This window comes from Vipera ursinii, assembly GCF_947247035.1.
Source record: "Vipera ursinii genome assembly, chromosome: 2".
Lineage (NCBI taxonomy): Eukaryota > Metazoa > Chordata > Lepidosauria > Squamata > Viperidae > Vipera > Vipera ursinii.
Genome location: NC_139513.1, coordinates 77,462,584 through 77,606,762, shown reverse-complemented (window position 1 = coordinate 77,606,762; position 144,179 = coordinate 77,462,584). Strand labels below are relative to the sequence as shown.

Here is a 144,179-nt window from a genome sequence, read left to right as displayed (position 1 = left end):
GGGAGGGGCGGAGTGGGGGCAATTTGCGCGAGGGGCTTTCGTCGCCAGTCAGCGGTTGCGCATGGCCGTTTCGTCTTCAACCGCCCTCCACCACCCCCACCTCTTTTTTTTTTCCCGACGTCGTGCTACGGTAGGAAGAGGCCTTTAAGCATATGGGTCTCCCAAAGATGCCTTTTCAGGAGGCAACTGGACTTTCTTGTTTTTCTTTGAAGACCTTTCTCTTCTCATCCAAGAAGCTTCCTCAGCGCTGACTGGATAGTGGGAAAATGGAAGGAAAGAAAGACTTACAGCAGGGGTGTCAAACTCAATTTCATTGAGGGCCACATCAGCATTGTGGTTGCCCTCAGGGGGCTGGGTGGGTGTGGCCAGGGTAGGTGTGGCCTACTGGGTGGGCGTGGCTAAAGTGCATATGGCCTATTGGGTGGGCGTGGTCAGCTCTACATCGTTTGCATCAAGGGTGCCTATGGGGGCCTGGGCAGGAGTGGGACAGATCTGAGGGTCTTAGGGCCAAGTTAGTGGGGGCCGTTCCCTCACTGTTTCCAGGATGGCTTCGGGGGCTGCATGAAACCACTTCACGGGCCGGATCTGGCCCCCAGGCCTTGTGTTTGACATGTCTGACTTACAGGAACCATTTTTTGCTTCAGTTTGAGATGGAACACAGGCTCATCCCCAGCAGCCTGCGCCTGTGTTCAACAGTGAAGGGAGACAGGGTAGAAAACATCCTGCAGAAAACACAGCTCCACAGCACAGTCCTTTCAGCAGTTCCAAGAAGGCTCCACACCCATTTGCCCTGCTGAGGTACCCTGAGGACCAGTGACCTCAACGACTCTCTAAAACAATGCAAATGACCAGCTGTCTGCAAGTCCTTCCTTTCCCCACCATCCAGTCAGAGTCTTGTGAAAAAGCATCTTTGGGACAATCATGACCTGGATGACTTGAGACTCTCCATAGACATTTAAGTGATGGGAGAAGTTTGTTTTCAGGTGGCACAAATTTCCTGAAATGTTTAGAGGAGCCGTGGAAATACCTAAGATTTTATTGTAGCTGTGATTAGACGGCCACACAAATATTAGTCAAATTCTTTCATAATTAGATCTTTCCTGGGAAAGACTAGACATACCCAATTCCAGCAACCATTCTTTATATGTTTTAGACTCCAGTCTACTAATCATCTTTGTTGCTTTTCTCTGTATTCTTTCTGGAATCTCAACATCTTTTTTACATCGTGATGAGCAAAATTGGATGCAATATTCCAAGTGTAGCCTTACCAAGGGCTTGTAAAGTGGTATTAACACTTAACGTGATCTTGATTCTGTCCCTCTGTTAATGCAGCCTACCACTGAATTGGCTTTTTTGGCAGGTGTAGCCCACTGCTGGCTCATATTTAAGTGATTCTCCACCAGGACTTCGAGATCCCTCTCACAGTTACTGCTATTGAGCAAGGTACCACCTATACCAGATATGTCAAAATCACAACATCACATGTCATCGTGCAACATATTGGAACTTTTTCCCCATTGCCGGCAATGGGGTGGGTGTGGTTTCCTCGTGTTGCATCTGACCACATATAGGCCCCTGACCTATACTGTACCTGTGCATTTTCTTGCCTAAATGTAGAACCTTTTTTCACCATTGAATTTCAATTTTTTTGCAGGTAGGAGGTAGGGAATCTAAACTATTTTGATTCTATTGTGGATTGCAAATTGATTATAGGAAATATGATGAGAGTGGTTTTCAAAACTTGTAAATCCAGGATTGTGAGATTCGAACCTGGGCCAACTGCAGGTTCAACTGCTTAAGATGCTCAGTAAAATGTCTTAGGACAGTCCTGTAAAAGATGTTGGGAGACCCAAAATAGCTTCGCTGTTCTAAAACTAGCTGTTAAATTTATGTTAAATTAATCCCAAAGATGCTTTTTCAAGAGGCAACTGGACTTTCTTTTCTTTGAAGACATTTCGCTTCTCATCCAAGAAGCTTCTTCAGCTCTGACTGGATGGTGGGGAATGGAAGGATTTACACTTCTTGCACAGAGCTGGTCATTTGCAGGTAGCATTTTGAGGCTACCTGGAGGCTTATCTGTGTCCTCAGTACCTGAGTAGTGCAAATGGGTATGGAGCCTTCTTGGAACTGTTGAAAGGACTGTTCTGTAGACTGTCCATAGATAATGTCATATCCCTTCCCTCTGTTGAGAAAGGGCTATTCAATTTTGACATAGATGGCTTTTTTGACCCCTCAATCAAACCAGCAATGTGGACTCTGCTGTCTTTGAAAAAGTGGTCTTTGTCTTTTAACATCTTGACCATTAAATATTCAGATGTAAATTTATCCTTGTATCTGTATGGTTTATACAGTGTTGTTGGTGTTTTAGCACCTGGATTCGCTTAATGTTCTTCAGTGACTCCAGGATAAAATATAGTGGCTAGATTTACTTCACCACAGGACCCCTTTAAATATCTTTTATGATAACATAAAACCATGGCCATGGAGTCCCAAGACTTAATTCAAGATTTAAATCATAACATTTCTTCAAGCCACATCACGGCCGACCTGGGGTCCATCACAGGTTCAGAACCACTGGGCTAGACACAGTATTGGGCAATTGGATAGAAAAGAGATTTTCAGTAATTTATTATGCTTATGCCCCCAGAAAAGATGGCTCTTCTATCCTAATGTGCCTGCTTTTATGTTATCAGGAAAATCTGCAGGTTACTATGTTGATCACTGTGCCTTGGAAATTGTAGTTGAAATATATGTAGGTTCTGATATGATGATCACATTTTCTTATCTCTTTTTAATAATGGAAAATATTAAGATATTGTTAGATGGAAAAAAAACAAGACCAATTCTTAAAATTGTAAGAGATATTTTCCTGAATTCCTGTATACTACATCCACATGCTACCAGTTGAAATTTAGTGGGGTATTCCTCACTGTAGAACTCACTTCTTCACTTCTGGAAGATGGATATTTGAGGGGCCCCTTCCCTCCAGTCAAATCTACCCATCCTATCAGGATCCAGGAGGAAGAGCATATTGTGATCCTTTTTTTTGCCGTGAGCCCCTACCTTTTGGAAAATCATTAAGTGAGATTGGCTCCTACCTTCTTGGCTTTCCAAAATAGTCTGATAACATGGCCTTGCCATTTTGCCTAGGGATCCAGGAACGACTGTAAAGTGGTTATATTACTAGGGAAATTGAACGCATGCTCACCCATTGATAGTTTTGTGTTTCTTATTAGCTATTTTGTTATATTTTTGTGTTTTTTAACTTTGTTTCAGAGCGTCACAAATGGGAGATAGTAAGCAATATAAATTTATTAAATAAATACATATGAAAAGAAGATATTTTTTATTTGTAACACAGCATAAAGGATATAATCGATTTCATGGAATACATATTGTCCAATGTACCTCTAATGTTTTTCAAATGAATTTCTACTGCCACATAAATTTCACATATAAAATACATTGTTAATGGATCAAATAAAAACAACAAAATATGTATTATACTGCGGTCCACTTTATTACATGTGTTTGCCTTCATGTTATGCCACCCATAGGCAGCAGAGAGCAGCAGTAATCATGGCTTGAGAGGAACAATCTTTTTTGCTTAGCTTTATGAAATGCAAAGCACTAAATACACTTCAGGATTAAAAGAGCTATGTTTTGCTATACTTTTAAAAAGGAACAGTTTATGCTTTGAGAAAAGCAAGGTAGCAGCTTTGGATGATGATTTAGGTTTCAAAAACAATGTAAAGGAATCAACAGCCCATTCCAAGTGTCTCTTGAATCAGGTTGAACATTTCACTCTTGAGTGAATGCTTTGACTGAAAACAATTTTTTTCAATAGCAAATCTTGTGTATAATCTATGCCCATTTTAATACAAATAATATTTTCAAAAATTCAATCTTCAAATGCAAATCAAGCGACAAAGCCTATATCACAATTTTCACACATTCTTCATACTTAGGAGTACTTAATATATTCCATATAGTAAGCAGGCAATGATAGTCTACAGCGGAAATACCAATAGCTGAGCAGCATAGTATCAAAATTCATGAATTTCATATAAACATAATCAATGAAAAGTAATAGCATAAGCTTGGCTACTGTGCAATAGCAGATGTACCTTCCACAGAGAGCTCATAGCAAGTATGCCCTGAACGCAGCATGGAAGCCCTTTCTCTAAATATGGGAGAAAATAAGTGATGTCATGGCTGGCTAGACATAATTTTGTAATGGCACTTCTTTCCATAACTTCCAACTAATAATCCATTGACAGATTAATATAAAGGATCACTTCCAGACTATAAAACTTCTCTTATAAATTATTTTACATTCAACCATTCTCTAATCTACCTCATTGCATACTGAACTTTAGCAAAGACTGTTGGAGGTGGATGGTAAGAAGTAATTGAACTAGATGTTATCAACACACTCATTTCAACCTTTGCCAGCATAATCATGTCAATGAAGATTCTTTGGTAGAAAGCTTATTATTCTCTCCCTCCTGCTAGGAAATAATTGACTACTATCACTACGCATGATATCAGTCGCATGCTAGCTGATTTAATCAGCCAGTCAAGCAATTGGGATAATCCACATTCTTCCACATACCTTACATGCTTTGCTTAATCTTTAAACCAAAACAATGACACAACTATTAGAAAATAGTTGCAGACCCACAAACTCTACTGAAACAGCACAGATACCATTGTAATACTCTTGGTTGAATCATTGAACAAAACAAAACTAAATGAGCACAAAGTAAATTGAAAAGATAATGAACAAGGAAATGGGCTTATAGATAGGAAAAACATTCAAACACCCTAAAAATGTAGGCAGTTATAATTTTATCCACTTATAATCAGTCAAAAAATACCATCTGTGTCAAATGATTTCATTCAATTATTTGATTCTCCGTAAGGCCTGGAGGAACATTGTCCATGGGGTCACGATGGGTCGGACACGACTTCGCAACTAACAACAACAAATCTATTTTGGTGGTTTTGCTTACATTTGGGAAGTAAGTGCTTAAATTCTAAGGTGTCTATTTCTCTATAAAATATGTGTGCATACATTTTTTGCAATAGATGTTATGAAGAAATATCAACATAAATTAAGCATACTTAAGATTCTGAAATGAATAGCACCCAAGTATATTAATAACTATGGGCTAATTAAAAATCTGAACTGCAGTTGAATTTTGGAATCCAGTTTATAAAATGTCAAGGATTTAAAAAAATAATCCTTCCTAAAGTTAAATAGTAAGACAAAACCAAAGTAAATATATAGTTTTATGGATTTATTTCATATGCAAAATATGGCTCCAAGGGTTTTCACCAAAGCATTTTTCAGATAAAGAGCAGTTGTCATTCAAGCTTTTGAGTTACTTTTCAATTACATGTGTAACATAAATTGCAATGCATTGCGCAGTGTGTTTGAAAGGATGTGGTTGTGGGTTTTATATCAGAAAAGAAGCTATAGAACAGTACTGCCTGGATGACAGATGGAAAGATAAAGCACCTACATTGTTTTTTGCATCCATGTTTGAGACAGTTCACTCTTTGTCTCTAGTATCATTTTCCTGGTCTCATGTGTGGAGTATTAAGAGCAGGTCCCTTTTCATCCTGTAATTTGGATTATTATTTTCTGGCAATGAATAACTGTGTTCTTCTGGAAGAAGAACTGATAAAAAAATCTCAGCAAAAGAGAAGAACCTCCCCTTCCAACTTTAAAGTTCGAGTCTTCGTCTTAACAAAATCAAGACTGGCATATTTTGAACGTCGACCTGGGGTATGTGTGCTATTTTTCCATGAAGTTTCCTAGCTCTGTCATTCAAAAAATACAGAAGCTCTTAAGAAAATGAATAATATTTCACTGGATTTTTACTGTTAATTTTTGTAGAGCAAGCCTTCAAAGTTTTAGTCTGTTTATTCTATATATAATGATTTCATAGTATGTGTGTTACATACTACGTAGCATCATAGCTATTTTGTAATTGGGTAGTGAACAAAGCTTTCATCAGACTAATATTTTCTGATATGAAAAATAATTACTTTGTGAATTAACACTTTGTCCTGTGCATCTGAGGGGAATATCATAAAAGCATAATGCTGTTTATCCCTTTACAGAGTTTAAAGTTGTGGCTTTTGTTCAGCCACAGTGTTAATACAGGTAGTTCTGTGTTTTTTGCCCATGGTGTCTATGTCTTTGGTTAACACAAAATGATGTATATAAAAGAATGTTGAAAAGAGTTTGGTAATCAGCTTGCGTATTCTGAAGGGTAGTCTTTTAACTACAATTGAAAGATTTATTAGGGTCCAGATTTCTTATTGAAAAGGGGACTTATTCAAATCCTGCAGGAGCACACAGAACCAATATTTTGCACGTACACACCTTTTCAGCCATGCCAGTAAAAAATTCTCCTATGTACTTTTTTCAGGAAAATGGAGTAGTACTCTTGTTTCTATTATTTGAATATCCTCAAAGGAAATTAAACTGTTATTAACTTCCTTTTAGGATATAAATAATATTATTATTTTTCTAAATACTTAGTAAAATGAAATGTAGACTAATACTTCAGATCCCCAGCTTAAGGAAGTCCATCGGCCAACTCTCCAGATGCTTGGCTGGTAACAACTATCAGCTGAACACTTCCAGTTTATCTAACCAGTTTGAAGCCGCTGCTGAAATCATAAGTATTCAAAGTGATTGTTTCTACTTTGCCGCTTTCTGGTTGTATGGTATATTTTTTCCTGAAACAGTTCTGAATTTAGGAACTGTTGTTGAATATTATTGAAATACATTTTTTGCAGATAATTCTTACAATTTTATACCATTGTATTGCTTTGTCTTTCCATAGAAAGCTGGACTTGCTTCCTTTACATCACTCATGAAAGTAGGATGAAAGACAAATGTAGTTTTTCTGGCTCATTGTTGATTCAAGTCCTGTCATCAGCTTTCTTCTACCACCTGCTTTCCAATATGTTTTTTAATACCGCAGATGGAAGGTGGTAACGAATAATAGGAAGGGAGAGATTCTGAACAGGAAGAACAGTTTCCCTCTTCATTATCCATCTAGACAGGTGAAGGGCAATGTCTAGTGCCAAAGGTAGGAACTGTCAATTCAAGTAGAGATGTTTTTCTTATAATATCAGTAGTTTTGTCTCATCACTTCTTAAGATTCAAAAAGGAGGAGAGTGAATACTGGAGTTATCCCTGATTGCTCCTGGATTTACCTGTCAAAAGACAGTGTGGTATTCCATCTCAGTATTTTATTCTTTAATAAGAAAATAATATAAGGAGTAAAAGGTAAAGGTAAAGGTTCCCCCGCACACGCGTGCTAGTCGTTTCCGACTCTAGGGGCCGGTGCTCATCTCCGTTTCAAAGCCGAAGAGCAAGCGCTTGTCCGAGGACGTCTCCGTGGTCATGTGGCCGGCATGACTAGACACCAAAGGCGCACGGAACGCTGTTACCTTCCCACTGTAGTGGTCCCTAGTTTTCTATTTGCATTTTTACGTGTTTTCGAACTGCTAGGTTGGCAGAAGCTGGGAGGAGTAACAGGCGCTCACTCTGCTACACAGCACTCAGGATTCGACCCGCCAAACTGCCGACCTTCTGATCGACAAGCTCATTGTCCCAACCTACTGAGCCACCGCGTCCCATATAATATAAGGAGTAAAAGTAACTAATTAAAAAAGAGACTTAACAAATAGAATTTGAAAATGTTTGATCTCCTTGTAAAATTCTCCGAACAGGACAGGCCAATTGCAAGATAAAGCCTTGTCTGAAAATATTCGCACCCAAGAGTGCCTTTTGACAAGTATTACCAGTTGGTGTACGGGTTAAGGCATGAAACTAGAAACCAGGAAATGGTGAGTTCTAGTGCTGCCTTGGGCACTAAGCTGGCTGGGTGACCTCAGACCAGTCACTTTTTCTCAGCGCAAGGAAGAAGGCATGCCAAACCAATTCTGACAAACTTTCCAAGAAAACTACAGAGACTTGGTGGTTTCCAAGAACTGGATGATGATGATGATGATGATGATGATAGTGATAGTGATAATGATAATAATAATAATAGCAGGAAGGGACCTTGGAGGTCTTCTAGTCCAGCCCCCTGCTCAAGCATATACCATTTCATACAAGTGGCTGTCCAGTCTCTTCTTAAAAATCTTGAGTGATGAAGCACCCACATCATCTGAAGGAAAGCTGTTGATTGGTTGATTGTCCTCACTGTTAGGAAGTTTCTCCTTAATTTCAGGTTGTTTCTCTCCTTGATTAGTTTCGATCCATTGTTTCTTTTCTTGCCTTCTGGTGCTCTGGAAAATAAACTGACTCCACACACCCCTTTGTGATTATGTCTGGATTTCATGAAATTATATCTGTGAGGCAGACTGAATGAAATACGTAGCAATAACAATAGCATTTGGACTTATATACCGCTCCATAGTTCTTTACAGCAGGGGTCCTCAACCTTGGCAACTTTAAGACTTGTGGACTTCAACTCCCAGAATTCCTGAGGAATTCTGGGGGTTGAAGTCCACAAGTCTTAAAGTTGCCAAGGTTGAGGACCCCTGCTTTATAGAACTCTCTGGGCAGTTTACAAATGTCAGCGTATTGCCCCCAACAATCTGGGTCCTCATTTTACCAATCTTGGAAGGATGGAATGCTGAATCAACCTATTCAAATATTGAAACAGCTCTTGGAGTTATTTCTGTTTTAATTTATTGTTTTACTGCCTTGAATAAAAATGATATTTGATTCATGTAAGCCTTACATTGAGCGAGACCCAGGACAAGGGCCCCCAATTTCCCACACATTTTTCCACATTTAATGTGGAATGTTAAATCTTGAAAAACAGAAAAGCGGTGAAATAAAGTATGATATTAACTTTGTCTGAGATGTTAAAAAGTTTAAATTATGTTTTGATAATTTAACATGAGCTCAATACAGGCAAGATCACATCTCCTGATATTTTAAAAATATCTCAGGAAGAATTAGATAGGACCATAGCCACAGCATCCAGAACTGTTTTTTCAACTATCGCTCCTGTATTTTCCCCCCATCTTACCTCCCTATATTGAAAGCTAATTTTTACACTCCTAATAAGCCTTTTTGGGACTACCATGACTTGGATGATTGAGAATCTCCATAGATATCACTGAGTTTCCTATAAATGTTCAGAAACTTTGTTTCTGTTTAATTTTTATTGCTCTTTAATTAATAACAAAAAAGGAAAAAACATATGTTTCTTTCCTACTTTATAGCACTTTTTAAGTATTTTTTCTTATCTTTGACAATATATGTATCAGACACTTTGTATATTTTTTAAAAGAAAAATATTTTGGGAGTACTGCTCAGAAATGTACTTCTGATTTACCTTGGACTCTCCAACCGAAATAACATTACACGTAAGCTACTTACCTCAAAGGTGAGTCAGTGGTGATTTCTGAATAATATCTCATGCAATACATTCAACCAGTTTTCATTAGGCTCCCATATGGCTGATTTTAAGTTAAAGTAAATAGCAGGTGGTGGGAAATAAATATTCTGCATCTTCTACACTGTATCTCTTAAACATAGGAACTTGTTACCTGTTTTATAAGCAGATAAAAATATAAATATTTAGTGGTATGTTTCTATAAATTAATAATTCACTTTTATTTCTATTTTAACCTACTTCTGTATGTAGTCCAGGCATACTGTATATAATTAGTTTGATTTTCCTGTACAAATCAGTCCTCCCATAAGAGTGAATGTGGCATAATTTAAGCCAGGTGAATAATACGAGCCCCTAAAATGTTCAGGTATACTACTATACAAAGGTGAAATTAGACCAAGACAAAGTCAGGTTCAAGCACACACCTAGTTTTAAAAAATCTCTGGATAATTTTGAGCCTGTCTCCCTCCCTCCCTACCTGCCTCCCCCCACCCCAACTATCTTACAAGGTTGTCATGAAAAACCTTGGAAATGGGACTGCTGTGCAGACCAGCAAGCTTCAGAAAGGTTGGGTATAAATAAAAACATAATGAAAAACTTAAGGGTAGTCTGCAGATCTTCTCTAAAAGTTGTAAAATTTAATGCTGCAAGGTTGTTTCTAAAATGAAACATATTTGACTAAGTAATATTGGGGAAAACATGGTCCCATTTTTTTAAAAAAATTGCAACTTGGCACACCTCACGTATGGCCCTCAGCATGAGAAAAGTAAGATCATAGAAAATTACTCATCAATATATGTTACCTGTATCCTGATTGTGGGTCACTACACTGCATTTCCTCCCTAGTCAATGGAATGTGAGCTATAGTATATTGACTCGCAAGGTAATCTCTAGATTACATACCTTGTATATAATAACATGAGCATCCTCGGGGCATTATTAGCCAAAATGTGTCAAAAACTAATGGCACTGCTATTAAATGTAAGGAATACTTAAAATGGCATGAGTAAAATTGGTCTCTATTTTGCAGGGGGACTGTGCGGGAGGAAGAAATTGTATTGCATGATCACAACTGCCATCTTGACTTTTTTTTTGATATTCCTCCCCTCACAGGTGCCCTCATCATATGTACCTTTTCCTGCCTGCAACTTATTTTATAAGTAGTTCTCTCATAGGAGGAGAGGCTAACCTATATGGAAAAGAAACTGTTTTGAATGGAAAAGTGGTCTTTTGAGAGGAAACAGAGACTTCCCCGCCCCCATATTAATCTTCCACTTAAAACTTAGTGATGGTAATATTAAAAAAAAATCCCCAAGGGAATTTTTAGTTGTTTTTTTTTAAAATCCACATGGTTATTTCATTGGCTGAACCTATACTAATTTTTGGCTTAATTTATCAAAACTGCTCTGATTGCTAAAGTGTAAAATTCAAAATGTGTCATGGAACATCTTCCGTTCTCACCCCCAGAACTGCAGCGTTCATTTAGTCACATAGTAAACTACCTGAATCTTAAATCTACAAAATTGTATTTAGAATGATACAATCAGTGTTTATCAACTCTCAGAATCCAAGCAGCAAGAAGATAAGCTTTTGTAACTATGATTAGAAGGCAAAAACAAGACAAGTAGTCTTCGACTTAGAACAATTCATTTAGTGACAGTTTGAAGTTACGACCTTCTGACAAGCAGTCAATAGGGAATCCAGATTCACTTAAAAACCATTTTGCTAACTTAACAACTGCAGTGATTCACTTAACAAATCTGGCAAGAAAAGTTATAAAATGGGGCAAAACTCACTTAACAAATTTCTCACTTAGCCACATAAATTTTGGGCTCAATTGTAGTCATAAATCGAGGATTACCTGTATTGTGCCAAATAAACTAAAAAAAATTAATTGGTTTACATGGCACAGAATATTTTATTGCCCTCACTATGCCTGATCATTTGGCCTGGCAACAAGGGTTCTTAATGCTGAAGTTAAACCAGACTGGCATTCTGTTTTTCCTTAAAACAGGAGGAAAGTGCCTCAGTGAGTAACCAACGGCAGATACTGAGGGATCTCTTATGCCCCATGACTCTTCTGATACCTGTTGGAGCCCCATCTCTGAATGAATTTTTGCCTCCTGAGGCTACCTTTGGTGAACACTATTCTCTGGTTGGGCCACAACTGCTGTTTCCTTCCAGAGAAAAGTATTAAGCCTCGTTGGCAGACACTGATTTATGTTGGCCTTTGTCAGTGAAATGAATTGCTTTTCTTTGGGCACCAGTTCTATGATCGATGATCTCATGGCTATATTTTAGCGTATTTTAATTTGTCTGCTGCTGCCATCTTTGTGATTTCTGGTTTTAGGTTCTATTTATATATAATGTTGGAAAATCTGCCATGAGGACCGTTCACAAAAAAACCAACAAACCTGAAAAGATTGGGAATACTCGTACTTCTGGAATTCACATTTTGGAATTTTGCCAGGGGCCAGGCTGTTTGCCAATTAGACTGCAGGCATATTCATAGTTTGCATGCATACGTCAGTGTATGTAAGGTCAGATTTTCAGAGGGTGGGTGGGAGTTTTGTCTGCAATAGTAATTTGCATCTTATAATAAGAAAGCCAGTTATGAGATGCTGGTGGACGTATGCAGGGAGTCAAGCTTGAAAACACATACCCATTATGAGTGCTTTCCTTCATGATGAGATAGGTCCTCATTGTGCACTGTAAAATGAATTTTGGAAGACACAGATGCTTATTGTTGGTAGTCTTTCTGGGGTTAATTTTTCCCCTGCTTACATACAAATCTTTCATTAATGCTAATGGAAATTGCGTGCTAAACACAAGAGGAGAAAGAACTTTCTGTGCCAGGAATGATAGTTATAATTTAAAGTCATGGTAAGACTTCCTGTAATAAGATTATAACTGTATTAGTAATTTTAGAAAATGGTAGCTGAATTAGTGTCTCTGATAATATAATTCTTCCATTTTAAAGTTATTTTATCTTTTCCTTCTTAAAAAAAAAGAATGTACTCTTTCATTGGAGATAGGTGTGTGTTGGACTGTTCAAAATTCTGAGTGTCTTCGGAATGATAGACATATTCTACATTTAGAAAATATAAAATCATATTCCATTCCAGTGCAAAAATGTAACTTCACTGTAATTTGGTGATGGGAGAATTCTTGGCAGCAGTAAATTTGGGGGGTGCAGGCTTACTTGACCATATCAGGGTTACTTTATAATATAGCATGCAGGTATTCTTTGGGGAAAAAATGATGGCAGTATTTAAGGCATTTAACTGACAATGCAATTCAAAACAGCAACAGCTGCCTTATAAAAAGATTTTTTAAAAAAATACAGTACAGGACATTTAGAAATGCCCATAGTGGAATTACACAGAACAGCTTCAATTTATAACGTATTTATTAAGTTATTCAAAGCCTAGCTACACTGTGTGTGATGAGGAACTAGATGGTATAAAAATACAGGATTCAATTACTCCAAATTTCTTTTCTTGTTCTATTTCATGATTTCATCCAGGGTACATCTCTCCATATTAACCCTCCCACTGTCATTACTTGCAGATCTGTTGAACAGCAACATTTACAATTTCCAGCTATCATAATGTCCATGAGTTTTAAATCCAGTTCATTGGAAAGATACTGTATTGACAAAAATTCTTAAATACTTATTCCATCAGCCAGGGAGCACTTGCCTGATGGCATTTTTCACTGTTCTAAAGAACTTTTTTAAAAAAATTGTATCATTTTTTAAAAAAAAATCTTACATTATTCTTGTTTTTTCTCGTGATAATCTAGCAAACAAATATGTCAGTAATGAAATCGCAATCAATAAGAAGTGAGCATTTATAGCTTAGGATCTCTTCTATCCTGCTTTGAAGATTTTGTTAGTTTGATAGTTGATTGAATCCAGACTGAATTAGGAAATCAGCTGGGTCATAAACCTTATGGGAATCTTCAGTTTCTAATTTTTTAAAATGCTTTAAGAATATATTTTAAAAATCCATTACTAAATTTTATATATGGCAATTATGCTGTATACTTCTTGTGATACCACTTCTTGTTTTCTTATAGTAACGTCCTTAAATAAGGACCACAATTTTCTCCAGAAAATCAGTAGTTTGTTAAACTTCTCTCATTTTCTTGCTGATCCAACTGTGCTTTCAACATTTTTATCAATGTGTATACAAACCTCTGTCTTGCAAATAAAGTATATTTAGCATTTAAATATCTATTTTAAAGTATTTGATATCCTTTACTTAAGTTATTGTATCATAATGTTCACAAAAGTTTGATACATGAGCTCACCTGATACATGAACTAGGCGAGTCTGAGAAAATTTTGTTCCCCTTGGATCAGCTGCCAAACCTGCCATCACAGTTATTCAGATCATGGTGCCACAGAATCAGGTGTTTATCACCATCTGTATCCCAAAGGTGCTTTTCAAAAGGCAACTGGAAGCTTGGATGAGAAGTGAAAAGTTTTCAAGAAAAAAATTAAGGAAGTTCAGCTGCCTTTTGAAAAGCACCTTTGGGACAACCATTACCTGGATGATTGAGAATCTCCGTCACTATCTTTAACTTTTAACTCCTAGAAATCTTGATAATTATGCTTAGCATGGAATAATGACAGTCAAACATCATACATTCTAAAAGCATCTAACTTGGGGAATGCTGGACTATAACAATAGAAAGGCAACATAGCCAACTATATATATGGGTGAGAGAGCTGTGACCAAGATAACATTCATTTATAAAGGAGGTAAACCATAGAAATGATAAGCCCTCACTTCGGTTTCTTTCCCATCGTATCTGTTACCTGTCAGGCTTAGTTCAGAAGTGTGTACCTAAGATGATAGGCAGTAATTGTGCAAAAATTCCTGCTAAAATATTTTGATCATTGATGCTGCTGTGTTTGTGTCTTTCCCTCAGTTATATTTTTATACAATGCTTTGCCTTGAAACTAGATTTTTACATCCGATTAAAAAGTATCCTACTTCATAAATAAACTAAACTAATTGATAGACAGATAACTTGACAGAGGGGTTAATATAATTCTACATTTAAATAGATTCTTCTGTTGAAATATGTCTAAATGAGCAAAAAATTCAAATGATCATGGGGGGAAAAGCTGTAAAAGCTGTTTTAAAATATATATATTTTTTATTATTTTAATTCCATTTATATCCCGCCCTTCTCCAAAGACTCAGGGCGGCTTACAAGCTTAGCAGTAGCCTTCATTCTATGTATATGCCTGCTTATTAGGGCTTTCATACACCCCCCAAGCGGCATTATTACAAAGTCAGCTTAATTGCCCCCAACAATCTGGGTCCTCATTTTACCTACCTCGGAAGGATGGAAGGCTGAGTCACCCTTGAGCCTGGTGGGATGCGAACCTGCACTAATTGCAGGAGCTGGTGTTACTTAAGGAGGCATTAGCCCACTGCTCCACCAAGGCTCTATATATTAAAAAATTTATGAGCTGAATTCTAAAGGAACATGTGTAGGATTGTTGGGTTTAAATTGCCTTGTCTGCACATTTTGAATATTGTATATAGGTAGTCCTTGCCATACAACAATTCATTTAGTGACTGTTCAAAGTTACAATGGCACTGAAAAATGTGACTTATGACCATTTTTCACAGTTACAACCTTTGTAGCATCCCCATGATCATGTGATCAAAACTCAAATGCTTGGCAATTGGTTCATATTCATGACCATTGCTGTGTCCCAGGGTCATGTTATCACCTTTTGCGACCTTCTGACAAGCAAAGTCAATGGGGAAGCCAGATTCACTTAACAACAAAGGCCTCTCTAGTAATCCATTCCCAAACTAGCCAAATAGATTCTTTTGGTGAAGGCTGCTGGTACGAATGAAGACCACTTTTCTGCTTATCATTACAGAGGCAGCACCAGATCAGATTTGACTTATTCTCCCAAAAGGTTGAGTAGAGCTATTTACTATTTGGGTGGTAGACTTCAGTTGCTATTTCCATGGCCCCATCCATGCTTCTTCCAGCATTTCCTGTTGTTTAGTTTTCCAATGGAGTTAGGCTCAGTCTTTACAGAGCCTTTTCTTTTTTAACATTCAAAGGCTTAAGTGATAAAGTAAAACACCCCAAGAATAATTTATTTATTGTGACATCTTTTAAATCAACTCTTTATTTTTGCAGGTTACTTGAAGCCAGTTCTGCTCCTGTTGGATATAGTTTTAAGTATGTGCGAAAAACATGACAATTCTTTAAAAAATAAAATAAAAAATTAGGCAGGTATGACCTCTGGGCTAAGAAGGCTCAGGTCTCCTCAGCTATTTCATATTCCAGGGAATATTAAGGCTTTGGGCTGGATTGGAAAGTTGAGAGAGGGAAAATCCAAGAAGAAAGTAGTAGTAAATCCTTCTAAACTGCTGCCAGTAAAATTGCAAAGAGGTGTATTATGAATTCCCCAGGAGCTGTGTTTCACTTGAAAAAGAGCTTTATCCTCTTTATGTTGGATAAAAGAAGATATATCCCACAACTCAAATCTAATTCTAGTTAGCTAATATGTCTGCTGCATTAAACAATTCTGCTAAGTTGCATCTCATGTTATCTGCCAAAGTTATCGACGTGATTTTCTTGCATTTTGTGTAAGTAGAGCATACAAACATTCATCACATGCACTGCACGTTAATGCAGGTGCAGTAAGTATTTTAATGTATTGACTTTGTTACTCTGAGTTGTATCTTGTGGTTTTTCAGAATTAAAACCACCACATGGGTGAGACTGAGACATCTTATTGCAGTTCCTCTCTTGCTATGCATTACTTGAAGCGGATAGCTATCAGTACTAGATCTTGGATGTTTTACAAGAGTTTTTATAATCATTATCTGTTGCACTAGTACAGGAGTAGGCAACCTTGGCTCTTTTATGACTTGTGGACTTCAACCCCCAGAATTCCTGAGTTAGCATGGCTAGTTCAGGAATTCTGGGTATTTTTTTTTTATTGCATTTATATCCCGCCCTTCTCCGAAGACTCAGGGCGGCTTACAAGCTTAGCAGTAGCCTTCATTCCATGTATATGCCTGCTTATTAGGGCTTTCACACACACCCCAAGCGGCATTATTACAAAGTCAGCTTAATTGCCCCCAACAATCTGGGTCCTCATTTTACCTACCTCGGAAGGATGGAAGGCTGAGTCAACCTTGAGCCTGGTGGGATGCGAACCTGCAATAATTGCAGGCAGCTGGTGTTACTTAAGGAGGCGTTAGCCCACTGCTCCACCAAGGCTCTTATATTGAAGTCCACAAGTCATAAAAGAGCCAAGGTTGCCTACCTCTGCACTAGTACATGGGTAGGGAAAACAGCTCCCTAAAGATGTCCTGGATTAGTACTTCCACCATTCTTCCAAGTAGTTAGTCTTGTTTAGCTAAGGTTGACAGGAGTTGAACTCCAAAATACTGAAAGGACAGTAGGTTACCTGCTTTAGTTCTATGTTTTTACTCTGAGAAACTAGTCTCTATATTCTGTTTACTGGAGCCCTGAATTAGGTCAAATCTACAAAACATGTTGCAAGCAAGGTGCAGCGAGCAAGGAACTCAAAGCTTGCAGTTTACCCAGCACATTCAGTTTTGAATCAATTACTATCAAGTATCACAGTGAAGGAATCAATGTGCTTTTGGGATCTTCTCAAGACTATACCTGCAGAGAGATATTCCATTGCTCCAGTTTTGACTGTAGTTCAGAACAGATAACTTGCTGGGTTTTTCTTAGACCAGACTAAGAAGCCTATACCATGTAGGTTATGGTTAATTTTATTTAAATAGATATGGAAACAGAACCTTGAAAATCTAAAAGTACTTCCTCTGTCCTTCCCTTTGTCTTCGTGAGAGGAGAGGTTTGTTTGAGACAGTTTTCTCAAGTTATTTTCTCGGCCCAGGCTCACGTTCTGCTTATCTGGCTGTTGCCATGGTAGCCACTCTTCCTCCATTCTTTCAGGCCATTCCTTATGTCCTCTACGGATAGGATTCAGTCATGAAGACTGCAGATGTTATACTGGTATAGTTTTCTGCCAATTCAAAGATAGAAATTAACTCAACACTGGGTAAAGACCCATAAATTATATTCTATATTTATTCTCTCTCATACGCAGTAGACATCTTTCTACAATTAGAAAAGATTAGTTTTGGGGGAGAGAAAAGTGAAATACAAAGGAGATATTTAAAAACTGTCTTTTTTTTCCTTTATTGTTTTTACTGCTTGCTTCACTAAAGAGATTTCTTCTTTAGTTGTTTACAAAATGTCCTGGCAATATAAATTATATTCCTAGGCTCTTATCATTTGACTCTTCTGTACCAAGTTCAAGATTTATGCAGCTTAATTTGCTCTGTTCTGAATTGTCTAATTATCTCCTTAAATATCCCTAGGCTGGCCACAGCATCATTTACACCCACTTTTAGATAGTTATGTTCATGTCAAAAAATCCAACTTTAATTTGGGAAGTAGATCCCTATACACGGATAATTTAGTAACCAGCAGTAAAACTAATAAAGTAGTAAAGCAAATCTAAACAACAAATCCTCCCAGAGAAATTCATTTATTGACACAGCAACCTGGACTATACTGTGATTTACTATTGTAAAGTATGAGATTCAGCTGGTCTTTGTATTTTCAATTTCTTTGTCTCTGAATGGCTATTGGCAATTATAGTTTAATACCTCCAAATGCAGTTTTTATTGCTGTTTGTGTTTAATCTCTGTGATGAGATTGATTTTAAATTACAGATATTAAGCTGTCTTCATCAAGCCACCTGAAATGCTCATGGTTCTTCCTCATCCCCTGTACTTTGACATCTGATGATATTTTTCATAGGCTATCTTTGTTTAGTTTAGTTTAATATTTAACATTCAAAATGGTTTATAAATAGTTTAAGATTGCATTGTAGACTATAAAAAGAAAACAGAATATCAAAATATCTAAACATACTACTAATCTGTTAAAGCTTTGGACAATTACAGGGATCACCGAGGAAATCTTTACTATAATGCCAAACCTAACAGGCAGGTAGGTTCCCATTAAAAAAGATGATCCAAGTCATATGCTGCATCCAGCCTGAAAGTTTAAAAATAGCCATTTGTGTTTTTCCTATAAATAAACATGAAACTACAACAGCTGTACTATAACATGCACTTACCATTTGACCAGGTAAGAATCTTTTTGCTGCGTTAGTTGCAAAAAGCAACTTCGAAGGCACAAAGCTTTACAATTTATTGCCAGAGATTAATATAGTTGCTCCCAGAGCATGAATAAAACTGCCCAGGCTATTTTAGTTTTTAAAAAGGTTGGGGATGGTGGAGGAACCTGAAGCAGTACAAAGTATTTTCTGATAATTCAGCTTCAGCAGCATTGGTCAATCGTATCTGCACTCAGAAGCTAAACTGTGTTAAATAAGATAAGTACTTGGATCATTAGGAAATACCAGGGCTAAATGTGAAAATAGTAGGAAACATGTTTTTTGGAATACTTTAAATCACTTGATATTTTAATGGGTTCTTTTTGTAAAGATTTTGAAAGATTGCCTTTCAAGTTTGACTTACTTTCCATATACAGTTGGTAATATAGGTAACTAAACACTTTGGAGGGGCTAATGTGCTAATAGCTTCTAAGATACCGGCAATTTTGGTTTCTTTAAGACATTCTACACTTTAAATGGAAGCCAAGAATCCAATTTTAAAAGATATAAAAGAGGTAAATAAAATTATTTGTTGTATAACTATGGAAAGCAGAGGTAGTATATCCAGTTTTGGGAATCAATGAGTCCAGATGTTTAAAAAGTGAAATATGGTTCTTATGATTTAAAAATAAAACTAATTCATCAGACAGTATTATTTCAGATTTATTGGAACTCTTAAAGAATGTTTAAAAATGGACAGACATTTAGAACTTCTTTTGTTAGTGATTAAGAATATTCTTTAATTCTATGATTTGGTCAGGGTCTACTGTAACTTTGTTTTTATTTCAAATTAACAGATACTTTAATATTTCTTTCCCAAATTATATTAATATTTCTCCAATGTAATGTTGACTTATATTCATAAAATATAGAATTTCCAATATTATTAAGAGTTCTCTTTTTAGAGCCCTTGTGGGCATCTAAAAGGGAATAAAGAAAATAATTCTATGTCAATTAAAAATTATTCTGCTGCTTTTAAGGAATGGATCCAGGTTTTTAACTTTCTATCTGTCTTTGAAAAATGTTAGTATCCTAAAAATTATAAGATGACATTAAGGTTTCTATATGGTCAGATTTAATGATAAGTTCAACATTTGAATTAATTCTATATAGATATTTTTATGTACATATTTTGTATTTTTATTTAATCATTGTCGAGTTTATTTAATCAGAATAATATATTTAGATTTTATGTTCTTTATTGTATTATCACTATTTAGTGAAAACCTTTCTTTTGTATTTTACTGTATTAAGAATTAAAAAAAACAGGAAATACCAGCGTGCTAGATAGATAAGACAAAAGTAAAAAGAGAAAAATATATATGGTAAAATAAAACCCAAGAAATGAACAATTCATCAACGATTTGGATGAGGGGATAGATGGGGAACTCATCAAATGCAGATGATACCAAGCTGGCAGGAATAGCCAACACTACAGAAGATAGGCTTAAGATACAGGAGGATCTGGACAGACTTGAACACTGGGCACTATCTAACAAAATGAAATTCAATGGTGAAAAAAGGTTCTACATTTAGGTAAAAAAACCAAATATACAGGTATAATATAGGTGGTACCTTGCTCAATAGTAGTAACTGTGACAGGGATCTTGGAGCCCTAGTGGACAATCATTTACATATGAGCCAGCAGTGTGCTGCAGCTGCCAAAAAAGCCAACATAGTGCTAGGCTGCATTAACAGAGGGATAGAATCAAGATCACGTGTAATATTAATACCACTTTACAAGGCCTTACTAAGGCCACACTTGGAATACTGCATCCAGTTTTGCTCACCATGATGTGAAAAAGATGTTGAGAATCCAGAAAGATTACAGAAAAGAGCAACAAAGATGATTAGGGGATTGGAGGCTAAAACATATAAGGAACAGTTGCTGGAATTGAGTATGTCTAGTTTAATGAAAAGAAGGAGTAGGGGTGACATGATAGCAGTGTTCCAATATCTCGGGGGCTGCCACAAAGAAGAGGGAGTCAAGCTATTCTCCAAAGCGCCCAAAGGCAGGACAAGAAGCAATGGATGAAAACTAATCAAGGAGAGAAACAACCTAGAACTAAGTTGAAACTTCCTGACAGAACAATTAACTAGTAGAACAACCTGCCTCCAGAAGCAGTGAATGCTCCAACACTGGAAGTTTTTAAGAAGAGACTGGACAAACATTTGTCTGAAATGGTATAGGGTTTGCTGCCTGAGCAGGGAGTTGGACTAGATGACCTCCAAGGTCCCTTCCAATTTTATTATTATTATTATAGAATAAGATAATTTCAAAGACAGGATGTGCTAATTGAAGGAAATTTTAAATAGTTTAACTGCTATGTATGTCTTGCAATTTGTTGGTAGAGAGACCCACTGGGAATAAACTCCAGCTAGAGATGACTAGTGGTGGGTAACTTTGTGATTCCTATTTACTTCAGATCTGTTGTTGTAGATAAGATAAGATAAGATAAGATAAGATAAGATAAGATAAGATAAGATAAGATAAGATAAGATAAGAAACTTTATTGTCATTTTTCTTACTGTGGGCACAACGGCACACATGAAAAATGAAATTTAATTGCCCGCTCTCAAAGTGAAACACATACGTGACACACACCTAACCATACCATATACAACATATGTATAGACCCACACCCCTACATTACATAACAAATAAATATTAAATACTGTCCATCTTGAATATATAACCGAAGGAGGAAGCTTGAGAGTTCACAAGGTTAATGCTATATGGAATGAAACTATGGCTGAATCTGGATGTTCTGCTATTATTATTATTATTAAATAATAATAATTAAATATTAAAATTAAATAAAACAAAATACTGTACATACATCAACAATGAAAGATAAAGACAACTACATAAATTGTTTGCAAAATGATTGTAGTAAATTTAAAAGCTAAAGGATTAATTATTCTTACCCATGGCTTAGAGTAAAAAAAAACAAAAGGGTATTTGATATCTGAAGGTCAATATCAAAGTTCTAATTGTCTCTTCTGCATTAGCTTCTGGTGTTCTAAATAGATTAAATAATGTACTGAGAGACTATATTATCTGATACCCAGATCACAGCCTTTATTCCCAGATTGAATAAAAGTAATTTAGGAAGATCAAAGAAGTCAAAGATGCTTCTATAAAAATCAATTTAGTCTAGCACCTGAGTTGACACTGCCTCGTGCAAACCTCTATGGAACCAGGTCCTAATTCCAATCCTAATCAGGACTGGAATATATATTTACTCAGAAAATACAATGTAACAGTTTTGTTTGGACTGCTTCTGTAGGTATTGATTTTTTGTTGTTTAATCATTAAGTCATGTTCAACTCTTCATGACTTCATGCACCATAGCATGCCAGACTCCCCTGTTTTCCACTGTCTTCTGAAGTTTGCTCAAATTCATGTTCATTGCATTGATAATACTATCTAACAATCTCATCCTCTGCCATCATCTTCTTCTTTTGCCTTCAATCTTTCCAAACATTTGAGTCTTTTCCAATGAGTCCTCTCTTCTTGTAAAGTGGCCAAAGTATTTGAGCTACAGCTTCAGCATCTTTTCTTCTAAAGAACAGGTTTGATTTCCTTTAGGACTGGCTGATTTGATCTCCTTACAGTCCAAGGAACTCTCAAGAATCTTTTCCAGCACCACAAGTTGAAAGTATCAATTCTTTGGTGCTGAGCCTTTCTTATAGTTCAAGTCTCACAGCTATACATTACTACTGGGGAAACCATAACTTTGACTTGAATCTTTATTGTAGGGGTGTCAAATTGCCAGCCCGCGGGCCGGACGCACCCACCCCATTGCCGGCAATGGCAAAACCGTCCCGATACATTGCACAATGTCATGTGACGTTGCGAGTTTGACATGTCTGCTTTATTGCAACAAATTGGAAAGCCATACAGCTGAAGGCTAATCAAGTTGGCTCTAAGGATATTGATGTTTCATTGTTGTTTGGGCCCAATGCCTGCAAGTATTAACAGTCATATCAAGTCTGTTTGTTTATTTATATTTCCTATTTCTAATCCCTTGGAGTTTGTAATTAGTAGAGGTTGTACTACTAATACACTCAATAAATAATGTATCAATTCATCCCAATTATTCTTTAGCAAATTCAGCAGCCTCTGAATCACTGGATAAACATTAAAAATGGGGTGATGGAAATTGACATAGCAAACTAGGCAACTGAAAAATATTACAGAAAAATGGCAATGGCAAACCATCTCTATTCTGTTGTCAAGAAAATTGTTTGACTATGTCTACATAATCATCAGGATTTCTTTTTCACAGGAATTCATGGAACAATTTAGTGCATTTAAACATATGCAGAGTATTTTATTTCACAATAAATATTGATATACGTATCAAGGATTTGCTGAAAATAAACCAGGGAGAAGCTGTTTTCACATTTACAGCTTAAGCTGTACACTGCATAAAATCTTTTTACAAGTGAGGGCAAAAAAACCCCAAACAAATGTAATTATAACCAAAGGGACACATTAGGATAGCAGGCTTATTTTGCTATCATTTGCCTGGTTTGGGGCAAAGTTTGGTTTGGAAGAAAAATCTCAGAACAAATTTCTTCTGTAAATTGCTTAAATTAGAGTAATCCAAAATCAGAATCAACTATCCAGTCCTCTGCCTTTAGAGGACATGAGTTTAGAGAGTTTGTCTTTATGAAGCATCTTTTGTCTCATACTCAGCCTTCTTCAGTTCATCTTCCCGTGTTTGAGCTTTAAAGTTTTTCCTCTTCTCTGTTGAGGAGGAAGCAGCATTCTCTGATGCTTCATTGATGATGTTAGCAATAGCATAATCAGGCCCAGCACCCATTGGTCAAATTTGACTGCTGCTGGCAGTTTTCCAATTGGTGGGTCATGCCCTCCCTGTCTATTTTGGATTGGGGTGCGACTTGCGGAAGAGTTGGATACTTTACTTCCCAGAGGTATCTGTCTGTCTAATGTTTAACCAGTGCTTCACCATGCCCTGTTCAGGAATTGTGCAGGAACCTTTTATATCAGGGTATAGCATTCTTCGGGATGCATTTTTAAATAATGGATGACAGATAAACTGTGTCAGTCCTTCTAAACCATATGCAGATTCACATATGGTGAATGTGAATGCCATAACCTATAAATAGAATCTGACTGACAATTTATTTGGACTAAGTTGTCATCCTCAAGCATGGAAAAAACATGATATCACACAGCTTTGGGCTATGTAAGGCTTAATTATATGTGAATGAAAACTATACCAAAATCTATCCTCCCAATTTGTGAAAGTTTTCTTCAGTCAAAGATGCTTCTGATGTTCTTCTTGTGATTATATGATAATGCCATTTCTTATGAATTGCATAATTGTGTGTCATTTTTGTAAGCCACTTAGATTTGTTTCTGATAGAAAAGGCATAAGATCAATTGCTTGTCACATTAGAAGAATTATTCCTGAAACTCCACATTTAAGCTCTCTCTGAAATGAATAACAAAAATTCCATCTCGGCTGTAGAAAAATCGAAGCAGGAAATCAGTTACTTTCAAAGAGGGCTGTGAATCATTCAAAGCAAGGCATAAATGGACAGCAGGGTTATTATAGTTGTTGCTTTTTGGCTTCCTGTTCAATGCAGCTTTTATAGTAAAATATACAAGCTAATCCATTGATGCTTCCTAGATCCACCAAGGAAAAAGAGAGAGGGGGGAAACCCCCCCTCTATTTCTCAGGAAATAAGTCACCTACATGTTCAGAAATTTAATTAGACATTTCCCTAGATATTTCTTTCTTCTCTCTCTTTTTGTTTTATGCTGAAAATCATAACATGTTATACATTGTTTACACTTCCCTTGCTAAAATACTTTCCTTGAATGTTTAAAGACTTGGTAGTGTAATGTCAAGTAAGCAATGAAACCTATCATGGAGTCTAATTGTAATTTGTATTTTCTTTCTCCTCTTAGAAAAAAAGAATTCTAAAGGGTTCAATTGAACTATCCAAGATTAAATGTGTAGAACTTGTGAAAAGTGACATCCCAGTTCCATGTCACTATAAATATCCTTTCCAGGTAAGTAACATATGCCATTGCAATCATCCTAAACATAACCAGTACATCCAACTTGCAAGTCATGCTTAATGCTTTTTTAAGATTTAAAGGGTAAAAACTGCTTAGGTGTTGAGAGGGAAATTGTACCAAAAACAGCTTATAGCATTTTCAGAGTTGTTTCTGTTTTTGATGCTAATTAGTATTTTTAGAAAGGATCCAGTTGCTTTGTACAATACCTTTCTGATCAAATTTTAGAACAGTATATAAAATTTAATTTTATGCTGTTTCTTCCTTTGTCTATTTCAGTCTCTTGCTTCCATTATTTTTACCTGCCACCAAATGCTTCCAATAGCATTTTTCTCTAGAAAGAAAGCTCTAGAAACTCCCCATCCCATCCCCAAACACAAGTAATTAATTGGGGAGAAAACTTTTTGTTTCTTCTGGGAAATGTGGGACTTTTTTAAAAAACAAGTTTTATTAATTTTCCAATTTTACATTCAAATATTTAGGAAGCAGCGTGGTGGTTGGGTAATCAATAGTCCAATAACAAGGTCTTTTGTACATGTCTTAGGTTACATCATCAAAAATTCCCTCTCTATTTCCCTTAATTACTATATCACATTCAAGTTAGTACACTTCTAATTATAACACGAACAGTTAAAACATTCATCAATATATTTTTACTTATAGATATCCATGTCCTGTTTTTAAATTTTACCTAATTTCAATTAGAGTATTCCAATTGGCCTTTAAGGTCCATAATAATTAGATTTCGGATAACCCAGATTTCCCTTATTTCATTACGTAGTAGTTATCATGTCTAAAATACACATATTGTTTACTTAAATACGGTACATTCTTAATTTATTTCACAAATATGTTCTATTTCTCATCCTAATACCTCATCATTTACTAATAAAGTATCCTTTGTTCAAACCATAATTCAAAACTATAGCTGAATAGCTAAATTTCATTTCCCTTGTAATTCTAAGTCCTAAATATTGAAACAATATCTTTTAAAGTCTCTCCATAGCCCATAGCCCCCCATTTTTTAAGTCTAACTCTGGCTTTCTTTTTGTGCCAAGCAGGCTTCCATACCAGTGCCTTTAAATCCTCAGGTGTATCTCCCTTCATTCCTATACATGTTATTTGAATCAAGGAAGACCATCCAGTTATCAATTTTTCAAAGGAACTGGCCCCTTTGTAATCATTAAATTATTGCCCTAATACGGTAGTTTAAATCTCCATGTTTGGTTTAGTATATTTGTTGTCAGTTCAGTCTTGTCTTCTTCTTCCATTTTCATCTGGCTTGGATAAGAAGTCATGTCCAATGTTGTAGTTGTTGTTTGGTTGTCTAGATTCTCAATATGCTGTATTTGTTGATCTTTAGCATCCTCCATCTTAGTGTTGCTTTCTTCAGCTTCTGTTGCTTTTTGAATTGTAGATTTTTTAGTTGAGATCAAGGTTTGGCGATCAAAGTTCTCAGTGGATTGTACTTGTTGTTCTTTAAAGTCCTCTGTCTTGATGTTAATTTCTTCCTCTTCTGTTGCTTTTTGGATTGTAAGTTCATCAGTTGAAATCAGGGCTTCATTTTGTAAATTTAGGTTGGAACCTTTGTCTTTCAGTCTGGAATTCATTAGCTCAGTAGCTTCAAGGATTGTTTCAAGTATAAGCTTATAGTTAAGTTGTGGGTAGTATTCTTCCATTCCTAAGGTGTTTACAGATAGTCCTTTAGTGGAGGCTATTTTTTATAAGAGTCAGTAAATGTTCACCTCCACTATTCCTAGGAATTGTTTTCACCGCCCGGCTGTTTCAAGTTCTTATCTTTTTTAGATAGTGCCAAGGACAAATCTAGGCTGTAAGCAGGTCTCACAGTTAAAAGAAATTCACTTGCTATACCAGGCTTCGCCACAGGATGTCCCCAATAGCATGTAAAAATATTTTTCCAAACTCATGTTAGGTTTTTATCTAGTTTATTTTTTTTCCCAGCTTAACAAATAGATAAGGTAATAGGTCTCCGTAGGAATAGGAACTTTTGGGACTCCAAATATCCAAAAGGTGCAAGTCCAATTATTTAGTTGTTTAGTTTAGTTATTCTTTTCTTTTCTTTTCAAAGCTTTAATTCCCCAGGTAGATAAACACCGCCATTACAAGGGGGGGAGAAATTTTCAAAACATTCCCACAGGAAAGTAGTTGGGGGTAAAAGAAAGGTAAGGTAAGATCTCACCCAATTCCTCTGTGTTGCTTTCATCGTGCTTGGTGGTGCTTTTGGCTTTCAGCTGGTATAGCTTAGTGATCGGCCATGTTGATGGCCGATCTTTTCATCGTCAGTCCAAAGGAGCTGCTCCAGATCAAACAGCCCTTCCGTGATCGATTGGAGGTTCTCCTCATGGTCGGAATCCCTCCAGGGTGACTTTTGACCCTTTTCAGGGTCTCTGAAGGGAGGAAAACCGGGCAACGGAGCGAGCGTTCTCTGCGAATGTCTGCTGGCGCCGTGATCACAAACTGGAAGCCGGAAATGTGGAACTTTTTTTTTAGTGGGTTGTGCTAAAGCAAGCCAGATATATAACAATGTAAATAGCATGTGAAATTATTTTTTTCCCCTCAGCTGCAGCCCAAATGTTAGCTTCCTGTTTGGCAATGAAATGAACAATTCATAATGTGCTGCAGATATAATATCATTCAGAAAGTCAAGAAAATTGTTTGATTCTAGTGATACAATTCATGATTGACCAGGATAGAAATAGCTTGTGGTTTCTGTTTCTTACAGAACAAATTCAGATATGAATATTTGTTGGAGAATTAGGAGTTTTAGAATCTCAGCTAGATTTACTTTCTATTCTATTCCAGTCTGTGGAAATCTGTTGGAATTTTGCTAAGAAGATCTAACAATGGGATAATGGGCCTTCAGTGCTTTTTTATGTTTTATCGAATGTATGCAAATATATGTAATGTATTCACTAGACACACACATACCACACACAAATATCTCAGAATAACAAATCATATAATGTTCACTTGGCAAAATGTTTAATGTAATAGTTTTGTTAGTAATCTGATACCACATTATATTATTTATTATTTATTAATACAAGTTCATTTTTCCTTCTAACATCACATCAGAAAGCATGGGCTGATCCTGTTCAGTTTAAAATTGACTCTAAATCCTTTTTTCTCTCATCACAGATTTTTCATGACAGTTATATGCTCTACATCTTTGCTCCCAACCTAGCAAGCTGCCAGAAATGGGTCATGGTTCTGAAAGAAGGTAATTCCTAACCCATCACCCTGTAATTCCTTAGGTCAACTCTTCATTTGAAATTCAATGTCAGTATGTCAAGGTAACATTAAGGCTAAGAAATACATGTTAGATATAAACTTTTGTGGCTTTGAAGTGATTTTTATATCCCTGTTTCCTGCTGCAGCCGTTAATTATTTTGGTATCACTTTTTTTAAAAAAAATAGTTGATGGCAAATGGTAAAGGAAACTTATATTTCAGAAATTAACCTGGTCACAGACTCTATTTTATGTCCAGATGTTTATGTTATTAGTCAGTGCTATAAAAATTAATGATAAAATAAAATATTTATTAACGTACCATTTGTCTGGAACAAATTTATTTCACCTCCGTATGCTGGGTATAGTATTTAAGGACGATAGAGATAAGTGTTTATCTAAGAATCTAATTAAATTACATGCTGCATCGACAACTTTTATGTTATAGCACATTAAAATAAAACAAGATTGGTCCTTATTATTTGTAGTAAGCACAATGGCATGTTCATCATCTTTTCATAATATCATGGTGAAATCTGTTCTCCAAACTTCAGAAGTTTTGTGTTTTGCTTTGTTTTAATCCCAGTAAAAGTAGTTTTTGCTTTTCTGTATCATGGTCAGTATGCTTTCAAATTTCATAAATAATTGCTGTCTTCTGCTTCATGGGATGGAGCATGTAATGGAAGCAATTCTTTCCCATCAAATGTAATGATTAAAATGATTGTCTAGGAGAAATGGCAATCCCAATACACTTACAAGGTATCCAATGGGGGACGTCTATTGTAAAAGTTGTTTACCATTATCAGGACTGCTCTGTTTGGAGTATCTGACATTTTCCCCATTTCAGAAACTCAGAACAACACCACTTTGGTGTCAACGTTTCACCCAAATTTCTGGATAGACGGACGATGGAGATGTTGTGCTCAGCTAGAAAAGATGGCAACAGGCTGCACGGAGTATATTCCAGCCAAGATTGGTAGGAAATTCAAAAACTTCTCTTCCATCAAGGCTTCAAGAGTAATTTAAAGTACTGTTATATAAGCTATAGGACATGGGTCTTCAAACTCGGCCCTTTTATGACTCATGGACTTCAACTCCCAGAATTTCTCAGCCAGGCATGCTAGCTGAGGAATTCTGGGAGTTAAAGTCCATGAGTCATAAAAGGGCCGAGTTTGAAGACCCCTGCTATAGGACATCTGTAAAATGTATATGAGAGAAGTTCAATACAGCTTTATGTTTAATTCTGTTATTTTTATATAGTGGCTTGACTGCCTTGTGGTTTGGCTCATGAGAGTGATCTGGTCACCATATGGCTTAAATCTGTAATGTGGATTTATTAATTTCCTTTGGGACTGAAGATTTCCAGAGTTAGTGTTGCTCATCTATCAAACCAATAAATGTCTAAATACTTAACTTCTCCATAATATGGTGCAAAGCAATGTGTAATGTTAAAAAACCCACTTAGAATTATTTTCTTGTGCTTCTTGCACTGTGTTTGTGAGGCAGTCACTGTTTAGAACATATGTGGATGGTACTGTTAGCTGATATGCAGTCCTATGCATTAATTATATATCTTAAATAAGTAAAATATGTATTGAAGATTATCTCTTTTAAGCACTAGGTTTCACTTTTGGATTCATTAGAATCTGTGAGTGTTTTTTCTTTCTGGTGCACAAGCTTCACTTCCTTTGCTCTGGCCTCTGTGTTTAAGGGCAATACTCTTATCCTCTTATCACTCATGTCCTGATTGTGGGTTGCTGTTGTGGCCATTGCCAGATCCTACTCCAAATAAATGGCTGCCCAGTTAATAAAGTTGCATTCCCTACACATTGTACAGCGATGTACTGTAGGTTTTTGGATTAAAGACAGATCTTCTTGCATATATATGAAAACTTTATCACGACGCCACTGAATCACACGTACTGTAAAGAAGAGAGAAAACACTAGGTCCAAAGAAAAATATAGCTCTGAGAAACAAAACACTTTTTGTGAATTGTATTTCTATTTGTAAATTGTATTTCTTTTCTATTTAATTTGGCATACTTATAAGTTTGCTGTGGTTAATTGTGTACTTGGCAGAACTTGCAGATGTAGTTTAGATGGAGTCAAGTGTTCATTTCCTAAAGTTATTTCTTAGCAAAAAGTGAGATCTGTTTGCTTATATTTTCTAGTCATGATACTTGATCTAGTATTTTACCCATTCCCTGGGTCATTGAAGATGTTCTACCTCAGCCTTTGATTAAAAAATATAGAGAACAATCAATATACAGTTACTCTGTAGTCCTTGAAAACACTTGACTTCATAAAGCTCCCATTTTCTTTTCTTTTTTTCTGTTTGGTATGCACACAAGTCATGTTGATTTCATATGTTTTTTTTTTCCTAGCCTCTAGTAAACCTCTTCCGCCTACACCGGAGAATAACATGGTGAGTATCAAGATGTGGATAGTACATATGGAAGAGCCATTATATGTATGGCATTGATGTCATGAAGCCTGAAATTCAGTTTTTGAAATGTTACAACAAATTTTACGTCTAAAATGTGGCTTAATGATTGCAATTTTTTTTGTAACATCTCTAGTCAAACTTTTTAGTACAGGTAATAGGTCTGCAATTTGTGGTGACCATATTTCAATATCCGTCATTTGCATGATCCCACATGATACTTTCTCTTATTACTTTCTAAGAATACAGCAACTAAAGCCCAATTTGGTAAAAAATGTAGGGCTCATTTATTCAAGTTCAGTATCTATTTATAAATAAAAGGCCAATATTGAGCTAGTTTGGTCTAGTGGTTAAGGCATCAGGATAGAAAGTGGGAGACTGTAAGTTCATGTTCTACCATACCCATGAAAGGCAGCTGGGTGACTTTGGGCTTTACTTTACTCTTTCTCAGGCCAACCTACCTCACAGGATTCTTATGGGTAAAATAGAAAGAGAAATATATATTCACCATTTTAAATTATTTGTAAAAATAATAAAAACAGCACACAAATAAATAAACAATAAATTTTAAAAGGCTAGTATGCCTATGGTATTAATATTACAAACAACAACAACAACAACAACAATAATAATAGTTGGAAGGGACCTTAGAGGTCTTCTAGTCCAACCCCCTGCTCAGGCAGGAAGCCCCATACCATTTCAGACAAATGATTGTCCAGTGTCTTCTTAAAAACTTCCATGTTGGAGCATTCACAATTTCTGGAGGCAGGTTGTTTCACTGATTAATTGTTCTAACTGTCAGGAAATTTCTCCTTAGTTCTAGAATTCTAGAAATCTCCCAGTTTTGAAATATAAGATTTGACAAAGCTGGCATACTATATATGTAATCAAATATTTGTTGCATTCATTTTCTGCATTTAATAGTTCTTTTTTTTTAAAAAAAACAGAAATCATCACTGGATAGCAAGGAATCTTCAGTAGTTGCCATTTATGATTATATTGCTCAGAATTCTCGGGAACTGACATTACGATGCCATGAGGAATATTATGTAATTGATAATTCTGAAGTCCATTGGTGGTTGGTTCAGGATAAGAATGGGTAGGTTTGTAGAAAAAACAACTTTTCTTTTTTTAAAAAATGTATGTTCTAATTCCCTCCTACATTACATTTTTCCCATATGCTGTAAGTTTCTTATTCATTTTGCTTTCCTGTCTCAGATTACTGCACCATACTTTAAGTATAGTCCACGATGAATAAGATACTTATATATGTTCTGCTGTGTTTTTCTTTAGATGTCCTAGACATTGGTATTTGGACATAGATCTTTGTAACATTTATGTTTTATTGTCTTTTACTAATCTAGATTAAATGTTAATATATATTGCAAGTCCATGTATTACACGTCATACACAAAATAATAAAATGTTTTGAAATAAAGTTGAAAGTTTTATTTTCTGTATTCAGTAAGGGATGGTGCTATTTACTCATTAATTTCATTAGCAGAAGGTTTGGTATCATATATTCTGCTCTAATAGACAACTTTAATCAAGTCATATACTGAAGTTTCTCATCTTTTAATAACATGACAACTTATTTGTTGCAGGCATGGAGGATATGTGCCAAGCAGCTACATAGTAGAAAAATCACCAGATAATCTTCAAATATATAAGTAAGAATTTGTTGCTTCTTTGTATGTAATATCATTAACAAGTTATAACTGAAACTTTGAATTATGTAATTTTTAAATCTTCACATTAAGATGTCAATTCAATTTTTATTAGAAAAATAAACTGATAATTGCATTCAAAAGCATAGAGAAAAATGTTAGCTAATCAGAACTCCCAAGCAATGTTAGATTAGATTAAAGTTCTTCCTTGAGTTCATAGAATGAAATGGAAATCTCAGTCTCCCTTCCCTTCCCTTCCCTTCCCTTCCCTTCCCTTCCCCTTCTTCTTACACTTATTGCTGAGAAGGCCTTCCAAAAAGCTTGCAAGAAGGCTCTGCCCACCCTTCTCCAAATCATGCAATGCTTTGGAAGGCCTCCAAAGGCACAAATGGCTTCAGGAAGAAGACCTGCCACAGCAAGCAGCTGCCTCGCATAAGGCCAGGCATATGCCTTGTCAGCAGCTGAAAGAAAGAGATGGTGAAGCTCAGCTGGAGGTGTCAGGGTCTACAGAGGCAGGATGGTTGGAGCACCTGGTGCTTTGCACTGTAGTACTGGAGCTGCTGATTGTGCCATGGGCTTCTCAGCAGCAGGAGTGGACTGGTGATGCTGGGGCAGAAGTTAAGAGGCCTGGAGGTAACAGTGATTGGCTGATATTGCCAGGCATCTAATTCAGGCCCCAGGCTTCTAATTCAGCCTTGCATCACTGCCAAGGAGTGTTGGTGTGCAGGTTGGCCAGAAGGACAGAGATGGGAGAGTTCAAGAGGAGGCAGTCCCTCACCTTCCCAAAGCTCTGGACTGGGGGGGAACCAAAACAGGGGTGGCTTAAATCGGTATGGTCCTTGAATTGTGACTGGTTGGATTCAGTTAACAATGACAATGGGGACTGCTGGCATTCATATCACTAATCACTGTGGTCGTGCTTTATGACCACATTGCTTAGCAATTGGAAATTCGGGCTCCAATTACCATCATAACTTGAGGACTACCAGAATCTACAAAAATGTTTTTCTGCCAAATATTAATGCTGTTTATGGATTGGTTCCATTTGACACACAATATGTTTTTCTTTGTACTTAACCGTTGCAGTTGGTACAACAAGAATATCAGCAGAACCAAAGCAGAAGCAATGCTCAGGGAAGAGGTAAGGTAAATCCCTTTAGGTAGTACTCGCATTTTACCATACTTAAATCAATTCTTGCTTCACCTACTTGGGCATATAGGAAACTAACATTCAGTAATGTAATGAAGAAATCGAATAGTAAGTTTGAATTGAAGTGGTTAAAATTGTTTAATTTGAATTGGTTGGTTATGGTGGTGTTTGGTCTGTTCCTTATTAGTCATCTTCTCATTTTCTGGCTTCCTTGCATTTTTGTTTTTTTTTTCCTTTAGGCAAATTGCATAGGGATGTACTGTATGTGTACAAGCATGAAGTATAAATGCCTTTATTATATGATTAGCAATGGATACATTTGGTCACTGCAAGCCAGTTTGATCTAGCAGTTAAGGTGAAAATCCAAATTCTAGTCCTACGTTAGGCACAAAGACAGCTAGGTAACTTTGGGCAAGTCACACTCTCAGCAGAAGGCTATAACAAACTAACTACTGAAAAAAATGTTGCCAAAAGGATTGCATGGACTTGTCCAGAAGTTGCCATGACTGGAATGAATGAATGAATGAATGCTTACATAGCATTTCAGACTTTAAAACTGGTCTTTTTCATATTTCTGCAGGATAAAGAAGGAGCTTTTATGGTGAGAGACTCAAGGCAACCTGGCACCTATACAGTCTCTGTCTTCACAAAAGCATTAAGGTAAGCTAAATCTTAGGAAAAATGGCATTTTTTTAAAAAAAATCATTTTAATACAAAAATAATATTCAATAAAACTTTGTCAGGCATTGAAAATAAAAAATAATTTACTGTAATATACGGCTTCTTCATGACATCTATAGGAGAGCCTTCTCTTCACAATAGTAGTTCATCTTCATCTTGGTTTTACACAATTATTGTGGCAAATGCCCTTTAGCATAATTTGATATTTCAAAATAAAATAAAAATAGATGTTCTCTCTAATATCCTGACTTTGTTATTAATACACTTTCTAATAAATGATGTGCTAAAGTTCTGCAACTGGAATATACTACTATTACTAGGCTATTGGTATTCTTGCTGCCCTCTGGATTATTCATTTGCCCTGTCTGCTTGTCTGCTGCTTATTCCCTAAGAATCTGGGCCCCTAATCCCAAATACATTTAAAAGAGCATGAAGAAATAAAAACCAAAACATACAAATGTCCTGCACCAGTGAGTTCTACTTTACAATTCCAACACATGAAACAGGTAGGTTTTTTTCCCCACAATATTCCTAAAGCCCAAGATGGATCAAGGTAACCAAACCTGCCAAAGAGTTTCAAGGATTGTCAATGGCAATTCAAAATGGACCCCCTTCCAAGGCCTCATCAGGTGACAATCCTTGAGTGATGGCACTTGGGAAGAGTTGATCTGATTAACTGATGGATGAATATAGGAGGTTATCACTCAGATAAACATACATTTGTTTTCAACATTAATTTCTCAACACTAACAGAAGGCAGAACAGAATTTTAGTGTTGCTGCAACAATAAACAACTTACATAAAAACTTCCTTTTTACAACCCTATAATCCCTTAATGGGGGGACGCGATGGCTCAGTGGGTTAGGACGCTGAGCTTGTCGATCAGAAGGTCGGCAGTTTGGCGGGTCGAATCCCGAGTGCCGCATAACAGAGTGAGCACCTGTTACTCGTCCCAGCTTCTGCCAACCTAGAAGTTCGAAAGCACGTAAAAATGCAAGTAGAAAAATAGGGACCACTACGGTGGGAAGGTAACAGCGTTCTGTGTGTCTTTGGCATCCAGTCATGCCAGCCACATGACCACGGAGACATCCTTGGACAAGCGCTGGCTCTTCGGTTTTGAAACGGAGATAAGCACCGGCCCCTAGAGTCGGAAACGACTAGCACGCATGTGCGGGGGAACCTTTACTTTTACCTTTTTAATCCCTTAATTTGGGAGTAGGGTTGGGGCGACTAGATGGAACTCATCATTCGCATGACCAGATACCCTTCCTGACACCTATATGGAGTTTGCAGCATCTATCATTACCTGGGATTGATCTCTTAACCTTCCATGTGGGAGGCAAGTGTCTTCAGCACTAGGCCACCACACCACACAATAAACAATTTACATATTTCCCTGAAAACCAATTGTCAGAATTATTGATTCATAAAATAATAATCTCAGCAAACAAAATTGCATGTTTCTATCTCTTCTGACTATTTATATAGTCTTCATATTTTTGATAAAATAATAGAATATGATACCGTTGATGTATTCATTTAATTAAATGTTCTTTAATTTTTCCAAAGTCGAAGCTTGATAGTTTCAGTCTAAATAAAGAATTACAGTTTTAATTTTCTGTATTGTTTTCATTTTCCTAAAGATGTAAAGTCTGGCTTTTCAGAGACATTTAATAATGCCCAATAGATTTTCTACACAGATCCTTTGTTGTTTTTCCCTAATTCCAAGATTATATTCTTTCAAAATCAGAGGAAAAGATAAAAGGATATTTGTTTTATATCGTCATTTTGAAGGAATGGTAGAACTTATATATATCCTGGCCAAATTAGTCTCCCAGTTTAGACTTTCCAAAGTGTGGCATTCTGGTACTTGTTTGAAGAAACATAACATGAAAAGAAGAAAAAAATATTGTTAATGTACTGTGGAACTATACAGGTAGCAGGACCCTAATAAAGTGGTCATAATATTTATTCTATGGTTCAAACCTGAACTGGATTGATGCTTCATGAATCATTGCTCATTTTGCCCTACCTGGAAATTTTAGTAGTTTTTACATTATTTTAAAGAGGTATATTTGCTGTCTTTTTAGCAATGACAACAGCCCTGTTATAAAGCACTATCACATCAAGGAGACCAGTGACAAGCCCAAGAGGTATTACCTGGCAGAGAAACATATTTTTGATTATATCCCAGAACTGATCAATTACCACCAGTATAATGCAGGAGGTAAGTTGAGACAAGAAAGGTAAGAAGATGCAGATAACTTAAGTCTAAGATTCTAACATCTTAAAAATGGAAGGAAAAATTACCCCAACATCTGATGTTTTAAATAATTCTTTAATAAATAATAATAATAATAATAATAATAATAATAATAATAATAATAAATAATTTAATAATTCTTGTGATAAATTAATATCAAGTTGCTTAATATCATAAAATGCTGAATGTTTCCTGAATTCTGGATCTCTTTTGCAGGAAACCTATAGTTGCTTTCTCTTTATATGTGCTCCTATGAAGTATAACTTTGAATTATATTGACGAGAAAGATTCTATATAAATAAATGACAATTCTTTGCCTTTTTGAATATTCTGGGACAAATTTAATATAAAATGCTCAGCATGTTCAGGTACATGCTCAAAGTGGCTATACTCAAAACATCACAGACCTTCCTGAAAATTTTCACATATAATAGGAAAACTGTTTGGGTATACTTTATTGAAGTGTCACATTAGTAACTTCTTATTTCTATATTTGACTCTAAAATGCATTCTTATAGTGCATCTCCATAATTCTATTTTTATGGCCATCATCTTTTCTAAGCTACCAAAAGCTGGCACTTATGAGGGGTCCTTGGTGCTCTCTGGGCTTGGTTATTTTCTTGCAAACATCACTGTACATCAGTAACCTGATGATGTTACCTAGTTTGGCTAATGAAATGCCTGCAAGAAAACAACCAAGCTCAGAGAATGCCAAGAAAACCTCATTTCAATCCTGAGTTAAAATATTCTCCTTTATTGGTACTGACTCTTACTTTTGAGTCTTTTTTAATGTATTTGTACATTTCTTCAAAACACAGGTCTTGTTACTCGGTTGAGGTATGCTGTTTCCTCCTGGAGAGAAAAAGCTCCTGTTACAGCTGGATTAAGTTATGGTAAGTAAACTAGATGTTTTGTTAAAGGGTCTTGTAATTTTTTGGTTTTGAGACAAAATGAAAGTAAAACTCACACTTCCTTTCTTTAAAATTTAAATAAGGGCAAATAAGGCAATCACAAATTCTCTTTGTTTCTGTGACTGGGAGTAAGGGTGTGGAGTATTAGAGGAGGAAATGATTACATGAAGGATTCCTGACCAAGTTCTTTCCACATACACAAACACTGGCACTATTGATTATATATCAATTATTATTTATTGGACAAAAACAAGATTGTTTTTCTTTTGCTTTTTCCTAGGTAAATGGATTATTAATCCGCAAGAACTAACATTTGAAAAGGAGATCGGTGTTGGCGAGTTTGGGGTGGTTCATCTTGGTTACTGGCTTGATCGGATGAAAGTGGCTATAAAGACAATTCGCACAGGAACAATGTCAGAAGAAGACTTTATTGAAGAGGCCCAAGTCATGATGTAAGCAGTAAAAATACCTACTTAACTCCCATTTTATTTATACAATGAATAATGCAATGACATGAGTTTTAATCACTTTGGGTGGCTCACATTATTATTTATTTTAAATAATTTTGATAAGCGGGACAACATTTTTTTTTATCATTTTTATAATTAAATTTAGAATCTTCTTCCAACTTATTTATTCAAAGCAACACTGAATGTTGTGCATCATGGATGAAATTAAAATATATCATTTGATCAACACATCTCTTCTATAAATATTTACTGGAAGAATTAGAATTATCAAATGAATGTTGTTGTCTACAGTTATGTGCCGATGTTTGTATGAATAAATATTAGCAAATGCATAGTGTTTCTTAGTCTCAAGCTGACAACAGGCATTTTTAATATTAGGCAATTCTAATGGCATAAAGCTTCTAAAGCAATGTGCATTAAATAATGGTAGTCAGTTTTTGGATTGTTTGAGTGTTCCTTTATACTTCAGAATTTTTGCTATGTACTATTTTTGAAGTCCAAGGGACACGGTGGCTCAGTGGGTTAGGACGCTGAACTTGTCGATCGGAAGGTCGGCAGTTTGGTGGGTCAAATCCCGAGTGCCGTGTAGCAGAGTGAGCGCCTGTTACTCGTCCCAGCTTCTGCCAACCTAGCAGTTCGAAAGCACGTAAAAATGCAAGTAGAAAAATAGGGACCATTACGGTGGGAAGGTAACAGCGTTCCGTGCGCCTTTGGTGTCTAGTCATGCCGGCCACATGACCACGGAGACGTCCTCGGACAAGCGCTGGCTCTTCGGCTTTGAAACGGAGATGAGCACCGGCCCCTAGAGTCAGAAACGACTAGCACGCATGTGCGGGGGAACCTTTACCTTTACCTTATTTTTGAAGTAGTAAATAATTTCTATCACTGGTACACACAAAGAAACTTTTAAAATATGACTGCTTTGTTATTTTAAAAAATCTTACTGTTTGCTATGTCTCACAAACATGATTGGCACAATCAGGCATTAAACAATTGGGATCTTTCTTGAAGCAGCTGTACTGCTACAAGTTCTACAGAATCTAATCTCTAATACAGTTTTTAATTAGGTTTTAAGAAAATTATTTTTTCTTTGAGGTGAACTTTATTCCTGATGATTCTATGGACACATATTTAACAAGATTCGTATTTTTCAGAAAATAAAAAATGTCAGTGGAATTTTATATATATGTGAAAGCAGTAACTTCACAATTGGTTTCCATTTCAAGAATTATCCATAATGAATGAGGGAAATGTAGCATGGTTTTTCCATTAATCATACTATGCACTTTTTTTATTTCTTAGCATATCAGTTATATATCTGGGTTTCTTCTTTTGTGGTATTCTTCCTTATTTTCTGTTGAAAATTTCTATCTGATTTATCTTTTTGCATGATCAGGAAACTATCTCATCCCAAACTGGTCCAGTTACATGGGGTATGCATGCAGAATTCTCCTATATGTCTAGTATTTGAGTTCATGGAGTTGGGATGTTTATCTGATTACCTGAAGAGGCAACGTGGAAGCTTATCAAAGGAAGAACTTCTTGGAATGTGTCAAGATGTTTGTGAGGGAATGGCTTATCTTGAAGAGGCATCTGTCATTCATAGAGATCTGGTATGTTTGAATCACATCTGTTTTCCCTGCAAATAAATCTGTAAGATAAAAAGTCAGTATAAAATGAAATTATGCCATTATCTTTAAATTTTAACGTAAGAAGACTTTCAGTGTTTGGACAAACAGTGTACAATAGTGGGGATTGTGCAATATTTATGATTATTCCTTCTATGTGAGAGTATTAAAATTTTTATTGATTTTGTCTGGTTTTGTAGTGCCCACTAGTTTTGATGTGATGTGATGTAAATTTAATGTCTTTGTGGTTTGCTAATTTTTTATTGTTATTGGGTATGATATCATATATCATATCACACTAAGGTTCTGTCTGCAGAGTCTAGATGGAGGGGATTATAAAGGACTGGATAGAAGAAAACAGGTTCAGAGTCAACCTACATATAATTGAGTCCCTGTGGATTATGGGACTTCCTGGATCCAGAGATTTTTTCCATCTGGTTCAGAATAGGATAGCATTGTCTCAAACAAAGCCAGAGCTCTGTTTACAAAATCTTCTAGACTTATGGCTGCTATTCAAAAAGCAGATGGCAGCCATGAATTAGAGGCCCTTTGCACAGGTTCATCTTATGTACCAATTGTACCCACCCCTGGATCAGCATACCCTGTTCATGGTCATTCATATCCTGGTCACTCATGAAATTCATTTTTTTTCTGTTTGCCAGAAGTTCATAAAGGGTTTTCAGTCAGCAATAAATGTGAGTATTGTACAATGTGGCTCATATTTTCTCTACAAATATATTCTTTCTTTTCTTTCCCACAGGCTGCTCGGAACTGTTTGGTGGGCGAATTTCAAGTTGTCAAAGTATCAGATTTTGGAATGTCACGGTAATATAGATCTCTTATACATTATTAACCCTATAGTTGATAAGTGGAAATCCACTACAGTTTTTGAATTATATCCAACCTAACCCAATTCAAATTTATTGGATTGGCAAATGCTTCTAAAGCTCATTTCTGCTGTTTCTGCTGCAATTTCTTTAACCTACTCCTTTCTTGACAGCCAGATTAAGAGAACTAAAGTATCTCGATGCATTTTTGTATTACTTTATCATTTGAATTTTCCCACTGTTCACCTTTGCAAATCTGTAACTTGTATGAATGAAGACAGTAAGGTTCATAGTACAGCCTTTCCCAACCAGGCCTTCTTCAGATGGATTAGGACTGTAATTCCCAACATTCAAAACCAAACCCATCTATAGGGCACTACTACATTGAAGAAGGCAACTATAACTCATATTTGGAGTGCTATATTGTATAGCAGCTCTGCTTGCTTAGTGGGGCACTAGTTCCCCTGCCATTTCAATACAATTTCTTTTCCCATAAAACTTGCAAATCAGATTTGGAAGGTGCCCAAGGGACTACATTAGGGAAAAGAAATTTTCTGCTCATAGTTATGCTGGTAGTAGTTCTGCACAGGATGTTATTGGAGTTCACCTTTGAGTTCCATTCACTGAAACACCCAACATCCTATCATGCATACTTCTCTAGTATCATTTCCTTCTTTGCAAACACCTTTCTATCACTTGCCAGCCAGACACATTCCAATTATATTTTATTGGTAATCTGAAGTCAGTTTCTTTCCACAGACATTACTGCTTTTCTAAAGAGGAGAGTGTGAAAGAATAGCGCTACTCATAAAATCAATGATGGCATTGGTTGTAGTATAACAACAAGCCGTCTGTCTTATTTCAATAGCTTCCATAGAACTGACAGTTAAAGAGAAGCATGTCTATAGAATGGTTAGTGTTTGATAACATGGAATGACAATCAATCTGTGTAACTTGCAATCTGGGTATATATATTCCTGTTCTATTACTACTGGTGGATCAGGTATATAAAAAGGTAGAGCGTCCTGTGTCATTATAACTCATGGTTTCAAATTAATGGTTCAATAGGATTCTGAGATTTGAATCTTTTGTTTTCCATGCATGAGCTATAACATTAGAATTACCAGTTAATGACTTTAAACAAGTTTATCCCTTTTAGGTATGTTCTTGATGATCAATATACCAGTTCCATGGGTACTAAATTCCCCATCAGGTGGTCAGCACCAGAGGTTTTTTCCTATAATCGCTATAGCACCAAGTCGGATGTATGGTCATTTGGTAAGAGTCTTAAACAACAAATATCTAGTCACATAATTGCTTCAAGGTCTTGTGGTTAAAAAACTGTTCGTTGTTTGTCTTAACAGGACAAGAAATTCGACCACATTTTTGTCTTAGATGATCTCTAAAAATATTTCAATATCTTTTTTTTAAGTGTAAAGTATCTAAAGCCATATTTATCTTTAGAATTTTGTGAAGACATAGAGTAACAAAAAATTCACAAAACATGAGATCCTTCCATAGTTTATTATCACACCACATCACATGATTGGCATAAAAGGGGATTTTCTGCTTCACCCTTCTCAGTCCATTTCATATTTTTACTAGGTATACAGGGACTGTTTGTTCAAGATATATCTAAAGAACTTTCTGTTTCAATTAAGATTTTTGTTTTAAAAAATTTGCATGCTGAAAATTGAATAAAAATCAACCTAACTGTGATAAGTTTACAAGTATCCCAAATAATCTGGTTTGCTATTTCCAGTCAATCAGAAGAAGAGCATTTTACATTTCAAGGACAGTTCAGATTCTTTTTGTTTCTCATTCTTTCACCTTTCCTCTTTTAGATGAGCTCTTTTGAAGCCAGCCATTTATCAGGTTGATTCACATTGACAAATTTTGATTCAAATTAAGAAAAGAACATAGGAGGTTGTTCAAATGAATCAGTGCTGTTCTTTATTTTATTTTTCTAAATTGCCATTCATTGCCATTGTTATTGAGTCTATCCACCTTGGTTATCATTTTCTTTCTTTCCTTCCAATTCACCCAAGACTATAGACTTTTCCCAAGAGCTTTTTCTTTGCACAATATGTTCAAAAATATGACAATTTGAACCTGTTCATTTGTGCCCTGAGTGAGAACTGTGGAATTAATTTGTTCAATGATTTGTTTGTTGTCTTGGCTATCTGTGGGGTTCTCGAAAGTATTTCCCAACATCAAACTTGTCAGAAATCTTCCTGTCTTGGATTTTCAAAGTTCAGATTCACATAATGTCATAGAGAAATATATTTCCTGCACAATTGTGATTATGTAGTATAGAATACCTAAAAGTATGTATATACAGAATAACATCTGAGTATCATTTCCAGGCCTTCATTTCTATTCTACTAAGCACTACTTTGAGGCATAAGCTATCCCACCATTTTAGCAGCTTTCTTATTAATTGCACCTGTTGTCATTATTTTGGCCATCTATATATATAATTTTAATTCCCTTTTTTCACTGTATTCCTTTATTTCATTATTGGAACTTGCAGATCATTTGCATTTTCAGTTATCAAAATAGTGTCATCAGCATCATGCAGATATTCCTCCACTTTTATCTCCATGTTAGCTTCTTCCAATCTAATTTCCCTCAATATGTATTTAACATACAAGGTTGTATAAATAAGGGGTGTGTACACATCCTTCTCTCTCTTTTGCCAATATGAAGCTTGTGTGCCAACACTGTGGCTTTCTGATCTTTCTATAGTTTTTGGATGAGGGCAATAGGATCTTTCAGAGTTTTTAAACAGATTCAGCAGTTTCACATGATCTGCACAATGAAAGCCCTTTCTATACTCTCATAAATTAAATATAAACTCATACTGACCTTGTTGATATTCTTTGACTTTCTCAATTATCCAGTAATGTCTTATGTTCCTCAGCCTTTTCTAAAGCCAGATTGAGCATGTGGCATCTCCTCTTCCGTGTAAGCATTGTTTTGTTAGGATGTGAAGTTAAGGATTATTTATAATATTTTGCAGATTTCTTTGCTATTGATATAAAGACCAAACCTCAGCCAATCTGTTGACCTCTAGGTTGTTGTCTAGATTTGCTAGTGTAGTTTGATTGGAACCTTTACTGCATCTTTTTCTTCTGTTGTTTGCCACAATTCTATAAATATTCCATTAATTCCCATAGCCTTCCAAATGAGGAGGAGGAGAATGCTGATTTAACATCATCTTCTAACATAAGAGGGTCTTGTAATTACAGAATATTTTCTTCAGTATCTTGGAGGTTGACATCTATATTGTACAGAATCTCAATATACTCCTTCTATTTTTGTTTGACCTTTTTGGAATCAGTTACTGTCTGTCCATTGGTGTCTTTTATCACACCATTTCAAGTTGGAAACTCTTGAATTCAGAGATTTTTTTGGGAAGGCTTTCCTTTTCAAGCCTGTTTACATCGTGTCTTTATAGATATTATTGCAATGTAGCTTCTTGTCTCTTCTAACAGTTTTCTGAAACTCTTTGTTAAGTTTCTTCCTGAGATCTTTGTCTTTCTTGTTTTGAACTTCTCTTCTCTTCTCTTCTTGGCAATTTCCATTGTTTATTCTGACAATTGGCTTGATTCTTTTCTTTTCTTTTTCTTTCTTCTTTCCTTCTTTTTTTGTTTCTTTGTCTTTGGCTGTTTCTTTTCTTAACAACATCTTCAAATTCATTCTACGATTCCTATGGTTCCTTATTGGTGAAATGTGGGACTTCAAAGTGATTCCTAATGTTCTTCTTGAAAATGTTGGGTATATGGTCAAGATCATATCATGGAAACTGGTTGGCTTTCTGCTTCTACTTTAGCTTAACTTGGAACTTGAACATTACCTGCAAAGATTGTAAATGAAAGGACTGTCCAAAGTTAATTTTTCATCAGTGTGGTAATTTGAAAGAGTTGCTAAAGAAGTCAGTTACTAAACGAGGACTAGCTATAGTATAGTCTCCTGGCTGAAAGTGTTGATTTGCTGATGCATAAAATGTCAATGTGTAAGCAATTCATTTGATTCTTCACTGTGTGGAGCTTTTCCATGTTTATGCTTCTTACATTTTATGCTCCCGTTGTAATTCTATCTTTGTAGCTTCAGATTTTCTTTTCTTCCATGGAAGCATCCTGAAGGCTTTAATCTAGTCATTAGTACCCTGAAAGATCCACAGCTCTTTCTCAATAGTGTGTTGAGTGCCATTTGACCTGAGGGGGCCATCATCCAGCACTATATTGTCTTTCACATTATAATGTTTACCCTTGCGGGGGGGGGTGTTGGTGAAATGCACAAATAGTTTGATAATTGCCTTTTCCTGCCAGTGTGAAATGATGTCACTAAATTGATCATATGCTTCTAGCATCTTCCTCTATCACCACTGCTCAATAAAGAGTTCTGCTTGTTTTAGCAAGCAGCTGGGATGACCACCAACCCTTAGAGGACCCTGCTAGGATTATATTCTCTTGACATATGTTTCTGCCATTCATCATCATCCCACCTGCCTATGCTGCCACAATACACAGAACAGCAGGATTAGGGAGGAGGGGGAGTGTAGTAATAGTAAGTGACAGTGAACAAACAACATATGAATATATAGTCAAAAGCAAACTCATAATCTGTTGACAATCTGGAGCCTGCTATTATTATTTCAATAGGATGACTAACTAATGTGCAACCTTACATCTTAATTTAGGAGAAAGTTCCTTTAAACTGAATGAAACTTTCTCTATTATCTATAGGATTACATTGTGAATCTCACCGAAAAAATGACTATTTTAAGCAATGGATCAAAACATTAAGATATTCGAGAGAAAGACAGAATGGAGGACATTATTATGCTGTTCTTCATGAATTATGCATCTTGCTTTATTTCAGGAGTATTGATGTGGGAGGTATTCTCTGAAGGCAAAACTCCTTACGAGAATCGGACAAATGCTGAGGTGGTAGAAGAAGTCAGTGCTGGCCTCCGATTGTATAAACCCAGACATGCTTCCAATACCATTTATAATCTTATGCAACATTGTTGGAATGAGGTTAGTACACCCTATTTCATGAAAGAAAGATGTAAGAATGAAGTAATATATTCTCCATTGAGTCATCCAACTCTTGGTGATTTCATGGACCTGACTGTAAAGTCAGTAGAGAAAAGGTTTCTCACAAAATGGCATTTTTTGACTTTCTATTACCTATCTATTAAGGATATAACTAATTTGTTATCTGGAAGTTTTATTATTGAAAAAATGTAATTATTCAACTACATGTACTCTAATATATAGGAGCCATATAAATGTTACTACTTAGTGTTTATTAAATTACAAGTATCTGTGATCACTTAGCAAGAGTTTCTGTCAATGGCGAAATGCCAAAAAGAGGCAAATATTCATCTTTAACATGGAATGTGGGATTTTAAAAAATAAACACGATTTAGAATGGCTCATTTTATCTTTGGATTTTAAATTATACTTATTTAAGAATAGGGCTAAATATCTTTCTTGTAAATTTGGACCATTCATCTAGTAGCAGAATTCTTTGTTATGGATTTCCCTTCTGACTTCCTATCAGTTACAAATGGCTTCACATCCAGGAGGGAGGAAATTATCAATACATTTGCTACTAGATAACACCATTATAAAGGTAAAGGTAAAGGTTCCACCGCACATGCGTGCTAGTCGTTTCCAACTCTAGGGGCCAGTGCTCATCTCCGTTTCAAAGCCAAAGAGCCAGCGCTTGTCTGAGGACATCTCCATGGTCATGTGGCCGGCATGACTGGACGCCAAAGGCACATGGAACGCTGTTACCTTCCCACCGTAGTGGTCCCTATTTTTCTACTTGCATTTTTACGTGCTTTCGAACTGCTAGGTTGGCAGAAGCTGGGACAAGTAACAGGCGCTCACTCTGTTACGTGGCACTCGGGATTCAACCCGCCAAAATAGTCTCTTGAATTCATCTTTGTGCAGTACTCTAAAATGTTATTTTGTTATAGGCTTTTTTTCATAATTGCCATTCTAGTGCACTCACAAGTTAGCACTTAATTCTCTTTCCTTGTTTTTTTTATTTTTCAGAATCAAAATGACAGACCACCTTTTTCTCACATGCTCTACCATCTGAACGAAATTTCTGAATCTGATCTTTAAGAATGAGTGGATTTGAGAAGATATGAAAAACATACATTTTTGTAAATCATTAATCTATATCTTGAAAGAGTAACAAACTGCAACTGAGATATTAAGAAGACTCTTGGCCTTCTGAGAAAATTGAGACCCAAGAAAGTGGTCAGTTCAAGATACAGGAAAGTAGTCTGATGTGCTGTTCCTTGCCTGAAAGAGAGAGAGAGAGAGAAAGAGAGAGAGAGAGAGAGAATGGAATAGACTTCTTTGATTTTCATTCTAATTTGGCTGCAGTGAAATAAGTCCTTGCATCTTTCATTCACTGATTCTATAATTATACTATTATGGACAGATTCAGGGGATAGAGCTAAATCCATTATCTGAGTTTTCTTAAACTAAAGTTATTGATATGCTTTTTGTCAGTTTCATTAAAAGTTGCCATGAATATACTGTATAAAGGCATCCACTTATTTTTTTTTGTGGAATTGCCCCAAATATAAAGATTGCTTTTATAAAGTTATTCTGAACTATTCTTATGCAACTCGGTCTGATCTGTTTGTGACTGCAAGTTGTAATTCTTTATTTTTGTCTGAAATATATTGAACGTATTTTTAACCATTCCTTTAAAAATAAGCAGTATGTAACTTTGCTTGGTGTAAATCACTTATGGGTCTGAAATCTAGCTGAATTCATCTTCTCTGAGGTTTGCTACATCTTACTCTTTCAAGGAGGAGAAAACTATTGGAGATTGTAGACTACATAAAAAATTGTATTTCTGAATTAACATTTATTTTCCACCACACATACATATCAACAAGCAGTAAAAGGAATAAATTGCAATCATGTTTGTAAAACATTAACATTCCAAATAAATAATGCTGCAAAGGATGCCTCTCAAGCATTCAGCTTCAGTTTCTCATGGTAACAGTCACAGACCCTGAGCTTGAAGAAATATTGACCATTAGATGGAAAAGTAAATTGTTCCAGAATAGAAGAAATAGGCTGATGTATTGAAAGGTTAGATAAAAATAATGGAAGATTTCTGGCATATCTATATATTTCTGGATTTCATTTTATAAATGCCTGGATACTCACAGGGGAGCCAGTGATATAATGTGCATCATGATGTCATCAATCAAAGTATAAATTGCATGCTTTGGACATGTTACTTCAGGGCTCTTCAAACTTGGCCCTTTTATGACTTCATTTCATTTCATTTATTATATTTGTATACCGCCCTTCTCCCGAAGGACTCAGGGCGTGCCTGGCTGTGGAATTCTGGGAGTTGAAGTCCACAAGTCATAAAAGGGCCAAGTTTGAAGACCCCTGTATTACTAGCTTAATGATGTCAAGGTGCCCATTTTATTATATATATCCATAAAGTCCAATTACTCTGTGCATTACTTTTCCAATTCTTAAATTATGAGTTACCGTAGTTCCTTGAAATTATATTTGTAGTAATATCACAGGTTCATAAAATGTTATATTTATTAATGACTTTTTTAGTGGCATTGAATTGATATATAGCTTTGCCAAAGCAGGTTTATTAAAGTCCTTCATTTATTAACCATTTAGGAGGGGATGTTGCAATTCTTTATCCTGGTTATTTTAGGATGATTTAAAATGATTGAACTCTACTTGAAAGGAATTGCTATTGAAGGATTTTGTAGATAACTGCTGTATGTTTTATATTATGCTTATATTTTAAAAGTGTTATCCATTTTGAGCATTGTTAAAATATTAAATATGTTTTTAAGCTAGGAAATAAACAATGGTGTTATACATATTTATAAAATTTGAGCGTAGATGTGCATCTAGACGTTGACTGTATAAATTTCCCTTAATTCTGTTAATGAATAATTCTAAAATAAGAATTTTAAAATAAATGACATGAATCCAAGCTATGTACTTAAAGTGCCCTTTTAATTAAAATGTTCCTGGTTTATCTGTGTTACATCACTCATCCAATTGCAGTTCCAGTCATGTACTCAGAGAATACATGTGTACAACCCACTGAGATAGTCCAACTTACCGAAATGTGTGCCTTTCGAGTATGTTGAAATTCAGTTCCCATAAACCCCTTTCATCGTGGTTCCCCCTGTCCAATACCCAGAGAGAGACTGTAACTTCAAAGTTTGTGTTTTTTCAGATGGAGCTCTAGAATCGATTTCCTTCCAAAGTATTTATTGTAACACGCTTACAGGAAGAGAAGATATTTAAGGAACGGAGTGAAAAAGAACTTGCATCCGTTTTAAAAGAGGACAAGTCCGCTCATATTCCACACGTAAAATACAAATTCGCACGGTTTGGGAAGAACAGATGCAACTCTGTTTCTTTTATTCTTTTCAAACTGAGGGTGGGGGTGCCCCAACATTTGCCACTAGAAATGGGGGGTGGGGTGTGTGTGTGTGTGTGATTTTTTTTTAAAGGAGAAGTATGAATGAGTCCTTGTCTGATTAACAGGTGCGAACTGCTCATCGGGACAAGAGTTTGGCTTCTTGAGTGGTAAACAGCCGGGGGACGGGCGGGCATGTAGGCTGGCTGGCATGCAGGCGATGGAGAGGCAGGTTTCTTTCTCTCGGCGGGTGGGGAATCATTTTAAAGCAAGAGCTCAGGAAGTCTAGCCCGGCTACAGCCCCGTCGGCTCCTGCTCTGCGTGTGCGAGAAAGACACAAACAGATTCGAGCAAGCAGCGATAGAGGGGAGGGGGAGGAGGCGGCGGCTGTGGCGGCGGAGGTGGAGACTGCCGAGCGGCGGCGGCGTCGACGCTGTAGCATCCCTGCCTCCTTCTCCGCCGTAGCCACGGTCGAGCCCAACCGCAGAGGCCGGGTAAGCATCCTTCCTCTCACGCCAGGTAAGCCACGGGGCTCCTCGCGATTTGTACTCCCGGGAACCTCGCGGTTTCTCCTCGCCTTGGGCTCGGAGAGCTACCCTGGACCACGCGGCGGGGGGGGCCCCGAGATTGCTGCTCCGGCGGCTGGCAAAAGGGATTGTGTGTGTGTGTGTATGTGGGGGGGGGGGGGGTTGCTGTTTGGGTGGATGAAAGGCAGAAGACCTGCAGATGCAGGAAGGCGGGGGAGGGGGGGTGAGACGTTAAATCGAAGGAGCGGAGCCGCAGGTGTAGCTTCGAGGAAGCGGGGCGCGGGAACCGAGACTCTCCCTTCATTCTCCGCCACCCACCCACCCACCCTTCATTTATCCGCCTCTGGCCTCCTCCGTAGCCCTTCCGATCGCTCGGCTTGGCGGCCTTGGGAGGGTGGACGGGTGCGAGGGAGAGGGAGGTGGAGGCGGCGGCGGCGGCCGCCAAGAGCTGGCGGTGACAGCTTGGCTGCTGCAGAGGCTGCCCCGATTCCAGCCCTTCTGCAACAGGCTCTTAAGAGACCCCGGCTGACGGGGGGGGGGGGGAAGAGAGGAGGAATGAGGGGGGCACAAGCAGGTGCGACTGTCATTCTGCTAGGAGAGCGGGCCCTGCTAGCCCCCTCGGGAAAGAGGATTTTTACGAGCGATATCCCAGAATGCTTAGAGATACCTATGCTATTGCATTGAGGCCTCCTTGTTTATAAAGAGTCCATCAAGCAACTGCCATGTGATCAGCCTTTTTATTGATGTCTTGCGTGGAAAAAAAAACATCCGTGGTGCGAGGCTGGGTTTTTCCATGCCATGAAATGCTAATTGGATCTTTGTTAACACACACGTCAGATTGCATTAAGGGATGGCTTTGGGGATTAAATTAAATCACATGATGTTGGCAAAATGATTGCTATTTTAGTCCTTCCTTCCTTCCTTCCTTCCTTCCTTCCTTCCTTCCTTCCTTCCTTCCTTCCTTCCTTCCTTCCTTTCTTTCTTTCTTTCTTTCTTTCTTTCTTTCTTTCTTTCTTTCTTTCTTTCTTTCAAAATAAAAGGTGTGATGCATAGGAACAAAACATCTGGGAGGGGTGGTTAGTAGAAAATACTCAAAGGAAATGGAATCACAGCAGGTGTATTTATCAACTTGAAAATACAAAAGATGCTTCGGGTGGTTAAATATGCAAAATAAGTGTAATTATCTAAGTCATGCTTATTTGGACTGTTTCTCTACCATCTTGTTCTTAATGGAGTCTTTAAAGAAAAGGTTAGATAAAGGGGAATTTGGACTAGAATTTCAGGATTGGAAGCTGAAATGGGCTATAACAATTTATTATTTTTATGTGTCATTTACCGGTAACTTCTATCCCTGAGGATACCTTAGGGATGAGGCAAACCTTTGTGCCTATAAAGCCTGAGTGGGTTGGAAATCAGCTATTTGCTAGTGCCAGATAACAGCTAAATAAGGTTTGCAATGAATTGTACTGTCAATCATAGCTGAGATCTCTGAAATAAAAAGGGGAAAGGACATATAGAAAGGAATGGCCTTGTGCAGTTTCATTAGGCTGTTTTAAAGATTTTGGAGTTTTCAGGTAAAAAACGAGACTGCTGTTTTTGAAACAGAAGCCTCCTGAGCCATCTGTTGCTGTTGGTGGCTCAGGGATTTCCCATCACAAAAATCTCAAGTAATGAGATTGACTTAACTACAGGAAATGGAAAGAGACGCATGCAGAGATCTGACGTTATTCCTAGGCTATTTTGTTAGAAGAAACATTAGACCTATGTGGATAAAAAATGTTTTTGGCTGGTATCATACAAGAAATCAGCTGACTTTAATCTGCATTGAAATAAAGTTTCAGCTAATACCAGCATTCAAAGTAAAATAAATTCTCCAACCCAGTGGCCAAACAACCAATGCTATTCTTCCAGATTAGCACAACTAAACTTAATTTTCAGTGTGTGCATTTGGGTATGTACTGTATAAGTACCTTTTTCTTCAAACCCATCTTGCTTTCCTGGAATCTGTTATTTACCCATGAATGCTTTTCTTTCCCATTTGAGGCTTAGATCTATTCATTTTTACATGGCACTTACTGAATTCAGGAAGATTTTCTTCTAAATAACTTTCTGTCTCTTTTCTTATTTTATTATGTTTTTGCCCTATTTTGTGACCAAGATGATATCCAAGGCTACTTACAATAATAAAAAAAACAATCAGTAAGGCTCCAAATAAAATTTTTACACTACAATGAATAAAAAGTAGATGTAAAACTAAATTTCATTACAAGAACCAAACGGTCAGCTTCATCTGTAGACTTTACACATTTATCAATAGTTGTTCATCGTGAAAAAACATTCATAAAAAGATGGGGGTTCATATTAGGTCAAGAGTTAAAAGTCATTGCTAAATGTTGAAAGCCCACCAGTGTGGGCTCCCTCTAAGTGGGAATCAGAATCAATATGGAAATTTGTATATACCATAGCATGAAAAATACTATGTTGCCGTATATGTTTATTACACAGACAAATGAACTGTTTGGTGTACAATCATTTTTTCTCAAGTTGCTTTCATAGGAGGTAAATTCATATAATGGAAACTTGCCACATGATGATTCTAATTGTATAGAAATCAAAGTTACTTTCATAGGGCACAGAAAGAGGCCAATAGTAAATTTAAGATAAATTTTCATTGAATCCACTGTAAGGATATTCATTGTGTCAGATTGGATTGTTGTTATATATATTTCATTACTGTGCTTGTAGAATAATAAAGGACAGGACTGTGTTTTAAAAAAACTCTTATAGCTAACATTCAATGGAGGAGAATTATCATAGAAAGATAAACTGATTTGGTTTGCAAATTGTATTAAACTGTGATTGGTTGGCAAATTGTATTAAATTGATTTAACCTTAGATTTGTTTCCTGCCTTCTCTGGAATGGCATTGAGGAACAGAGCTTGCTTTTCTGAATCAAACAGACCAAGATTATTTATAACAATGTGATTTTGTTTTACTTTCCTAAATCATGATCAAGATTAAACCATCTGCATTCAAATATATAGTGAACTTTTTCATATTTTTTTTAAAAAAATTTGCGTATGCGGAAAAAATTAAAGAGAAAAGTACAAGCAAATGCCACATTAAAGACTTGATAGTGATAGCAGAGCAATTTTTAAAGGGAGAGGGGAAGAAAAAAAAGGCCTGAGTATTACAATATAATTAAATATTCTTTTCCACTTTTTAGAAAAGGGGACTAATGGAAAAAAATTGACTGTGAATAAGTCATGATGACTACTTCACACATAATAGCTATAGAAAGTGGATTTACAAAATTCCAGAAAGTCAAAGGGGAAGCCAGTGGGAAAAGTTGCAAATAACTGGGGTTAAGTCTCCCCCAACAGCACACTGTAACCCAGCTCTGTGCCAGCGACATGGGCACCCTGCACACCTTCCCTGACCCATACAATGTCTCTCACACTTACCCTTGCACCCTCTCCTACCTGGCAGCAACCACCAACCAGCCTGCAAGCCTGGAACTTGCAATTTCCTGCCGGCTTCCCCACTGATTTTGGCTGAGAGAAACCGACAGGAAGTTGCCTCATATCTCAAATATTTCTTCTTCAAATGAAGAAAAATGTTTGCTTCCTGGAATTTGATAAAAGCCAAGTATTTGTTCTTGAAAATAATTAAGGAAATGGTAATAGAGTTTTTGGACTGGGTCTGAGAGGTAGTGGGACCCAAGAAGTGGTGTGATGTGATTTGAGTGATAAAGAAATGATAAATGCATTTATTCAGTAGAAGCACACAATTCAAACTAACTAAACATACTCAGTTCCACTTCAAAGGTGAGTGACAAAGCCACAATAACTACGGTATCTATTCAAGTAATAGTTAATTCAATAAGAATGAAAGCCACATTGCCTCCGGAGCTTATGAAAAGCTACATTTTAAATTGATTTGGTATGCTCCATTTAGAACAATAAAGTAAGGGGAAAAAAGACTATAAATATAGTAAATTCTAATCTGAAACAAGTGTGGACAAAATTACAGTCAAAGGAAGGAAATTGCATGTAAGCTGTCCTGAGTTTGTTTGGGGAAGGAATATGGTTCTTTCAAGTAGATCAAGGAACAGCAACCTCTCTCAACTTCAGAGGCCATATCAAACAATAAAGCACAGGCATACACAGTTAAAATCAAAAAAAGGAAGTCAGTAGGGCAGTTTTAAATATACCAAACCCTTCTTGATAGGTTCATCAATATCACACAGTGAAAAGGGATGGGATTTTGATCATTCTGCTGCAATTGTCATCTTGTCTCTGCCCCACATTCACTACTGATGCCCCAGAAAGTGATGAATTGGCATTCTTCCATGAGATCATGCAAGATTGGGAAGTCTTAGCTACAGAAGGCATGAATAGATAGATAGGCGGAATAGCTGATTACTTCTTCCATTTATATCTTACCTTAGAATATTTAGGCAACTGAGAAATTAATTGTAAACAATGGATTTAATGAAGTCTTGTTCTCTTAATTACATGTAACTTTTAACAAAATTCCAAGTAACATCCATGTTTGTTTTGTTAGATTTTCTTTTAGCAAATCAGAAATCATAAGGGAAAGAACAAATTCCAAAGACAAAATTGAGTTTGTAGGGACTGAGAAAGTTAGAACATTTTCAGAAGAATTTAACCATCATATTTCTTGGAAAAAGAATTTTTCATTTGCTAGATTAGATTCAAGACTAGTTCCCATTTTAAACATATGGGTGACACTTCTATGCTGGGAATATCTGGGAATAAATCCTATGTGACACTGTGATTTATTTTTAATTGAACATATAGTATTTAAGATAACCTATATGTTCAATTTAAATTCCTGCAGTGCCTTTCTCTGCTTTTCTGATTGCATCTTATATTTCTATATTATTATTATTATTCAAGTCAGTAGAAAATTGATTTTATGATCTCTTCTGATGTCATAATTGTGGATTGTTTGGTTAATACATATTAGTTCCCCTCTCCTGCTTTCCCATATTTTTTTTTCCCATTCCTTGCCCTCCTGTATCATAAGAAGCGTAGTGGCAACAAAAGTTAGAGTGGAAACAATTTGTATTAAAGTAAAACTGCCTGGATGATAGTAGCAATATAGTGCTTATTTCCATGAAAGATGTTTGGATTGGGCAGGATTGTTCTCTAGATCAGCGTTTCCCAACCTTAGGAACTTAAAGATGCGTGGACTTCAACTCCCAGAATTCCCCAGCCAGCATAGCTGGCTGGGGAATTCTGGGAGTTGAAGTCCACGCATCTTCAAGTTCCTAAGGTTGGAAAACGCTGCTCTAGATCACAAAAACTAATTGGTCGGTCTGGCTTTAGAAAAAGTTTTGAGGTTTGCATGGTTACATCCCTGTCCTCAGCCAGTCACAGCTTTGTGAAGCAAGTCTTGTCCACGTGTTACTCTTCCACTATATTGTGGATAAATGAGGTATCTTTGCACACTAATGTGGCATTTAGCAAAAGCTGTCTGAGACCATTGGGTCTAGTAACCCTCCCCTCTGAACTGAGAGATGATGTTGAACACTAGGACTTGTATTAAAATTGCTGATATTCCCTCTTCTAAAATGGCTCACCAAAACCCTACTGTCGTAGTTCCCATGGACCATGGCAATGGGAATATGTCCTCAATATTAGCTTCTTGTGATTCCCATACTCTCATACTCCCTTCCATCATTCTGTTTGGAGCAGTCCCTTAAAACTTCCCGCATGTCCCGTAACCACCTCCTATTTTATCCATCACATAACCACCCTCTTACACTTCCATCACACCATCCCATTTATCCTTCCTGCTCATTCAGGCAGTCGCTTTGCTCCTATGAGCAGGGTCTAAGGTATGTCCTCACCATTGTTGACTCTCCCCTTCAATAAACCAACACCTGAACTTCCCTTGGCAATGAATAGGTTTTCATCTGTCCATCAACTGCTCTAGGCTACAGAACTCACCTGGTGCACCTTCCAGGTGCTTTTTCAAATCCTGTCTCTCTACCTCTGACTGCTCATCAGTCTTTCCTGGTGACTTGAACAGCAAGTATAACTCCAACAAAAAAGTCCGTTCTGTTTGCTTGTGGCCTGGTGCTCATTTGATCTTCTACCACCTCACCAAGTCTACTCTCTCATTGTTGTAATTTTTACAACTCTCTCCCCAAGGAGGGATGCCATGAATCAAACCAAAGATCCCACTGTACATTATTCATGCTCATCTTTCTTGCTGCTTGCCAGCCACAGACTGAATTTTTTAAAAATCCATTGCTTCCTTATTCTGCCAGGTGTGTGAGGCAACTGTTATTCAGTCTTTCATCTTAACTTCCTTTGTCACTTCATGGTCTTCATCCCACTTCTGTTTTCTATATGCATCTTTTCAACTTAGCTGTTTACCTATCTGTTCAATTTAATGAGAAGACGTGTAAACTATAAATAAATAAATAAATGGATAAACAAACATATAAGTGTACACTTTCCTGTTAGTCTGGCTACTTCATACATGTGATGAAGTGAGCTGCAGTTTTAAGAATTTTGATTATAATTGTAAAATCTAATAGAAACTAAATTTAAAAAAAAGAAAAAAGAGGAGTAAATGGAAGAAAAAAGAAGAAGAAAGAGAAAAGTAAGAATATAATAAAGAAAAAAGAAATATATCAAGAAGTGAATTCCAACTTTCATCACGTATAAACAAATTTAGTAACTCTTCACTACCCACACCTACACCAAACAGCATCAGTTCGATTGGAGCAACACAAAAATCATCAGCCACATTACCACCTGCCACACTCGTGAATTCATCAAAGCCTGGCACTCCACATGCAATTCCATCAACAAAAACATTGACCTACAACCAGCCTACAATCCCCTCAGAATCCAAATTAGCCAACCAGAGACAGCACCGACCCTCAACCAACCCACACAAGACCTCCCCTTGCACCATCAGTTCACCTCCCAATGAACGGCTATTGGCTACATTCCCCAATAGGATAATTTGTTAGGTTTTCTAACAAAACGTCCAACCTTCTAACTGATAGAATGACCTTGGTTCCCATGGGACCCAGAATTGTTTAGACTAGCAAAAATACTCCGCACCACGTTCCCTTTCTTATGACAACCTAGTATGAGCAAAATGGCTTCATCCAGGTTTGTTGTAGAATTGACACCTGACCTGATGTAAGCTACCCATCACAAGACCCATCACAGACCCTCACTTAACACATCTTCACCTGAAGCCCTTATAAACAGAAGAACACTGATATCCCCTAAACTCTGCTGAAAATGTTATCTAGCCTGGTAACGAAGAAGTTATCTAGCCTGGTAACATTCAGAAGCAAACCCACAAGCTCGGAGAATGAACCTTCACCCTTGTCCTACACCCCAGCTACTGATATTCACCACTATTGCAAACTCTTCACTTTCTCTAAAGTTACAAACAGTTATTTCATCATCCCATATCCCATTTATTATCTATAAACAAATTATCAGTCCTGGTGTCAGCAGAAAGTTGAAAAAGGATAACCAGAAGTAACAACATATATTGTTTTAAACTTGATCAAATAAACCAATTTTATATTCCTTATTTTTAATTCCAATATTTAGTTCATTTAAGTATTGTTCAATTTGCATTCATTTCTTCTTTATTTCATTGCACAGAGTTCTTTTGCAAGACTCTTTTCTAAATCTAGTTGCAAAAAATATCCAGGTTGCTCTCTTGGTTTATTATTTGTATTTCGTTTCTAAATTTGAAAATATCAGCCAGGTTTTTTTTAATCAAGTGAAATATCCTTTCCTAACCACTGTCTTGATCTGTCACTTGCAAATTCACTTTCAATCCATCTCTGCTTGTTAGATAAAATTTGTTCTGTAAATGATATTTTTTCAATTACATCTTTTGGACATAGCCTAACCATAGAAACAGATATCATTACTGACATTGTTATTGTTCTGATTCCATTCTTCAAAAGTCATAACTATCTTGTAGACCTGTGTATCTTTCCTCTACCTAAAATTTAGTCCAAAACAAAATCTATTTCCCATGAAAGTTTATAATTAATTCCAAAACCTTACTTAAAAGATTCGATATTCCAATTTTATTTGGACCCTTAATCAGTTTATAACTTTTTAAGATCAAAATCATGTTTACTTTTTTCTGTTTATTTCATATTATAAGCTTATAATTAAGCTATTCTTTCATCCAGAATTAAAAGCAGACTCACCTATTGTTTTTAAACTCATCATTTTGAAGATTTCTAATAGCTTAGAAGTAGTTAATGAGCAATTTCCAAGAGTGATTATAAAGCGCAGTTTGCAAACTTAGTGTCCTTTAAAAGTTTCCACTGTGATTGTGAGCAAGATGGCTAATCCCATTGTCTCTCAGAGCTCAAACCTGCCGAAAACCAATGTCCTACAGACACCTGAGGAACAGCTATCCAGAGCTTATGTGGGCAATCTTCCATCCTTATTTGGAGATGTTCCTATGACCCATCTACTCACTAGTTCCTCTTTCTTTGCCGTGGTCATTGGCTGTCCTTTTCCAGAGCTGTCTTCAATTCCTCATACCTCTCCTGGATGTCTCCACAAAAGCTTATACAGTTTAGTAATATTTGTTAGTTTAAAAAGTGCTACCAGACTCTTTCTGATTTTTATGTCCCTTGTTTCCATGTTGCAGTTGCAACAAAAAATGTATAAATAAATTCAAATAATCTGGACAATCCTGAATCAATATCAGATTCAGGATTTGAATGACAGCATGTTCAAATTAAGGGACGGGGTGGCTCAGTGGGTTAGGACGCTGAGCTTGTCGATCAGAAGGTCGGCAGTTTGGCAGGTCGAATCCCGAGTGCCGCGTAGCAGAGTGAGCGCCTGTTACTCGTCCCAGCTTCTGCCAACCTAGCAGTTCGAAAGCACGTAAAAAATGCAAGTAGAAAAATAGGGACCACTATGGTGGGAAGGTAACAGCGTTCCGTGAGCCTTTGGTGTCTAGTCATGCCGGCCACATGACCACGGAGACGTCCTCAGACAAGCGCTGGCTCTTCGGTTTTGAAACGGAGATGAGCACCGGCCCCTAGAGTCGGAAACGACTAGCACAAATGTGCGGGGGAACCTTTACCTTTACCTATACCTTTATGTTCAAATTATGGGTTCCATGCAATCGAGTACTTCCAACCAAAATCTGCAAATGAATGTGCAACCATGCAGTTTTTTCCAGGCTCATATAGTTCTTTCAGATGTCACCAAGCCAGTTCGAGGTATTTTTTCGTACTGGAGTTGCTGCTGCCTTAGATTTCATTCTATTTCATTCTATTTATATCCCGCCCTCCTCCGAAGACTCAGGGCGGCTTACAAGCTTAGCAGTAGCCTTCATTCTATGTATATGCCTGCTTGTTAGGGCTTTCACACACACCCCAAGCGGCATTATTACAAAGTCAGCTTAATTGCCCCCAACAATCTGGGTCCTCATTTTACCTACCTCGGAAGGATGAAAGGCTGAGTCAACCTTGAGCCTGGTGGGACGCGAACCTGCACTAATTGCAGGCAGCTGGTGTTACTTAAGGAGGCATTAGCCCACTGCTCCACCAAGATTGATACCAGAAGCACATGGAAGAGCTACGTTTTCTGTGCATCTCTGGAAAGTAATAACTGTACATTTCGGAAAGAACTCCACTCCCCACAAACCAATTAACTAGCTCTTCTGTGTTCATAAAGGAGCAAATTAACTCCAGAGATCCAATATTACTGATTTCATTTGTTTTGTAGTGGCTGGAAATACTTATATACTTATCTCTATGAGGGGGAGGGAGTGTGAATTTCTATGGATTTGTTTTTTTTAATGAAGCCATAAATCACTCCAGATTGTACAAGCGTTAGTGCTCTCTGTGTTTTTTGTATTTCCAGTACAAAAAGTAAAACAGCCTAGTTTTCAAAAAAAATCCCTCTTTCAAGTTTTTGGTATTGAATAATCTACGTCTAGTATCCAGCTGTTAACTTCTTGAGAATCTGGAGTTGCAACTGCTGTCTCTTGAGCATGATGGTGCAGGAAGTGTTGCGCTTATACATGAACCACAGACCTAACAGCTTATTTGCCTTTCCTCAACGCCCCTTCCCCCACCATCCTGTTTTGTTCACTTTTGAGCTCTCACTTCAATCAACCCTGCCTGGTTTAGGCCTAGGGGAAGGCTCAGATGGTTTCTGTTGGCTAATATTTCATGCTGACCTTTGATCAGTGACCCCATGAACCCATTGCTGTAGCTTTGCAAAAGGTGACTTTCTTTGGCTCGGGTTGCTTGTGATAATGACTCTAACATTAACTGGCAGATGTTCTTCATTCATATGAGAATGCTGGGTAGATCTACTGCTACAACGTTTGATGTTTAGAAACCAAGAATTGGGAACACAAAGATAAAATTGCTAATGTAACCAGTAAAAACTGGTTGTGGATTAAGATACCTGATTTGTTTCTTTATTAGGATTGTTGGATTGCCAAGTGTGAGTGTGTGTCTCATGTCCCTTTAACAGCTTGTTTGTGGGAATAACATAGTTAAGGAAACTCCCCCCCCATGCAGAAGATAAGCTTGTAAAGTCCCACCAATAAATTTTTGTATGTCTTTAAAATTGTTAAACTATAAAGATGCTAATAAAGAAGGTCTTCTGGAAATCCATCCCTTTTCCAAGTGCTACTAACCACTGATAGATGCTGAAGAATAAATGTATCTTGATATGCGATTGCAGTTGGCTATATATGCATAATTCATAGTCCCTCGCTGACCATTAATGCTTTTGCCATATATTTTATATACTATTAACAAGATTTCATTGTGTGAAATTGCCCTTAAAAACAATATGTTATCTGATGAAATATAAAAAGCTCTGCAGAAGCAGATCTTACACGATCTTCCAGGCAATATGGACTTTCGTGCTTCACTGATAGTAGCTACATGGTGAAAGAGAATTTAAAAGACAAGACGGCAATGCCACTTTTATCTGAACTGTTTGAGTAATTGATACATGTCTGTTTGCTTTGCGGAGTTTGTACAGTACCTATTGCTTCACGGTTGAGATTTGCAGATTATTCCTTTACGGAGTTTATGTTTATTTGTTTTTATGATGTGAATTTTGAAATAGTAAAAAGTGGTGAGAATGATATGAAAAGCCACCTTGCAGAGGGAAAATGTTTTACTAATGTTATTTGTAAATAAATTTCTTCCAAAATGTGTAAAAAATATCAGTAGTCCTTGTTTAGCGACCAAAATTACAACCAGCAGCTCTATTAAGTGAAGCAGGCGTAAGTGGGAAATCATGTGACTGTAACTGGGCTTTCCCTTTCTTCACTTCCCCACCCTTTGAAATGCTCACCTTTGCCCTTGGTTTGAAATGGACAAAACTAGTCAAATCCACACCTTTCACTTTGTTTGTAGCGGCACCAGCCACCATGAGCACACTATGCAAACAGCTAGATGTATTTCATTTTGAATGTTTTGTATGTTTCTCTGGTAATCCCTTCCTCTCTAATCTGTCTCCTCTGCATGAGGGAGAGAGGAAAAAAACAAGCCAGTCTGAGGACAGAAAACATTTGGTATCTTTGGACTGGCATACACTTATTAGTAGTTAAGTTTATATCCTCTCTTTGGTGACCACCTTCTGTTCTAATGGCATAGTCATAAGAAAAATGGTTGCTAAGTGAATACATGACTGAGAGGGGAAAAATGCTGAGAAAATCAATGGTTATTGCCATGTCGTGCAGATAAAGTTCTCTCCCACAGTGTCCTGTGCCTGACTCTCTAGCCCCCCCCCACTTTTTGCCCCTGTTTGCAAGGTGGATAAATTGCTTAAACAAGCTATCTCTTCCTGAGCTGCTTCTCTCTGCAGCCCAGCACTTCCCTAAAGTGCTAAGGGCAAGTTAATAAGATCAGCTCTATGACCTTAATTAGTTGATTAGACTGATTAAAATCTAGTCAGTTTCAAGAAGCAGAGAAAGTGAGCCCACCCTTTCTCTGTTTCTTGAAACTGACCAGATTTTAATCAGCTTCACACTGAAGGCTTTTGCTGTCTTCAATATCACCCAGCTGGCATTTTGTCGAAAGTGGCACTGGAACTCATAGTCCCCATCAGAAACAGTCATGTTTTGCTCTTGCCTAATTTCCTTCAGTAGTCATTCTAAAGTTCTATATTTCTATTTCAGTTCTGTAACATAAGCACTTATTATTGTTGTTTTAGTGGTGAGTCTAAAAGCTGGGAATCATGACAACTCACGTGACGCTGGAGGATGCTCTGTCCAACGTGGACCTATTGGAGGAGCTGCCATTACCAGATCAGCAGCCATGCATTGAGCCACCTCCATCATCCATTATGTACCAGGTGACAAACATTTCCTTACAATCATACCTTAAAGTAACACGTCAACTCAGGCTTTGAAGAGCAGAAGAAAGTTTGTCAATGGGGAAAATAGTAGACAGTTCCAAGAGGCAGATAGAATAGTGTGGAAGAGGACAAGTAAAGAAGACTTAAAGAAGCAGGAAAAGAACGTTAATCATGGGATAGCTTGGCTATAAAGCTGTACCCTTATTTAGTGGCATGGAAGCAAGCTGGAGCTCTGCGCTGATCCTGGCGCTTCTGAGCCCAGAAGAAGCGCCGATCAGCAGGAATGTTGCAGCACCTCCAGGGTCTTGTGATTTACATTCAGATGCTTGGCAACTGATTCATATTTATGATGGTCACAGTGTCCCAGGGTCATATGAAGTGACCCAAACCTGCTACAACCACCCAGCAGATGGGGGGAATAAAAACCAAACACCCCATCCCTAACCCCGCTGCTAATTCTCAACAGAAATGCTCACAACAATGAAAACCTCGGACAGGAGGAAGAGCGCCGCCGGATGGGCAGGCAGGTGTCTTGCTTGGCTGTGGCTTGGGGGGCACTTTTTTCAGTGCCATTGTAACTTCAAACAGTCACTAAGCAAACTGTTGTAAGTCGAGGACTACTTGTACTTCATCACTTTTTTCCTTTTTTTTTGGTCATCATGTTTTTGACATCTTGCTAGGTGACTGGTGGTACTCGGATATTGTCATATCCTAAAAGTGGTACAATGGGTGAAAAGGTTGAAAAACCCTGCCCTAGTGATCAAATGATATATAAAGTTAGCATTATATAATGCAATGTACACTTGAACTTAGATCTTAGCCAAACAGCCAAGTAGCTAAATCACTAAATCGTTGTAAGGCTAATATTAATTTCCATTTTTATTCTTGGTTTTATTCTGATTTTATCTTATTGGTACAGTAGTACTATTCACTGCCATTTGTTTTTAATATTAAGTTAGATAAATACTCTACTTTCTGTAATCTGATAACTGTTTTATAGCTGCTTATTTTTTTATGCATTACTTGTATCAAGTTTTATATTTTCCATTTTAACTGGTTGCACATGCCAAGATAACTCTTACAATAGGACAGTGGAAAATCTCTGAAAACAAATGAAAATGAAAATGTAAATAGAATGTCTAACTCTTTCTTGATCTGCTTTCAGGCCAACTTTGATACTAATTTTGAAGACAGAAATGCTTTTGTAACTGGCATTGCAAGGTACATTGAGCAAGCAACAGTGCATTCCAGCATGGTAGGTATCAGCTGAAGGGGATGTAGGGTCTACTGTTATGTGACAACTAGCACTGTTATATTGTCCCATTGTGTTTCAGAATGAGATGTTGGAGGAAGGGCATGAATATGCAGTAATGCTTTATACCTGGAGGAGCTGCTCCAGAGCTATTCCCCAGGTAAGATGTGCAGTTAAATTGTAATCCACTTCAATCAGAGAGACGTTTCTGTCTGCTATAAAGAAGAAATTGAAATATACTCTGAGAATGCTATAAGCTTCTCTTTTTCTTAGTAGACAAACTCTAATAACTTATAAGACCCAAGGAATAGTAGTCTACTTATGTTAATGCCATAACATATGGGTCACTATGACCAGCTTTTGACTACCAGTATTTCCAAAGAAACAAATCACTAGAACATCAACATTCACTCAAATAATGATTGTATTTCTTATTTAACCTACTATGGACAACCAGTGTAGTGCTGGATTAGAGTGTGAAGACACAGGTTCTAGTCTACACTTAAGCACAAAATCTGGTTTGGTGAATTTGAGCCAATCAATCCTAGACTGGGAAGTTGATAAGCATTTCACTACAAACTCATATTGGATCATTGTGTAGATTACACTGCATAATCTTAAATAAAGAGGCTTTCATCCTGCAGTTGTGATCTGGGACTTGATAGATGGACAAAAATACCAAATACATTAAATTTGTTGTTGTTGTTAGTTGCGAAGTCATGTCCAACCCATCGCGACCCCATGGACAACGTTCGTCCAGGCCTTCCTGTCCTCTACCATCTTCTGGAGTCCATTTAGGCTCACGCCTACTGCTTCAGTGACTCCATCCAGCCACCTCATTCTCTGTCGTCCCCTTCTTCTATTGCCCTCAATCTTTCCCAGCATTAGGCTCTTCTTCAGTGAGTCCTTCCTTCTCATTAGGTGGCCAAAGTATTTGAGTTTCAATTTCAGGATCTGGCCTTCTAAAGAACAGTCAGGGTTGATCTCCTCTAGGACTGACCGGTTTGAACGCCTTGCAGTCCAAGGGACTCACAGGAGTCTTCTCCAGCAACATAGTTCAAAGGCCTCAATTCTTTGGCACTCAGCCTTTCTTATGGTCCAGCTTTCACAGCCATACATTGCAACTGGGAAAACCATAGCCTTGACTATATGCACTTTTGTTGGCAGGATGATGTCTGTGCTTTTTAGTATGCTGTCTAGATTTGCCATAGCTTTCCTCCCCAGGAGCGTCTTTTAATTTCTTGGCTGCAGTCCCCATCTGCGATGATCTTGGAGCCCATGAAAATAAAATCTGTCACTACCTCCATTTCTTCCCCGTCTATTTGCCAGGAATTGAGAGGGCCAGATACCATGATCTTGGTTTAAATTGGTTTCATCCAAAAAGTGGTCCAAGATGTTTTGTTCTTGATACATTAGACTTTTAAAACTATCCCTTTAGAAATGATCTTGCTCTGTGTCCCATGTCCACAAGGACGACTAATATCAAATTGTTATATTGATCTTCAGGTAAAGTGTAATGAGCAGCCAAACCGAGTAGAGATTTATGAGAAGACAGTGGAAGTCTTAGAGCCAGAAGTCACAAAACTCATGAAGTTCATGTACTTTCAGGTAGGTGTTCCAAATTCACTCCGGTCCCCTTCACCTGTTATTGTGGCCCACCCAGTTACTCTATAGATATACTGTATATATCTTTTATTATTTCTTGGTGCAGAGTTACCCTGTACTAAGATGGGTGGCCAATTAATAAATTTGATAAATAAAATAAATAAAATACCATTTTTGCAGTAAAACTACCTGAGGTATGATGATTTTGCTAAGTGCTTAATATTGTTCATGTTCCCATTTGGCATCTTATTTTGATTTAATTAGTGAAAGAGGGCAATATCTAAAATTATATGAACAAATTTCTGCTGATTGTATCCATTCCCATTCATGTATACCTGTACACTTTTCAAACTTGTTTTGAAGGACATAATACTCTCCAGAGGTAGATTTGATACTGTCGGGGAAAGCCAGCATTCAGTCTGCTTGCTATTTTGCCAACAAATGAATGTTATTGGATGCCACACAGACAGTACTCAAGCTCTTGTTAATATTGGCTGACCTTTCCTTCTGCTTGCCTAAAAAGACTAGTTACACAGATGTGGGAAAACCGTTCTCTAATCTAATGTGAGGTTCATTGTGGTAGGTTTTGAAAGATGTTTAACTGCACCGCAAATCATAGTCCAAATAAGCAAACCCAAGGACATGACCCCAGATAATGAAAGCCTTTTAAATTGGAAGATAATATGATAGAAACAGACTAAACTAAAAGTAACAGGAGAAATACTTTAAATACTACTTTATATTTAATACTATCGTAGCTCTGGGCTACTCAAAGTACATAAACACACAATTAGGGGATAGCACAGAATAAATCTATTGTGGTGTGGTCACTTTTTGCTTACTTGTGTCACATGAAGCACTATCCTGTTTAGATACAGGTTCATTTTCCTTTCTAACATAAGTCTGTTTATCTGTTAGCATATCTAAAGTTAGGTTTTTAAAAGAATTAAACAGAAGAGGAATACAGATTTCTTTCTTGAAATTCCCTTGTCAGTTGAATCCCATTTTTTTTCCAGCAGTCCATGTAATACAATTTTCAGCAAATGAAATTAGGTATGTGACCGCCAGGTAAAGAGGCACCATTCAGCTATTCTTTTCTCACAGGAGAAAAGTGTAGGTGTCCCAAAAGCTTTTTGGTTGAGGAGTCTCCTTAAACGTTTGACAATGTGCCGTGGGCACTTTCGCGAACTGGTGCAAACTGAGGAAGATATTTGCTTAGTCACATTCTCTAGAGCAGGGGTGTCAAACTCAATTTCATTGAGGGCCGCATCAGCATTGCGGTTGCCCTCAAGGGGCCGGGTGAGTATGACCAGGGTGGGTGTGGCCTACTGGGTGGGCGTGGCTAGAGTGCGTATGGCCTACTGGGTGGGAGTGGCCAGCTCTACATCGTTCGCATCAAGGGTGCCTATGGGGGCCTGGGCAGGAGTGGGACAGATCTGAGGGTCTCTGGCAGAAGGAGGGTCTCTGGGCCAGAGCCAAGGCAGCGGGGGCCATTCCCTCACTGTTTCCAGGATGGCTTCGCGGGCCGCATGAAACCACTTCGCAGGCCAGATCTGGCCCCCGGGCCTTGTGTTTGACATGTCTGCTGTAGAGGAATATTAAATAAAAATGTTAATTTTCGAATAGGTCATTTGGTGAGGCTTTAAAGAAAAAGCAAATAATCCAATTACCAAATTAAAAAAAAATCACAATCAAGGCCAGAGCTCCCAAAATTCATCCCCACAGTGTGGGAACAGTAGGCTAATGTGGATGCTAAGGAAAATTATCTCCAACATATACTTTAAAAAAAAGATAGAAACAAAGAAAGCAAAATATGCATCTTGCCAAAAGCAAAGCCAGGAAAGATTGCATGTCAGCCACCACACACAAATCCATAAGGAAAACAGGGCATAAGAGCTGGTATACAAAAACAAATACTTTTAACATACCCAAAAGAATCCCTTCTTTTTCCATTCTCCAGACTCCTGGGTGGTTCTTAGTACTTCCTCTGCTTGTTTGGATTGTTTTCTGGCTATCACAATTTGGGCCAATTTCTATTTTTAGTTTCTTAGAATGCTTCGTGAGGCCTGGTTTGTTGAGGACACTGGATCAACTAGATGAATAAACATCAGCATCCCATGTTTATGGAGATTCTTAGTCATCCAGGTCATAGTTATCCCAAAGGTGCTTTTTTTCATGAGACAACTGGACTTTCTTGTTTTTCTTTGAAGACGTTTCACTTCTCATCCAAGAAGCTTCTTCAGCTCTTCAGATGGGAAGTGAAACGTTTTCAAATAAAAACAAGAAAGTCCAGTTGCCTCGTGAAAAACCACCTTCAGGATCAACATCCCTTCACTCTTTAGGAGATAGCAAATTCAAATTTAGACCAGAGCTGGTGGAATCCCAAAGCCTCAGTTCTCATCAATTACTGGCAGTTCCTCCCCTTTTACTCCTTCTTTAAATTATTGGTGTCTTACTATTTCTTAGAGAAAGGCCATTGAACGATTCTGTAGTGAGGTCAAGCGTTTGTGCCATGCAGAGAGAAGGAAAGACTTTGTTTCAGAAGCATATCTACTGACCTTGGGAAAATTTATCAACATGTTTGCTGTCTTGGACGAACTGAAGAACATGAAGTGCAGTGTCAAAAATGACCATTCTGCTTATAAAAGGTGAGAGTCATATGTATGTATGTATTTTACAGGGCTTATTGCTGGGATCTTTGGAAATATGGCCAGTGTTTTTTTCAAAGTTACCGTAATAGTATTTAGTCATGGAATAGAGGCTTCCGAATCCTGTTTTGTGTCAAAATATATTTACGGTGAAATAAAGATAATGAAACGGCATTATTGTATTCCTCTTGTGGCTCCTTTTTATAATTCTGTGTTACTCAGCCACATGCTGGCAGCGTGTTCCAAAGTTACGGTAATAGTATTTAGTCATGGAATAGAGGCTTCCGAATCCTGTTTTGTGTCAAAATATATTTACGGTGAAATAAAGATAATGAAACGGCATTATTGTATTCCTCTTGTGGCTCCTTTTTATAATTCTGTGTTACTCAGCCACATGCTGGCAGCGTGTTCCAACTTATCAACAAAATTGAGTTTCTCTTGTTTTTCAGAGCGGCCCAGTTTTTAAGGAAAATGGCTGATCCTCAGTCTATTCAGGAATCACAGAATCTCTCCATGTTCCTAGCAAACCATAACAGGATCACCCAGGTAGAATCTTTTGTCACATAGTATGATACGTTAATAAATTTACTTTGACCTAACGTGTATGCTTTGGACTCCAATTCTAAGGACACAGTACATCGTAAGAAGTATTTACAACCATAAGGCCTTATTTGAATTTGGGACTTTTATTTTATTAAATGCAAGTTGTTACATGAGAAATTAATCATCCTGGACTATTTATGAAACCCTGTGCATTATGAAATAAATATAGGTGTCACTTGTACAACTTCATTCATCAACTCCATGAAATAGCAAACACTGTGCAAGGCTTTTAAACACATTTCCATAGCAACCAAATACTGTGTTTTTTATCTATACAACAGATGCATTCACACACACATACAAATACATACACATACATACACACACACAAATGCACAAAATCAGGAACACACCCTGTTAATAAACATTTGGCATGATCCACTGAATTTCCTGTCTCTATTCCATTTCAGCAGAAGAAAATATATATAGCTCAGAGTTGAACTATGGAGTTCTTGGTGCTTTCTGCACTTGATTGTTTGCTTACAGACATTTCATTATCCAACTAGGTAACATCATCAGTGTGACGGAGAGTAGGGTGTGTTGCCTCTTTTAAGTATATAACTTGCCCTGTCAGGTTTTTTATCTTTTATTTTTTGCAGGGGGGAGGTGTTTGATGGAGATGGGGAAACAGAGAGCACCAAGTACTCCACTCTATTCCTTCTTTTTTACACAAACACTTAAATTATTGCTTTTGCAGCCTTTGTTAGCAACTAACTTTCGCAAGCTACTACATGTAGAATTGGTTAGGGCAGAAGTCAAAGGCATTGCCTCTTTAAAAAGAATGGTGGTAGCAGAAATACATCAGGAGTAGGCAGATGGCAGGATACAGTAGCTATAGGAAAAGAGGTTTAATCTTTCTGTATCAGCCTTAGTTACACTGAGACTCCTGGGAAGAATGCAGCTCCTCTCTCTAGCAGTCTTGTTGCTGTTCGCATTGCTGCACACGTGTTCCTACACTGCATACAACTATTTAGAGCAAAGGCAGTATTTGATGTAAGCAGTACTTAAATTAATTCATTGCCGATACACCGCAAGGAAGATGCTAAATTAAACTTTACAACCTTTTATTTTGTTCTCACTGAAAATGAGTGAGGGTCTTGTGGGAATTTTTTTTAAGTGCCTGCATCAGCAACTGGAAGTGATCCCTGGTTATGAAGAACTGTTGGCTGATATTGTCAACATCTGTGTGGATTACTATGAAAACAAGATGTACTTGACACCCAGCGAGAAGCATATGCTCTTGAAGGTAACTTCTTTCAGTTCTCCACAAATGTCTCTTAGCCATCTCAGTTTTCCCCAAGTACTTAGCGATGTCTATTTTCATGATGCATGCCTTGGTGGTGGTGGTGGAGGAGGAGGAGGGGTGGTGGTGGCATTTTTTCTCTTTTTAGATTGTATACTTCTTGAAGACAATTTTTCTTTTTCTTTCTTTCAGACAGTAACTATTAACTGACTGTGACAAACATTCAGATGTTGCTTTTAAACTTAGATTTTAACTTCTCTATGAAAAGACAACTTCTGGATTATTAAAAGGAAGATTTAAAATGATTAAAAGAACATACATTAAAAAAAATCCCACAAGTCTTTTTCAGAGTCAGCTTGAAAATCCTTCTTTCTTTATATAAGGTTGGAAGCCTATGGGTCAAAGAAAGCCCCCAATCCTCCCCCCCTCTCTCTCTGTGTGTGTGTGTGTGTGTGTGTGTGCGTGTGCATGCTTTCTACAAAGTGTTGCATTTCCAGTGCAAATGGAAGATGTACAAGCAAGCTAGGGTAAAATATCTTTACATTCAGAGAACAGCTGCCAGTATGAGTGGACAATACTGAGTAACTGGACAAATACTTTGAAGCAATTTAAGGAAGCTTCCTACAGTTTTGGAAATCAAAAGTATGTTATGGTTAGTCACAAACTAAATGTAATCTTAAATATTATGAGAAATGTTTTTTTTTAAAATTGAAAATTTGTTCATGGAATATACTCTTTCCTTCTTTCAAATAGTAACTATTAAATGGGTCAAACATTCAGATGTTGCTCGTATTTTTCTTTTAGGTGATGGGTTTTGGTCTGTATCTGATGGATGGAAATGTCAGTAATATTTACAAATTAGATGCCAAGAAGAGAATCAACCTCAGCAAAATTGATAAATTCTTCAAGGTCAGTGTCTGGCTTGGCTCTGGTTCATGATTATTTCCAGAAGAACCCAAAACTTTCTGCATTGGTTCTGTCTAGGGATAAAGCAAACACAGAAGAATTTGACATGCCGGAACCAAAGGTGTGATTGAATCACAAACATCTGAATATTTTATTGCTGCATAATTGAAAATTTTAAGCAATTAGGGGGTTTTATTTTGTGTGTTTTAACAGCATGCTAATATTTCTGCAAAAAAAATGTTCTGATAAAATCAGATTCATGCAAATTAATTCCATATCTACCAGATTTCACCTCTGCACAATAAACCCTAAAAATCAACATCGGGGCATTAATCATAGACAGGAATTTTTCTGTTTCTTCTTCAGGAAAAACCTGGTTCCTACAGTGGACATAGCTACTGTACATATTAGGACAATAGGTTGATCATCTTTTAGATAGAGGTGATTTTTTTAAATGTGAGTTACGGTGCACAAGCTTGTCCATTCAGTTAATTTTGTTTTTAATTTTCATTTTTTAAATTAAATACAGAAAACAAAGAAAAGGAGAATGCACAAAATTACAACGGGGGGGGGGGGGGGAGGGACTAAAACAAAAAACAAAAACATACCGGGTGTGCATATTTATAGATACGCATACATCAATAAATGGAAACTGTAGCTTCCATTTAGGTATTTTCTGAGTTAAATTAGATGTGGATAGAGGAGAGAAAAAAGTCCTTATGGAATTCACTGTAATGGCTGATTGTAAAAGACATAATTTGCTTGGTTCTTTTTTCTGATTTACCTCCCTCTGTCCCCTCTTTTTTTAAAAAAAAAAAATCAATTGTGCATTATTCTCGGTCGGGTACCAAACTTTTAAAAACATGGTAATGCTAACTTTGACTCATCTCCAAACATTAAGAAGGGGTGGACCTGCTGGGAGGTCATGCTATATTTTCTGTTCTATAGTACAACAGTGAAAGCTATCCAAAAATGCCAAGGCTGTGGAAGAGACTAGATTGAGAAGTGGGGGAAAAAAGTATCTCAAAAAATATGTATATCTCCAAACAGATGCCAGGGAAACCACCAGAGAGGCCACTGAAAGTTAAACTCAACTGGAGAGAAACTTTATCATCATTTTTAGTTTATTTTACAAACTAAAGCTACTGTAAACTGCATAAAAAGTGTTCTGACTGTTTCACTCTTGCTTGATTTATCTATTAGCAACCAGATCAAGCGACAGCTGCAGTGATTTTAGATAACAGATTTGTATAAATACAGTATATTACCTGCTGATCTCAAAAATGTCCAGCCTAGAATTTGTTTTAGGTTTTGCCAAGAATGGTTCCCATATTTGGACTGCTTAGAAGAGCAGGACCTGCTTGTGGTAGAAATTTCAACCCATCTTAAAAAAATATGGCTACTCAACTGTAAAAACTAGGTATCGGTCATGTATATCTCCTGTATCAGCATGAAAAAGCGTCTGGCCATTTTGCCTGCTTCTTTCAAAAGACAGAATTTATTGTGGTACTCTTTCATATTGTGGTGCGTTTTAAAGAAAGGATGTAACATTTCTGCTGCTTAAAATTTTTGGAGAAATGAAAGGGGATCGTTCATAATCATTTATGATTGTTTGCAGAAGTTTTAAAGTTTCCAAATAGCATCTGCTGTACATAAGTGGCCAAACAAAGTTCCTTTATCAGGGCAACAGACTTTTGCTGTGAACCTTGAGGTGCCCTCTCCAGTGGCTCCTTTTACAGCAGTTCAATCTGCAGCATTGCTAAATGCTTATTCTTGAAAGTTCATCAAAATAAATACTTTCCATTGTTAAGTTAGATGGTAGAGGACAGGAAGGCCTGGAGGAACATTGTCCATAGGGTCGCGATGGGTCGGACACGACTTCGCAACTAACAACAAATTGCTAAGTTGAACTCAAAAACTACATTGTAGCTGCAGCACCTCTAATTAATAATTACTAACATTCTACCTACTGCTGTTCAGACATAACAGTGTGTTTCATTTAGTAAATAAAGGAAGACAGCATCTTTTGATAAATATTACCTATTATCATTCTAGTCTTGGCACACCAGCAAGGTCAACTGCTAAGGATCCTGTTTAATTAAATAAACAGATTTTAAATTAAGATATTTGTATACTTGTTTGACTTTACCATACCTTGAAGCTATTGCCAAGTTCCAGAAAGTATTCCACAGTTCACGCACGTGCCTGTGAATGAAATCTACATGTTAACAGATTTACATGTTTCATTTTTCCTCTTGCAGGCAGAAGTTAAAGTGATTTCCTGCATTTCTGGAAATTATGGAAATTAATTAATTATGAAAATATGGAAATTAATTTAAATTAATTTCTTCCATAAACTTAATATTTGGAGGGCAAAAATTTCAAAAGTGACAGGTACCCAAAGTTTAGAGTCCTCATTATCACAAGAAGGCCATTCGATTCTTGTACCTGTTTAAAAAATAGTGTTAAATCTATGCCAAGCACAGTGGCATTCTAAAACATATTAGATATCTGAGTTACTTCCATTTTCTTCAGTTACCCAATAACATTTCCATATACAGGTAGTCCTTTTAACCCACAGTAACTGGGATTGCTAAGCAATGCTATCAGAAAGCACAATATCACATGACTATGCCAAATTACCTCAGCAATTCTGGCAGTCCCAGTTGCCATTGTTAGGCTAATCCCACGTGGTTGCAATATCCCACGGTCATGTAGTCACCATTAGTGATCTCCTGCCAACTTCCACATTGACTTTGATTGTCTGAAGTTGGCAGCGAAGATTACAAAATGTGAACATATGACTGCAGAACGCCGCAATGTCATAATTGCAAGTTGGTTTCCAAATGCCCAAATCGTGATCATGGGGACTTTGTGGTGGCCACTACTATGAGGACTAGTCACAAGTCTCCCTCAGCTCTGTTGTAACTTTGAATGGTTGCTGGATGAATGGCTATTAAATGAGAACTATATGCAGTTTAAAGATTTTACTTTACCAAAAAAAAAAGTTACAGTAAAAGCAATCCTAGCTCTGCCTCTTTAAATGTAAGACCTATAATGTGTTAGTTACTGACTGCTAATTGATTGATTCAACTTTGATGATGTAGTTCATAGTATGCTATTTGGGTAGAGTGAATGGTTCAAACAAATCACTGTAATCAAAAATATTCTGTGAAGGATGGAAATGAGAAGTCACTTTTTCAATAGAGATTCTCATGCATCAAGTCATGGTTGTCTCAAACGTGCTTTTTCCAAAAGGCAACTGGACTTCCTGTTTTTCCTTGAAGATGTTTCACTTCTCATCCAAGAAGCTTCTTCAGTTCTGAACTGAAGAAGAACTGAAGAAGCTTCTTGGATGAGAAGTGAAATGTCTTCAAGGAAAAACAAAGAAAGTTCAATTGCCTTTTGGAAAAAAGCACATTTGAGAGAAGTCACTTTGTTGACCAAAATCTGACCATGTTTAATTCAGGAGCACTCCTTGAATACTATGGTTTCCTTTTAGGAAAAAAATCTATTGTTGTATGAAATTGATATTCTGTTGTTTTTGTCAAATGTCAAATTATCTTTAAGAAATAACCTTTGCTGTTAGGTTTTCAAATGTGACTATTTAAGGCTACCATATTTGGGTTACAAAATCTAGATGCTCATTAGATGGCAGCAAAGATTCAGATTTCTGCAACCTACAAATGGTAATCCAAGATTATTAATAAATTCATGTAATTGCTTCAAGTGAAACATATTATCATATACTGAAAACCTACCAAGGGTAAATTTCCTTTTTCTCTGGCCAAAGCTATTTTCATTTTTAATAATTTGAGCCAATTGAGAAGTCTTGGCTTCATATTTAATAAATGAAATATGTGATTCAAGATTTGTAACGAGAATAGAAATCCTGTCTTCCTGTCTGTATAATAAGCTTCTACATGTGTTGAGACTGATGGCTCAGCATGGTAGCAGGAGGCAAAACAGAAAGTAAAAACATGAAGATGTATTTCCTGTGCCAAAGTGATCATAGGGTGATTAGGTGCAAGAGAACTTAACGCTCATGCATTTTTACTAATTCTGCTGACATTCCTCTTCTAGGCAGTTATTAATGCAATAGAGGTTCTGCCCTTGGTGAACTTGGCCAGATGACTTAGAGACACTGTTTTGTTTTCACATGATAGTACTACAGGTAATCCTCAACTTACAACAGTTCATTTAGTGTCCATTCGAAGTTACAATGGCACTGAAAAAAATGACTTATGACTGTTTTTGACACAACCGTTGCAGCATCCCCGTGGTCACATGATCAAAATTCAGATGCTTGGGAACTGCCATGTATTTATGACGGTTGCTGTGTCCCAGGGTCACGTAATCACCTTTTGCAACCTTCTGACAAGCAAAGTCAATGGGAAAACCAGATTCACTTAACAATCACATAACTAACTCAACATCTGCAGTGATTCACTTAACAACTGTGGCAAGAAAGGTCTTAAAATGGAGCAAAATTCACTTAACAAACGTTTTGCTTCCCGACAGAAATTGTGGTTGTAAGTTGTGGTTGTAAGTCGAGGACAACTTGTATCCCTCACACTAGATGCCTTGGAACATGGCTGCTTCTTTCTAATAGGTATCATTGAGATGATTAACCTTCTCAAGACCATCAGTCAGTATTTCTTTTTCAATGTGGCCCCCCACCACCACCACTTAGTGAACTCAGAGTGTTTCAATGTACTATATTGCAAGAGAAAGCGTGGTTTTTCGAATAGACCTAGCATTCAGAAATCCAGCAGAGGTAGTTTTCAAAAGGACTGATGCCCATGCAAAATGATGACGCAGATTGCTCAATAAAAACTGTGCTGACCTGATCTGAGTCGTCACAACAACACATATTTCTGGGCTTCACCCTGAAAATTCACCAACTATTTCGCTCCTCCATATACTGTTTAGGAACACTCTTTCAGCCTTTTAGCCCCCTCTGGTGGTTAGATACTTCTTTACTCCATGCACCAGACTCATACCAAAGGAAGCCTCTTTACCTTCTTTAAACCATTTCTTGTTTTTTCTTCCAGCAGCTGCAGGTGGTTCCTTTATTCGGCGATATGCAGATAGAGCTGGCCAGATACATTAAGACCAGTGCTCACTATGAGGAGAACAAATCCAAGTGAGTGCCTGCCATAATGTCTCTTGGCTTTGGTGTGTCTTAGTCTCCTCTCCCACTCGTGTGTAAGCTCGCTGCGTGACTGCCTGTGGAGCCTGTGTCCGAGTGGTTAAATGATTGAACATACGAATGAGTGCTTTGCTAAGGATGTATGTCACCATATAAACTTATGATTTTCTCTTTGCTGTACCTTGAAAGACACCGATTCTACCAATTCTGTACAGTTAAATGTACCTTACCTCCCTGAAATAAACCAATTCTTCCTTGGTTCCCTAGCCAGGTCTCCCAGTAAGCCCTGAAAATGAAAGGAAGAAATAACTCGTGCAGACAAGTGCTGTCTTTTAAACGTTGATTCCTCAAGTACTGCCATCTTTGGAATTGAATGTTCTTCAATCTTAATCTCCCTTCCCTGGTATTTTCCCGTTCTTAGAAGTCCCAACATCTCAGGGTGTGATCTTGAACTGACGGAGTGCCTATAAAAGCCCCTATTTTTTGATTTACTAAAGGATCAATTCAAGAATAACTCTAGAATTGCTCTGAAGATATAATTAAATCAGATTATTTTGTCTTTGAAGTGGCAGTCCAGATCTTTTGGGACCTTTCTCTGCTTGGCTACACAGAGATTATCTTTTGATGACAAATCTAGACATGCAGCTGTTGAAAATGTATACTAAATATAAGACTTATAATTCTGATTTATACCAAGTGGACTCAGTAAACTCTGGCTACCATTCAAAATTCCTGTGTTCCTAGAGTTTTCCCCTAAGTCAGGCAGATTTTGCTCCTAACTTTCAACTTTCTTACTTACTCCTTGCTATTTCCACCTTAATTTCAGCTTAAAATCTCATCCAGTCCTTTGGCTAGCGAGGGATGTAGATATTACCTTCCTCAAGCTTCCTCAAGCTCTCATAATGTTCACCAGTCAGGCTGGCTAAATATCTCTTAATAGCAAAGTGCTCATAAATTATAGCCATAAAGATGTGTCTTTGGGGATACAGGGAAGAACTGACAGCAGATCAGTAATTTGCCACAAGAGTTTATGTGTATAAACTCTTGTGGCAAATTATTGCATGGAGACCAATATCTGAATACTTTTTTGTATAAGAAAGTACTGACTGATGGTTTTGATGAAGGTAGAAATGAATGAATGATTGGATTTGTGCAAGTATGTATATGTGAAGTATGCTTACCTGGCTGAAAAATGGATATGGGTGTTAATGTATAGGAGTGATGATATACACTGGCAATATATTTGCATATATTAAATTCAGTGTCTGTACTTGTATGTGGACTGTTATTTGTTTGTATGCTTGACAGTTGTGAATGTAGGTATGAATGCTCATACTGTGAACGTATATGTAACCAAGTGTGCCTGCTCTGGGTAGTTTTTATCCACATTTTTCAATTGGATAGAAAATCCTCCAGAGCATGAACACAGCACTCTATCTGTCCAGAAGGATTCTCAGATTGGGCTTTAGGCAGGACAATAAAAGAAATGTAGCGTAAACTCTAGTTACTTCCAACTTGAATTGTTTTCAGTGGAATTGTTCATAGGGATGAATGTGGATCTTGGAGAGTGTTTTTAGTGATAGCTTAGACAGGAGATAGATTTATTTATTTATTTATTTATTTATTTATTTATTTATTTATTTATTTATTTATTTATTTATTTATTTGTGGAGCTGCCCAGCTCCCCTACAAGGATCCTGGTAAATGAAATCACAATTAAGGGTTAAATTATGACCACCTCTCTTGATATGGAACCCTAGGAGGCAATGCTCTCCCACTGTATTTCAGGCAGCTTCCCCTGTAGCTGTTTCTAGTCATGAAGGGTTAGTGTTGCAGTTCAATTTATTGCAAGACGTAAGTCCAACTATACGAAGACCACAAATTTGATAAAAGCATTGCTGCATGCCTTTCAGTTGGCAGTTTCATTTTCCATTTCACTACACAACGTGGTGACTTTATTTTGGGATAATTACCAAGAATCGAAACAAATAGTTTTGGTTTCTCAAATTTAGATCTCAAGGCCAGCAGTCACAGAGTTATTGCTAATAAAAGACAATCACTAACTACTACAAAAAACGAAATCAAGATATAATTGGATTTCATTACTGGAATTCATGGCGTTCGTTGGGTGCATATTTATTTTGTTTTATGGTATCAGACTAATGGCTTCCATACTACATAAACTGTGTATGTTGTTTCTCACTCATCATTCTAACCTTTACTTCTATTGCCAAAATAAGTTGGATTTTAAACTCAGCCCAGTCCATGGAAGTATTTAACAATGTGTGTTTAATCCCATTTCTAATCTATCCTACTACATCCCAATAATCAAACTGTAACCTATTTCTTCTTCTCATCTTTACTTACTAACTATTATTTACTTATTCAGTTTCTGAGCAGGCCAGTATCGCCTCCTGTGCCTCTTTCTCCTTCCTTGGAGAAGAGATTATGAACACTAACTTGGCTGTACAACAATTGTGGGGTTTTTATGTTCCTGCACATTCATGCCCCTCTTTTCCTTTTCGTCTCCCTAATTCATTTCCATCCTTGTGGTGAGATGTAATTAACTGTGTTTTTTTTCCTTGTATGGCCTTTTAATTTTGTGTAATGGAATAGATTATATATGGCAGGATGAGCTAGTACAGCAAAATATCTGAGCACCACTGATAACCTGTTGATGATTTCTTTGGGGGAAGCAGTACACTGAAAGGGTAAGAGTAAAGCATTGGATTTCTGAACACCTGGAAATATAATAGGACCTAATCGTCATTGTCAATGTAATTAAGAGAATTTCATCTACTTCAATATAACCAAGGAGATCTAGTCCCAGAACTGAGATTTTAAAATATCCTACACTTTTCAAATAAGCAGCAAATTTTGAATAGGAAAGTTGGCACTTCAGATCGTCTGTATAAATACTCCTTACTGACATTTACCTAGAAGACAGGTTTCTTTTGTACATTTAAGAATAATTTGTGGTCATGTAAAAGAAGGAATGAATGGCTAAGTTCAAACTTCATAGAAAACCAAGTCAAAGATGTGTCATTATTGATGTCATCTTAAACCGAGAAATGATGAACCTGTAACTAAGACTTTGAAATTCTAATTTGATGATTTTATAAAACACTTGTTCGTTTGTTATTCACTATGATTCTCTGTGTTATCTGCATAGATGAATCATAGCTTAGACCTTGCACTGGGAGCCAGGAAGACAAAACTATTCTAAACTATGTTTTGCTATTATTTTTATGGTTGCCAGATGTATCAAATCATTTTTGTCCCTTATTTATTTCCTAATTCAATTTTTACCTTTTTAATGTCCTGTATTGGCATAAACCTAGAATGTTATAAATATATGTTAAATAGACCCTAGTTTTTGATTCAAGACATGTTTTCCTTATATACTCTTGTTTACAGTATATATAGTTTCTTAAAGACCAGTCCTCAAATTCTGTTGAAGTGCAGAATAATGAGTGAATAATTCTGTTTGTCGGCTATGGATTTGCTACTTTTACCCCAAATGTAAAATAAGTAAAATAGACATAGCACATATAGGAAAAATTATGAAATTAAACAATGCATCTACTGCCAACAACTATAGTTTTCAGTTGTCAGTTACTGGGTGAGGCACCATATCAAAAGACATTGGACCAAATGAGATATTAGTAGACCATTGGAGCAAAGTTATCTTGAGTAATAGCTATAGGTTCAGGAATGAGTGTTAACTTAAAGACATTGGTTTTCTGCCCAGATGGACATGCACTCAGAGCAGCATCAGTCCACAGTATAACATATGTGAACAGATGGTACAGATCCGCGATGATCATATCCGGTTTATTTCTGAACTTGCTCGCTACAGCAACAGTGAGGTAAGCTTCCATGAAGGCATGTGTTGCACAATCCATGTGTGAAAGAATAAATGTTGAGTGCGTTCTATGGACAAATCAGGATTGCTCTATTTCTGTGTTTGATTAATGATGTTGGAATGCAAACAGCTTGCCTCTTGGAGATTCAGGTGTTGAATGTCCAACTCTTGTCTATTCCAACCAACAGCAGCTCTCCAGATATTCAGAGTAGAAAGATTTTCCTCATAATAATAATAATAATAATAATAATAATAATAATAATAATAATAATAATAATAATAATAATAATATAAAGTTGGAAGGGACCTTGGAGGTCATCTAGTCCAACCCCCTGCTCAGGCAGGAAACCCTATACCATTTCAGGCAAATGGCTGTCCATTCTCTTCTTAAAAACCTCCAGTGTTGGAGCATTCACCACCTCTGGAGGCAGGTTGTTCCACTGGTTAATTGTTCTAACTGTCAGGAAGTTTCTCCTTAGTTCTAGGTTGCTTCTCTCCTTGACTAGTTTCCATCCGTTGCTTCTTGTCCTGCTTTCAGGTGCTTTGGAGAATAGCTTGACTCCCTCTTCTTTGTGGTAGCCCCTGAGATATTGGAACACTGCTTGAGATATTGGAACATTCAAAGCTATGAAACTCTCTCTGTTCTTCTATATCACAGATATATTCTGCAGTCCAATTCTTATTTACTATTTTGTATAGAAAAGTACATGATGCAATATCCCAGGGCCATGTGCAGTCCTGGAACACCCTGTGTGCCACCTGCAAATTTTTTCAATGGTTGCCTTTAAATTATAAGTTTTTTAAATTTAGATGGTAGGGAAAAATATTAAAAAGTAATCTTTGTAATTCTGTTTAATTGATTTGTTTTCAACTAAACTTAAATATTGGTTAAACCGAATTAGTCTTTGTTCAGACACCATCTACTTATTTGAATTGTGGATCTACTATACTATTGAAGAATAAATATGAATCTCCTTCTGAAAACAATTAAGAATCCCTAGGTGTTCCTAGGCCTCCCAAATTCCAAATTGTACCATGCTTTTAGTGCTTTCAGATGATGTACTGTTGGGTGCTGTTTCAACCCAGCACCTGTATAGGTTGGATATCTACAGCCTTTCCCATTTCAAAGTTAAAAAACATTCACAATTAATCAGTGGGCAGATGATCGCCTGTACAATAGAGGGCGCTATACTACACAACTATATTACGCATATAAAACTTAAACATATATGAACCCAAAGGAGAAGTTATCCTAGATATATCGAGCCTTGGTGGAGCAGTGGGCTAATGCCTCCTTAAGTAACACCAGCTGCCTGCAATTAGTGCAGGTTCGCATCCCACCAGGCTCAAGGTTGACTCAGCCTTCCATCCTTCCGAGGTAGGTAAAATGAGGACCCAGACTGTTGGGGGCAATAAGCTGACTTTGTAATAATGCCACTTGGGGGGGGGAAAGCCCTAATAAGCAGGCATATACATAGAATGAAGGCTATTGCTAAGCACATTGGTTTGTGCTTAAAATTGTAAGCCGCCCTGAGTCTTCGGAGAAGGGCGGGATAGAAATGGGATTAAAATAAATAAAATAAATAAATAATAAATATTTACTGTTCATCAAAATGTCTGCAAAAGAATTCATTGAAAGTTGCAATAATTAAGAAATTCAGGTGCATTTTTCTGCATTTTTGTCTGTTTGAAGATCTTCCTAGTTTTATCTGAATGTGCAGGAAACTGGATGAATTTAGATAGTTCAGTGTTATCTTTGAGCTATATTGTTTGGGATATGTTGGTGAAGGGCTAGAATATGAAGATGATTGGAGGAATCATTTCACTTTGATGTCAACCATCTGTGTATTTTATCTCAGCAGCATTCCAGCAATTCTGGATTTGTAAGCCACCCAGATTCATTGATTGAGATGGGTGGTTATAGAAATTGAGTAAATAATTGAGTCAAATAATTTCTCAGTTCTTCCCTTCATTGCCTGCCCCGCCAATTAACTCTTGTTGATGAATGTTTGCAATTTCTTGCCCAGTTAATGAAAATAGCAACGTGAAGCAACTACAGAAAAGATTCCTGAGTGAGACAGATGTCTGCTCTTTTTCCAGGTTGTAACGGGCTCAGGACTGGACAGTCAGAAGTCAGATGAAGAATATAGGGAGCTTTTTGACCTGGCTTTACGGGGACTTCAGCTTTTGTCCAAGTGGAGTGCACATGTGATGGAAGTGGTAAGTATTACTATTTTTCCCCGATAGATTTATAGGCTGATTTTTAAGGTAAAGCTGCCTTCAGTGTAAACCAGAGTCTTGAACAAGTTTTAATTTACTTTCCCTCTAAAGCATGCGAAACTGAAGAGCTATTTAAAGATGTGCATGCCTGTTTACAAAACATAACTTAAAGAAAATAGAATCTACATATACTGTAGAAATTATGCTATAGGCCGAATTTAGTTTTTTTTTGGGGGGGGGGGTTTCCCAAGCAATCAGTGTGTTGGATTTTTCCAACTGGATTTTTCTTTTCTCCTTGAAGTATTCTTGGAAGCTGGTCCATCCCACTGATAAGTTCTGTAACAAAGATTGTCCAGGCACTGCCGAAGAGTATGAGAGAGCTACAAGATACAATTATACCAGTGAGGAAAAGTTTGCTTTTGTGGAGGTAGGTGGCTGTATCCCTCATTTTTGCACCAGGGTTCCTTCAATGGGATGACTCAAACAATCTTGTACTGAAATGGAATACTGGAGGATCCAGACATTGCCGTCTTTACATAGAATGAAGGCTACTGCTAAGCTTGTAAGCCGCCCTGAGTCTTCGGAGAAGGGCGGGATATAAATGGAATTAAAATAAAAAATAAAAATAAACTGTCCTGTTTTCTCCACTTGTTCTTGTATTGTTTTTCTTAGCACAGAAAGCCCACTCAAATCCAGGGCTTCCAGGGTAACAGTGGACGAGCGCCTTTGGAATGCAGTCCTGAGATTCCATGCAGATGGGCATGGTGTAGTTAAAAGAGCCACACTGACTATTGTTATTCTACTAGGTTATTGCTATGATCAAGGGCCTGCAAGTGCTCATGGGTCGCATGGAGAGCGTCTTCAACCAAGCTATCAGGAACACGATCTACGCTGCTCTGCAGGACTTTGCTCAGGTGACTCTGCGAGAACCTCTGAGGCAAGCAGTCAGAAAGAAGAAAAACGTCCTCATCAGGTAACTTAATTGGATTCAGTGTCAATTCCTAGAAGCTTTGTAAATACATGGGCTCTATTTATTTATTTTTCTGCATGTGTACACCCAGAATTAAATTACCATACATGTTTCTAAGTGCAGGATTGATTCCATGCATGGCTTACAGAAAATGCCAGGCTGAATCTATAGTATTGCTGATTAAAAGGTTGGGAAGTACTTAGGTTGCAAGTGTAGAAAACTGGAGGAAGAATAAACAGTTCCTGGTTAGGTGGATCAATGGTGTCAAGCAAGGCATTTTCAAATACTTGCTGTCACCAAGAATTTGTATTTAGAAAATCAGCTTTCCAAACAGAATCCATGTATGCTGGACATTTGGCCAGTAATGTCTCTCTCTTTCATAGAGAAGATCTTGATAGAACATGCATTATAGTCCTGTCTCTTATAACCAAGAAGCTCTTGTAGTTGTGCTTTTTAGTTTTCTCGAGCTTCTATTGGCTGTTTGGTGGCAGCAGAGCCTCAGATAGAAAGTCCATACAGAGAATAGTAAGGACAGCCAAGAAGATCATAGGAAGCACGCTCCCTGGTATTCAGGATGCTACTTATAAGTGCTATGTGCTTAGAGTTCAAAGCATTGTGAGAGACCCCACACACCCACTTTACAATCTATTTCTGTAGCTCCCCACTGGGAGGAGGTTTCAAAGTATTTCTAGCAGGACTACCCGATTCTGTAATAGCTTTGTTCCCTATGACATCCATCTGGTAAACTCACAAGATTCATTTTTCTCGCCATTCACATGTATACATAACCCAAATTAGACTGTTGTTTTTCTGTGTCATATAATATATGTGGGTATATGCATAATACTGTATTTATCTTTGTCATATTTATGTAGTGTATATCAGAGGTGGTGACCTCTGAGAGCTGAATGCAATGAAATTTCATTTTAATGTATGGCAATTAGTGTACATTCAAAGTGACAATATGTCATGGTTCCAATAGATGAGACCAACTAAAACAGAACTCTGAGGCTTGAGGTTTCCTTTAAGACATGTCAAACTGCCGGCCCACAGGCTGGACGCATCATCCGGAAGCCACGCCCACCCCATTGCTGACAATGGCAAAACAGTCCCGATATGTCTCGCGACGTCACGTAATGTCGCAAGTTTGACATGTCTGCTTTAAGAACATGTTTATTGGCTACAAAGTATCAGCACTGTCAAAAGTGAAACCAAGACTAAAGTTCCTCCAAAAAGTAACAGTATTACCAAGTTAAACTTCCAACCCCATAACCTATGCCAGGGGTCGGCAACCCGAAAAAGGAAAAGAGCCACTGGGAACCGGTTCCATCACACATAAAAAAAGTGGGAGCCGCATGTGTGCGTCCATGTACGCGCATGCACAAAAAATGTTTCTTGCGCATGCACGGACGCGCGCGGTTGCCTTTTTTTAATGTGTGATGGAACCAGTTCCCGGTTGCGCAACGGCAACGGCCCGTCTGCAAAGCTGCCGAAAGCAGCAGCTTTGCAGACGGGCCACGGCAGCTTTCGCAACAAGCGGGGCCGCTGCCCGTTTGCGCGGAGGTACGGAGACCTGCCGACGTTTGGGGAGGTGTGCGCGCACCTCCCCAAACCTCCCCAAATGTCAGCAGGTCCCCGGATGGCGGCGGCTTGGGAGAGGTGCGCGTGCACTCTCCAAACCGCTGCCATCCCATTTGCACAGCTGCCGTGTTCGTCAATGTTTGACGAACGCGGCAGGTCTCTGGACAGGATGGTGGCGGTTTGGTGAGTGCACGCGCACTCTCCAAACCACCGCCATCCTGTTTGCACAGCTGCCGTGAACGTGGCAGGTCTCCGGACGGGACGGTGGCGGCTTGGAGAGGTGCGTGCGCAACTCCGCCCTTCAGAAAGGTGCGCCCGCACCTCTCGGAACGGGCGGTGCCACTCTCCATTTGGAGAGGTGCGCACACACCACTGCCCGTTCGAAGAGGTGCGTGCACACCGGGCGGCTGGGAGCCACATGCGGCTCCGGAGCCACGGTTTGCCGACCCGTGACCTATGCAATCAACTACGTTTCCCAATAGAATAGTTTGGCAGGCTTTCTAACAGAAGGCTCAGCCCCTCAGTGTAATGAACAGAAATTACCTTGGTTCCCACAGGACAGAGAATTGTTTAAGCTAGCAGAAAAATTCCACCACTCCCCTCCCATTCTGGTGGCAACTGAAAATGAGCCAAATGGCTTCATTCAGGTTCATTGCAGAATTGACACAATAATGTTATTATTCTATTCTATTCTATTCTATTCTATTCTATTCTATTCTATTCTACTCTACTCTACTCTACTCTACTCTACTCTACTCTACTCTACTCTACTCTGTTCTATTCTCATTCAATAAACTAACAGAACATTTTGTTTCTCCTATTCTCCTCACCACCACCGCTTCCAGCAATGCACACAATCTCTTAGTCTGTGTGGGTGTGTATATAATGTGTATGAATGCGTGTCTGTAAATGAAGACAATCTTCATTGATCTGCTGCTTTTATCCTGAATGGATTAGCAACTGAAATTAGCCTTTTCATGTGATGCATGATGTTTAACTCTTTTACATGACAAAGTAGTAGAGCTTTTCTGTATTAATTAGTGCTGATGCTATCAGGTTTGTATGATATCCCTAAAGCTTCATGCAGTACTTACATAGTTATATTTGTACTTCATATTTAAGCTGATTATTTAGACTTGGCTATAAACACAGCAATTCAGCACAATGACAGGTCCACTCTTCACCTTCCCAGTGTTCTTCAGGCAATTAGAAAGACAATCTGTGATTGGGAGGGAGGACGTGAGCCTCCAAACGATCCCTGTCTGAGAGGGGAAAAAGATCCCAAAGGGGGTTTTGATATCAAAGTCCCACGACGAGCTGTTGGACCTTCAAGTACACAGGTATGTTTCTTTATTAAGAAGATGCAGGTTAATTTATCAACCAGATGTTTAGGTTTTTTTTCTATTATACTGTTCATTTCACACTGATAAAGTAAATAAAGACACAGCCTTCCATCCTTCCGAGGTTGGTAAAGTGACCCTGATGTTGGGGGCAATATGCTGACTCTGTAAACTGCTTAGAGAGGGATGTAAAACACTGTGAAGTGGTATATAATATAAATCTAAGTCCTATTGCTATTGCTATGTTGGGATGTTGAGGCTCTAGAAAGAGTGCAGAGAAGAGGAACAAAGATGATTAGGGGACTGGAGTCCAAAACATATAAAGAACAGTTGCTGGAATTGGCTGTTTCTAGTTTAATGAAGAGATGACATGATAGCAATGTTCCAATATCTCAGGGGTTGCCACAAAGGAGAGGGAGTCAAGCTATTCTCCAAAGCAGCTCAAGGCAAGACAAGAAGCAATGGATGGAAACAACTTAGAACTAAGGAGAAATTTCCTGACAGTTAGAACAATTAATCAGTAGAACAACTTGCCTCCAGAAGTTGTGAATGTTCCAACACTGGACGTTTTTAAGAAGAGATTGGATAACCATTTGTCTGAAGTGGTATAGGGTTTCCAGCCTGAGCAGGGAGTTGGAGTAGAAAACCTCCAAAATCCCTTCCAATTCTGTTGCTCTGTTCTATTCTATATGGTGGTCACTTAACATCTGCTGCAAAAAAATATCAAAAAATGTGTTGGTCATATGATCCACCAGCTTTACGACTTTCACTTCTTACAACTGTACCGGGAAGTCTCCATTACAGTTATAACTTAAATATTACCTGTATTCTATTATTTATCCACTTGAACATGTCAGAGGCTTCTTTCTCCTTTGAAACAGATTGTTATGACTGTAATAGTAGTAGCAAACCTTCTGTGCTCCAAAATGAATCTGTTTTTCCACTGAGATCAAGAAGGGAAATCCTGTTGAGATTCCCATCTCCAAGTGAATTCCACCTTCCAGGTTCCTTTGAGTAGGCCTACTCAATACTACATCCTCAGCTGTGGAATAGCTGGTGTGGACTGGCAACCACCTCTCGTCTCAGTTTCCAGTGAATGTGAATAATGTTCTCAAGTTACAAGCACAATTGGAACTGGAATTTCAGTCCTAAATCGTGACAGTTGTAAGTCAAGGTACCCATGTGACTAGACCTGATTTTACAACCATTTTTATGAGGGGTCATTAAATGAATCACATGGTTGTAAGGGCTAACCCTTTCTCCCGAATGTATGGTTTTTGCCAGAAACCAATGTGAAACATCAGAAACTGGCAAAAAAAGTAGCAGATCATGGTCACATGACTGCAGGATGCTGCAACCAGTCATAAATGGAAACTAGCTGCCAAGCACCCGAAAGTGGTCATGTGACCAACAGAGAAGCAGAGTGACATTTTATGACAGCACATTCCCAAGGCCCTTATAACCATTGTAACTCCAAATCGTTGTTGAACAACTGGTATTAAGTTGAAGATTACCTGCACTGTTATTTGTACATGATGATTATTATTACTTACAAAGGGATTACTGTAATAATAACCAGCAGCATGTCTTTTCAGCTTTATATGGTGAGGACCATGCTAGAATCCCTGATTGCAGACAAGAGTGGTTCAAAAAAGACTCTTAGAAGCAGCCTGGATGGACCTATAGTTCTGGCCATTGAAGAATTCCATAAACAGTCTTTCTTCTTTACACATCTTCTCAATATAAGTGGTAAGTAGAAACATCAAGCCTGAAATAAATAACCTAGACAGTATTAGCTTGTCAATAATAGCCAGCTCTGGAGCAATGAATCTTCAGTTCATTGTGATTTATATTAAAGAATTATTAGAACAGGGTGTGAACTTGAAATAAATTGTTAGTCAAATTGTTTAGTTTTTTAAAATAAATCATGATCTTATTTTTGTAAGAAAACAGTCTAATTTTATATATTCATATATTCAATTTTATCAGTTCAAATATGCTGTTACATTATCTCCATATACTATTTGTAACATGGAGTTGTTGTATTCACACACTCTGCAATGTATTTTTTAATGCTGTATGCATTAAACCTGTCTTGCAGTTTATTTTGGGGAATATTATATGTTTTCACTTAACACTTGTACATTGGGAAAATGTTTTACGTTTTCAGAAGCCCTCCAACAGTGCTGTGATTTATCCCAACTTTGGTTCCGAGAATTTTTTCTGGAGTTGACCATGGGTCGCCGAATTCAGTTCCCTATTGAGATGTCAATGCCATGGATTCTAACTGATCACATACTGGATACCAAAGAACCCTCCATGATGGAGTAAGAACTCCAGGATGATATATGCAATGTATCTGTGGGTGTCTTTGTGATGATACTTGAAATAATTTGATTTAATTCAAATTCAGCTTTCTGCCTCGTGACAGGGAGCAGTAATCAGTCTCCCTGATCAGATTCTGTTGCAACTGCCAATCTCTTTTGAAGGATAATTTACTTTTATTTATTGCATGTGGTCTAGTGGTACCCTCACCAAGAGGAGTGAAGGGGCTGAAGTGTTCTTAAATAACAAGTTGTTTCATATAGCATAAAGGAATTATGAAGTGACTTGTATAAAGCGATTTTTAAGGATGTAAGGAAAAATTGATGATAGGAAATAATTTATGAGCAGTCTAGTAGATGGGCACTTGGCTAATAGATGCTAATAGAAATGTTGCAAATGAATGAATTCATAGGCAGTTGCAATTGACTGGATTCCATTGTAGCAGGCTTACGAAATACCATTTTATGCATGAAGAAATTTTTTTATAGAGCCAGAGGGATTGTAAGCAAATATTGATTCTTTATGGACATAATTAAGAAAGCTTGCTTTAATATTGTATCAAATTTTATGCATGCTAACCCAAATCCACTGGTGTTTAAATTAAATTGCATTTTAGAATTTCTACAAGAGTTGAGACAAATGTTTGCCCAAAGATGTCTGTGATGACACATAATGAGCCTATTTCATTCTTTGCAGGTATGTGCTCTATCCACTGGACCTCTACAACGACAGCGCATATTACGCTCTGACCAAGTTTAAAAAGCAGTTTCTCTATGATGAAATTGAAGCAGAAGTGAGTTCTCTCCACATTGTTTTCGTTAATTATTAATATCAAACATTTGATTTATTTTACTTATGCATCACTTCAACTTTTATGCCTATTATTCTAAAACCCATTTCTGGTTCTTTTTCTATCAGGTGAACTTGTGTTTTGATCAATTTGTGTATAAACTGGCAGATCAAATCTTTGCTTACTATAAGGCAATGGCTGGCAGGTACGAAGCCTCTGTTGGTTTGGGGAGTGTTGCATCAGCTACTCATGTTCTTCTGTATGCATAAACTAGTTCCTGAGCTGAAGGATATATGGTTGTGTGATGACATTACAAGAAGCAGACATAGCTGGAAACTGATGGGACAAGATTGTTTATACTCAGACATGATAGCAGTAATCCATGGCAAACCTTTGCATAGTATTGCTTCTTACTGAATGATCAATGCTTCTTCAGCAATTAAAAATCAACTGGTTGAATAATACCACTAAAATCTGTTTTACATCAGGGAAACCAATCTCCTTTACTATCAGAATGTTAGCTGCTTCTAGACTATTTCATCTTTCCATGGATGATTCCCATAATTAATTTGGCAATTCACATTGTCCTGATGAATTATTGGTTTTGATTTCTGCTAATGAGCCAATACTTTTCCAGTGCAGCTTAACAAGTAATCTTAGATTTTGGAAGGATTCTTTCCACGACCAAAAAAATCAAGTTTTCAGATTTATATTATGATGATGACAATAGCAATAATATTCCTGACTAACCATCTTTTCATACTAACACTGAATGATCCATATGTAGGAAATAATAAGACATAGGTTCTTGTAACCCTACTCAGAAAAGCATTTAAAATTTGTGGAGAGAAAGCAAGAATTGCTTCCATGTCAGTTTCTACCTTCAGCCTTCTTCTGTCTTATTTGTTTCTTCATTATCCCTTAATGCAAGCACTAGATCTTATTACATAGCTGTTCTTTGCACTGACATCTTGAGAATAAGTGAATTGCAGTCGTGAAGAGGCAATCAAGGAAAGATTCTTATGAGTATTTTCCATTTCCAGCGTTTTACTGGATAAGCGTTTCCGGGCTGAATGTAAAAATTATGGAGTGATTATCCCTTACCCACCATCCAATCGCTATGAAACATTGCTCAAACAAAGACATGTCCAGGTACAATTTCCTTTTAGCAAATTCTTTGGGGTTTTTTTTATGGACTGCTCCTTAGGGCAAATTCACACATTAATTTCCCATGGGAAAGTCTGGGGGAATTAGTATGCATGGCATACACTTCCAGGGCTTAGAATACTTGTCTGCAAGTGTTTATGTTTTCCAGTGTCACATTTCAGATAACCATACTAGCAAAAGGTACGTGTGTAATGGCTTTACCCATGAATCTCTGTATGGCAGAAGGCATTCTACATAAGAGATATTTTTGGAAAATATAAAAAGTGCTCTCAATGTAAGGAAGGAAATAGATAATGGCTAACTCCATTGGCAGCTTATGTTATAAAAAGTAATGTAGCCCAGGTGAGAAGAAATCTGGGGAAAAATCTTTCAAGGTATTCAAAGAGACATTGCCATAATTAACTCACTATAAATAAAAGGGAGGAATTCCTCCGATATTTCAAGATTTTTGTTGCCCCAGGTGAACATTAAAGATGCCTTATTGGAAGATGATAGTTTGTGTCCCATTGGTCTTGTTCAGCATCCTGGGGTTTGTCACCTCGTGCCAGTCTGAAACCTTAAGCACTCTACTGTTCCGGCTCTGTACTTGATTTTGTCTCTATTTTTAATCACCAAATTTCTTGGCTTTACGCTTGTGCCTTTTGCAGCTGCTAGGGAGGTCAATTGACTTGAACAGACTTATCACCCAGCGTATCTCAGCTGCGATGTACAAATCATTAGATCAGGCTATCAGCCGCTTTGAAAGTGAAGATCTGACATCCATAGTGGTAAGTATTGCTCCAAAACAAGGGGGGGGAATCAAAAGAAATACAGGATTGCACAGTATTGCATGTCTAGTACAATTGTATCCATCAATACATTCAGTTTATTTCCATCAACGTCTGTTAAAGTGTGTTATTATCAGTGTAATAATAAAATAAAAAAATACATCTGCAGTATGTATGTTTTTACAGTGAGTCCTAATTTGCTCACAAGTATGTTGAGGTGATGTCAAACCTGTATATAACTTTTGGCAATTGTCTGCATTTAATGATTTTATCTATAGCCAAGGAAGAATTATCAGTATTTCTTTCTAATGTTGAGATGTGTTTGAATATTAGTAGCCCGGGTTGGTAGTTGAGCTGTTGGTTTGATCTCCAAGCTTGGCGATTTGGCTACAAACGTTTCATCTCCATTCGGGGGGACATCTTCAGTGTGCTTTTAATTGTTCTCCTCTGTCAGAGCACTGGCCTTTAAATACCTTTTTGTGTGATGTAAATTGGTGTGGGTGTTATTTGTCCGGATGGTTCTGAGTCATGGTCTGGTTTCAGGCTTTTGGTATATGATTCCTCATATACCGTCATATACCAAATCCAGTGCAGCAACTGTGAAAAGAACTTGTTGTGATTCAGCCTCAGCCTGTGGTATCAGCAGCTGAGTCTGATGATTCTGAAGAGGAGGAGGAGGAGGAGGAGGGGTTTGGAGAGCCTTTGGTATCAGAGGTAGGCTCTGATGCACTGCAGGACTCTCAGCCTGGCCCCTCCCATCATGTTCCTCCTCAGACTCAGCCGGGTGAGCACGAGGTATTGGATATAGACGATTCACAGCTGGATGCAGCAGAGCAGAACAGAGGAAGGCAATGAGGCAACTTGGGAGAAGGCAGTGATCTTCTCTAGCAGTGATCTTCTCTAGCAGAAGATCTTCAAACGGTTGCCTTCAGCAACCAGCACCACACCTTCCCCTTTTATCAGCCTTGGGACTGCTGATAAAATGGGAAGGTGTGGTGCTGGTTGCTGAAGGCAACCGTTTGAAGATCTTCTGCTAGAGTCCTGGTCTGTTATTCCTGTTTAACTCTTGTTTGAATTTTTGGTTTAACTCTTGTTTGAACTCTTTGCAAATAAATTTGGTTGGGTTTTTTCCAGCCTGTTGACTATAAAAAGGGGTTGTCCCTGACATTCAAACAGGGCCGGTCGTAGGCTGGAACAGAACAGAACTATGTGGGCCAGACAGGAAGAAAACTATCTACCAGACTGCACGAACACTCCCTGGCTATCAAAGGACATGATCCACTATCACTCATGTCCGTCCACGAAGACTCAGAAGTACACAAGTTTCATCTAACTGGGATCACAGTTGTAACTCAAGAAGAGAAAGAGAATTCCTCAAAGCCTGGTTCTCCACCAATAAGTCAATAAACAGACACATTGACATCAACCCAATCTACCAACCACTGAAAATGAAAGAACTACTTCAACCACAATCCCGAAGGCAGTATTTAAAACAAACAAGCAGGCACCCCACCACACAGCAAAAATCATAGCCCCCCCCTCAAGAAACCAGACCACGTCTCGACAACAGCCAGCCAACCAAACAAGCCAAAACCAGACCATGATTCAGAAGCAACCAAATGAACAAACTATTTGCATCACACAGACAGAACTTAAACACCAAGGACTATGGCCCAGCAACAACAACCAGCCAATCAAACAGCTTGAAACCAGACCATGATTTGCCAAGCTCAGAGATCAAACCAACCGCCTGTTTCTAATTCTCAAGATTTTTCATACTTCTTAAATATATGTAAGATTCAAGTTCCCTCTGAAATTGGCAGGATGTTATAAACAACTTGGGTTGGGAAGAAGCAAAAATTGGACTTGATTCTGATTCACAAATGCACTTTATACAAGAGTACTTGACTTACAACAATTCATTTAGTGACTGTTTGAAGTTACAATAGCACTGAAAAAAGTGACCTATGACTACTTTTCACATTTACAACTGTTATAGCATCTCCATGCTCATGTGATCATAATTCAGAAACTTGACAACTGATATTTATGATGGTTGCAGTGTCCTGGGGTCAAGCGATCACCTTTTGCAACTTCCTGACAAGCAAAGTCAGTGAAGTCACTTAACAACTGTGTACTCACTTAACAGTTGCAATGATTCACAGCTCTGGCAAGAAAGGTTGTAAAATAGGGCAAAATTCATTTAACAACTGTCTCACTTAGCAATAGAAATGTTGGTCGTAAGTCAGAAACTACCTGTATATAGAATGCATTTGTTAATATTTGATTTAATCTAATAATATGGGGTAAATAAACATTGTATATAAGGGATTTCAGTTTTTATCCTAATAAAGCAGTTTTTTTTCAATGCAGGAACTTGAATGGCTTTTGGAGATCAATCGTTTGACACACAGACTCTTGTGCAACCACATGACTCTGGACAGTTTTGATGCCATGTTCCGCGAGGCCAATCATAATGTGTCAGCTCCTTATGGGCGCATCACGCTGCATGTCTTCTGGGAGCTAAACTTTGATTTTCTACCTAATTACTGCTACAATGGGTCTACTAACAGGTACAAATGAAATGCCAAAATAATATGTTTTGGTCCCCTCACTGAAGACTAGAGATAAATCACTAAGCTGCTAGGGTCCCAAAGGTGCTTTTCATGAGGCAACTGGACTTCTTTGTTTTTCTTTGAAGATGTTTTGCTTCTCATCCAAGAAGCTTCGTCAGCTCTGACTGGATGGTGGGGAATGGAAGGATTTATACTTCTTGCAGACAGCTGGTCATTTGCATTCTTTTAGAGAATCACTGAGGCCACTTGGAGGTTTATCTGTGTCCTCAGATCATTTAAGTAGTGCAAATGGGTGTGAAGCCTTCTTGGAATTGTTGAAAGGAGTGTGTTGTAGACTGGAAAACACTACAACACAGTCCTTTCAGCAGTTGACCTTGAGGACACAGGTAAACCTCCAAATGGCTTCAACGACTCTCTAAAAGAATGCAAATGACCAGCTGTCTGCAAGGAGTATAAATCCTTCCATAACTATGACCTTTGATGACTGAGAATCTCCATAGACATTAAGCTGCTAGGGATAAATAACTGCAATAGTTTTGTATCTCTATGTTTACTGCTCTTCCCAAAAGCTAGAATACATTTCTTAACAAGAAGACTTAATTTTACAGTACAACTAATTGCCCAGAGAGACAGTGGTTTTCACTAGATGTCTTCAAGTAGAAGCTGCACAATAATTAGTCTAGGATAATTTAATTTTAATTATTGCACTGAGTAGGTGTTTGAATTCTGTAGCCTAAATGACTTCTTTCTATTCCATAGTCCAAACCAGGTTGCATTATATGATGAATTCCATGTAACTGACTAGTACGGATGCAAAAGTGTTACATGTCTTAATGGAAGATACATCTAAAATAAGTTGTGTTAAATTAGGAAGCAATGTTTAATTGAAACATAGATACTTTGTGTTATTAGTGGCTTGGGATGACTAATACAGCCTCCTCCTCCTCCAGTTTCACACACACTTTTTTTGTCTGTTTTTACAAATATTAGGTTTGTGCGGACAGCAATTCCATTCACTCAAGAACCCCAGAGAGATAAACCTGCCAATGTTCAGCCATATTATCTTTATGGCTCAAAGGTGAGTCAAAAAACATGTTTGCTATTTCTAGATCCCCTTACAGCTGATAGGGGAATTTGAAAATTTTATAGAATACTTGGCAAGAATAATCAATAGTAGGCAATCCTAATTTTTGACCACTTCAGAATAAAGGAGTTTAAGTTTTCCATGTTGCACCATCTGAAACAGTGCAGCATTGGGTATAAAATAATAACTGTGAACAAGGAAGCTAGTGTATGTCTGTAACTCATTATTTATGTATCAGAGCATTTTTGGAGTTTTAAGAGGGCTGATGTCCCCCCCCCAGTATATTTCACTGTTATCAGTGGTTCACACAGTACTTAAGCCCAAGATGTTATATACAGTTAGTCCTCAACTTACAACCATCCATTTAGTGACCTTTCAAAGTTACAGCATCACTGAAAAAATGACTTATGACCAGTTTTCATACCTACGATTATTGCAGCATCCCCATGGTCACATGGCCAAAATTTGGATGCTTGGCATCTGGCACGCATGAATAATGAGAGTTGCTGTCTGCCGGTGGTCCTGCAATTATCTTTTGTGACCTCTGACAAGCAAAGTTAATGGGAAAGCCAGATTCACATAACAGCACTGTTACTAACTGCAGTAATTCACTTAAGTGTTACTAACTGCAGTAATTCACTTAACAGCTTTGGCAAGAAAAGGCCATAGTGGAGCAAAACTCACTTAAACTCACATGGCTTAGCAATAAAATTTTTGGACTCCATTTCAGTTGTAAGCAAACATTACAAGACATTGTGCATCAAAACTTTCATGCTGTTTTTAGGAGCAGCTCCCACTGTTGGAGACAGAAGCAACTTTCTAAAATGGACTAAACGTTTCTTTTGGCATCAGAAAATAGTACAGCATCTCCAACATGAAGTTGTCCAACATGTATCCTAATTTACAGTCTAAATGTTGGAGATGTGGTAGTTTAGAAGCTACCTATTTTCACATGTGGTGGACTTGTAGAAATATAAAAGCTTTTTGGATCAAAATTTGGTGGAACATTCAAAAGATTTTTAAGAGAAAGATAAAGTTTTCTCCGCAATTGTTTTTATTGGGTATTGTGGTAGATTGTGATGTTAAAGAAACTAACTTGATGTTGAACATGATAACAGCAGCACGGTTACTGGTGGGACAATATTGGAAGAAGGATAGTTTGCCCACTATAGAAGAATGGGTGTTTAAAGTTTCGAATCTTGCAGAAATGTCTAAGATTTCTGCTTATTTGAAAGATCATTCACAGGAAAGATATATTTCAGTTTGGAGGAGATGGATAAATTATATTCAGAACAAATATGGGACTAAAAAGTTCCATTTAACTTATGAGTAGATTTTAGTGGGATATTGTTATTGGTACTTTGTTTGTAGTTATGTTAAAGGAGAGTTAAAGCACATTATGAATTTCGTTAATTGTATATTATGCATAATTTTTATTTAGAATATGATTATTGTAACTATAATCCTGTATTTAGCTCTGGGAAGTGGGGGGGAAGTGGGGGGGTTTGGGGTGGGAGGGATTTGGGGATATATTGTAAAATTTTGTTTTTGTAAAACTCTTTAATAATAAAAAAAAAAGAAAATAGTACAGCAGTATCAACCAAGCTCAGACTGCAGGGCTAATATTACAGCTTCAATCCTGTATAGCTAAATTCCCTTTCCATGTCTTTAGATTATCTTTAAATAAAGCTTATGAATTAATGCATTATTGTTTAGTAGCTGTTTGAAATGCCATTACTAAGAGAAAAAGAATCTGAGCCGAATTGTTTGGATGTGAAGAGGTGGGGGAAAAGAATAAAATATTGGTCATTGCCTGGTGGCTATCAACATATAACAACAATATGTTAGTTGTCTTATTAAATAAATTTTTGCTTCTCTTATTCTCAGCCGCTCAACATTGCATACAGCCACATTTATAGCTCTTACCGAAACTTTGTGGGACCCCCCCACTTCAAGACAATCTGCCGACTCCTTGGATACCAAGGGATTGCTGTTGTGATGGAAGAATTGTTGAAGATTGTCAAAAGCCTGGTAATGGGGATAAATAAACCCACTGTTTTCATCTTCCTTCTCCTTCTCTTCCTCCTCCTAAAGTTCCTTGTGGTTCCCCAAAATCTGCTCCAGAAATTTGACTGGTGTTCTGGCAGAGATCTGAGGGGAACTGCAAGTGGATCTGGGGAAGAGAAAATGAAAACTCATGTTGTGTGAATAGAAGTTGATTCATGTGTCATTGAATATAGCCTCAAGATTTTAAGGCCCAAGGTTGCAAACTTCTGCTATAATTCTGTAATTATTCTGAGAGATCCCATGATATGGTAAACCTGTGTTCAAAAACCTATATATCAAATTTATCAGGTCAGCACACATAATTTCCCCATCATTAAGATATAGCGGTTTCTTCGTAGCAAAAGGAAAAAAAGAAAAAATACTTTTTGCACTGAAATATAACAATATAAAAAATCTGCTTGGGTTTTTTTAAATAGGGTTAGCGTCAGTGTAAACTTTTAAAATTGTTTTCTTATTTTTCTCATTCTTATTTTTCGTATTCTATTTTTCTTACTCTTACTATTTTTATTTCCGTAAACAGAATGCATCAGTCCCACCCACTCCTCTCCTAGCAGGCATTCATTTTTTAAAAAATAGATTTTGGGTTGCAAACATTTGCGATAGGGATAGGATTCATTTTCAAAGAAAAATATTTTTAAACAGCTATTTGGATATATTTAATATATTGTAGCCCACTTAAAAGCGATCTTTGTTTTTGGTCTTAATATAAATACTCTGAAACAGTTCACAACAAGAATATAGTACTTGTTTGGATCCCAGCTCAAAAACACAATGAGTAGCTTCCAGAGACCCAGAAAACTGCACGTCCAGTTGCCAATTTCGATTATCTGTTTTTATTTGGCAAATGTTTCCCTTTGGGTTTTGGAACTTCTGAAGCCTCAGCTTCTTCCTACAAACTTTTGAACTTAGAAGAAGTATCTGGCATAGCTACATCTGTTTATTTCTGTTTAATAAGCCATTATATTTGAGGCTTCCTTCTTCTTTGAACTGGATCAAGATTACTGGCAACTCCATAAATTAGCTGAAGAGAGCCAAGATTTGCAGCTGCAGGCCACTTTATAACACTGAAGCTGCTTTGAAGGTTGAGTCTACTTCTCAGAGCTGACATTCATCTCCAATTGCTTCTGATAGTTGCAAGGAACCATCCTTCAGTATGTGAAGACCTTGATAGAGGTGATGCCGAAGATTTGCCGCCTGCCAAGGCATGAGTATGGATCTCCAGGTCAGTACTGTGAAATTAGTAAATCTGGAGAAATTTCTTGACAGTGAGAACAATTAATCGGTGGAATGGCTTGCATCCATAAGTTGTGGTGCTTCAACACTGGAGGTTTTTAATAAGTGATTGGGCAACCATTTGTCTGAAATGATATTGAATTTCCTGCTTAAGCAGGGGGTTGGACTAGAAGACCCCCAAAGTCCCTTCCAACTCTGTTATTCTGTTAATTCTTATTTGTTTATCACTTCGGGGTATTCCTGTTCTTTACCTAAAATCATCAGCATAACGTATTTTGAATTATACTTATTTTAAAGGTTTCATTGTACTACCAATTTCATTTTATCTACTGTACATGTCTGCAGCAATTTTCTCTGGTCTCAACTTGTGCTCTAGACATGAAGAAATATATTTTAAAAATCAACATTCCAGGTTTAATTTAGCAACTAACTGAGAATTGTAAAAACAACCTAGTTACTGTGAAAGAATCACTGTAGAAACATAGAGTTGAGCCCAGTGCAAGAATCCAAATTAAGGCATCCCAGATATGCCAACAACTTATCTGGGCTGTTATTTCCACTGACAAACTTCCTATCAGGATTTTTTTTCTAACATTACATCAAATTCAGTTTTTGTGTAAATTAATCTACTATGCTTCCTGCACAATAGAATGAAATTTTTGAACTTCTGAAATATGTCATCCTTTCAAATATTTGAAGAGTGCTGTAATACCATGTTTCCCAGAAAATAAGACTCGGTCTTATGTTTTTTCCCCTCCAAAAGAGACACCAGGTCATATTTTGGGGGGATATCTTTTCCATGGTCTCACCTTGCAGCAGCCTACTTCTTCTGCGGCCGATTGCTGCCGCTTCCATTTCCATTTCAGGAAAAGCCTCTGCAGCCGAGAACCGAACTCCGGATTGACATGTGTGGTGCCCCCCCCACCGTACACATCAACGCGGAGCTCAGTTTTCAGCTGCAGAGGCCTTTCCTGAAGGCCTCTGATGGCAAAATGGAGGCTGGAGGCAATGTGCGTGAGCAGCGGTCTAAAAATTGCCTTTGATTTTTTTGTAGCCACATCACACTGTTTGCAATCAGCTGCTATTACAAGATCTTTTTTGCAAATACTGTTACCAAGCTAAGAATCCCCATCCTGTATTTGTGCATCGGTTTCTTATTGAAGAGTTTTCTACTTGTCTCTGTTAAATTTATTTATTTTACTTACCCACATTGTTTTAATTTGTTTACCCATTAACAAAATCTGAGGCCCGACCTCTTCCCAGTTACATCTGCCCATTGCATTTGATATGCTTCAGAGAGAGCATGATTCAGATCCTTTTGCTAGGAACTTAGGCCAGGTAGGTCCTATGAGGTGGGCCTGGATAAGCCCCCAAGTGGCCTCAACGGCTCTCAGAGAGCTAATGACCACCATTCAGAGTGCTAACAAGCAGGTGACTGCAGAAAATATAAATCCTTTCATTCCCCACCATTCAATTAGAACTGAAGAAGCTTCTTCGATGAGAAATGAAACGTTTTGAAGAAAAAACGAAGAAAGTCCAGTTGCCTTTTGAAAAAGCACCTTTCAGTCAGCTACTTTGTAGTTTTATTTATATCTTGCTTTTCCCCAGGAATCCTGGAGTTTTTCCATCACCAGCTGAAGGACATAATTGAATATGCAGAACTAAAGACTGATGTATTCCAAAGTCTGAGGGAAGTGGGTAATGCCATTCTTTTCTGCCTTCTCATAGAACAGGCCTTGGTGAGTTAAAATGAATTATCTGGGGAAATAATTGGGCTTAAATCATTGTATGTGAAACAAAGGAAGAAACAAATGAATTATCTGTGTTCAATTAGATGTCAGTATAGAACTTCTTAGTTCAGGAACTCCTACATTCCCAGTTCTGCACAGCGGCCTTCATCAACCTGAATGCCATCCAGATATGTGGATGTCAAATCCCAGAATTTATGATAGCAATGGCCATGCTGCTTGGGATATTCAGTGAGCTGAAGCCACATAACCAGAAAGGTCCCAGATTGAAAAGGATGCTGCAGCTTGCTATTACTTGTCACAGTTCTTTTCAGAGGCTTGCTAAAAGCCAGGCAGAATGAAGTACTGAGACACAAAAACACAAAAGCAGAAGTGCTTGTCCATATTAATGCACTCTAAGTGCCTAAAGACAATTCTGATGAGCTGATTTTATTTACTTACTTGCTTTTCCATTTCCTATTGCAAAAAAAAAACACAGTTGCCTTCAGGCTTCATTGCAGATTGTGATCGGCTGCATCTCTAACCAACCACAATAGTATCAAAATAATAACATGTGCACCTTGATAACATGATGTATGTGCTTCATTTTTAAAATGTGCAATGAGCCCTTACCCATCAGTCCCACTTGAGGTGTAGCAGTGATGGTTGTAGTGCATTTTGTTAATTTTGCATAAAATTGCTCCAAAGATCTGTAAAGACAACTTGACTCATCAGGTTAGCACCCAATATTGCTTCCCACATACCTGGGATAGCATCCAGCTCCAAATGAAAAAAAAAGAGATGTATATTCTGTCAGAATATATCTTAATAACTAATGAAGGAATTTGCTATATAGCTTAGGGATGTTCTGAGTTGTAGTTCGGCAAGTTCTGGAGTGCCACAGGTACCAGTTTACAACTCTCTGATATTTCCCTTCTTCCATTAAGATGAAAAACATATTTACCAATTTTAAAGATATAATTTCAAGAAGTCATGCCTATTCTTCTTGTTGCTGGGACAATCCTTCTAATTTGCACAGCATTAAAACTATACTTGAAAGCTCACAGTAGGTTCTCCCTTTTATTGGGCATGTTGTTATTTGAATTGCTTAATAATAGCACATTATTTATTGTGACAATACTATAGTACCAATAATTTGCAGATTGCCAAAGGTGGAATGGAGGTAAGCATTCTGAATCATATGCCAAGAACAATCCTCTGGTCTGGAAGAAAGAAACCGTATTTCTTGTATCCATAACTAAATTATCTAATTTCCCTGACAGTTTTCAGTTCTTAAATGAAGAAGGTGGCATCTAAAATAATTTCTTTGGTTTTTTATGATCACAAGATAAGCACCCTGCATGCAGAATGTATTTTACTGAGTACATTGTATCCAGGGCTTTTTTTCTCATAGAACGCTCAGAACGGAGTTCCGGCACCTTTTTTGGATGGAACCTTGTAGGGTAGGCAAGGCAGGTTGTATGACATGTGTGAGTTCCGGCACCTTTTTCTTTTACAAAAAAAACACTGATTGTATCACTTATGGATGTTTCTTCATTGAGGCCCTGCTGATGACAGGGTGCTGCATCAAGCAGCTAAAACCTTCCCTCTGTGTTGGACGTCCAAAGAATGAAGTCGAACATCCCAGTTCTGATGTGGCCTTTTTTATAAAATAGGAAACAGTGATATCTAATTATATGATTTATTACTTACCATAAAGTATTGCAGTCAAAGTTAAGGCAACAACTCCTTAAGACTCCTCTATAAAAAATGTACATAAAATTACATTCTGTAAATCACTGAGGCTTGAATAAGGGACCAGTGGTCTATATAAAGTGTGGCTGGGAATTGGAGAATTGATCACAACGTTCCAAATGCGTCTTCACTCAAGGGTGTATCAAAACCGCCTCCTTTTGCAGTGTCTTGCCTCCTTGCATGCAGCTATCATGGCTTACTTTGTTGCTATACCGCCATGTAGAGTCATGCAGAATTTGCTGCAATCATTACTCAAGTCTCTGCCAACATTCCTGCTTCCGAGGTCTTGCCTCTTTGTGTGTCTGCAGTTTAGATTAACTCTGGATCGCTGTATGTGTTTTTAAATTTCTTCTCATTTTGTGGTTCCTCTCTCAGCCTCTTCCAGCTCAGTTCTAAGTATGGCTACTTGGAAATAAGTTTGACCTGAGATCAGTAGGGCTTTATTCCCAGGAAAATAGACAACTTACAACACAGAGTCTCTTTTTAGAGTGGTCCATACCAAGAAACGTGCAGCAAATTAATGAAACTTAGGCTTGAATGTATATAGATGAACAGCTGTATTATCCACTGTATACTTAGAGCCTGAAGGCCAATCAAGATCTCCCATGTTTTTAAAAGTAAAAGCAGTTCCTAAAGATTTGAATCTGGCCTATGTCTTTATGACCAGGAGGTTGATCCTTCCTCTGTGCCATCCTGTATTTTTCCCCATTTGACATGTAGGGAGCAGATAAGTCTTCCTTCCCTGTAAGCACAGTCTTGAACCAAATGTCACACAGCTCTTGTGGCTGCTTTCAGATGAAAGAAAGAAGCCCAACAGAAAAATCTTGTGTCGAATCGACTTTGGCACCCAGTCTGGTTCATGTTCTTCTTCCTTTAGTTTGCATCTCTTATTTACTACCAATTGATTCCAAATGAAGTTGATTAAAAAAAGAAGACACCTCAGGAAGTCAGACTCTGTTGAGTGATGCCAAGGAGTCATTTTATGAGTACATCGGAGTGGGCAGTACTAGAGTTCTCAGACCCTCTGTTTTATATTTTTAGGCATTTTCCTGTAACCACAGGGCCCATAGGCTGCTAACATCTTGATTAGAAGTTACCAAATGGTTTGCAACATTATTCCAAATACTCTGTGTCCAGATGTTAGACCAGCCTTTCTAACCTCCAAACTCAGACTGTACGCCTATCAGACTGATCATTGCCCCACTGCGATCAGTGGCCAAGGAAGGGTGTGTGAAAAAGTTACCTTTAGCTATGCCCTTGCTACTTTCCATCTTGGTTTTTTTTTTCAGTTTACCTAATGTTAAGTCTTTGTTGATGCACACTTATAATTAACATAGCCAAAAATGATCCAATTTTCATTTTTTTTCTTTAAAAGGCAAGTTAACAACCCTACTATATAAATTTAATTTATAATATCGTCATGCTATTTTTCAAGGTAAAGCCTTGTCAAAATAGGTTACAGTATAATGTAAGCACATTTTTTCATAAATCTAGGTTCTGGCTTATTGTTTGAACATAGTGGCTTAAATGCAACTAGTTTTTATCACATATTGTAATACACTATGACTTACACACTGTAAGTTTTTGTAATGGGACTTCTCAGTACCAGGTACAAGATGTTCAATCATAATTAAAGTCATGGCCTAGTAGAAAATCTGAAAGTCTGGTACATTCTGGAGTTTTTTTCTGTTAGTGCAAGACATACTACATGTTTTGTTACTGAAACAGGATGAAATTTTCAGGTGTCTTTATAGTTCATATTTTAACAAATCACTCAGAGAATTCTTAAGACTGATTTTAAAAAAGCAATTGTGAGTGAACAAATCAATTAAATACGTCTATGAGGAACCTATATGTGAATACACCTATGTGGAATAATGTAACCACCTCAAGATACATCAACACAGACCCTCATCGTCCTTGGATTACACAAAGGAGGAGGAGCTTGGTTAATTATCAGCAGCCCTTATTACAGTTTTATGGAGAGTACATCATTCAGCAGCAGGGATCAAGAAATCCTACTGCTGAATCAGAAGAAGTAACAAAGCAGAAGCTACAATTTTTAAAACAAGATTATCTTTATTATAAACTTACTTTTGACACAGGTTATGTGTCTGTTGTCCTGGATATTGAGCTAGAATTAAATAGCTTTCTGATCACTATGCCCTTCCCAGTTTGGTTGACAGCTAAACAGTCAATTCTTAGGTAATTTTTAACACCTTTTATTTTTCTTCCTCCTGCCTCAGTCCCAGGAAGAAGTGTGTGATTTGCTGCATGCTGCTCCCTTCCAAAATATTTTGCCCAGGGTCTACATCAAAGGTAAGCAGTGGAGAGATGCATAGATATCAGTCATTATTCCCTAGCTGGGTAGTAGCTACGAAGTTACAGATATTTCAGCTTTCAAAGAATCTTAGATGTAGTTAGCTGTTCATTGCCTTCATTGGACTAGGGGCCCTACTGGCCAATCCACAAGAAAAAGCAAGATGTTTGTGTTAAAATCAAGACCCTCTTGCAAGTGTATTTGGTGTCAGTTATAAGTAGAGACCCTTTTTCACAATTCATTTCCACGATTTTATGTCATACTTGTCCCAGAGTTGGATAATGGTTGGGAGATGACTCTGAAATGCTAGGTTTTTTTTTCTTTTTGCTTTCTCATTTCACTGTTTGCTGCTCGCTTAACAGAAGGAGAACGCTTGGAGGTACGCATGAAGCGTCTCGAAGCCAAATATGCCCCACTTCACCTGGTTCCCTTAATAGAGAGGCTGGGAACTCCTCAGGTAAGGATGACATTGAAACCCATGTTGACTGGGTGCCACAATACGTCACCCAGCCCTGATTCTCTCTCCCCCATCCCTTGACTGCCCTGGATCTCAGGAAGCCTTTCTGGTTTTGTTGCCTGGATTTCAACTGTACATCCCAGAATATTTGTAGAAATATCTCTTGTGACCGAACAAAATCAGTGAAATTCAATGTGGTTCTTATGTAGTTGTGTCCCCCATAATCACCATCTGCCACAATCAGTTTATCATTATTGGCCTAAATCAGAATTATTTGTTGTTGGTTTTTGTTGTTGTTCACATGAATGTCAGGCAAGGCATTCATTCATCTCTTGTTTCTGTAAGTGGACGCTGAAGTTTCAAAGTAGTCATGGACTCCTACTTTATCCTACACCCCTGGCTCCCATTTTTTTCAGAGAGAAATCCTATATAACCAGACGATCTGCTTAGTGCAGATCACAGTGGTCATATGCATCTATATTACCATGGAGTATAAATCCTAGATTTCTCTATCCGATCTTTTTGAACTAACAGACTATTACAGACTGTTGCCCATTCTTGACCCAAGCTTCAGTGTTGAAGATAGAATGTCTCTGTAATAAAGAAATGGAGATAGCCATGTTCTGGCTTGTGAGCTTCAGCACTGAGATGGGTGAACATAGCATTTCAGAAGTTTTGGTACTACACAAACCCAAGTAGATTTTTCAATTTGCCTTCTCATCCCCTGCTCTTATCTCCTTCCTTTTTGCAGCCAAAGAGAGACATGACAGTTCATGTTTTACCACTTGTTGATTGTCATTACAAATATAACTTTTAAGCATTCTACAAATTTTTATTAGATTAAGTATGTGTTTAATGAAACTTTTAAACCACTGTTATTGGTCCATATGTACCCCAAAACATAGCCATTGAATCGTGTTTGAGGTTAAATCCTCATCCCAACTATCAGGAGAAGGAAAAGGTGACGAGGGGAACGTGCTTCTATATCAAGACATTTTCTTGATTCACTTTCTTAGTGTATCATTCACAAGAATCTGCAATCAATCCTGGCATTCTGATGACAACACGTTTTGACATTTGATTACTTGTCTCCCTTTCAAGCGCACATACACAGGCATACACAGCCATTCTACATTTTTGAATACATATTTAAAATGGCCAGTCTGGACTGTTTGCAATTCCAGAAATGTTGGGTTTTCTCCCTGCTTTTATATTCTGTGGCTTGGCTCACTTGCATGAGTTATTTAATCTTTGTGCTTGGAACAGCCCTTTTTTGCTACACACCTGCTCTTTGCTTGTGATTCTTTTAATAGAGGGCTTGGTCTTAAAGCTATCAGCTCTACTAGTTCCCCCCCCCCTTTATGATTTTGACTTTTAAAACCACTGAGATGTTGACATTTAATTTAAAAAAGACACAATACCAGTATGGTACAGGCTATGTGTCTGTCTTATGACTCCCAGTATTCCAATGTTTGTTCTGGATCACAAAATTTAAATATAAATTCATTTCATGGGCTCATTTTTGAACTGATCCTTGTGGAGGACTAAATGAATACAAGGAAGTTTGTGTTTGCCTGTTCCAACCTAGCCCCCTCCAAATGTGTGAAGACAGCAACTCAGAATCCTCAGATATCATGCTGGTAGTTGCTGTCCCTACAAGATGGAGGAGGACAGCCTGTGCTTGGGGGCTTCTCTGTATGTAGTGCTTTGCTCTTTGTCTGACATCCATATAACCAAGTCAGTGGTCTCAGAACAGCAGTCCAGATAAAATTTATTTTATTTTATTTTATTTATTTTAATTCCATTTATATCCCGCCCTTCTCCGAAGACTCAGGGCGGCTTACAAACTTAGCAGTAGCCTTCATTCTATGTATATGCCTGCTTATTAGGGCTTTCACACACACCTCCATTGCTTCTGTTGATTTCAGTGAGATATTTGTAAGCCTGTACTAACTGCAGTCTATGGCACACAAGAACATTTAATTAAACATTTAATTTAGAGTCAACCTAAAGGTGACATGGTGGGAAATCCAAAATTAGAATTTCTTCTAAAAAAAACAATTAAAAACTTCATCAGAGTCCCATATCAAGTGAGGTAACTTGCTCAGCCTTTGAACCCTTTTTAAAATCCTCTTATTTAATCTAAAGCTCCATGAACTGCTAATGGTTAACAGCAACAAACCTCACAGCAGATTCCAATTATAAATATTCCTCATCCAATTATCTTCCTTGATTTTACACTACACCTTAAAGATATAATTTGTTCAGTCTTATACATTCTATGGATGTACAGATTGCTCATGGTGATTTAAATTCAACTGAATCAGTTCAGATTGATTAATACTATGAAAACACAAACGTTCATGGTTGAAGTTAAATCTGTTTGGATACCTCTTAATACAATTATTCAAACTGGATCAGCTATTCTATTTGGAAAGTCAAGTCAAATCATAAATTCTACTGGTTGAATGTTGAAATTTAATATTGCTAATTATCTAATACACTTTACTCATTTTTCAAATAATTCAGGATTACTAAAACAGTAATTCTCACCACCAAACATACCCAGTCAGAAAAATCAGGTAGAATTGATTTCTATGGGAAGTTCTCACTTCACAAATACATACTGCACTATCAGCTGTCTCACATCCAGCATGAAAGTGGTAATTTTAGAGATGATAAAAATATAAAGTACAGAGGGAGATATGTTGTTGGTGATCTCAGCTGATTGTTACTAACACAGCAAAGTCTTGGGCCTTCTTGTTCTTGGATTGTTTGCTTCTGAGTTACACAGATAATAATGTCTGTGGGGAAGCTATCCCATATTTCCATGGGATCCCACTGAGTTTTTCACTACCCTCGTTCTATTCCTAGATTAATATCTCCATTTGAGTTGTATCACATCATACCCTTCCTCTGAAATGCAGATAGGCTTTCCTTAATATTCAAGCACACTGTATGCCCAATTGAGAACCATGTGTACCTCAGCATTTTTTTATGGAAAACTCCGGAGGAATAGGCGTGAAACAATGTAGTTCTAACGGCTATGTCACATTAGTCTCAAGAAAATAACATATTTTTCTTTAATTGTATTGTTAATTTTAGGAAAGGTCCCAGATATAGAATATATACATTTTACATACAATAATTTGATTTGCATCTCTTTGCATTTTCTGTAAAGTTAATTTTTTCCCTTCAGAATGTTCTTATAACTCTATTTATTTATTTATTTATTTATTTATTTATTTATTTATTTATTTATTTATTTATTTATTTATTTTATACACCACACCATCGAAAGCGACTCAATAGATTAGATAATAACAGTAGAACATCTAATCTCAGATTTTCTACGTGAAACAACTGTGGCCTTAGATTTTGCTAATCACTCTTTGGAACTATTGAGAAACATTGTTTGATACTAAATGAATATAATCTGCATTAAAATTATTAGAAAAGACTTGGAGCAGAAAAGAAGAGACTGAAATACTTTCGTCAGTATAATTCCCACTGAATTTTGTGGGAAATTACTTGAGAGGAAATCAGTGTAAGATTTCAGTATAAGAATCTTCAACATGCAAAAGAAGTATATAGACTGGTAATTATTTTCAGAGATTCCCAATATGGCCTGATTTGCATATATTGATTTACTCCTTGGTAAAGTGCACTTATATTCATAGTTTTCTATACCATCTTTTAGCTTTCATTGCCTAATGGTTTAAAAATGGATTGATCCATTACTATCAATACACATACTAATGTTTTTCTTTAGATTTAAACAAGAAGTAATGGGTAACTCCTACCTTAATAGGAGTTTTTTTGAACATAAAAAATAAACAGTACTGAAGTTACTCAACATGTATTAATGAAGGTGCCTTAGCATTTTTGTGAAGCAAATAGATAAAGTCCATCCAGCTGTGCTGTCTTGTGGTCGCAACTGCATTATCAAAGGACTGAAATGGCCTAGCTGTGTGATGGCTGAAATACCTTTAGTGGTTCATTTCATTCTGCCATCCTGCCTCTCATTTGTATGCTGCATATCTGTATTTTCATTGTGCTGCTCTTTCAAATGAAAGTGTAGAAAATTGACAACTGCCATTCTCCAGGCAATAGTACCCATGTTTCCCCAAAAGTAAGGTGGGGTTTAAATATGTGAACAACCGGTTCTCTGTGTGGATGCTGCTTCCGGAAGTCCATTCTGGGCCTGGGCAACACAAAATTAGCTACCAGTTCTGCCAAAGTGGTGCAAACTGGCTGAATCCCACCACTGGCCTATCCCAAAAATAAGCCCAAGCTTGATTTTGGGTGGTGGGTCTAATATAAGTCCTACCCCAAAAATAAGCCCTAGTTTGGGGGCGAGGCAAACACCTAAAAATCAAGCTGGGTTGGGGGTGTGGATCTGCCCCACCTGCCCCGCACCCATTTACCTTGCAGCCAGGCCTCTCCTCCTTGGTCCACTTCTGCAGCCAGGCCTGCATTTCTCAGTCACAGGCCTTTCCAGAAGGTCTGTGCAGCTAAGAACTGAGCTATGGATTCAATCCATAGCTCGGTTCTGCAAGACCTCTGCAGCCAAAGACCGAGCTATAGATGAATCTATAGCTCAGTACTCAGCTGCAGTGGCCTTCCGACTGCAAAATACAGGCCAAAATGCAGCTGCAGAATGAAGCTGCTCCTTTGGCCCCAGAAGAAGTGGACCTGCTGGGCCAGGCTGTTGGTGCTGGAGGTGAGTAAGACATTCCCCAAAAATAAGACCTGGTGCCTCTTTTAGAGGCAAAAAATAAAAATAAATTTAGATCCGGTCTTATTTTCGGGGAAACACGGTATATATTGCCCTCATTCATTTCTGCCTGCAAATGATTTACACTTTTTAGAGTTCCAAAAATTGATATTGTAAAAAAATTATTTTTTGACTATATTTTACCAATCCTTCTAAATTCTACAAAATTTCTATAAAATTGACTTTTCATATCAAAGCAGCGAAAAATAATTGTTCTTATATTATCTCAAAAATGCTTATTCTCTTGTCATCATGACTAAAATACACAATTAAAAATTATTAAAATAGTGCCATTTTTTCCTAGGCTCTCTTTATCATCCGCCACATTATAAGTATTACATGAATTTTGCATTATAGATAATATTAAATATAAGCATGTAATCAGATATGTAAGATCATCCTAAAGAGGAAATGCAAATTCACATAGGCATGCAGATCTGGATTAATAATGTATAATAAGCAGATACTGTTAATATATTTAATAAATGCACACCTAAAATACATGGTCTTATGCAAATTATACTTCATAGAAGTTAAATATTCACTACAGTAAGAAAACATTATTGCAAACATATATTTCACTGTGAGGAATTCAATGTTCAAGAACAATACCATGTGCGGAAAATCAATTTTTTAAAAAAATCCTAATAGATAAGCAAATGTTGGCTCTTTCCAAAATGTCATTTCATTTGAAGAATACCAGTAAAGTAATAAATATTTGGGTAAAATATACAAAGATGTATTAGAAAGTAACTTCCTTAAACTAAACAGCAAATCAGCTCATTGTTCTCAGGCAAAATTTACTAGATTTTAATTCAATCTAAGCAGACTAAGCCCTTTCTTAAACAGGTTTAAGAACAGGTTCCAAACTTTATTGGAAGTTTGGGTGGGGAGATCAATCTGGGAATTCTGGGAAAAATTGGTATCTCATAATAGAACTTTCCTTCCTCATCAGCAAATAGCCATAGCCCGTGAAGGAGACTTGCTGACCAAGGAGAGGTTGTGCTGTGGGCTGTCCATGTTTGAAGTTATCCTGACGCGCATTCGGAGCTACCTCCAAGACCCCATCTGGCGTGGGCCTCCCCCAACCAATGGCGTCATGCATGTTGATGAATGTGTTGAATTTCACCGGCTCTGGAGCGCCATGCAATTTGTGTACTGCATTCCTGTTGGAACAAATGAATTCACTGCTGAGTGAGTAGGCCTGTGTTGAAGGCTATATCCATTCTGCAAAGAGCTGAGATTTTATGACATGTAAATCTATGCTAGTGACTTGATTCCGTATCTTTGAGGCTAGACCTGAATGAAGGCCATATGGCTGTCTTTTTGTTGTATGAACTTCTCAGAATATATTATTTCTTCATAGAATCAAGCAAGATGACTTCCAAATCTTTCCATCATTTCCAAATAATGTCTTCCCTATTATTTTTTACTCTAGACAGTGCTTTGGAGATGGCTTAAACTGGGCTGGCTGCTCCGTCATAGTTCTTCTGGGACAACAGCGTCGTTTCGACCTTTTTGACTTCTGCTATCATCTGTTAAAAGTGCAGAGACAGGATGGGAAGGATGAAATCATAAAGAATGTGGTAAGTCTGAGAGGACTTGGACGCCATGTGTAGGGTTTGTTCCACTAGCTGACTGCACACTCTATACATTGAGCATTGGTGGTTCCCAGAGTTGAAACAGATTTTTTACATATCCCAGGTGGAAACTTGAAAATAGTTTGCTGTCAAACTTCAGAACTTTTACATGCACTGAATCTCTTTCAGCAAGATGACTTTCTGGCCAGGAATATCCAAATTTTGGAACCTTTGACATTCTTTGTGCAAAGCATCTGCTTTACCACTAAGCCATGGATTTTCTCCTGAAATTGTCTTTTTTATTCTAAACAAAGCAGACAATTGTCTACCAGATTAGCACAACTTGTATTTGGGGGATTTTGCATTTTTATGTAGGAGAATTATATAAAGGAACAGTAAGTAGCTCTTCCCAACTGAACTTGGTGATATTTGATGTGGATACTTTGTATATGCATAAAATAAATTCAGGATCTGCTGACCTTGATTAGCAAACAATTGTGTACTTTTGCCTCTATGGTAGTGAGATAAAGAGAAAGAGGAAAAGAAAGACTCAAGGAAGTCAATAATTTAACAAATATAGGTCCACTTGTACATACATTTAATAAAAAAAATAAGCAAATGACTTATCTTTTAGCTCCATTGTGGAAGTATGTAAAGAGATGTTATATTTATGATGCCTTAGGAATAGGGGAGTTTGAAACACTTTTTTCCCATTTAGTCCCACTTAGAGGTAGGAAAGAACTATTCTAAATATTTAACCAGTAGTCTTGTTGATTGTTTTGACAACAGGGTGGCTAAAAAAATAGTAGAGATGGTGTTCATGTTTCCTTATTCCCTGTTTTTGTTTCAATCTCCAGCCACTTAAGAAAATGGCTGACAGGATCAGGAAGTACCAAATTCTGAACAATGAGATTTTTGCCATCCTGAACAAATACATGAAATCGGTGGAAACAGACAGTTCAACAGTTGAGCATGTGCGCTGCTTCCAACCCCCCATCCATCAGTCCTTGGCGACAACATGTTAGGTTTTCAGCCTTGGAAATACAGTGTGAAGATTTGTGTCTTTCGATTGGATATTGGTGAGAAAGAAGTGGTTGGACTCCAACTGTTGGAAGCCAAACAGCTGCAAACAGGTCCGCAGCAAAGCAGACATGGATGGATCCAGTACACAAAGATGCATTTCCTAGAAGACTCATTTGAATGCATGTTCTTCTATATCTTTCTGGCTGGCTTTACCTATAGTGTTGAAACTGTGGTGAGAAGGAGCAGAAAGTGGTTTCCTTCTGAAGTTTCTTTTATTTTCATGACAACCCATAAGCATCTGATCAAGCACAAAAATCTGCAGTCTTCATATGGTCATTATTTTTAAGATTCCAGTAAAGAAGCCCACATTTCAAAATGTTGCAAGTCTTGGTGCACACTAAACAATAGTTTTCCTTGATAACTTAGTTTTGTGGTATAAGTGCTTAAACATTTTGAAATAATGAGTTTCTCCCATTGCAGGTGATACAGAAAAAACACCATCCTATTGTTTTAAAATTGCATGGAATTTTCTACTTGGAATTAACCGGTTTTTGCTGTAATTGTTATCTCGCCTTCTAGATTTACTTTGCTAAGCCAAATTTGGAATTAAGTTTACACTGGAATATTAACACATTTTCTCAGTTTTTGCATTGGCTGACCATGCTACGGAGAAGGGAAAACAAAGTGATGCTTTCTTTCCAATCTCTTTCTTGACATGAATACATCTGAGCTAATATTTGTTTCTTACTGTTAGAATTACAGACAGTCATTGTCTATATGTGATAAACATTGTAATGGCCTCCAGCCCTTAGTGAAGTTAGCAGGCCACATCATTTTTGAAGGTTGATTGGAAATGGGGTTCATATTTTGAGCTGAGCATCTTTTTCCTCTTTGGAATGCTTTTAGTAGAAGAATGAGATTGTTATATTTCTGTATTCCTGAAAAATGGTAATCTATGGTAATTCAAGATTATAGATCCATATTTAGTAATTGAAAGGAAATGCTCTTAAGAATACATACAACAAAATCTTTGTTCTAAGCAAGAGCTTGCCTTCCTTTAATATGTATGGTTTCATTGACATATGAATTCCCAATAGCTGATTTAAAAAATGAATAAGCTTACAGAATGAAGGGGAGGGATAATTTGAGAACACATATGTGCTCTTCTTCATAACAGACCTCTTACTTTCTTCATCCAGGTGATAAATCCATGTAATTTGAATGAGAGGTACTACACATAAGTCAGGCTTTCCATAACAGATATGTATAGGAGAAGGTACGCCTTAAAGAGACAAGACTGGGCAAGAATGATGAAAGAAACAGAACTATTAAGTTAGTCACAATTCTTCCTATCAGGCGAGAAGATCTTTGCAGCTCTAAATATGACAGTAAAATAGATTCTGAGGATAAAAGCTACCCAGTTTAGCAAGTCTAATTACCCAAGCAGAACTTGTTTAATTACCAGAACCAATGTAGCAGGTCATAAAAGGAAAGGGAAGATCTGTTAAGACCCTTAAGAGAATAATTCATTTCTGAGTTTTTTTGATATACTCTAAGGGACCTGATAAAATTCATCAAGCAAGTTCCCCTGTAATTCTCCAGGGCAAAAAGAGGAATTTTAGAACAAAGTTCTTTAACATTTCAGTTGTTCAGATTAATTTTCTATAAAGAAAATATAAGTTGCTCTATAGTTGCTTACAATTTCAAAATTAAGGGTAAAAAATATTAAAGATTTGGACAGTTTTTCTTGTTTGTTGAGAACTACAAGGGTACAGTGCATTAAAAAGTTCCTTTATGTAAATGAATGACAGTATGTAAGACAATAATTGTCTTCTATTGATCTCATGGAGGTTCAATCATTAGAACATCTTGGTAATTTGTTGCTGGTGCCACTTTAAGATAATGATCTGTGAAATTCTTAGAGAGGAGATGTTGGTAGAGGTCTTTACCTGTTATTTAGTCTGCAAGATATAAAGACAGGCTTTTCCACTGTTGGATGTTTCCCAACAGTTCCTGCCTCTTCCATAACAATTGGCTTTTAACCTTATCTTGTTGAAGGCTAGTTTTGCCAAATTTGCAGCCCTCCAAAATTTTGACCCCACCCCTGATGGGGAAGATGCCAAAGAGGGGCAATCTAGCTAAGATTCTTTTCCCCATCATTTAGATTTTAGAAATTTTCATCTGTGCTTTTTCTTCTTTATCATAAATGCATATTTAATTACCCTTCATCAAATGCCAGGTGTTATTAAACCAGAATTACTAACTTTTTTCGGTTTGATAAATATACAAAGAAAAATAGCTTAATGTTCTCTATTTTCAATCTTGGAAGAACATTATGTCCTAAGCAACATCAGCAGCATAACATTATTAGTATTAAGTATGTGGCCTTTCTTAAATCCCTCCTTTCCACTGAAGGTTTACATCTTTTCATAAAAGAAGTTGATGGAATATTGTTTCACATATCATATCTGTTTCCCATGTATAGCTACTAAGGCAGCTATTCAAGTGGCAAGATATTTTTCAAGCTTTTTTCATGCAACAGAAAACCATGATATCAGCAACACTAAGCCCTCTATCCAAGACCATCAAAGCAGATATTCAGATATACAGTTTGCTTATTTGTACAAAGGAGATATTCACCTAATCATACATAGTTTGTTTTTCACATGAGCTCAAACCTTGCCATGCCAGATTCCAGGTTGAATTGAAGTCAACATGTGTGAAAACTTTGTGTGCAAGTGTCTGATTTAGTGTAATATCTCAGGTGTGATGCTGAAACTGGGTTTACCCTTAACATTCATTCAGTGGGTTTGTGGTGGTTAAATAGGGGTCTCTTGTAGTGATGTAAATATGAAATGCTCATAGAATTTAGACTCTGAACACATACAGCAATGGTGAACAAGAATTCAGAGTAGGGAAATGTTCTACTCTTTTCAATCCTAAATTTCTGCTGGAAAAGTTCAAATATTTTGTGGTTTTTATGGAAAGCAAGTACTGCTGCCATCACTCCTTAACATCACTGTTTCTACCACAGTAAGCCTTGATCAACTTAAAAAAAAACACAGCAAAATTTAAAAACTAAACCAAACATGAATATGTTTGTGATTGATTTTGAATTCACTTGACGAGATATGCAGGTGTTCTGCTCCTTGTTCCTTTCTTTTTTATTCTTCTTAAAGCAGTCATTAATTATAATAAATAAATAAAAATACAGCTACCCATCAGAGCAGGATAATGTCACATAATTTTTCCATTTATGTTCAAAACAAATTATCCTGCCAAATTCTCTGTTGTAGGATTAGTATAACATTTTATATCTTGTTTTCTGAAGAAGTGTCTAGAGAACAGTAATTCTAATAAGCATTTTCAATCATATGAAATAGGTTTGTTGGGTTCTGCTTTTATATTACTATTACAAAAGAATTCTCAATCATTCCCAGAAAAAAATCAATGCTACTTGTGGGGAAATCCTAAATATTATCTGTATGTGTGTGGTGCTGAAAAGAAAAGCAGGATTTTGTTGAAGGTAGAAAGTCTCATCGCTGAGTGTTAGAGAACCTCAAAGTAAGTTCAGATCTATTTCACTCAGGTTGTTTAAATAATACTGTAAAATATTGATCCATCTGCTAGAGCACGGGTGTCAAACTCGCCACGTCAAATGACGTGTTGCAACGTATCGCGACTCTTTTTGCATTGCTGGGAATGGGGCGGGTGGGGCTTCGGTATGATGAAACCGGCCCGCGGGCTGGCAGTTTGAAACCCCTGTGCTAGAGACTATTTTTTCCTCTGAGATTTCGTTCTCTGAATGACTTGCCTCATGTTTGTATTGGGCTGCATAGAATGCTATTCTAATTTCCCCTGCTGTGAGATACATTGCAAAATTGTGAAATGTAAATCACTCATCCCAAACTATATGCTAAGATAGTACTCCAACGTTTATGAGGACACCATTTCTGTCTCAAAAAATAATAATAAAGATGGGCCAATGTAAAGCTATCCATAACTCCACAAAGCCTAACCCCATAGAGACATATAGCACAATTGTTTGCCTTGATGAAGTGTGAAGTCCACCTGTGTATAGAATCCATGCAAGGCATAGGAATGGAAATCTTGGTTGCAGATAATGCTTATTCCCACACATTTCAAAAGCATGTTTAGTAAAATTTAAATGTGCACCTATTTTTTATACCAGGTGGTGTTATTCACTTATCAGATGTTGGGCTCATGTTAATCTAAGTACAAAACCATGTATTTCCTGTTCTTATGATTGAGAAGGAAAAGATGATTTTTCAACAGGCAAATAACAGAAAAATTGGGACTGAGAGGCCCTAACTACCTCTTTTTCAGTAATTTGCAACTTTCAAGTTTAATTTTCAACAACCACAAAAATGTTTTGGTGCATTAAAATTATCTGACCACATATAACATATAGTTTGGTTGGTAGTAATTCTTCATGGGAATTAGCAATTTACAAAAATGCTTTATAAGTCCTCTGAACTAAGAAAAGTACAAAACAGTGATTTCTTCAATACATTTTGATTCTCTCTAGCTCAGTTAGGTTGCTCTCATTTTGGTTTTGATGATTTCAGATGGAAAACAATTTGAAATGATTTGAAATGAACATTACGCTTGAATTCTATTCCTTTCCCCAACAGCACTTGTCAGATATATCAGTGCCCATAGTAATTCCCCTGCTTTTCTGTATTACTCTGCATTTCGTTAGTATTGGATATTTGAGAACATAAACACAATCTTTTTTTAAAAGGAAAATATAAGGAAAATCTTTGTGTAATTCTTCCAAATGTATCCTGTTTGTATGAAAAATGTCTTAAGTTTTTTTGTACAATGACTTTACATTTATTTATGGTGCAGTATATTTTCAGCAGTGATCAGCTATGGTGTTTGAATCATATTTGCAAAGCAGCAGAAAATGGTATATATTGTTTTATATTTTTTGTTCTTTCATCATTGGTCAACAGAGGTTTTGTTGCTGTTCCAATGCTTCTCTAATAATAAGATACCTTGCGTACGATGACATGATGATGACCTATATTGCAGTTTCAAACCATGTGTACAATAAAGTTGGGATGGATCTAATTAACAAGAGGGGGAAATTTGAAATAATAAATGTGTGAACACAAGGGTGAAAAAATGACTCCAGCACTTGATTTTGCCTGTGATTTAGGATACAAGATGAATTTCCTTGAATTGGGCATTTCAGAATCACCTGATGTTACAAATAAATCTGGGCATTCCACTGCTGTGTCATGTCTGCAACGTTAAATTGCCACTCATAAACTGGTGATCTTGCAGAATGGCAAAAAGGGAAATGCAAACAGGAGCAATGGTAGGAAAGGGCCATAAACAGTTTTTCCTAATTTTCTATGAAACACCTCTGTGCCTCTTAGGCGAGTTTAAAGCCATGACCCAAACATTTTACATGGATGAGTAAAAGAGTAAAACCTGGATAATTGTTTCCAGGATGAAAGATGCTTACTGTTTGGGAAATAAGAGTTTTTATCATCAGTGTGGCAGAATGTAATGGGGTTTTTTGAATTTAATTTACATCAGATTATTATTAGCATTATTAGCATCACTTTCAATGCATGCATTAATGTGTCATATTAAAGCAATTTACTAACAATCATTGGAAATGTTCTAGGGACAGTCTTGAAGGCTTGCAGTGGCCTTGCTCAGCATTAGGCTTCAAATTATACACCTTTGTAGTGTAAGTGAAATAACAGTAAAATTACTTTCTTTAATATTCACATAAAGGGCTACTGATGATGAAGAAGAATTCTTCTGCTGTGTGATATATTCTGTGTGATATATTCTGGTGGATCAAGAAACTGAAAGTTGCATTTATTAATTCTTTATTTGTCCATTCGGACCATGAAAAACCACACAGGATGAAAATTGATTCATTCAAGCTGCAGTAGTGGAGACGGCTCCTGTGCACTCCTTGGACAGCAAAAGTGACAAACAAGTAAGAACTGTTGTGTATAAAAACAAACATATTACTGAAAGGCAAAATTACAAAATTCTGTCTTACTTATTTAGGCCAAGTCATGTGATCAAACTCACTGGAAAAGGTAGTTCTGCTTAGAATGGTCCTGAGTAAAAAGTAATAAGGCTTCAAAAAATGAAATAAAATTAACCTTCACACTGATTATATACCCTTAAAGCCAACACCAGTCAAGTAAAATAGGTGAAAGAAGTCATAAGATTGGAAAATGTGGAGAGAGCTAGTCCATAGAATTGCAGAGAATCAGGCATGATTGAATAGACAACATCTGCCTGTTGTATTGTTGCCTTTTCTTTAAAATACTCAGACATAAGCAAGAATACCTTGAAGGCCCAAAATGCCCTTTACTTTACCATACTAAGAAAATTTATGATCAAGTATAAAGCTACTATCTAAAATCAAATTGTATTGCAAAAATTCCCCCAGCAGCCATAGAAAAACAGCAAAGCTGTTAATAATATGCAATTCTGTGAAAAAGAACTTGCCCTCTCCCTCTATGGATTTCCTAAATGTATATCTTTAACTGCTGAATGTTATCAAAGCTTTATGTTGGTCCTGTTGGCAAATAACCCTCCCCCCAGATATTGTGCAGGTTTTATTTATTTCATAAAGTTATCCTATATGCAACTTCTTCCAAATTCTGTTTTACTTGTTCATTCGCCTATAAATTAGTAGCTGAGATGAGATTACATTAACTGAGAAAGGTATATACATGCATTCAGCAAATCTATACAGAAGCAAGTATATTTATTTAAGGGTAAGAATTTATTTGTCTTTCTACAAATTTAAAGAGTAACTCGGAGGGAAAAGCCCTAGCCTGTGGTGGAAATGCACTTCAGCTTCTGACAAACAAAGTCAATGGGGAAACCAGATTGACTTCAAAACCGTGGTGCTAATGTTATGTTCGGTTAGGCTTTGACGAGGCAAAGCGGTGAAACGGCAAGCATGTTTATTAAGTAACAACAGAAGCAGCCCTAGTGGCTGCTGAACAGCTATATATACGGTTTGCCTCGAGGCGGCAACCAATAGATTTAAAGTAACAATTCCCGCCCAAAACATAGTTAACAGCTTGGAGACAGGCAGTCTGGGTTGCAGCAACAAGAACCATTAAGCAATCATTCACTTCAGTACAGCAATTAAGGTCACTACATTGTGCAACTGATTGCAGCAATTAAGGCCAATACATTACACCTAACAAGTGCAGTGATTCGCTTAACAACTGTGGAAAGGGAGGTCATAAAATAGGGGAACATTCAACAAATGTCTCGCTTAGCAACAGAAATTTTGGGCTCAATTACGGTCATAAGTCAAGGACTATGGTTGGATGCATATATACACATGGATATGCATATATACATCACTTATGTGTATATCCAGCACATTCCGTATGACACATACAAATTGAGATATCTTTTTACTCCAGCATCAATCTCTAAATTGTCTTTAAGCTAAGCGGCACAAACTGCACATTGCACATAATTAGTCTATGCAATTACAAAAGTGCATTTGACACTTGCTAGACCAGTTTTCCAAGAAGTGGTACAACCAGCATAAAATGGGCATTGCTCTAATACCATTTTTCACAAGGTTTTTTTTTAAAAGTACTTACTGTTAATTGGCTTGAATTCCAGAAGGCAGGAAGCAGGGAGGGTCAGCTTAATTGGAGCAGTCTAAGAACCTGTTCCTTTAGGAAAAAAATAAAAGCTGGCTAAAAGGGAACACCTTACTAGGCTTGTGTGAACCAGCCACTCTAATTACATAGATTTAAAATTTTAATAGCTATTTATTCTGCCTTAATATCTCAATGTTAATTTCAAAACAGTGGTGCAATCTGACCTCATGTTTACATTACTTTATGCAAATGCCTTTTACATCCTTTCAAGAAGCTAAAGACAATCATTTTAATTAAATTTCATTGGACATCTTCAAAGAGAATTTTAAAACCAGTCCATTTCAAAAGATCTTAAACAAGTTAATGTGACTACATGTATTTTCTTTTTCTCCTCATTGAACAATGCAGAATTGAAATCTTCTCTGAGATGGATGGACTTGGGCAGAGATGCTGGATACAGAAATAAGATGTTCTAATGTGTAGTAAAAAGGGTCAAAATGCAGAATAAAAAAGTCAGGAATTGGTTTTCAATGAAGTAAAAATGAAACTAGTATATTGAAAATCGGAAGATGTCTGGTAATGAGTCTGATGAATTACAGATCATGAAAACTCATGCCTTTTAACAGAATTAGTTAGAAGAGGTGCTACCTATAAAAAGTGGTTTTCAGGTTACTATAGGTTAACACAGCTCTCCTCCTATAGTGCCTATGTTATTACACAACACCAATTTGAGTGTCTGACTGATGTATTAATCTATTTCTTTTGCTTAGGCATTCCCTTTGTAATCCAATTTAATCTTTTGAAATGATTCCCTTCCTGTTTTCACACATGCATTAACTTATTTTCATTCTCAGATTTTAGCACTTGAAATGGCCACTCTATTGGTTATGTATAAATATTATTTGAGAAAGTTACACAATTTTTGAATTTTACACAACATTGCTTTGAGCATTTGATGAGAAATTATACCTATATCTTTTACATCAATTAAATTTCAAGTTTTTTTATATGTATTTAACAGTTTTATATACATAGCCATGAACCATAAGCAACTCTGGGTGATGAGGGGTATTCTCAGCTTCCCCAAATCATAAAGTGTGTGTGTGTGTGTGTGTGTGTGTGTGTGTGTGTGTGTGTGTGTGTGCATGTGTGAATATGAATATAAGAAAACAAGATTATGACATTAGTCTTCTGTAATATTCAGCACATGTATTTCAACTTTACGGGGCATTCTTACTTTGGTGAATCTTTTGTTGGTAGCCCAGTCTGAAAGATCAGGAATTTCTTCTTCTCTAAATTATCAGTTAACCTTCTTAAACTGGATCATTGCATTTATTTAATGAACACAAAGGCAATATTTGCTGAAATTCCAGATCAATGTCAGGAAGTGTAGAGCAGAAGAAGTCAATCTGTGGGAACTGAAGGGATTAAACAGCAAGATTCATAAAAGTAAACAGAAGATATACAGAGTGGACTTATTTGATGAAGGTTAAAATATACATGTTGTTTCTGGTAGCTCTTACTTTTTCTTTAAAGGTAAAGGTTCCCCCGCACATGCGTGCAAATGACAAGATTTCAAAAAAATAAATAAAGATAAGTGATGGGAAGAAGATATTTTTTTGAAACGGGGGTTGTTTGGAGACAGTGATGTTACTGTGTTTAAAAATAAAGTAAAGGAATATACAACTGATTTAATTATGAGGTATGGTGCAAAGAACCGTGGAAAGATACATGCTTGACTTTACAAGACAAGATAGAAAGACCTGCACATGGATTAGAGCAGAGGTTCCCAACCTTTTTGGCACCAGGGACCAGTTTCACAGAAGACAATTTTTCCATGGACAGGGAGGCGGGGGGGGTGTTTCAGGATTATTCATTATATTTATTCTAAATTTTCTAAATAAACAAACAAACAAATAATGCACCGTATTTCTATTATTACTGCATTGTATTAGATTAGACCAGTGACTTTCTGCCTGTAAGAAAGTGGGAAGGAAAAGAGGCAATACTAAACTCAGCCTTCCAGCAAAACAAAACACACACACACACACACACCCCAAATTAACCACGAAAGCAGGCAGGAAATTGCCAAAACATGCACTTGGAGCACCATCAAAACAAAAGCAAAAAAACTCAGCGGTCTTAGAAAAGATACAAACAAGAGAGAGATTCCCTTGAAAAGGCAGTGCTTAAAGTGAAAGGTAGCTTCTCCTTGCCCCTATTTGCACCCTGAGAAAGCACCCTCACAAACATTATGCCTTGGGAGGAGAATCCCCCTCCAACGAGGTTTTGGGGAAGCCCCCGGTTGCAACCTGGGCTGGCGCGTGCTTGCCGTGCAAACTTGGAGATTTGCATGAAGGGAGCACAAGTCCAACTGGGGTGCCGAGAGGGGGAGAGGAGGAAAGTGAGGAAGAAGAGGAGGAGGAAGAAAAAGTAGCAGGAGGGAGAGGAAGCAGGAAGAGGAGGAGGAGGAGGAGGCAGAAGAAGAGAGAGCACAAGAAGCAGGAGAGGGAAGGACGCTGAGCTCAGATGTTGCAAGCCAGTTGCAAGCGCAGATGCTGGAGAACCTTTGCACTGAGCAAGCCGGCTTCTGCCCTGCCACTTTCCTGCCCCTGCCCAGACCCCTGTAGATTTGCCGCATGCCTCTATCTGTGTGATCCGCTTCCTAACTGGCTGCAGACTGGGGGTTGGGGACCCCTGGATTAGAGAACAAACAAAAGTATACAATGTCATCAAGAGAGTAAAAGAATGGAAATGGGCTGGTCACATAGCAAGAAGAACTGATGGCAGGTGGACTAAGGCAGTCACAGAATGGATCCCACTTGGTAAAAAGCATCCATGAAAGAGACCTAAAACAAGATGGAGGGGTGACATCAGCAAGTATTGCAGGCCCAATTGGCAAAGGAAAGCTCAAGACCACATTGGCTGGAAACATGCGGAAGAGGCCTTCATCCTGCAGTGGATAGACAGTGGCTAGAATGATTGGACATGTATGTATGTATGTATGTTGTTATTTCTAATAATTTAACAGACTTATGCAGATTAGGACTGAGTGATGAGGCTTCATAATTTTGTTTATAGATTGCAAATGAGATATGAGGAGAAGAAATCTTTTGTTGAAATGTCAGAGAAGATGATAAGGTACTATAATTGTAGTTGATGCAGGGGAAATAATTTCTTATTCATCTTTTTTCTTTAATTTTCTTCTTTCTTATTATATTTTTCTTAGTTTGTATTAGGTTTTTTTATTTTTCTAGTTTTAAACTTTAATAAAAAAATATTATAACAAAGAAACTTTTTATATTATAAAAATGAGAAACTCTAAGTATTAAAAGAAATTCTTTGGATCAGATAATATCCCTGAAGTTTCCTATTCAGACAAGTAACACAGTGGGAAGTATTGCATTAACCTACACTCCAGATTCTTAGTTACCTCAGATTCACATCAGCCGGCTTGCAAACCAGTATTTCAAGTATGGCTACATTGTTAAGAAAACAATGTTCTTTATAGAAGTTTCACTGGGCCAAATTCAAGGAGACTTGGTGGGACTTTTTAATGGATTCAGCTCTTTAAGGCTCCATTCTATTTGGATTCAATGACATTTATGGTGTACAGCTGTACTTTTAATTTAAGAAAGGACCTTTTCTTATCATGACTTTGTTTTAATTAATTATTTAATTCCACAATATTTTAATGAGCTGAGGCCAGAAAAGTCACCCTACATTCTTATCACCTGTTTCCAGCAAAAGACAAAAGCAGGAAATGGCATCAAGCAAACATTGGCTGATCACAGAAATGCTGCAAGGTGAGACATGGTAATTGGGTGGGAGGCTTCAAGCATAAAGCCTGAGGTGGAAAGTAGAGACTATCTTTACTTTTAAAATAGCACCTTTACCTTTGATAATTCTTTAGTCAAAATAGTCTTCAATATCACGAGTGAGGTAGAACTGGCACAATATTTTGTTGGGAATGTACCTCTAAATTAGAACATAGGTTGAATATCCCACCATTAACTCTGGTGTTTACATATGATTCATCTTGTGCTTTTATCCTACAATTGCCTTGCCTGACACAAAAAAATAAATAAAAGGAATTCGAAGGATATTATCTTTTATTGTAATCTCCCATGTCTTTCCACTATTGTTCTAGAAGCTGTTTATCAGCTGGCATCCAATAGGATTGTAAATCCCATGGATGTCTTCATGACAGACCAGCCAAAAGAAACATGATGTGCCTAAACTGAGCAGCAGATAAAACTGATAAGGTCTGGATAAGGAAGTACACATTGGACTTCTTGTGAAACACACTAAAGACTTTTTTGTGTGAAAAATATTCATCTTTTGGGAGTATCCCAATGTAACCAAATAGTTCTAACCTATATATTTGGCACAAAACTATTCTGGCTGTGTCAGTGAAATGTAAATGTTTCAATATGAATTGTAAAAATATTTGTTGGAGACACTGACGGGGGATTAAAGCTAGCAAAGGGATCTCAGTGTTGAACAAATGTGTCAGGTTGTTGCTAAGTCTGCCAGCAAGCCATAATAATGACTAAGGAGAGCCTAAAGCAATAAAGCCTGACTAGTCCAGTCACCATTCTCAGAGTGATAAATTATTTCACCTTGCCATAATATCTTAGCTCAGGCAGTGCTGAACATCTTTTTCTCTACACTGACAATCAGGCAATACCATAGAGCTCACCATACTATAAGGTAAAGGTTCCACTGCACATGCATGCTAGTCATTTCCAACTCTAGGGGCCGGTGCTCATCTCCGTTTCAAAGCCGAAGAGCCAGAGCTTGTCTGAGGACGTCTCCGTGGTCATGTGGCCGGCATGACTAGATGCCAAAGGCGCACGGAATGCTGTTACCTTCCCACTGTAGTGGTCCCTATTTTTCTACTTGCACATTTTTACATGCTTTCGAACTGCTAGGTTGGCAGAAACTGAGACGAGTAACAGGCACTCACTCTGTTACGCGGCACTCAGGATTCGACCCGCCAAACTGCCGACCTTCTGATCGACAAGCTCAGCGTCCTAACCCACTGAGCCTCACTGTAATGACATTTATTCAAATGTTTGATTCTAGCTGAAAATGATGTTTATTCATGTGTCTTGTCTGTTGCTCTTGTATGCCAGATCTCTATTAAGAATGCTAAACAACAGCAAGATTCACACTTAAAAGAAATATTCATCCACCTAAATAAATTGGCATAACAAAACCATCTGAAATGCCAGATCTACCCTGCAATAAGACCTTCTCCATTCACAGTCTAATGATGGGCAAGTACAGGTAGTCCTTGATTTATAACAATTCATTTAGTGACTGTTCAAAGTTACAATGCCACTGAAAAAAGTGATTTATGACCATTTTTCATACTTGCAATCATGGCAGCATCCTCATGGCCATGTGATCAAAATTCAGATAGTTGGCAGCTAACTCATATGTATGACAGTTGTGGTGTCCCAGGTCTTGGGCCGCTCGCAGTCGGTGTTGGCGGGAGGGCAGAGATCCACCCCGAGGCCTCTCACTTGTGGAGTCCCTCAGGGGTCGGTTCTCTCGCCCATCCTGTTCAACATCTATATGAAACCGCTGGGCGAGGTCATTCGTGGTTTCGGGGTGGGGTATCATCAGTATGCTGATGATACCCAACTTTTTCTCTCCACCCCGAACCAACCCAGCGATGCCCTCGCCGTGATGTCCCATTGCCTGGAGGCGGTCCAGGTCTGGATGGGGAGAAACAGGCTTTGTCTCAATCCTGCCAAGACTGAGTGGCTTTACGTATTGGCATCTCGGGCTAACCAAACTATTCCACCTTTAATAATGGGGGGTAAGGTGTTACCCCCCGTTGATAGGGATCGCAACTTGGGCGTCCTCCTGGACTCACAGCTCAACTTTGAAGATCATATAGGAGCCGTAACCAGGGGAGCTTTTGCCAAGATTCGCCTGGTGCGCCAGTTGCGACCCTACCTGGACCAAGATGCCCTACGCACAGTCACTCATGCGCTCGTGACCTCCCGTTTAGACTACTGCAACGCTCTCTACATGGGGCTGCCCTTGAGGACCACTCGAAGGCTTCAACTGGTGCAGAATGCGGCCGCACGAGTTGTGATGGGGGTTTCCCGATACTCCCATGTAACACCTCTACTCCGTGAGCTGCATTGGCTTCCAGTTGCCTTCCGGGTGAGATTCAAGGTGCTGGTAATGACCTATAAAGCCCTAAATGGCTTGGGTCCGGGATATCTGAGGGAACACCTGCTGCCAGCATCAAGCTCCCTTCGTCCAGTGCGCTCGCAGAGAGAGGGTCTTCTCAGGGTGCCACTGGTAAAAGATTGCCGGCGGATAATACCCAGGGGGAGGGCCTTTTCTGTGGGTGCGCCTGCCCTCTGGAACCAGCTGCCCGTGGAGCTCAGGACTACCCCTGACCTACGTTCTTTCCGCCGAGACCTGAAGACTTGGCTCTTTGAGCTCTCTGACCCAGGCTGAGAATTTTAACTGGGTTTTATTTTCAGGGATAATTTAATCTTTTATTTGTCTTTTAACTTTGTATTTTGTATTGGTATGATTTTAAAATGTCCTGTAAACCGCCCTGAGTCCTTCGGGAAAGGGCGGTATATAAATCTAATAAAATCTAAATGGGGAAACCAGATTCACTTAACAACTGTGTTACTAACTGAACACAATGGTTCACTTAATAACTGTGGCAAAAAAGGCTGTAAAATGAGGGAAAACTCACTTAACAAATGTCTCGCTTAGCAACATAAATTTTAGACTCAATTGTGTTCAAACATCGAGGACTTACTTGTACAAGGGTCTGACAAATATTGCAAAGATCTAGCTCAGGCATGTCAAACTGCCGGCCCATGGGCCGGATGCGTCATTCCGAAACAGCGCCCACCCCATTGCCAGCAATGGGGAAAAAGTCGCGATACATCACATGACGTGACCTTGCGAGTTTGACATGCCTGATCTAGCTGGATGAGGGTAGCAAAACTGATCTTTTTGAAATCTGTTCAGCTTGGTTTCAGATCATCTATCAGCTTTAAGGCCAGGAGAAGGGAGATAGGGTTGACCCATTGGGAGATCTTACCTATGACCATGGTCACTGTTCATAGTGGTAGAACTGAGTGCTGATGGGTTAGTTTGGTCTATGAAAACAAGCTAGGAGCCCAATTGTTCTACCAGTCACCCTGCTGCCTAGTAGAATCGATTCCTGGACTTCTGCCCTGACTTGCTGAACTGCTGGTGGAAAATCTCCACCTGTTTATATTGGAGAGCTTCAGCATCCATTTGATGACTGACAGATTCTAGATGTCCTGACCCCTATGGTAAACCCAAAGGTATCTCAGATGATCTTGGGTCTGACAAACCTTGGACTGTGCCTTTGCTTTGAAGCAGTTATTATATGATCTAAATGTGGAGGGTATCACCATCAACCTTTTACCATGATCAGATCACTTTCTGGTTCAAATGCAACTGCCATCTGTGACCTCTGTAGGGTTGGGCTTATTCAAATTGTCTCTCCACTCCCCAGGTAGCTCTGGATGTTTTCTGGTAGATGTTTGGGGATTTTCCTGACAATCTAGTTAGTAGATGAATCCACTGAGGACCTGGTTCATTGGTTTGAAAGATGTCTTCCATGTCTTTGGAAGGTGAATTGGCAGAGGCAGTTCATACATAGCTGGTGGAGAAAGACAAGAAATGAATTCAACTAACCATGGTACATGGCTATGTTCTATTTCATGGCAATAAAAGAGGGAAAGCATCTTTACTTCTCTTATTGGGCTAGTAGGTTGTCACCTAGCACGTATATTTTAGGCAGCCATTTCCCTGTAATGGAAGATCCAGCACCAAGACCTTCTGACCAGATGCTGTTAAATTGCTGCTACAGTTTTGCTGGTGAAGTCACTCAGATTGTTCAAATCTTGACTTCTTGTAAGCAGGGTTCAAGGGCATCATCTTGCTCGGTTGGGATTCGTTTTGACTTGTGATCGTCTGCACAATGGATAGGATGCTGTCTAGGAAATCCTCTACCACTTGCATGCTGGACCTTCACCTCTCCTGGCTTCTTCATGCAGCTGGAGTTTCCTATTTCTGGTAGATGGTGTGAAGGAATGCAGAGCTATACTTGGGAATGTGAACGGAAGGAATGTGGCATTTAAGGAAGACTTTGAGAAATAATTAAAGAATCTTGAGAAATAGGAAGAGTGTTCAGGATTCTCTTATTCTACCATTCAACAGTAAAGAAATTTCTGAGATGTCTGTTTCTTGAGGCTGACAGATTGCTACATTTCAGATTGCTACACCTCAGTTCATGAGGGAACCTTCCAGTGACCTTGAAGGAGATTGTGGTGTGCCCATTTCTTGAAGTTTTCCCTGAATCCAAGGGTTTTAAACAATTACTGCCAACCTTCTCTTTTGGGGGAGGTTGCTGAGATAGTGGTGAACACTCAACTGCAGAGCTCTCTTGAGAGGGCAGATGAGTGTTCAGGTTTGGACATTCTGACAACAATGGCTGGATTCGTAGATAATCTTGGCCAAGACTTAACTGGGGGAAATAAGATTCTAGATCATTTTAGATCTCTCAGCAGCTTTCATTGCCACCAGGAATGGTATCTTTCTGAATTACCTGCAGGGTCTGGAGACTGCAGGCAGTGTTGCAATGGTTCTGCTCTTCCCTCAGTGGTCAGTCCCAGTAGGTAGTCGACGGAGCGCTAGCGCGAGGAGGCAGCAAGCAAGAGGAGGAGGAGGAGGAGGAGGAGAGGAAGAAGAAGAAGAAGGAGAGGAGGAGGAGGAGGAGGAGGAGGGGCGCGGCGTGGCGCGGCGTATCCAGCTGGGGCAGGTGCGATCTCCACTTTCGCCAGAGGGCAATTTTCAAGCTCCGCGCAGGTTAGGCGGGGCGGGGCGAGGGCAAGGGAGGGGAGGGAAGGCCGTTCTTCCTTCCGAAGCTGACGGCCGAAGAGAGCCAACAGCGAAAGAGGGAGGCGGCGGCGAACCGAAGCGAACCGGCGGAGACATCAGGCGCGCGTTTCGTCCCGTCTCCAGGTTCCCCCTGCCGCGTCTCCTCCGCGGCTGCTTTCGAGGCATGTGCTGATCTTCTCGCCCCCCGAAAGCGCACATGGAGCTCCCGGAGCCGCTGTGGGTGAACCGGAGCTGTGCCGGCGGTGAGTGAGCGCGCCCGCTTTGCCCCCAGGTTGGCTTTTGAGGAGCCCCCCACACCTTCTTCCCTTCCCACTTGCATTGCTCAGATACACGGAAAACCTTTCCTCCCTTCCAAATTCGCCCTGGCGTGGCGAGGCGTAACGATTTAGGGAGAAACCTTCATCTTCCCTAACCTTCGCGACGAATCTGACTTCACCTGTTGTCCCTGGGAGAGATGTAAGAAGGCAAGGGTGGTTTCTAAAACGTAGATCAGAAAGTACATAAGGCCTCCATCCCAGCTCTTTCCCCCACTTGGTCCTCCTTATCTCCTCTTTGGCACAGCTCTTTCTTCTGCTACCTGTTTTCTTGACTTCCAGGAGTTTCCACTCAACTCTTCCTCCTCCTCCTCCTCCTCCTCCTCCTCCTCCTCCTCCTCCTCCTCCTCCTCCTCCTCCTCCTCCTCCTCCTCCTCCTCCTCCTCCAAAATTTAACAAGAACGAAGCCTACTGTATAATTCACCTTCGCCTTCCCAAGTAGAATTCTGGGAGTTGAGATCTATACTTCTTAAAATTCATCTACCAAGATCCAGAAACACTGATATAATCGCTGGATCAAAAGGGAGACACATTAGCTGAGGGAAAGGTGGGTGTTTTTAATGAACTTACCACTTTCCTAATTAATTTTGCAATCAGCTGTAAAACAGTTTGCACTGCGATACTTACTGATTTTGGGACTAAGGATTCAGCCAGGAATTAATTTTAATTTAATTTATGGCGAAACCACATAAGATCCAAGACTGGTTCATGTGAGGAAGGTTGCCTGCTTTTGAAAACATTCTCTTTGGCATTCATGAGTAACTCTCAACACAAAACTGGAACTCAGGCTGGTGGAATGTAGTCATCTTCCTGTGATACAACTGGGGCAAGACCAAGCAGAGGAATCAAAGTATATAAAGAACAAATCAGCCCCATCAAGCCATTCCTGTTTGTCCTAAGCCTACAAAGTTTGTGAAATCAGAAAACCAAATCTCATTCGAAATGGAGGTGAAAGGAGCAAGGGTGTGATTGCCTGATGTCCTCCCACAATTCCTGCTCAGCTTTCCATCTTCTTTTATAGAGTTCATTCTGCATTTTGCTAAGCAAAGGATTGGGTTTGTGTATTCTAGAAGGAGATTCTTCAGGCAGTGGATCCTGAAAGAATTATTGGAAGCCTGATCCAGGAAAGCAACCTGTCAATCTTGCAGACTGATGTGTAATCACTTTTTCAGAGCAATAATGTTCTCCAATTTGCATACTAAGAGGCTTCATCCTTTTGCTCCTGCACAAATCTTTGCCACTCTGTTGTTGTTAAATTACCAATGTAGATTTAATTTATTCTTGTGGGAGGAAAGCTGAGTCTCATTTCCATAAACTAAATCCACTTGTCGGAGTCAGTAGACATTGTTAGTCGTTCCCAGTACCATATTTATTGGGGAGCATGGCTTATTACATGTGTCTAGTTAAAATTTTCCCATGGTTGACAGGTTTGTGTGGGTTAATTATGAGATTCTGTAACAGAATCAGCAGAAATTTAGACAAAAGGCAAGTAAATAAAGTAAATAGATGTGTATGAATTTGCAAAAATATCCCATAATAAATTAAGACACCTAACTTCCTCTACAAAATGAGCCTTTTAGATCTTAGACAAAGGGACTCAGTTTCCTGATTTGAAAAGCTTGTCTTTTTTTAACACTCTAACAAGAGTGTTAAAAATAATTTCTCCTTTAAAAGTTTGAAAGGAAATAAGCCATTTTGCTTCTTTAATATGCTCTCTGCTTTATCACCGTTTCTTTCTCCTCTATACATGGACTAGGTCTAACATTCAATTCCTATCTAATCAGAGAGGACTTTGAACTTAATTTCTTACCAAAAACTGTAGCAGAATCTTTCTTAATAAAGAGCTTAATAACAGCTCTCCATTTGCAGCCTTTTTCTTTCTGATTATTTGCTTTTGAGAATAACTACCACAGAAGAAGGAAATGGCTAGCTATTGCATGACATTAGGGCATTGTGGCTTCAGAACTAATAAGAATTCTCTTTTTGTTTTCAGTCTGACAAAGACTGTCCTGTATTAGGCAAAGTGCCAGGGTCTAAACACCATTATGCTATATTTGCATCGCTGTAGATATAATTTAGCAGCAATTTTCTTTTTTTAATTTGACAAAAGACAGAATTGAGTTTCCTGTTCCTTCAATATATTTGACCATTAGCTCTCCTTTTATATTTAAGCAGGTTTAGCAAATTCATAAACATAGAGCTGCTAACATTTTTTTCTGTAATGATTCTGTCAATTCTATTCTATTTCTGATTTGTGAATGTATTCATTTAAATGCATACTACTTCGTTATTAAAACTCCAAACAAACAAACAAGGTACCAAAACCAAATGAAAGAATAAATTAAATTATTTTTTTTTAAGTAGGTCATTTTGATCCAGGGTTGTCTGGTGCAAACAAAAAGGCACTTCCTGTTTTGCTCAAAGGAGCCCTGTCAAGTTCTCTTGATATCTTGTACTCAACCCTGACAAGACTGAGTGGCTGTGCGTACTGGCATCTCGGGATATTCAGAACATTCCATCTCTTTCTATGGGGGGGTGAGCTATTACCCCCCGTAGATAGGGCTCGCAACTTGGGAGTCCTCCTAGATTCACAGCTTTCTTTGGAAGACCTCATAATAGCTGTGACTAGGGGGGCCTTCGCCCAGGTTCACCTGGTGTGCCAGTTGCGGCCCTATCTAGACCGGGATGCCCTGTGTACGGTCACTCATGCACTTGTGACCTCTCGTTTAGACTACTGCAATGCTCTCTACATGGGGCTGCCCTTGAGGACCACTCGGAGGCTCCAACTGGTACAGAATGCAGCCGCGAGAGTTGTGTTGGGAGTCTCCCGATACTCCCATGTTACACCTCTGCTCCGTGAGCTGCATTGGCTCCCAGTTGTCTTCCGGGTGAGATTCAAGGTTCTGGTAATGGTTTTCAAAGCCCTACATGGCATGGGTCCGGAGTACCTTAGGGATCACCTGCTGCTGGCGTCAACTTCCCTCCACCCTGTGCGCTCCCACAGAGAGGGCCTCCTCAGGGTGCCACCGATCAGAGAATGTCGTCTGGTGGCCCCCAGGGGGAGGTCCTTCTCTGTGGGTGCCCCAGATTTATGGAATCATTTGCCGGTTGAGCTCCAGATGGCGCCCGACCTTCGCTCCTTCCGACGCGATCTGAAGATTTATTTGTTCGAACAAGCCGGCCTGGCTTGATGGGGGATGGGTTTAGGTTTTATTGCTATTTTAAATGTATTTTAATCTACTGTTGTAACTTGGGCATCTTGTTTAATTCTTTTTTAGTTTTTGTATTCCTGTACTTTTATATGTTTGCCCTGTTCACCGCCCTGAGTCCTTCGGGAGAAGGGTGGTAAACAAATAAAATTATTATTATTATTATTATTATTATTATTATTATTATTATTATTATTATTATTATTATTATTATTATTAATTACCACTACAATTCTTGAATATGCAATTCCAAAATGTCCATGACATTCAGGAATGTATGTATTTATGAATCAAATGTATACACTGCCCATCTCACTACTCACTAATGAAGTGACTGTGGGTGGTTTACAGATTTAAAAAATCCATAAAATCCATACAAAAATTAAAATTAAGCCATGAACTACACCCAGAGTTGCATATTATTTTTCAGCTTAGTGGAGCTGCACATTAAAGTGCCACGTTTGAAATGAGGTTTTTTTTTCAAAAGAACAAACATCAGTTCTCTATATACGAAGTTATAATAAATTTATTAAACATGAACATTCACAAAAACCTAGAACAGAATAGAATAGAATAGAATAGAATAGAATAGAATAGAATAGAATAGAATAGAATAGAATAGAATAGAATAGAATAGAATAGAATAGAATAGAATTGGAAGGGACCATGGAAGTCTTCTAGTTCAACTGCTGCTTAGGCAGGAAACTCTATACCACTTCAGACAAATGGTTGTCCAGTCTCTTCTTAAAAACTTCCAGTGTTTGATGCTTATGATAGACATGATTTGTTTGAAATCTGGAAACTGAGGATGTATCAGTTTCCCAACTCAGTGTTAAATTACAGTATGTATCATTTTCTGTTTCATAAATTAAGATATGTTTAGTGATATAAAATTTTCTATTTTTATCTTGAAAGACAGTGTGCTATAGTTGTTTCCCAAAATTTATGCTCTTTTCTTTTTCAGATGCTTTTCTTTAAATTACAGTATGGCTTTGGCTCAATTAGTTAATTTTTAAGAGGAGTTCACAAGAATATAATCCCATCAATTCTGAAACCTTGTACTGTATGTTATAATGAAAAAGAAGTGACAGAAAAGGGAACGAAGGAGGATTTTAGAAATAGTACTTGTGTTCTAGATACTTCTTAATTAACGTGTACTGAATTGGCTCTATATTTGCAGCTCTAGCCATCTAGTAATCAGTCCATTGTTTGGATTTAAATGTGTTAAAGATCATTTCAATTGAATCTCTTTTTTAAGTTAAATATTTTTTTAATGAATAAATATTTCTGTGGGGTGCTTCATTAGTATTATTAGAGCTATCAAAGAACAAATGAAGCACCCCACAGAAATATTTATTCATTTAAAATTATTTAAATTAAAAAAGAGATTCAATTGAAGTAATCTTTAACACATTTAAATCCAAACAATGGACTGGTTACAAGATGGCTAGAGTTACAAATATAGAACCAATAAAGTATATGTTAATTAAAAAGCATCTAGGACATAAGTACAAGGAGTTTTGTCTACTTTTTCAGATTTTTGTAAGGAAGCTATGTTTGACTATGTCACAGAATTCTTTAGTGCCCTAACTAAAAATGTGTTTTTTTATTTCTTCTTTGTTAAATAAGAATAATATTACAGATGTATAAGCCAGTTTAAACAGTATTTTGTTATTAGTAAAATTCTATACTTTTATTTCTTAATAATCCTTTGCCCGTATTGGTTAATTTTCTAATTATATTTATACCTCTTTGTACAAAGTAGTTCTAAACTGTTGGACTAGGCTTGCTATCACAAAGCCCATTGGTGGGTCTTTCAAAAAGTGGTGTTGTCTTAGGCACAGAAGGATTCATTATTTATTTATTTATTTATTTATTTGATTTATATACCGCCCTTCTCCTTGATAGGACTCAGGGCGGTTCACAGGGCATATATAAAAAACAAAAAACACTATACAAAAATTAAAAAAGAATTAAACCCTTGCCCAATAAAACAGTAATACAGATTAAAAACAATTAAAAACCCATAATCCCCATCAGGCCAGACCAGCTAATTCGAACAGATGGGTCTTCAGGCCCCGACGGAAAGTTCGAAGGTCTGGTGCCATCCGGAGCTCCACCGGCAATTGATTCCATAAAGCCGGGGCCCCCACAGAGAAGGCCCTCCCCCTGGGGGCCACCAGTCGACACTCCCTGACTGGCGGCACCCTGAGGAGGCCCTCTCTGTGGGAGCGCACAGGGCGGAGGGGAGTCGATGCCGGCAGCAGGTGGTCCCTGAGGTAACCCGGACCCATGCCATGTAGGGCCTTAAAGATCGTAACCAACACCTTGAACCTCACCCGAAAGACAACTGGTAACCAATGCAGCTCGCGGAGCAAAGGTGTAACATGGGAGTACCGGGAAACTCCCAAGACAACTCTCGCGGCCGCATTCTGTACCAGTTGGAGCCTCCGAGTGGTCTTCAAGGGAAGCCCCATGTAGAGAGCATTACAGTAGTCAAGGCGAGAGGTCACGAGCGCATGAGTGACTGTACACAGGGCATCCCGGTTTAGATAGGGCCGCAACTGGCGCACCAGGCGAACCTGGGCGAAAGCCCCCCTAGTCACGGCCACTATATGCTCTTCCAAAGTAAGCCGCGAATCTAGAAGGACTCCCAAGTTGCGAGCCCTATCCACGGGGGGTAAGAGCTCACCCCCCATAGAAAGAGATGGAACATTTGGAATGTCCCGGGATGCCGGAATGCACAGCCACTCAGTCTTGTCAGGGTTGAGCTGAAGTCTGTTCCTCCCCATCCAGACCCGAACCGCCTCCAGGCAACGGGACATCACGGCGAGGGCATCACTGGGGTGGTTTGGGGTCGAAAAGAAAAGTTGGGTATCATCGGCATACTGATGATACCCAACTCCAAAACCACGAATGATCTCACCCAGCGGTTTCATATAGATGTTGAACAGGAGAGGCGAGAGAACCGACCCCTGAGGAACTCCACAAACGAGAGACCTAGGGGCCGATCTCTGCCCCCCTGCCAACACCGACTCCGAGCGTCCCAGGAGATAGGAGGAGAACCACTGAAAAACTGTGCCTCCCACTCCCAATCCCCTGAGACGCCGCAGCAAGATACCATGGTCGATGGTATCGAAAGCCGCTGAGAGGTCTAATAGGACTAGGATAGAGGAATGTCCCCTATCCCGCGCCCTCCAGAGATCATTCACCAGAGCGACCAATGCCGTCTCCGTGCTGTACCCGGGCCTGAAACCCGATTGGTAGGGGTCCAGATAATCCGCTTCATCCAGGACCAGAGGGAGCTGATGCGCCACCACACTCTCAACAACCTTCGCAAGAAAGCGAAGGTTGGAGACTGGACGAAAGTTGTTCAAAACGGCTGGGTCCAGGGCAGGCTTCTTGAGGAGAGGTCTCACCACCGCCTCCTTCAAGACGGCGGGGAAATAACCCTCACTCAAAGAAGCAGATATAACCGCCTGGAACCAGCCTCGTGTCCTCTCCCTAGCTGCATAAACCAGCCAGGAAGGGCACGGGTCCAACAAACATGTGGAGGAGCTCAGCCTCCCCATAATCCTGTCCACTTCATCAGGGGTCACAGAATCAAACTCTTCCCAGATAACATTGACAAGACCGCCCGTGTCCTGATCGCCTGACTCTGCCCAGCTGGAGTCCAAACCGGTCCGAATCCGAGCGATTTTATCCGACAGATGATGACTAAATTCCTCGGCACGACCTTGCAAGGGATCCTCTCTCACCTCCTGATTGAGAAGTGAGCGAGTCACCCTAAACAAGGCGGCCGGGCGATTATCTGCGGACGCGATGAGGGTGGAGAAGTAATTACACCTCGCCACCCTCATCGCTGCGAGATAAGACCTAATATAGGTTCTTAACCGCAATCGGTCGGGTTCGGATCGGCTAGACCTCCAGCAGCTCTCTAGGTCCCGTTTCCGGCGCTTCATCTCCCGGAGCTCCGCGGAAAACCATGGAGCTCGCTGGGATCTGCGCCGGGTCAGGGGCCGCAAGGGTACAACCCGGTCAAGTGCCTCAGTGGCTGCCCTTCCCCAGGCTTCCACCAAGGCCTCAGCCGAGCTGTGAGCAGTGGAGGCAGGTGGGGACCCCAGCGCCGCTTGGAATCTGTCAGGATCCATTAAGCGTCTGGGGCGGTACCATCTAATTGGCTCCGTACCCCCACGGCGGGGGGTGGCAAAGCGGAAGACCAGCCGCAGGAGATGATGATCGGTCCATGACAGGGGCATAATAAATGGAGAGCCCCCACCTAGATCATCCAACCACCGTCTAGATAAAAAAATCAGGTCAAGGGTGTGGCCTCCCTCATGAGTTGGCTCTGAAATTACTTGCGTCAGGTCCATGGCCGCCATGGAAGCCATGAACTCCCGAGCTAGCTCAGATGAACCTCCCAGGGATGGTAGATTGAAGTCTCCCAGAACTATAAGTTTGGGAAACTCAACCACCAAACCCGAGAGGATATCGAGCAGCTCGGGCAGGGCTGCCGCTGTGAGACTAGGCGAAATGTACACCAGCAGCAAGCCCAACTGCGCCCCAGGACCAAATCTCATGAAGAGAGACTCACACCCGACTATCTGAGAAACGGTGGCCTCCCGCGGACATAAGGTCTCCCTAATGGTAACCGCCACTCCCCCACCCCTACCTTGAGCTCGTGGCCGGTGTAGCACCCGGAAACCTGGTGGGCAGAGGTCAACCAAAGGGACCCCACCCTCTGGGCCCAACCAAGTCTCCGTGATGCAAGCCAGGTCCGCATGCTCACCCTCAACTAGATCCCTAACGAGGGGAGCTTTATTAACCACGGACCTGGCATTCAGGTACACCAGCCGGAGCTCAGGAGGCTGCACATCCCCGCTCCCGGGACCTCGGGGAAGAACCAGAGGGTCGGAGCGCCTCACCGCTTGAAGACAGCGGAGACGGCCCTCCCGGTAACGATATGGCCCCCTGTCTATCCGCCTGCTGCCATTCCCCGTCGTGGGAATTGGTAGTCCCACGACCCGCTCAAGAGCCCCAGATGTACCCACAACCCGCTCTCCACGAGCGCCGTCAGACCCAGGCCTGGCCTGCAACAAAGTTGTTTGGCTACCCCCCACCGCCAAACAACCACTACCCCCCACCCCCCTCCCCAACCCCCTAAAAAATTTAGCTAAAAAATTAACCAGGGGCCTCTTATTAGGTTTATATCGCAAGCCCCTGGCCTTTCCCGGCCATCCCTCAGGGTCCCAACAATTGGGCCCCTCATCGAGATTAGGGAAAGAAAAGAAGGCGGGACGCACCCAGGAGAGGGGGGCACCCCTGAGGGCGAGCAAGTCCGTGTCGGAATATTGATGCATCCAGTCAGCGAGTCCAGAGAGGGCAGTCCAATGATTGAAACCAACAGGAGGATCAAAGGAAAGGAGTGGGACATTTGGGCCATCCACCAACCACTGCCACTTGATTGGATGCTCCCAGGGGCACACCACAGCCCGTCCTCTCACAACGGGACGCGAGTCTGCCTCCGGGGATGGTCCAAAATGCCCACCCTGGGTGGGGCAGCACCCACAGAGCTCCCACCTCTATGGGGCTGCCGATGAAAAACAGGCCACTCTCCCACTGTGGCCTGTACCCAGGTCCGTCCCAGTCCAAAGGGGGAAAGAAAGAGGCAAATGGAAAGTTAATAAATAAGATAATAAATAAGTTAATAAATAAGTTGGCAGTCCATTGTATCGCCATCGTTGTCATAAATGTCGTTGCTGCTGCCATTATCTCAAGCAGCCTAAACCAACGAATCGCTGTCGCCATGGTCGTCCTCTCCACCGCCCAAAGCAGCCCGAGGACGCCGCCGCCATCGCCAATTCCATCGTCAGCAATAACTCAGGACCCGCACAAGGGCAGCCCCATCAGTAGAATAACAAGCAGCTGTCTTCTCCGCCGCCAAACGGCCCGAAGACGCCGCAGCTGCCAACAAGACGGCACAAGCAGGTCCAACAGAAAATGTCTCCACCGCCGCCGCCGCCATTACCGCTGCTACTGCTGCCGCCGCCGCCAGAATAATCTGCAAGCTTCTCATCCAGGCTCTCCTCCCCTCTCACGGAAGCGCCGATCAGCTGGGCTCTGAAGACGCCGCGAGCTCCAGGGACGCCGAGAACGCCGCCGAAAACGGCCGAAAGTCGTCCGAAGCAGCAGCGCCGACCCGACAGCCCAGGCAGCCCAGGACGGATGAAAACAGATGAAAACGCCCCGCTGCCGACCGCAGCCTCCTAAGAGAGGTCCGGAGACACCAGGGCAGCAGGGACCGGCTAGCCGCAAAAGCCGAAAAAGCCGAACCCAGCAACGCCGCGGGAGACAAACAGGCGAGGGAAAAGCGACGCGCAGATAGAACAGGCAACAGCCGAACTGCCTCCTCATTTGCCTCATAATTCATTTCGCAATCCACATCCCCTACTCAGCGGGCCCAAAAGACCCCCTGAGGGACTCCAAAAGGACGCCCCCATAGCCGGAGCTCACGGAGCTCAGCCAGACACGTCCGCCATCTTCAAAAGCCGGAAGTCTTATGCGAAAGAGATGAGTTATGAATATAACAAAGTCTCACTTTCTACAAAGCAAATGATTATTAGAAAATGTAAACAGCAAGCTGATTGATATAAGATGTTAAATAATGAGATATATTAATTATTAAATATTAACTTTTCTTAAAATGGAATTTCTTGAATTTATTTTGCAGACAAAGACTTTGTTCTTTTGAAATATTCCCTTTATGATGACCTCTATGGATTCTCATGCTTTTCTTGTAATAGTTACATTTTGTCATTTAACGTTTAAATGCTAAAAAAACAATCCTCAGCAGTTTTATCTTTCTCAGTTGATTCTTCTCCATTCTGGATAAAACTCCATTTGAAGTTTTGGTTGAATGCCAGAATTACAACATGAATTACATAGCAAGAGGAAATCTAAATAGTTTGTCATTCTCATACAGTGTCCATATCCATCTTCACATGCACAGGTGACTCACATTCAGACCTGAAGAGAAAGGGGAAAAGTTCAAAGCTTATTGTACCCTTAGAAAGTTTAGAAAATCCACCTTCATTCTCCATACATAAATTCATTTCAGATGAGTTGCTGTTTTAGATGAGTTCCTGTTTCCCAGGCCGCTCTGAAGATAGGATAGTTGAGAAGAAATATTTAGCTCTTGAAACAAAAGTATAAATGTAATAAAATTAAGTTTTTAAAATAATTATACTCAACATGCATAAACCATTCCTTACACCACTGCTAGATAATGTTTCATTGCTCTCTCAATTAAATTTTCACAAGTCCATGTCTACATTTTTTTTTCAGCTGATGAGGATGGAGGTTGGAAAACCTTCAATTCCCCCCACCCGTTATTTTCTGACAACCATACCGCTGCAATTTAGTATAGAGAATAGAGAAACATCTCAGAACTTGTGGAAAAAAAAATATTATCTTCTCATTATTTCCATCTAATAAAATGGAGACAAAGCTTTTCCTTGGGGAAAACACTGGAATAGTTCACTGAATATTTACTAAATTGGTGTGTATAATTTGAAGGTTCTTGTAGATTATCTCAGGATCAATGATTCTTTTTAAAAGTGGAAATGGTCAAAGGCGATTTGTAAATACCGGTAGTAATTTATTGCAGAGCAAGGCAAATGTGACAACATGCATTAGAAGGACAATGGTTTGTAGCAATAATGTCATAGTCTTAGAAATATGTAATTAAAAAACCAAGGAAGCAGTAGATTATTGTTTACTCTAAAATGAATTTCAAGACTGAAATAAGCCTTGAAAATATTTGCAGTCCAAGAAGAATACCTCCAGATTGTGGGTTATTATAAGGTTGTGTTTTAAGGCATCTGGATGCCATTATTTCTCAATTCTTCACCTTGCATAGATTTAGAATATATATTTTTAACCTCATAGTTTTGCTAAGAAGTAATTAAATGTCAATTCATGGGGCAAGAATCCAAAGGGAAAAAATAAGTTTTCTAGCAATAATAATAATCTGGTTGCATGCAGAATTAAAGACAAAAGGGCTGCTAGTTATTAATGTCTTAATTTCTAATCTTATCTTCTCCTGCTTGTCTTACTAGGGTCTCTGATCACTCTGGCTTGTCTGAATCATCATGCTGTTTGTCAAATCATTAAGAATGTCAGTTCTCCAGTTTCACCCCATACAAATCTTAATTTAAGCTCCAACTGGATGGTACAAGTTGAAGACAAATATGGGTTTTACATTGGCTTGGCCATGGCCATCTTTTCAAGCTTTCTCATTGGCACCAGTGTCATCCTCAAGAAGAAAGGACTGCGTCGACTGGTGGAGAAAGGAGGCACCAGGGCTGGTATGGATTTGTTGACTTAAGAGAGGGGACAGGAAAAAAATCTGTTTTCTGAAAAAGAACTCTAGTGGCATTTAAACCAGATTTCCCGTAGCATTGTTGTATTGGAATTCAACCCAGAACAATCCAGAACAATCAAGGGTATGCTGACTGGGAATAGTGGTTGTGAGAAAACACAGTGGTCACCTTCCAGGTTGGAGAAGTCATTAATACATTCTGGCTTCTGAAGACCCCTTCAGATATCACATTGAATTCATCCCGTTTGCCATTTTAAATACACTAGAGATGCTACTAATCAGTATTCACAGAACAGCTGCAAATGTACTAATAATCCAGTCCCGCTTCCTAGAGTAGTAATACTTTTTCCTAGTATAATATTTCTGGAGAAAATGTTGAAAAACAAGTCTGTAAGAATGTACACTATGTCATATGGTGAAATGTTCCAAGTCAGAGCATAAGGTTGTGGCAGTTAATTTCAGAAATGTTAAGCTGTGAGTGTTCAGTCCATGCACACAAGAGGATTGTGCATGTGTGGGGGACGATGGGATTTTAAGAGCTTGCCAGTTCAGGTAGTTTTTCCTTTACTTTCTGAAAGGCATTTCAAAGTCATTGAACATATGTATGTTGTGGCTTGCAAGTCAACTGTCCTTTTCTCAGTCCAAGCTGTTGTTTCTTTCTCTTTTATGTTTAGCTACTCTAGCATTCTGTTTGAAATTCATATTATTTTATATGGAACCTTTTTACAAAATGCTTCTCTATTTATGTCCTTTTATTTCCCCAGGAGATGGAGGTCATGGCTATCTAAGGGACTGGCTGTGGTGGGCTGGTTTGCTAACCAGTAAGTATGATTATTTACCCAGGCCTGGGTTGGTATCTGATAAAATATTTAACCTTGATGTTTACTGAGGACTTGTTTACTCCCTCTGTGTTTCCCTGGGCTGTAAAGATTACTTCGTATCCTGCAGTTAACAGAAGTTGTTTCTACAACTTTTTTTTTTGCCTTTTTGTACTTGAAGGAGTTTATGCTTAAAGATCTTTTTACGCTTAAAGCCCTCTTTGAGCAGTTACGCTGAAGCCTGTGGAATTTTTTCCCCCCAGAACTTATCACCATAACATAGGAATGTTCCGGAATTTAAATGATTCAGTTTTCAGAAGAGACATTTGCTGGTTAGAGCCAGCAATATGCTATGTAGCCCCTTCGGCAACTGACAAATTTATAGTGGTATGAGCTTTGGTGGACTGGAATGCAGGAAATATTTGCAGTTAACTCCAGCCCACATAAAATATATACCATAATAAAGGTATTAATTTTGAACATGCTACAATATATTTTTCTATTTTTGCTGTGCTAGTCCTCTGGAAGCTACTGTCTTAAGTCATTGATTATTGCATTGCAATTTGAGTGTAGCATCATTTGCTCAATAATTTGGATTCATTTTCTTACTGACAAAGAGATATTGACAAACTGGATTTGGATCCTGATCTATTGGAAAACTTGGGGGACATTTTGTTGGAACCCAAATGTCTTACAAAGACGGCTCTGCAGATAATCCTCAACTTATGATGACAGTTGGGACCAGAATTCCAATCACTAAGCGATTTGACTATAATGGAGGTGCTTAGCAACCACCCACCTGACAATCCCACTTGCCATATTTAAGCAAATTTTATCAGTCATTAGCCAAAGACACAACCCTAGCAACCCATTTCAAGCTTGGTTACTCAACCACAAACATCAGTAAGGTAATGGACTATCTCCAACTTTTCCACCCACCTGTCTCTCCCACACACACACACACATACACACCCTTTTGGCTGTCCTGCACCCTGCCTTGTGGGTTGGCAAATAGCTCCAGAACTGCACAACTCTGGGGCTGCTTGCCATTCCCTGGAAAAAACTATCCCAGTCCAGTCCCAGTTGACCTTGCCACCCTGCACTCCAAGATCTTTACATCACCCGCTGGTCTTCTTGCTCCCACTACTGACGAGGTGACCCAGACTTCTTTAAGCTGATTTAAGCTTAAGCTAATTTAGCCTCTCTCTTTTTTTTTGATGTGCAAAGCCAGCCTCAGCCTCACCCAGGAGCTCTTTGCAAAGGGGCATTTTAAGTGTGCTGCAGCAGCTCAGGGGCTGCTTTAGTCTTTTCTTCTTTTTCACAGCACAAAGCAGCCAGGCCGGACATTCCTTGTCAGCAGAGGGAGCAAGAAGACAATGAAGGCCAGATGGGAGGGCAGCAGGGGACCAAAAGGGCATAAGGGATGGTGGGGGAGAGATAGGTGGGAGGGAGTTATGGTAGCCTTTGGTCAGAAGTGCCGGTGGACTGCCAGTGTCTGAATTTTGATCATGTGATAGTGGGGTACGCTACAATGGCCATAACTTTAGGCAATGCTTTTTTTGTAAAAGAAAAAGGTGCCAGAACTCAGACATGTCATGCAACCTGCCTTGCCTACCTTTCAAGGTTCCATCCAAAAAAGGTGCCGGAACTCCATTCTGAGCGTTGTATGAGAAAAAAAGCCCTGACTTTAGGCATAAGTTCCTTCATTCAGCAGTATTGTAACTTTGAACAATCTCTGAACAAATGGCCATAAGTCGAGGCCTACCTGGACAGATAATTTTTTTCCTTAGAGTTCCTAAGCTTTAATGTTTTCTTTGAAGGACAAATTGTATGAAACTGAGTGGAAACAAGAGTTGCTGATCTAGTGAGAACTTAAATAGTAATATAATAGAATAGTAATTCACCTATTCTTTTTTTGTTTCCTGGTGGCTATTTGCTCAGTGGGTGGAGGAGAGGCTGCCAACTTTGCCGCATATGCCTTTGCAGCTGCAACAATCGTTACACCACTCGGGGCACTTAGTGTGCTTATAAGGTGACTATCTTCCAATTTGCTCTTTTATCCCATATTTATTCTAGGCCTAGGTGTTAATAATGTGATCTGGCTTGTCAGTAGAAAAAAAAGATTTCTAATCTTGTACTAATACGCCAATAGCCAGATATGTACTCAAGTCCTGTTTTTTCCCCTCTCTGTAATTGACCATGCATATTAGTTTTGTGTTTCAGTGATTTTAATTTATGTCAGTTAATAGAGTACAGTTTTGTAAGGACTCTTGTGTTTTTTATCAGTAACTTACAAGTGTAACAGGAAGAATAAAGGCTGTATTTCTGTATTTGTCTGTTGTGCCCAGTGCCATTTTGTCCTCTTATTTGCTTGGAGAACGGCTGAACTTACTGGGCAAACTTGGCTGCATGCTGAGCATTGTGGGTAGTACAGTTCTTGTGATACATGCTCCTGAAGAAGAGGAAATAACCACTTTGGGAGAATTGTTTTCAAAAATGAAGGAACCAGGTAAGCTTATGAAATAAGGCAGCAAAGAAATGAAGGTGTTGTGTTTAGTTGGAATGTTTTCATATCTGAACCAGATTCCCAGGGGCAATAAAGTGATGATTGTAAAAGGTCTTGCACAAGGGTGACTCTTCCACGAAGTAGCCATGATTTTGTACAAATTTATGTTCGGTGGCATCCCATGGAATGCACCAATTGTCTAGCTTCTCTTTCCAGGAAGAAAATCTTTAATGAAACTTTCATGTCCTATTGCCAATTTTTTTTTACATTTCATTTTGAATTTCAATAAAAAGAATTGGACTTTGAGATGATACAGGGAACCGCTTTTGATGTGCACCCTTTTAGAGAAAATAATCTTATCCTTAGAGCTGTATGATCCATTGCAAAGTAGCCCCAAATTTAATAATTGGAATATTTCAGTAATTTCCCAACTCTAGTGGTCTGCAGCCAACAAGACATCATAGATATTCACATCTGTCTCCTAGATTTATCTTCTCCTCCAAGGTTTTCTAGGGCCATAGGGTCGTGTCCTTAAAAAAATTGTTTTTCTGTAGACTTAAATCTTCTTCTTTCATGTGTAGGAGGATGCTCATCCCTTACAATAAACTGATTGATTTGTTTAAGTTCCTAAAACAATGCAGTGCTGTGTTGTTCTACCCATCCATTTATTGTACTAGCACACAGGTCTGCAACCCGCGGCTCTGGAGCCGCATGCGGCTCTTTCAGCCATCTCCTGCGGCTCCTAGTCCTCTGCCATGTGCAGTCCCCCCCAAAAAAAGTGGGACTAAAAAAGTTCAAACAATCAATTCAAATATGCAGGGTAGGTGCATATCTCGCCTTGGCTCCACTCTTCAGTCAAACCCTGTTCTGCGCATGCGCGCATGTACGCACATGTGCACACATTTTTCGCGGCTCACAGTTTTTCCTTTTGTGAGGGAACCGGTTCTGAGTGGGTCTTTCACTTTTTCAGGTTGCTGACCCCTGTACTAGCAAATGCTTATGCTAAGCATTGCATTCTGTCTTATATAGAAATGTCGTGATTTGTCACTTTTTTGTCTTTTAATTTCTTCCAGGTTTTCTTGTTTATGCCAGTATCCTCTTGATTATCAGCTTAGTCCTGATTTGTTTCCTAGCACCACGTTATGGCCAGACTAATATTCTCGTCTACCTCTCCATCTGTTCTGTGATTGGGGCTTTCTCCGTCTCATCTGTCAAAGGGCTGGGCATTGCCATCAAGAGTTTTTTCACTCACCAGCCTGTTCTACAAAACCCATTGACCTGGATTCTTGTCTTCATATTAGTGGCTTCTATTACTACTCAGATCAACTACCTCAATAAAGCTCTGGACATCTTCAATACCTCTATGGTATTTCCCATTTACTATGTGCTCTTCACCACTATTGTAATCACAACTTCAGTTATCCTCTTTAAAGAGTGGGTCACCATGTCTGCACTAGACATTATTGGGACGGTATGTGGATTTCTTACCATTATTCTAGGAGTGTTTTTACTCCATGCTTTCAAGGATATGGATGTCAGTTTGAAGAATCTGCCACAAACAATTCAGACTTCTACTGAACCGCCAGCAATTAAGGATGACAAGAATACTTTAATAGAACTGGATAATCCAGACACCAAGGATCATAACAAACCCAAAGTATTCATGATCTTCAGTTCAAACCCAATTTAATATTTCTATTTCTTAGAGTATTGGGGCCAAACAGCATAAAAACATACATGCATCTGGAAGAATTTAAATGAAGCATCACCATTATGTGCCTTTGGAAAATAGCAACCAACTTCAACACAGCTTGCTACCTCCACATTTCTGCATATTGATTCTCCTCTTTTCATCCTTGGCAATGGCACTGTGTTTTGCACACTCTAGAATCAATAGCAGTGATGATTGTATTTGTATCACACATGGGCATATTCCCTCTGCCTTTGGAAGAAATATTCTACTGTCAAGTGGCATTGTTTCTTCCAGATCTTTTTCACTCTTCT

General features: G+C 38.4%; 3 protein-coding genes across 4 annotated transcripts; all 3 read left to right on the top strand.

Annotated features, from left to right (window-relative positions):
- The first annotated feature begins 5,641 nt into the window (after positions 1 to 5,641).
- On the top strand, positions 5,642 to 46,224 carry ITK (IL2 inducible T cell kinase). The gene is made up of 17 exons (XM_083353557.1): positions 5,642 to 5,794; positions 24,601 to 24,705; positions 27,871 to 27,952; positions 28,809 to 28,937; positions 30,346 to 30,386; positions 31,352 to 31,503; positions 32,009 to 32,074; positions 33,158 to 33,212; positions 33,802 to 33,881; positions 35,993 to 36,129; positions 36,984 to 37,058; positions 37,357 to 37,528; positions 38,943 to 39,159; positions 39,935 to 39,999; positions 41,161 to 41,279; positions 44,889 to 45,046; positions 46,076 to 46,224. The coding sequence occupies exons 1-17, from the start codon at positions 5,657 to 5,659 to the stop codon at positions 46,145 to 46,147; spliced, it is 1,863 nt and encodes a 620-aa protein (XP_083209683.1). The 5' UTR covers positions 5,642 to 5,656; the 3' UTR covers positions 46,148 to 46,224.
- Positions 46,225 to 48,944: 2,720 nt separating this feature from the next.
- Positions 48,945 to 110,391, top strand: CYFIP2 (cytoplasmic FMR1 interacting protein 2; the record flags this gene model as incomplete). 2 transcript variants are annotated; one of them, XM_083353548.1, is made up of 31 exons in its annotated part: positions 48,945 to 48,974; positions 61,213 to 61,353; positions 62,522 to 62,611; positions 62,691 to 62,768; positions 64,115 to 64,216; positions 66,680 to 66,861; positions 67,311 to 67,407; positions 68,582 to 68,710; positions 69,512 to 69,616; positions 74,668 to 74,759; positions 78,517 to 78,634; positions 80,731 to 80,850; positions 81,152 to 81,277; positions 81,657 to 81,823; positions 84,594 to 84,741; positions 86,337 to 86,490; positions 86,912 to 87,068; positions 87,763 to 87,859; positions 87,985 to 88,061; positions 88,900 to 89,008; positions 89,671 to 89,790; positions 92,164 to 92,363; positions 93,357 to 93,444; positions 95,338 to 95,481; positions 96,649 to 96,739; positions 98,359 to 98,489; positions 102,479 to 102,551; positions 102,915 to 103,009; positions 108,742 to 108,980; positions 109,225 to 109,372; positions 110,224 to 110,391. In XM_083353548.1, exons 2-31 carry the CDS (start codon positions 61,237 to 61,239, stop codon positions 110,389 to 110,391), a joined length of 3,762 nt encoding a protein of 1,253 aa, XP_083209674.1. In that variant the 5' UTR covers positions 48,945 to 48,974; positions 61,213 to 61,236. The 2 variants fall into 2 exon arrangements, with proteins under 2 accessions (XP_083209674.1, XP_083209673.1); XM_083353547.1 differs by lacking the exon at positions 48,945 to 48,974 and having other exon boundaries at positions 61,149 to 61,353; positions 84,594 to 84,812; positions 86,324 to 86,490.
- A 16,753-nt stretch (positions 110,392 to 127,144) lies between these two features.
- NIPAL4 (NIPA like domain containing 4) lies at positions 127,145 to 143,865 on the top strand (the record flags this gene model as incomplete). The annotated part of the gene is made up of 6 exons (XM_083353368.1): positions 127,145 to 127,190; positions 138,589 to 138,837; positions 139,616 to 139,672; positions 141,611 to 141,701; positions 142,018 to 142,178; positions 143,249 to 143,865. 6 exons carry the CDS (start codon positions 127,145 to 127,147, stop codon positions 143,863 to 143,865), a joined length of 1,221 nt encoding a protein of 406 aa, XP_083209494.1.
- Positions 143,866 to 144,179: the final 314 nt, after the last annotated feature.

What these genes read in the sequence shown, in the direction of transcription:
- ITK (XM_083353557.1), top strand. Translation starts at nt 5,657, where the DNA reads ATGAATAACTGTGTTCTTCTGGAAGAAGAACTGATAAAAAAATCTCAG. An exon ending in GTCTTCACAAAAGCATTAAG is followed by an intron (nt 33,882 to 35,992) that starts GTAAGCTAAATC and finishes CTGTCTTTTTAG; the next exon opens with CAATGACAACAGCCCTGTTA. An exon ending in CCACCAGTATAATGCAGGAG is followed by an intron (nt 36,130 to 36,983) that starts GTAAGTTGAGAC and finishes TTCAAAACACAG; the next exon opens with GTCTTGTTACTCGGTTGAGG.